Below are 144179 nucleotides of genomic sequence, written 5' to 3' on the forward strand. Positions count from 1 at the left end.
GGCATGAAAGTGGAAAAGATATTTTAGATTTAAATCAAGATAATATTAAAATAAGTTTGGAACTTTTACATGTATGTGCCTTAATAACCAGAAAACCGTATAGCAAGAATATTCTTTTTTGGATGATACAAAATAAATAAGAAATTATTCCAAGTGATTATCTACCTCTGTTTGACAGTAAGATCAAAGCTCATCCACGTGAGCTTTTAGGTCTGGCTGTATTTCCATATCTAGCAAGGTATTGTGTAAAATGCAAGATCTCTGGAGGCACAGGCACTGAATATGAACATCAAATGTGTCCCAAGACTGGCTAGTTCTTTATTTTATTTCTATTGGAAAGAGCTATTCATAAGAATATTGGGCATAAGATTGTTGTGAGAACCGAGGAAGATAACATATGTAAATGTACTTTGTTATATATTTTATTAATCAGACACTTTTTGGTTGCAAGTGCCAAAAACTTAACTTAAATTAGCTTTAAAAACAGTATTTACTGACTCCAGTAACTAGGAAGGATGGAGCAGATCTCTCCTCACAAGTTGCTAGGGCTTAAAGGATGCAATCTGAGTGCTCTCCATCTCTTGCCTTTGGCGTTATCCTTTCTTTTGTAAACAGTCTCCTTGAGGTTTACCTAATCCTAGCTAGCAACCCTATAGGAAATAGCAAGTCTTTGTCTCCACTTCTGCATCTATAAATCCCACAGATTCTCATTGGCCAGACTTTCATCCTATCCCTAACCCTCAAGTCAATTAATAGGACTAGAATAAGAGAATTAGTGTAACTGACTAAGCCTGGTCACATTTCTCCCATGTGGTCACATGTACCGTACATGAAATTGGCATCCCTATCAGAATACCGTGGCATGTGTTCCACGGGAGGAGCAATTCTCCAAAGAAGACAGGACAGGAACAATCATACTGGAGAGTCAAATCTATGACTACACAATCCACTACACTGAGTGTGCCTAAAGTTAAGAATTGTGGATTTCTACAGACGGCTCATTAAATTCTAGCTGTGTGATTTGGCCTGGATATTTCACTGCTCTGGGCTTCATTTTCCTCATCTATAAAATAACGCACTTTGCAGAGCCATTGTAAACATTAAATGAAATAATAAACCAAGGAAGCATTGTGCCTTGGACATAAAACTGCTCTGTGGGTAGCCATTATTAATAATACTAATTTTCATCTCAAAGGCATAGGAACAAAAGCCCAAAGCGGTTGTGACTTACTCTTGGCCACACCCACTGAACACCCCAATGGAGAGATCAGAACAAGTGGAAGAGCCTGGAGCCCTGCACACATCCTTTACACTCTGGGAACTGTACAAATGACTGATCAATGGTGACGTTTGGTCCTGAGGGAGACAGAGGCTCACATTTAGCTGTGCTTAAAGACAATCGTATAATAATCATAATATCTTGTGCTGCACAGTGCTTTTATTTTTCAAAGTGTTTGCCATCAATTACATCACTTTACTCTTAAATATCCCTATGAGTCAGGAAAGACATTATTGCCATTAGTTGTTGTTCTTATTATTGATTTTTTTTAATGCTATGCTTGTTACAGAGCAAATACAGCCATTCCCATTTTTAAACTGTTTCTAGTATATTTTTTCAATACATTCCGTGGTTTAGCTTTCTCTTACTCGAGTTGTCTTCAAATTGAAACATGGCAAATTTCCTTGACAAATGCACAGCAAAATGGCTTAGGAAGAGAATCACTAAGGGATGGAAGAGCAGGAAAATGCATTTTTATGTACAAAAAAATGGATTAAAAAATCTGTAATTCCCATTCTTGAATTTCTGCAGCAGCTCAAGTCAGGAGGACCAAGAGATCTATGAGCTGATATGACAACACAAGTTAGCAGCTGTTCACATGGATCCCAGGCAGTTGCCAAACGAATGCATCTCTCAATGTAAACAGAACCAGTGGAAAGTCTGGGCCTCATGAAATCTTGAAATCTGCCAAATTATTCCAGCTGCATGAAAATGAGTTCTTACCTTCTTTTCTCATCATACAGAGAAGAAGGTATTATGCAGAAAACATAATTCTCCTCTAGGTAAAAGCCAGAAATCCCAGATTCTACCACTCAGCTCTGCCATGGCCTCACTTTAGGCAAGTCAAAGCCACTCTCCGAGCCTCAGTCACTTCTAGAGAGTGGAAATACATTAATTTCTGAGGAAGAAGGTCTGGGTATGAATCTAGATTTTCTACGTTTTGACTGCATGACAAGTTATTTAATTTTCTGAGCTCTAGTTACATTTGAATTGCTTAGATTTGAAGATTAACACCCATTTGTAAAAACACCTAATATAGTGTTGGGCATATAACAGAGGATTAAGAGTTATTAGTAGAACAAAATAAGCAATAAAGTTTACATAGGCTTGAAAGATACACAGATGATATATGCATTTATATTTACAGAGGTATTTCTTAAAAATAGAATCAGTTATTTAAAATGATTATAAAGGAATATGATACATCATGCATAGTATACATTAAATGTTTTATATTATTTAGAATTCCCGAATAAATAATTACTCTTCAAAAAAAAAGTAACATTGTATAAAAGCAAAGGGTAAGATCACTCTCTTCTTTCATACAATAATTATCTAAGGATCTCCTATGTGCCAAGCACTTTCATGCACATGCTACTAACAAAACATACGGTGTCTGCCTTGTATAGAAAAGACATTCAACCAATAATAATAAAGGACTGTTCTTCCCTGGGGAAAGTATTTAGAAAGAGTGTTTGAGGAATATATAAAAGTGCCGTCAAACTCAGTCTCAACAGAATTTAGCTAGGTGAAAACAAAAAGGTAGAGAATTCTAGGTTGAGCAAAGAGCATCAATGAACCAGCTTTGAGGAAGAAGATGAAAGACATTTGCTAAGAAAGAAAGAGTCTATAGAAATCTTGGGGGGGAAAAGCATGAATGAATCTCTTACTTGACAAGAGATAAGATCCTTGTCTAATAATATAAGCAGCTACCACATGATGAATGCCAATCTTTCCAAGGACTTCCATCCTTGTTTCCAAAACGATCAGTGTGCCCATCTACAAAAACAAAGCAGAGAGGAGCTTAGCTGCTAAAGGTGCTATGGTAGTCAAACATTCTCATGAGTCTCTAAAGGTAACCACTTCCATAGTCCATCCAACACTTTGTGGACAACAGGGTTTCACAGTCCAGCTAGGCCACTTACTAGTCAGATGTCCTTGGGCAAGTCACTGAAGACCTAGACCTCAGTTTCCCCATTGTTCAATGTTGACAGTCATAAACCATTTCAGTCTTCTTTTCAACCAACCACATGAGACCAACATTTTGATGAAAGGTGTGTTTGGATGTCACCTCCTGCCCTACAATTTTATGTATTTATCATGAAGCCTGATTTTATCATCAGCCAATAACCACTCATAAAAAATGAAAATATCCCTGCATAATAAGACTCTTGTGAGAATAGTAAGGGAGTTGGAACTCACTTATAAAACTCAAGTAGCAAAACGATTTAGCTGTTGGTTAACTCCAGCCTGGGCTATGCTGTGCATGGGAAATGAACTCAGCTTTGAATGCAGCAGATTCTGCTTGTTTGGGTAGTACTTCTAATCGAAGCATGTACATATATTTTCCCTCAATCACAGGAAAACAAATTGGCAGTGGCATATTGCTTTGATATTTCAACCATTTGCTGGATTTCCATCCCTCCAAGATATCCAGCATCCAATTCATGCTAAACAGAAGCATGAAGCATGAGTAGGCCAAACTAGAGAAACCAGTATTTATGAGCCTATTCGAACCTTGTAAAGATTTGATCAGCAAATATGCCAATTGATACACCATGTTTTACAACTGCAGTTGTCTTGGTCTATAAAACTTATTATAATTCTGAAGGGATTTCTGCTTTCTTTGCAGACATTTCTGTTTTACTGCCACCGAGTGGTCTAGATTAAAATTGGCAGTTTTGTTGCTTGGAGTTTCAAGAAGCAAAAGGAAGAAGAGTATTTTTATTTTTAAGTATAAGATACAAATAAATAATCCAGAAAGGCATCTTTCTCTCCTGCCTGATTCATTCTATTTTCTCCATCTGAATCATCTAAATATCTCCCCCAGTATACACACACCCACACACGAGCACGCACACACACACACACACACACACCCCATTCTATTTTCTCTATTTAAATCATCTAAATACCTCCCCCAGTACACACACACATCCCACACACATTATTCCAGCCAAAATCTAGAAGACTCTAGTATGGATGATGGTCTATAGTATCAATGGGCTATTCTACCTGTATGACCTTGAATAATTCACTCTACTTTTCTTTTATACAATAGAGATTTGGTGAAACACTGTAAGGATTTTTTTTTTCAGCTCTTCTTCCCCATCCACTCCCTAGGTGGTATTTCTGATGTTTTAATATTATCCCATTTGTTATAAGCTGGATTGTGACCTCCAAAAATTTGTATGTTGAAGTCCTAATCTCCAAGTACCTCAAAATATGACTATATTTGGAGATATGGTCTTAAGAGAGGTAATTAAGTTAACATGAAGCCGTTAGAATGGGCTGTAATCCAATCTGACTGGTGTCCTTATAAAAAAAGGAAATTTGTACACATAAACTACAGAGATGCAGGCACACAGAAGAAAGACTATATGAGGATACAGCAAGAAGGCAGCCATCTGCAAGCCAAAGAGAGAGGCCTCAGAAGAAACCAAACCTGCCAACACCTTGATCTTGGGCTCTGGCCTCCAGAACTGTGAGAAAATAAATGTCTGTTGTTTAAGCCACCCAGTCTGTGGTACATCATTATGGCAGCCCTAGCAAACTAATATGCCATCTGAAGCAAAGATATCAAATAATACATAATGTATAGACTTTGAAGCAAGCAACTGGTGTCTTGTTAAAGAGTCTGTGGCATGAAATTGCCTGAATCTCCAATCCTAAGAGGTCTCAAGATGATTGAAAACTTAAAGCTCCATCTGTGTAACTATATATACCTACATAGACATGTATATTTATATATGTAAATATGTATATTTACATATATGGATATATATTTATATATGTAAGTATATATGTACATACACATGCATATATGCTATATATACACACACACAGCTTTGAGAATGAGACAAACAGGTTCAAATCCAGGCTCTGTCACTTATTAGCCGGGTGGCCTAGGCAAAATACTTCTCTAAGATTTATGACTCTGTTTTATATGACAAAATTGGAAAATAACAAAGCGTAATGGTATAACGAAGTAATACATATGTATTAAAGGGAGTAATCTTTTTTCTTCATAATCCATACTTATACCTCATGTATTTATTAGTCAGTGTTCTCTATAGGAACAGGACTAGTAGGATAGATGTATATATGAAAGGGAGTCTATTAAGGAGTATTGACTCACATAAACACAAGGTGAAGTCCCACAATAGGCCATCTGCAAGCTGAGGTGCAAGGAAGTCAGTCTGAGTCCCAACACCCCAAGGAAGCCGACAGTGCAGCCTTCAGTCTGTGGCCGAAGGCCCAAGAGCCCCTGGCAAACCACTGGTGTAAGTCCAAGAGTCCAAAAGCTGAAGAACTTGGAGTCTGATGTTCAAGGGCAGGAAGCATTCAGCATGGAAGAAAGATGAAGGCCAGAAGCCTCAGCCAGTCTAGTCTTTCCGTGTTCTTCTGCCTGCTTTTATTCTAGCTGCACTGGCAGCTAATTAGATGGTGCCCACCCAGATTGAGGGTGGGTCTGGCTCTCCCAGACCACTGACTCAAATGTTAATCTCTTTTGGCATCACCCTCACAGACACACCGGGGAACAGTACTTTGCATCCTCAATCCAATTGAGTTGACACTCAATATTAGCCATCACACCTCAGATCATGGAGAAAATAATTTCCACTCCTTTCTACCCCTTACTCAGGTCGCCCCAGGGGGAGGTGCAGTTAATGCTAATACTGAAAACTGACGTAGATTTGGACCTGTTTTCACAAGGAGAATGGCCCAACATTAAAAGGAAACAGCCTCTCTTTCCCCATTATTTTCTGCTGATGACTTAGCCTGTGACCCAACAAGCCCCTGGCTAAGTACATGTACTCAGCATCTGCTCGACAGAATCAGCTAGACCCACAGGCAGGACCTAATCTTAACTTGGAGGAAGTAGAAAAGATCCCAAATCTATTTTTGCCAAAGAGCCCTGATCTTTAATATCTACTGGGCTATAAATAAAGATGACATTTTGGCTCCAATTTGACTCCATGTTTCAAAGTCTCTACTAGTTGGAATCCAATGGAATGAAGCTTCTAGTCTTCTGACAACAGGTACCAAGAAATCAGTGGTGTCAAGGAGTAAATATGGGTTCCTCAGGAAAACACTGAGTTGATCTTGGCAGAGAATCATTGCCCTGGACAAGCACACTGGGATGTCCAGTGGAACTTCTTTTCTTTATTATTTTTTAAATTTTCGTTATTTATTTATTTTTTAGTTCAATAGTTTTTGGGGAACAGGTAGTTTTTGGTCACACGGATAAGTTCTTTAGTGGTGATTTCTGAGATTTTGGTGCATCCATCATCTGAGCAGTGTACACTGTACCCAATGTGTAATCTTTCATCCCTCACCCCCTCCCACACTTCCCCCCAATTCCCCAAGTTTATTATATCATTCTTATGCCTTTGAGTCCTCATAGCTTAGCTCCCACTTACAAGTGAGAACATATGATGTTGGTTTTTCCATTCCTGAGTTACTTCACTTAGAATACTGGTCTTCAACTCCATCCAGGTATATATATATATCTGGTAGATATATATACATATATCACAATTTATTTATCCACTCATTGGTTGATGGGCATTTAGGAAATGGAACTTCTTTTTATGAGATTTTAAGAGCAGTAAGCAAAGGCAACAAGAGAAAAACCACAGCCGCATTGTACTCAGCATATAAAGTGTGAGAAAGATCCCATTCTACTGAGGCTCTATGGTTTCCTATAGAAATACTGGTTCCAAGGTAGCACAGAAATGTTCAGTCTCATCAGATTAATAATTTTTCATCTCAACAGAGTGGCATCCTGGCAAGGAGCATTTGAAATAAGGAGATGCGTTTTGATAACCACAATGAATGAATGGAGTGCACTCTTGGCATTCATTTTCAAGGGCTGGGGCTGCTAAATGTTCTGCAATGTTCTTGACAGTCCTGCAAAATGAAGCATGTCCCACCTAGAATGCCAGTACTACCTCCACCAAGAAGCACCACTGTTACGTGAGGATTGGGGCAATTATTCATTCTATTTCATTCTTTAATATAACATTTTCTGAGCTCCTTCATATCAGGCCCTGAATGAAAATCAATCGATCTGATATTAACAACATAGTCACCCCTAAATTTCAAAGCATACCAGTGGATATTCCATGCATGCTCACCGACACACCAACACTGTACTTTGGTTGAATTTTTTTTCTCCCTTGAGGATATCATGGGAGCCACTTGAGAATAGCACTTTGAGGGTGTTCTCCAGTAGGATGTTATAATTACCTGCCAAGGATGCTATGGTCCAAAGTGCTCCAAGCATCAAACCCTCAAGAGACTACAACAGACTTGCACTCATGATTCTCACAGTGTTGAGGCCACACTGGGCTTTATGCCAAAGAATGGGTGACACCTTTGCTTTTCCCTTTTATGTAACTCTGTCACTTGTTCACCAAACAAGTGCTGCTTGTGTTCTCGTGTCTCAGAGTCTCCCCACATCACTCCTTTATCATCCACTTCTAGCTGTGTATAGAATAGACTGGGGTACATGAGCAGGATACCTAAATTTCAGATAAACACTCTAATGTCTAACCTTTTTCAGACTCTGTCCTAGATACCACATAAAACCACATTATTTTTCTCCTTCAACAACCTTTTTCCACCCCTGGAAAAAAAACCCTCATACAAATCCACTTCCTAAGGCTTTACTTACCAGTTCAATTTATCAGATACATGTAAATCCTAGTTTAGGGTCAAACTGGATTTCCCCCTCCTACTACATATGAATTGAATTAACTACACTTTCTTATACATGTTGATGATTTACATAGATTAGATAAATAGAGGACAGATCCACTGACAGAGAGAGGAAGGAAGGAAGGAAGAGAAGGAGGGAAGGAGGGAAGGAGGGAGGGAGGGAGGAAGGGAGAGAGGAAGGAAAGACTCCTAATTAACTTTAGCTATTATCATTAACACATGTTGCAACAACTGTGCTATCAATGTCATTTTTAAAATGCAGAAACTGAGGCTCAATGTCACAGGCAATTAGTCCATAGCTTTAGGAGTGTAACTCATCGCTGACTCCAAAGTTCAGGCACTTTTGATTAAATTCTACAAACTCTACATTCCACCCTATGTAAAGCTCAGCGATTTTGAGACCATGGAACAATGTATCATATATGGAAGACTGTGTGTATACCCATTATGTATTTGTGCTTCATTCTGTAAGCATGGGTTCCTCTCTTATCACATTCTGACAAGGAGGGTAAACTGTCGTGGTTGGACTGCAGTGTGCAGCTGAAGCCAAATGTCATGTCAGCTGCATGTCAACAAAGCCTATGTCACACTTGACATACACCAATCTATGCTATTCTAGAGATAATAACAGAAACAATTACGGAAATAAGTAGGTATCTTTCTTCCACATGTATTGTGGGTGGATCAGCTGTAAACAACATTTTCTTTATTTGAAAGTGGTAAATGCAACAGATGGGAAAATTTCTGTTAATAACATATCAGCAATCATGCATATCTATATTTTGTTTGTAAATATAAACTTGTTCTGAATCATAGTGAATTTTCTGCAAGTGTGGGTGTGGTTAACATTACTAGGGCTCATTATTATCCACTCCTCTCTTTTCAGGCACAGGGAGACTGTGCCCTTTTTAAGGTATAAGGCTGTCATTGATTCAGGCCAATGGACTGCATGCAGCAACGATGTGTGTGTCTCTCCTAAGGCAAAACATTTCATTCCAGGTGGGTAACCTTCCAGCACTTTCTTGTCTTGCCACAGGCATCATGGTAGCACGTGTTGAGACGGAGGTGCTGTAGGGTCCACAGAGACCAGATTGTTGAGCCAACACATGGAGGATAATCATCCTGGAGAATTGCCCAAATCCACAGCAGAATTTGTATGAATGAAAATTACATTTTTGGTTTCTTAAGCCACAGAGCTGTAGATGTTGTCTGTTAACACAGTGTAACTTGGCCTCTCCTGATTAACACTATGGATGAGGTTATTTCATTCATACTGTAAGTTAACACATACATCTCTCTGTTGTAGTCAAAAGTAACATACGCATTGTCATCTGATACTAAAACTCTACAATCTGGCCCAAACCCACTTTAGCAATTTTGTCTTCTGAATTCTCCAAATGAACCTAGATGTGATTCCTTGGCCACATCCCATTTCTTGCTTTTCTATGTCTCCACTTATGTTATTCTCCTGCTTAGTGTATTATCTTCCCTTCTCATATGTCAATTACTACCTGTCTTTTAAAGATTCAATTCATCTATTAACTCTTCAAAGAAGTCTTTCCTAATCCTACAGTTATGAAGTAATTTTTCTTTCCTTTGAATTTTCATATTTATTTTTTGTTACTCTTCCTTACTTTATATCGTATCTAATGATTATTTATGAGCATGTTTTATCCCTCCTGCCGGTAATCTTTAGAGGGGTATTTGAATCTGATTCATCATTGTATCCTCAACAACTCACCATGGTGCCTTAAAATTACATTCAATAAATATTTGATAGATGTAGAGGTACCAGTATTATGAATTTAGTAAGTTTTATCATAAAATCAATTTGGGCCACTTGGGGGTGTCTAAAGGAGTCAAGAAGCATTCCTTTACTCAATCATTTTTTCTTCCCCTTTTAAAAAAGGGAGAGCATTATCCTAACCAGGCCATGTTTATTAGTGGGTAGGGATATTAGGCATTGAAAAGTCCTCCTGCATATACACAAGGCTCGTCTTCTAGGCCATGAAGCAGTATCAGGAAATAGAGCAGGCTTTCTTCTTGTCCCACAAGCATTTAGGAAATGGGGATTTTATGGCCCTTGGGCTTAGGGGCTGGTGGTAAGAAAATTGGAACTGAAAGAAGAGTATCAGCAGCACTAAGAGTTATTGGGAATGTAGAGTGTACCAGGACCTGTGCTAACTGCTTTATGTATGTTATATCACTTGCTATTTCCAAGAGCAGCAGGGAGATGGTATCACGTGGTGGATAATGCATAAGTTCTGTAGCCAGACTGCATATGTTTTAATTCCAGCCCCATCACCACCTGAAATCTTGGACAAGGCACTTGACTTGTCTCTGACTCAGTTTCCTTAATTGAAAATAATACTCCCTACCTATTATGATAATAAATGTGTTGATAAATAAAAAACACTTAGAAGAAGGCCTGTACATGATAAGTGCACAATAAATATTGCTTTAAAAAAGAATGATATTGCTGTTATTATACTTGGTTTATAGATTAAGATACTAAAGCATAAATGCTAAGCTCATTGCCCAAGGACATTAAGGTAATAATTAGCAGAGCCAAGATTTGAATCCACACCTTCTAGCCTCAGAATCAGCATTCTTAGTTCTTCTACCATACAGCCAGAGGCCTTCAGCATCACTGGGATAGAATGTTACAAGGAATATTAAGGCTCCACCTGGCTGGGTGGAAGAATGGCCAGACCCGGTAACTTGTGAAGCGTATTTCAACCTTGAGATTGTCTTAATCTGTTCAGACTACTATAATAAATATACCATATACTGGGTGGGTTATAAACAATGGAAATTTATTTCTCATGGTTCTGGAGACTGGGAAGTCCAAGATCAAAGTGCAGCAGATTCAGTGTCTGAAGAAGGCCTGTTTCCTGGTTCGGAGACAGTCTTCTTCTTGCTGTATTTTCCCATGGTGGAACAGGCAAAAGAGCACTCTGAAGTGTCTTTTATAAGGACTCTAAACCCATTCATGAGGTCCCTGCCCTCATGAACTAACCTCCTCCCAAAGGTCCCATCTCCTAATACCATCACCTTGGGGGTTAGGGTTTCAACATATAAATTTGGGGGAACACATTCAGTATGTAGCACTGTAGTTCTATTCACAGATGTTAAAACTTAAAGGCAGGTAAATTTCTTAACAATCTAGAGCAGGGTGAGCTAATGGCAGAGGTGGCCAGATGGTCTTTATGTGGTTTAGAACTTCTGCTCTGTGGTCATTCTCTTGAACTTTGTTACAATCACATTTTCCAGGCCACTATTATTATACTATAGAATTTTAAAACATAATGCTCCAAGGAGACCCTTTAGAGTCAGGCAACTGTGAATTTGAATCATTGCCCTACCATTTATTTGCAGTAAGATCTTCGGCAAGTTATTCAACCTCCTATCAGGTTAACCTCTATTGGGTTCCTGTACCTTATAACTGTCTGGGTACTAACTCTTCCAATAGCTCCTACTAACAATTTTGTACATGATTCTACCACCCACCAGCTCCATCCCCCAGTACGATTCATTGGTTCAGATATTTCCTGACCAAGCTGGGCTGACCATAATTTCTCCTGTAGCAAATGGAACTAAGAAATTCCAGATTTTCCCAGCTCCTTGGGTAGAAATGAAACTTGTGAATTATGATTAGTGACTTTCTTTCTGGTGATTATTTGTGATCATGTTTTATCCCCCAGCATGTGGCCTGGGGAATGAGAAAATGCTAATGTGTGCTACAGAGAAGAATAAATGAAGCTGATACATAGAGTAGCAGAGACAAGAGTCCTAAAAAAATTCCCTGCCATAGTCCCTGACTGTTCCAGAGGCCTGGGTTCATTTCTGTACTTAGTTTCATAAGAAATTCCTTTTTTGCTACAGTCGGCTCTAGTGGAGTTTCAGCTATGTACAACCAAGGTCCTGGACAATCCAACACTGTGAGATCAGATTCCTCATCAACAGAACAGAGAAAATAATACCCTACAACCCTTATAGGATCATTACCGAAATTAAATGAAGTGCCACATGTAAAGTGCCTCATCCAATGACTAGCGCATAATAAACCTCAAATAGTAGCTTCTATGATAATATGCTTATCAAAATCACATTATACTATTAAAAGTCATCTATCATGTTTATTTTATCTCATGTATGAAATATACATTTGCGATCACATACTATGTACTATCACTGTGCTCAGAATGGGCTATGTGGGGAGTAAGACACAGTATTTATTTATCATCAACAATTGAGCAGGTGAGAAAGATTCCAAAGCCATAATTGCTATCGAAATAGTAGATTCAATAAAACTGCTGGTTTACTGAAAAGAATGAACCATCTGACTGGGGGCATTGAGGCTAAATGCCTTTGCAGGGTCAGTAACACGGACATGATCTTAAGAGTCAGAAACCGAGTCACACAAAAGACCTTTCAGGCAGAACAACGACGAAAACACTCAGGAGAGGCACGTGGGGATAAAACTCCAGGGAAGGTTGCAGAACACCAGTTAACTGCAGCTGAAGTTCATTGGTTTGGTAGAGAACGTGGGACATGAGTTTGGGGAGGTGAGCAAAGCCAAACCAAAGAGGCCATAATGAAGAACTTGAACTCTAGTGTTCTTCAGCACTGTAGGGTGACTAAGGTTAATAATAATTGATACGTATTTTCAAACAGCTAGAAGAGAAGTTCTGGGATGTTTTCAACACAAAGAAATAATAAATATTTGAGCCGATGGATATGATAATTACCCTGATTTAATCATTATACATTGTGCACAAGTATTGAAATATTACCTTTACTCCATAAAATATGTATAAGGAAAGAACACTAATAGCAGTAAACTCTTGCAGTGCCAAACGCTATTCTAAACATGTAAACTCATTTTATCCTCACATTATGGTACATATTGGTATTATTCATGAAGAAATAAAGTCACAGAAAGGCAAAGTAGTTGCCTGAAATAACATCATATTAAATGGAAACCAGGTATTGAACCCTGTTAAGGGCTGAATGGTGTCCCTGCCTCCCAATTTATTTGTTGGAGTCCTAGCTCTGACCATCAGATCTCACAATGTGACCTTATATATACATAGGGTGGTTGCAGAGGTAATTAGCCCAATATCACTTGTGTCCTTATACACAAGGGGAAATTTGGACACACACACGCACACACAGGGAGAACACCATGTGAACATAAAGACGGAGATCTACAAGCCAAGCAACATCACAGACTTCCTGCAAATCCCCAGAAACTAGGAGAGAGTCATGGAACAGATCCTCCTTCACCACCATCTGAAAGAACCAACCCTGCCAATACCTTGACCTCAGACTTCTAGCCTCCAAGAACTGTGAGACAACGCATTTCTGCTCTTCAATCTCACTTTGTGGTACTTCGTTATAGCAGCCCTAGAAAACTACCACAGGGCCCAAAGTTGGCCCATCTAATCAGTATGCTACACAGTCTTGTTTTTCCAGAGCCAAGAGAGCATTTTAAGGAGAAAAGAAACTTGACCATATTTGCATTCTATTTAAAGTCAGCCTGCCTTTGCTTGTCTTTTTACCTGAAGTCCCCCATTAGTCATAAAGATTAGTAGCTTGGGTCCTGTATGTCTCTTGGAGAAAAAACAAATGTAACACCCCCATATCTTTGTAATATATCTCAGTTTAACATCAGTATTTGCCTCTCCTCTATTTGGATAAGAGACTTCACTGCAAAATGCCTCATTTTTATAGATCTATGATTAGACTCTTCAAAAGAGCAGTTCTTTATTGCTTCCTGTTTATAAACTCATTCCACTTTGACTTATAAGGGCAAAAACAAAACATTGGAGACCACTTTTTTTCCTCTTCCTTACTCTGTTTGATGGTAAATGTAAAATTCTGAAGTTTTAGGACAGGGCATTCTCTGGTCCCCTTATTACAGCTATTTGTCTTTCTTTGGGAAGAAAGGAGAGAGCGCTGACGCGGATGGAGATGTTTCTGTGGAATCTTTCTCTGGTGACTCGTAATCTAAAGCTGTTGAATTCAAGGAAGGCAGTTTTAACCACAGTATTTAATCTTATGGAGACATTTATTGCACAGCTTTTTGTTTTGCCTTGTTTAATATAAACAACTGGAGAGATGTTTCGTGGTTGTGTCATTTCATAAAGCAGAGTGTAAAGTAGAAAATAGCAGATAAGAAAAGACCACTCCTTAGGAATTCTGTCACAGAATCTGCATTCTGTAAGGAATGAAGAGCCTTAAAACAGCAGCAATAAAAATATTATCATTAATACATATTTATAGTAACAATGGCTAACTAACATCCACAGAGAAAGTAAGGAGGAGGGGCTGGAGGGGCTATAGAGGCTACTTCCAGAATCAGGCACACCTGGATTTTTTACTGTGCTTCTGACTTTTCCTAGCTACATTCCCTTCAGCAAGTTCTTTATCTTCTCTAAGCCTCATGTTCCTAATCTCTGATATGAGAATATTAATAGTCTTTTTTCATAAGGTTGTTACAAAGATGAAATGGAATGTTGAATGAAAAACTCTTAACTCAGTGTCTGGCACATACTAAATATTCACTAAATATTAGCTGCTATTGTTATAAACAAGAATATAATTTATTATAAGCCTGCTGCATGTCAGGGGCCTCCAGGTACATTATCTCTAATCCTGATAACAATCTTGGAGGGTAATTATTATTTTCTCCACCTTACAGATAAAAGAGTTAAATTACTTGTTCAAGGTCACTCAGCAGAGGTTCCCTCGGGTCTGAAAAATAGATCAGATTTCACCTGAATGCCATCAAACTGGTAGAAGAGGTGTCCAATAGAAAGCCTCTCACCAATGCCAATGTGTTTCAAGTTGGCATTTGTAAAACCTACAGAGTCAAGATAAGGTCAAAGGATAGTGTTTAGTAGAATAACTAATTTGGTCAAAACCAATTTGTTCCTTCAAGCTTTATCACAGAACTTATAGGAAAACTCAAAATGCCATCCAATCAATTAACTGTATCCTATAGATAAAATTTAATAACCTGGAGTTTAAGAGTCTCTGTGTTAGGTCTCTTTGGGTAAAGATTAATGACGGTCATCTCAAAGTATTATAAACAAAAGGGACGTTTATTACTCGTGTGTTTGAGAGTTCTGGAATCTCTAATTTCAGGCATAGCTGGATCCAGGCTCTTTGCATTCCTCTCCTTCCCCACACTGGCTCCATTTTCAGCTCTGCTTTTCTCTGTTGGCTGACTTCTTCCTCCTCTCTGAAAGATTGCAGTATGTGTTGATACAGATATCAACACCTTATCCTCACAGTCTAGTAATCTTAACAGATATAAACTTTTTTCCTCCTATATGTGTATACAAATGATACTTGAACAACACAGGTTTGAACTGTGCAGGTCCACTTACAGGCAGATTTTCTTCCAGCTCTACTACCTCCAAGACAGCAAGATCAATACCTCCTCTTCCTCCTCCTCTTTAGCGTACTCCATGTGAAGATGTTGAGGATAAAGACCTTTATGATGATAACTTTCACTTAGTAAATACATTTTCTCTTCCTTATGATTTTCTTAATAAGATTTTCTTTTCTCTAGCTTACTTTATTGTAAGAATACATTACATAATACATATAACATACAAAATATGTGTTAATTTATGATGTTATCAGTAAGGATTCCAGTCAACAGCAGGCTATAAGCAGTTAAGTTTTGGGGGAGTCAAAAGTTACACGCAAATTTTCAACTGCATGAGGAGTCATCACCCCTAACCTCTGTGTTGTTCAAGGGTCAGCCGCATTGGTCATTGATAAGAACTCTGGACTTTTTAAGCCATAGAGTATAATCAAGCAGCACTTTGATTGAAAATGCCCACAAGGACTCCTTGAAATAGGAAAAGAGATTCCCAAAGAAAGCATTCATTTCACAGAAAGAAAGAATAGGCAAGCGTTTTAGGTAGACAAAACTCCCACAAGTACCATTTTCATTAGAGTATTTTTTAGAGATAAATTTTAATATTTAATTTTGGTTCTATTCTCCTTCATTCATTTGGTCAAAAAATTCTGTAGAGCACACTATAATCTAGACAATGTTCTGGATATTTAACAAACACAGAGAAGAAAAAGAAAAGAAGAGTCCTTCAATAGCATGACATTGAATTTTCCCATGGATAATATAATAAATTACCACACACAAATGTATTGTCTTACATTTTTGAAGGTTAGAAGTCCAAAATCAGTCTCACTGGGCTAAAGTCAAGGGATCAGCAGAATAGATTCCTTCTGGGGGTCTTGAGTAGAATCAGTTTCCTTGCCTTTTCTAGCTTCCAGAGGCCATCTGCATTCATTGGTTCATGATCCCTTCCTCAAATCCCTGTACCCTCTTGCCTCCATTGTCACATTTACTTCCTCTTCTGTCATCAAATCTCTCTCACCTCCCTCCTATAAAGACACTTGCGATTACATTTAGGGCTCATTTGAAAAATTTAGATAATCTTCCCCTCTCAAGTTCCTTCACCTAATCACATCTGTAAAGTTCTTTTTGCCATGGAAGGTAATATTCACAGGTTCTGGGGATTAAAAGGTAGACATCTTGAGGGAGGAGCATTATTCAGCCCTCTACAGCATAGCACGAGAAGCCCGGACAACCAAAGCAAATAAACACCACACTCTCAGACAAAGACAGACATATTTCCTAAGAGAGAAACCACAAGTTATATATAAGATGAAGAAGCCACTTTCAGCTCTGGAATCCAGTTTGGCTTCTTCCAAAATAAGAGCAAACATTTACATTGTTCGTTATGTGTCAGGCATTGTTCTAAGTTCTTTTCTTATATAATTCGCTTAAACTTCACAAGAAGTCATCCTCATTGTATAGCAGAGGAAACTAAAGCACAAAGATGTTAAGTGATTTGCCCAAGATTACACTGAACTAGCAGGGCAAGGATTTGAACTCAAGGTGTCTAATTCCCAAGTTCACGTATCATTTGAGATCCAACTTAAAGAATGGATAGGCAGGCTGACACAATGAGAAATGGAAGGGCATTATAGGCAGAGGAAACAAAGTGAACAAAGGCACCGAGGCAGAGATATGAAAGGGAGATTCTGGCCAGTGAGTAGACTGGGTTGGATGCAGCATAACAAGCCTAGGAGAAGTAGTGGGAGATCAAGCTAGAGATCTAGCTTGAAGTCAGATAGTGGAAGGTCTTGAAACCACAGACCCCTGCTGTGGCTGATGAGATCTTTCAGACATTTGAGTAGAGGAGGGGGCTTGTCAGAGTTGGGCCTTGGGAAGACTGGTCTGGAAGCAAAACGAAGGCTAGGAGGGAGGAGTGAGAAGGGAGCTGTTCCCGCTTCTCTGCTCCCTTAGCACTTTCTATATCATAGAATGTGGCTGTGTGTCTCACCCACTAGAGAGTGAGCCCCTGGAGGGGAGCTGGGTGTGCTGTCCACCTCTGGCTGCATGTGGCAGTGGCTGATACATTTACCTGTAAAGCACAAAACAGCTAGAGGTTAGGAGGCAGGGGTACGGATGCTGGAGCTGCTGCTGCCTATGTTGATGCAAATAACAATACCGTTTGGGAATCAATCTAAAGTGTCTTTGCCTACATCAGCTGAAGTTTCTTTTAGCATAATAACAACTGTCTGGAAATGTAGGATATGCAGATCTATATTCTAATCTTAGCTCTGTACTTGCTTTTGCAGGATTTGGAGTAGTTTATCAATACCCCAACTTGTTTCTTTTCTCTTTAAAATAAAGTAAAACTATTTTATTTATAACTATTAACTTGTGAGATGAAAGTTACTCAGCTTGTCACATAAGGGATCTGGCATAGAGATAGTACTCAACGTTATTATTATCAATCTATGATATTCTGTTTTTTGTTTGTTTGTTTGTTTCTTTTTTTGATACAGAATCTTGCTCTGTTGCCTAGGCTGGAGTGCAGTAGTACGATCTTGGCTCACTGCAAGGTCCACCTCCCAAGTTCAAGCAATCCTCCTGCCTCAGCCTCCCGAGTAGGTGGGATTACAGGTGCGCACCACCACGCCCGGCTAATTTTTTGTATTTTTAGTAGAGACGGGGTTTCACCATGTTAGCCAGGATGGTCTCAATCTCCTGACCTTGTGATCTGCCCACCTTGGCCTAACAAAGTGCTGGGATTACAGGCGTGAACCACTGAGCCCGGCCGATATTCTTATGTAATTTAGTCACCAAATCCCAGTTAGGACAGTGTTATTATTTTGCCCCGTTTTAGAGATGAGGAAACAATCTCAGGGAAGAGAAGGGATTTACTCAAGCTATACAGTGGAGACGTCTGGATTTGAACCTACTGTGTTGGAATCTCAACTATGCGCAAACTCACAAAGGGAAATGAAGCCTTCGGAGGAAGGGCGGGACAAGGGTGACCACACAGGTGAGCCAGATGGGCTTCTAGAAGGACGCCCGCATATCTCTGAGGAACAGAGAAGGCACAGATCAGAAACACCTAGGCTCTTCACCCGTCGGCAGCCAGAGCCTGGGTCCACTGCCTAGGCAGTGGAGAAAAACCTGGTCTCCGCCCAGAAACAACCTTCAGCGTCCTTAGCGACCAGGGTGGAACAGGCGCCGCCTGCGACGCGGGCCCTGTGATTGGCCGGATTCCTGGGCTCCGTCCCCACGGCCTGTCCCGTCCCCAGGTCTGAGAGCGTCAGCTTCCTGGGGAGAAGCACGGACCGCGCACCTCTGAGCTGCCAGGGTGGGGACGCTGCCCTAGCGGTAAGCCCCCCGACTCTGTTCTCTCCGGGGAATCAGGGCCGACACGCAGCTGCTGGGCAGGGAGGGGACTTGAGGATCACGAATTCCGGGTCTAGAAGATTCCAGACAGGTGCATAGAGGTTGCAGGTCCCCGGGATGAGGGGCTGCCCTAGCACAGCAGGTCTTCAGTGTTGGACTTTTGGGAAGAACCCTGGTCTAGACATCAGACCCAAGTACTGGAAACAGTCCCGTCCTTCATTCCTCTGTGATCCTTGTCAAATAACACACCCTCTCTGGGCCTTAGTTTTCAAATCTGTGAAGGAGCCTTTGGAGTAGAATGATTTCTAAAGGACTTTCAGTCTCCGGGTGATTCTAAAAGGGAGTGTTCAGCTGTGGCCAGATTTACTGAACTGATTTTCCCTTGGCATCACTGTTTAAACACTTTGTGCAGGAGTTCAATTTCAGATTCATTGTATTGTTGTAGAAAGAGATCGGTGATCACAACAAAAGTCTGTCTCTCTTGTGTACAGTCTCCCTTCAGATGCATTATCTCCTTGGATTCACCCTCAAGTCCCTGAGAACAGACGTGGAATTACCCTGATGTCATAAATGGGGAAACTAAACATCAGAACTGAATATGGATTCTTCATATGTCCCACTAATGCCCTTGTTTCCGCTCTGACCTCACTGGAATTCCATCCTATGTCTTGTAGTACAGGAAGGTAGAGTCACCTAATGACTCAGTAGATCTGCTGTGCAGACCTCTTAGGTGAGATTCCCAAGTCGGCTAATTACTGGTGATGTGTTGTGATGTGATGTAAGTCATATAGCTACATTTTGCTTGTTTCCTCAACAGTAAAACAAAAATCATAATAGTAATTAAAAATGTCTTTCTCATGCCTTTGTTAGGAGTGTTAAGTGAGGTAATATAGGTGAAACACTTTGTCCTGCTATTATTGTTGCTTGTTGTTATTGACAAGGATGATGCAGTTCCCTAATGGAAAATCAAGAGGAACAATTTACTTATTTCCACCCCTAGGGATTTGAAGGGATTTTGAAAGGAATCATGTCTTCAGCCTGGAAGACTCCCTGTGGATCAAATGCAATGCCTGAGATCACGGTGAAAATCATTGGAAGTAAACACTTTCGATACCTCGTGGAGAAGCCAAAGACGTAAGTCCATATTTGAAAAATACGTATGTTGCTTGGATGATAATGAAGTTGTATTGTTTTGTTTTCACCCAGAAATTTAAACTTTAAAAATGCCATCCATGGAAAATAAAATCATTAAGATGCAACAGTAGAGGTAAAATCGTGTTGATAACTTCCATGTGCACTGTTTTCCTGATATTTTTCATCTTTATAATTCCCCATACTCCTTAATTACTTGGGCTGATTTTCCAAATAGATGGGAAATATGAGCATTGCGACATTTATAAATATTAATGGAGCATTGCTGCCTTTTCTCATTGGGCTTGTAATCTACCACATGTAGTAATTTTGGGGAGAGTGGGGGAGGTTTATTAGTCAATTTGTTGTGAATTAAAGGAGTAGGATTAATACAGAATCATAAATTGTAAGGTTTTCACTTACTCCTATTTGTATTTGATACTCCTCTAAGCTTGGGCTTCTCAGATCATGGCTAAGATCTCTTTCTTCTCTTCCAAACCCATCACAGTCACATTTAAGAGATGACACTCATATATTTCTAATATTCACTAGATGTTTCAGCACAGAAGAGTATGACTAGCTCTTTCTTACAGAGTTTCAGTGGCTCAAAAAAGGAGGGAAGGTACTAGATCTGTCTTTCATATAGTAGGCATTCCATAAGTAATAGCTAGTCAAAAATTACTTTTCCTTCCTAAGATTATTTCCTTAGCTCTATCTTCTATTTCAGAAACTCATAGACTGAACAAATATACAAAGATATGGTATCGTTGAACGTAGGTGCAAGAAGAAATTTTTACTAAACCTAGCTATCATCAGAATCACCGGGAGAGACCTCAAAAATAAAGATTCAGGAACCAGCTCAAGGTCTGCTGAATCAAAATCTCTGAATGCAGGTCACCAAGACTGCTGTTACGAAGTACAGGCTTTAATAAGGCTTTAGAAAGGCACATTAGTTCTTCTTACCCACTATCAGTATTTTAAGGTCTAGAGGGATTCCAAAATGACTGCTATAATCAGTTAGTAATGTCTTCCACTGCACAGGAACTGAGGTTTGCAGCACATGATTCATACATTTGGGATCCCTACAGTGCTGAGAGGTGTGAAATTGAATCTTAGGTCTGATTCTTTCTTGCCTTTTGACATTGGGAAAATAAATTAACATCTTTGGCCTTAGATTCTACATATATGAAATGGGGATAAAACAACACGTATCTAGTAATAGGGTTATTGTGAGGATTAAATGAGAAAAAGTATGCAAAGTACCTTTCCAGTGTCTATTATAAATAACATGCTCAGTAAATAATTCTGCTATTATTATAGAAGTCTTTCTATAGATATAAAACATGTAACAAAAAATTAAATCTCTTTCTATGAAATGCTTGATGTCCCTTTTATATTCTATGCCTAGGACACAGTTTATGTCTGTTTTGTAGATGAGGAAACTAAGACACTGTGATATGGTAAGTGATTATTTTGAGATATGTCAAATCCCTGTCACTGTCAAGAAAAGTAAATAGAATTAGTTTGGATACCTGGCTCAGATCTCCTACTTGGAAGACTATATTATTACTAATTCCATTCCTTCTTTAGGTTGTTTGTTTAGCCTTATTCTCTCCCAAACCCCTTGCTTTTTCCAAGGGTATGGAGCTTAATATGTTTTTAAACAGAAAGCAAGGAGTAGTATTTAATTTTTAAAATAGTGAAAAGTTAGCTTTATCTTATAGGAAGGTGCCTTTCCCCATTTTGTTTTCTAAACTTCAGGAACCAAGAAATAAAAGAGTATGTTAAATCAGCTAAATTAATTGTAAAATAAAATATGCAGTTCTATCTCTCCTATTACACTATAACCACTGGTATTTTTTTAGGTAGTAAGATGGGTATTTTGTTTGTTTGCTGTGTTTCCTATAGACTTCACGTTACTGTTGCTGGGATGACATAGGATAATTAATGTGCATTGCTAAAATATTCTTGTATGTTTAAAAATAAATAATTCTTAAAGGCTTCTTGTTGCTCAGGTAAGGAAAGTGCCGCCACTATCATGTCATTCATGCCGGAGAATCTGTCTTCCCAAAAGTGTTTATACTCATAAACCAGGGCCTCAAAAGGGTGTTTTCTTTGGGTTGAATAAGTTGAATCCATTAACAAAAATCCACTTAAGAAGCATAAGTAAACATCAAAAAATAAAGCCTTCCCCAAAATGAAAATTTGAATTAAAAGAAAATCATGGATCAATAATGGATAGAAAAACAGAAATCTTCTGTATAACCACATTTTGCTCAGATTTCCTGCAGGACATGTGTTGATGATGGGATAGTATGACAGACTTGAAGGTGGCCTTTTAGATGCCGCCCACTATATTAACTTGCTAGGGCTGCTGTAATAGTGTACCACAAACTGGGTGGCTTAGAACAACAGAAGTTCATGGTCTCAAGGTCTGGAGGCCAGAGGTCTGAAGTCAAAGTGTCCATAGAGCTGTGATCCCTACAAAGGTGCCAGGGAAGGACCTATGTGTTCTAGGCCTCCCCTTGCTTCTCGCAGTTCCTTGGCTTGTGGCAGCATATCTCCAAGCTTTACATGGCTTTCTCCCTGCATGTGCATCTGTGTCCAAATTGCCCCTTTTTATAAATACATCAGTCAATTAAATTAGGGGCCCACCCTAATCCAGTATGACCTAATCTCAACTCATTACATCTGTAATAACCCTATTTCCAAATAAGGTCATATACTGAGGTATGGGGGTTACAATATCAACACAGGAATCTTGGCAGGGCCACAGTTCAACCCATAACAACCAGCCTCCCATTTTACAGATGAGGTGAGATAACTAAGGCCTCAATGGTCTTAAAGCAAGCCCCTGAAGTTCCAGGCTGGTTATTAAGAACTAAGACTGGAATGGAGCTCTCCTTCCCTCTTTCCTTAAGTTAACCTGTATAATTGTTCACAGGTCAAAGAAAAATGCTTTTATTTAGTATACATATATTTCACAAAAAAGCAAAAGAGACTAATCTGCAGGCTTCAAGGAGTGAAACAAGCTTCCCCCTATTTGTGCCATCATCTTCCTCCTAGGTCACTATAACCGCCTTTCAACCTAGTTCCCTGTCTCTAATCTTCACACTCTCTAATTGACTCTCTGCAGCTTTGCTCCTGAATGTGTAGTGCATGGATCTCCAGCATCAGTCTCAGCTGGGAACTTGTTAGAAACAGAGCCTCAGCTCCCTTCCTGATATATTGAGTCAGAATCTTACTTTAAACCTGAATTTTCAGGTGACTCCTCCACACATTCCAGTTTGAGAATCCCCATTCTCAAGTATGGCCAGTGTGATCTTTCTAAAATAAAAATCTAGTGACATGCTGCCACCACCAGACCCACATTTGCCTGCCCCACCTGACAGCTCCTGTAACACCCATAAAGAACAGTACATGCTTACAACTTCCTACGCATTTCTGTCTCCCCATTTTACTGTAAATTGGATATATGCACGACTATATCCCCAGCGCAGAGGATAAAATCCTGTACATGGTAAAAGCCTATTAAATAAATTAGAGTAACATGGCTGCCAAGAAAAATAAAGATCTAGAAAGATAATACTTAGTTGCTTTAAATAAATCCAAATCTAAAGGCCCATGCTGTTAAAATAACATCCAGATGTTACTATGGAACCCTGATGAGTAACATGCCATGTGACAGGAGACAAATATTCTCATTTTCAGAAAGGAGATAGAAGCTAGTAACAATATCACAGAGTCAGAGGCTTGTGGACAATCCCTGCCAAAACCGTAGGCCAAGGAATTAACTACATTAGTTGTGAAAATAAAACATGAAAGTGATGATCACCAAGAGTAAGTACGCATTGACTAAAAATAGATTATGTCAAACTGGTTCCATTCTCATCATTGACAAGATTACTGCAGCCCAAATGAAGAGAATGATAAAGACAGTATGTATTGATTTTGATGAGTCATTGGGTACATCTTTTTCACAAAGACCTGAAACAAGGCAGAGAACTCTAGACTGGATAGTGTTGAGATAGGTGATACACCAACAAAGTGGTGATGGAACAATTGATATAATCACAACTTGCTGGAGGTGGGGAGGATTTGTGTGTATGACCCTGCTCTGTGTATTCAACAGTTTTTAATACACAGTCAAAGGAAGATAGACAAACTGTTTTAGTAAACCCGTAGGTAGCAGAAAGCTGAGAAGACTTGGCAGGGAAATAAGCTAAAACCAACAAGATTAAATAAACAGAAATATATGCAAAGGCTATCTTTGGAGAAGTGTACATGGAAATGGTTATATGGAATAAATGTTTGGGTATTGCCTGTGTTTGAGCTTAGCATGAGTCAAGGGTATTCAGATAGAGAGATGTGGAGGCTCACTCTACACAGAACTCAGTGGAGTACTGCACACTTCATTCCGGATGCCACATTTTAGGAGGGACCCTGGCACGCTAAACGTGGGGGTATTAGAGGGCATTATGAAATACCCATTGACCAGGACAGAGGCCTCAGAAATAACACCACACATCTACAACCATCTATCTTCAACAAACCTGACAAAAACAAGCAATGAGGAAAAGATTTCCTATTTAATAGATGGTGCTGGGAAAACTGGCTAGCCATGTGCTGAAAACGGAAACTGGGCCCCTTCCTTACACCTTATGCAAAAATTAACTCAAGATGGATTAAAGGCTTAAATGTAAAACATAAAACCAAAAAAACTCTGGAAGAAAACCTAGGCAATACCCTTCAGAAAATAGGCATAAACAAAGACTTCATGACTAAAACACCAAAAGCAATTACAACAAAAGCCAAAATCGACAAATGGGACATAATTAAATTAAAGAGCTTCTGCACAGCAAAAGAAACTATCATCAGAGTGAAGAGGCAACCTACAGAATGGGAGAAAATTTTTGCAATCTATCCATCTGACAAAGGGCTAATATCCAGAATCTACAAGGGACTTAAATAAATTTACAGGAAAAAAACAACCCCATCAAAAAGTGGGCAAAGGATATGAACAGACACTTCTCAAAAGAAGACATTTATGTGGCTAACAAACATATGAAAAAAAGTTCACCATCTCTGGTCGTTAGAGGAATGCAAATCAAAACCGCAATGAGATACTATATCACACCAGTTAGAATGGCAATCATTGAAATGTCAGGAAACAACAGATGCTGGTGAAGATGTGGAGAAATAGGAACGCTTTTACACTGTTCGTGGGAGTGTAAATTAGTTCAACCATTGTGGAAGACAGTGTGGTGATTTCTCAAGGATTTAGAACCAGAAATACCATTTGACCTCCTGGGTATATACCCAAAGGATTATAAATCATTCTACTATAAAGATGCATGCACATGAATGTTTATTGCAGCACTGTTCACAATAGCAAAGACTTGGAACCAACTCAAATGCCAATCAATAGTAGACTGGATAAAGCAAATGGGGCACATATACGCTATGAAATATTATGCAGCCATTAAAGAGGATGAGTTCATGTCCTTTGCAGGGACGTGGATGAAGCTGGAAACCATCATTCTCAGCAAACTAACACAGGAACAAAAAACCAAACACCACATGTTCTCACTCATAAGTGGGAGGTGAACAATGAAAACACATGGACACAGGGAGGGGAACATCACACACCAGGGCTTGTCAGTGGGGGACTGGGGGAAGGGGAAGGTTAGCATTAGGAGAAATACCTAATGTAGGTGACGGGTTGATGGGTGCAGCAAACCACCGTGGCACGTGTATACCTATATAACAAACCTGCACATTCTGCACATGTATCCCAGAACTTAAATTTTAAAAAAAGAACATTTGTGATTCATGGGAGGATGTCAAAATAGCAACATTAACAAGAGTTTAAAATAAGTTGATTCCAACCCTCATGGATGACTTTGAGGGTTGTAAGACCTCAGTGGAGGAATCACCGCAGGTGTGGTGAAATAATAAAAGAACTAGAATTAGAAATGAATCCTGAAGATGTGACTGAATTTCTGCAATCTCATGATAAAACTCGAATAGATGAGGAGTTGCTTCTTATAGATAAGCAAAGAAAGTGGTTTTTTGAGATAGAATCAATTCTCCTGGTGAAGATGCTGTGAACATTGTTGAATTGACAACAAAGGATTTAGAATATCATATAAACTTAGTTGATAAAGCAGTGGCAGTAACTGAGAGGATTGATTCCAACTGTGAAAGAAGTTTCCCTGGGGTAAAATGCTATCAAACAGCATCATATGTTACAGAGAAATCTTTTGTAAAATGATGAGTCAATGGATGTAGCAAACTTTATTGTTGTCTTAAGAAAGTGCACAACCACCGCAACCTACAGCAACTACCATCCTCATTAGTCAGCAGGTATCGTCGAGGCAAGCCCCTCCTCTAGCAAAAAGATGAGGACTTGCTAAAGGCTCACAGATGGTTATTAGCATATTTTAACAATAAAGTATTTTTAATTATGTGCATTGTTTTTGACAATTGTATTGCACACATAATAGACTACAATATAGTGTAAACGTAACTTTTATGTGCACCGTGAAACCAAGAAAAGTATGTGAATCACTTTATTGTGATATTTGCTTTATTGCAGCACTCTGGAACTAAACCACAAATCTCTGAGGTACACCTGTAATTTGCATTGATATTTATACTCAAGATATGCAAAGTTCTGGTATTTTCCCATGTGACTCTCCTAAAGCCCATATTCTGCCATTTTTGAATCCCCCAAAACCATTTATAGTAATAAATTCTTTGTGACTTGTCTTAAACTTCTTTAGGTGTTAATGTTAACAGTTTTAGAAATTAATGTATATATGGAATTCCATCAACTTCCTTTTCACAAATATTAACTGAGCACCTACTGAGTGCCAAGCCATGGAGACACAGAAGTGTACCTGAAGTTCTAGTGATGGGAAACACATAATAGACAGATAAACAATGATTGTTGATGCAGGGATAGTGCAATAAGGAAAAATAAACGAACATGAGGGTCTATCAACTCTTAAAGGGTCCCAGAAGCTGTCTCTGAGCAAGAGACATTTGAACTGAGACTGTGCGGAGATAAGCAGTTAGAATTATGCAACGAGAATTATCCCAGTTTAGCTACCAGTGAGCTAAGACTAGCCCAGCCTTCATCCGTGTGGATATGGCTCTACCAGATTTAAACTCTCCATAAAGCTAATAGTAGCTTCTTCCCTCCCCTGCTCAAGAAAAAGAGGCTGCAACTATTCATAGGTCTCAAGTTTGCCCAATATTGGGCATTTGGCATTCTCATTTACTGTTACAAACCAATGGCACCTAAGTTGACCACCTGGAGCCCAGGCAATTTTTTTTTCTTTTGTATAAGGTTGCCTCATGCTTGCCTCATTGTATTAGTCGGGTTCTCTAGGGGGGCGAGACAAATAGGACATATATAAATAATATATATCCTATATATATAATATATGTTGGACATATATTACATATATATGATATATATCCTATTAGTTCTTTATATATATAATATATAATGATGATTATTAGCATATTTCAGCAATAAAGTATTTTTAATTAAGGTATGTGCATTGTTTTTCAGACAATGCTATTGCACATGTAATAGACTACAGTATAGTGTAAACATAACTTTTATGTGCACCATGAAACCAAAAAAAGTATGTGAATCACTTTATTGTGATACTGTGTGTATATATATATAATATTACATATATATAATATATAGTATATATTACATATATAATATATAGTATATATAACATATATTATATATAGTATATATAACATATATTATATATAGTATATATTATATAATATATAGTATATATTACATATATATCATATATAGTATATATATTACATATATATTATATATATAGTATATATATTACATATATAATATATATAGTATATATATTACATATATATTATATATAGTATATATATTATATATAAAGGGGAGTTTATTAAGTATTAACTCACACAATCACAAAGTTCCACAATAGGCCATCACAAGCTGAAGAGCAAGGAGAGCCAGTCTGAGTCCCAAAACTGAACAACTTGGAGTTCGCTGTTGGAGGTCAGGAAGCATCCAGCACAGGAGAAAGGTGTAGGCTGGGAGCCTAGGCCTGTCTAGCCTTTTCACGTTTTTCTGCCTGCTTTATATTCTAGCTGCGCTGGCAGCTGATTAGATGGTGCCAACCCAGATTGAGGGTGGGTCTGCGTTTCCCAGCCCACTGACTCAAATGTTAATCTCCTTTGGCAACACCCTCACAGACATGCCAAGGATCAATAATTTACATCCTTCAATCCTATCGAGTTGACACTCAGTACTGGCCATCGCACTCATAAAAACTAGAACACCATCCCTCACCAGGAGCACAGCGCTCAGGATCAGGGAACCCATATACCTGCTGCTTTTCTTTTTTTTTTTTTTTTTGAGACAGAGTCTCGCTGTGGCCCAGGCTGGAGTGCAGTGGCGCAATCTCGGCTCACTGCAAGCTCCGCCTCCCGGGTTCACGCCATTCTCCTGCCTCAGCCTCTCCGAGTAGCTGGGACTACAGGCGCCCGCCACCACGCCCGGCTAATTTTTTTTTTTTGTATTTTTAGTAGAGACGGGGTTTCACCGTGGTCTCTATCTCCTGACCTCGTGATCTGCCCGCCTCGGCCTCCCAAAGTGCTGGGATTACAAGCGTGAGCCACCGCGCCCAGCCTACCTGCTGCTTTTCTGCTGCTGAGGTCCAGCTTGCACCAAGTGGTACCACAGGTACTCTCCTCCATCCTAGTGACTCCACAGACCTACAGAGAAAGTAAATCATGCAAATATCTGATGAAAGAGCATTCTAAGGAGATAGAATAGTCAGAACAAAGCCTCTTGGTATGTTTAAGAAAGAGCAGGAAAGCCATTTTTTGTGGAGCACGGTGGGGAACGGGGAGAGGAGCAGGAAGTAAGGTCAGAGAAGCCAGTAGGGCCATAGTAGGAATTTTGGATTTTGTTCCATGTAGAATGAGAAACCATTGGAAAATTGAGAGCATTGGAAAACTGAGAGCAATGCTGCTCACATTGTATTTATGTTTTCTAAAGGCTGCTTCTGTCTGTTAAGTGCTGAGTAACTTGGGAGTGACACAAATAAAAAGAGAGAAAACATTTAGAGAGTTATTATGATAATCCAGACAGGAGATGGAAGCACTGAACAATTATAGTCCATACATAAAGTATGGATAAATTTTGTGATTGAAAAATTCAAGTATCCCATTTATTATTTTTTACAAACAACTGATCAATAAGCCTTATCTTTATTACTTTTCTCACTATACGATCTACACAATAGCTGAATATCTATGAACTCAATCTCTCATTAAAACTGAACAATAACATCACAGAAGATACTTATCTTCATTTTTACAAGTTCAAAATAATAAAGTAGTATGCTAAAATCATACTTCTATTAAGCCCTTTCCACTGCATTAAACTGCTTCTGTATTAATATCCTGGAATAATTTTTGTTTGTTTTTGTTTGTTTCTGTGTTTGTTTTAGGCACTGTGAGAAGTATAAAGAAGCATAATATACTGTTATTCTGGTCATAAGTTTGTAAATAAGAATACAGGGCATTATGAGAGCAAATGTTAAACAGATGTTTTAGAAAACTTATACGTGTCCGTTGATCCCAAATATTGAGATTATGAAGTAAGTTATTTTTGCCATTTGAATTATATGTAGTTTAAAAAAATATAATACAAAGTCAAAGTCAAAAACAAAATACTGTTTATAACATATGTGATAGAAAAATAACTCCTAAATGCATAAAGAGCTTTTCCAAATCAATGGGAAAAAGATGAACAGCCTCATTTCAATAATTGGCAATAGACCTAGACAGGAAATAGAAGAAATAAAAAGGAACAACAGATATGTGGGGGTATATTCAACCTGCAGGATAATAAAAGAAATGTAAACAGTAATGAGATATTTTTTACAAAACAAATTAGGAATGTTTTTTAATGGAGATACCCAGTGCTGGCAGGTGTTTAGAGAAAATACCCATGTGACACTGTGTTTTTTAAAGTATACTTATTGAAAGCCTTAAAAGTATATGTACTTTGGCATAAGATCTGTATCTATGAATCAGTTCTGTGGAAATGATTATGGATGGGTATAATGATTTGGTTTTGAAGATTTACACAAAAATATGTGTTGTGTCTAGATCCCAATAGGAAACAGATTATACACTCAAACCAGGATGGCTTTAGTTAAAAAGGACTAATTACAAAGATGTATGCTGAGATTAAGAGAACTGCAAGCTATGGTGCAGGAATCATGGGCTAGCATCTGCAAGGTTGGTAGGAGCACTAGGTCTGAAGAGAGGAGAAGAGGGGAATGTTACCGAAACTAAATAAAGGAAGCATTCTGCAGCTCGGGCCATCTTGAGAAAAGTAGTGACCTTTGGTCAAGAGACACAGGTAGCCTGAGTCAACCTTGCAGGGAGGGAACCTCCTCCTGCCGGGGCTACCCATTGGCCCAAACCACCTAGAATCATAAGACACAGGCACTGCTTTTCTTAGAGACAGGATCTCTGTCCATCACCCAGGCTGGCGTACAATGGAGGGATCTTAGCTCATTGCAGCCTGGAACTCCTGAGCTCAAGCAATCCTCCTGCCTCAGCTTCCCAAGTAGCTGGAACTACAGGTGTGCACCACAATGCCCAGCTAATTTTTTTTTATTTTTTATTTTGGTAGAGATGCGGTCTGGCCATGTTGTCCAGGCTGGTCTGGAGCTCCTGGCTTCAAGTGATCTTCTTACCTAGGCCTCCCAAAGTATGAGATTATAAGTGTGAGCCACTATGCCTGGCCTCATGGGCATATAGAGTAAGTCCACAGAGGTCAATTTTCTGGGGTTGAGAAGGATGATGAGGATATAGGTGTAAAAGAAACATCTCCAGCAGAGCAGCAACATTGGAATTAATAAACATTTGGAAACCAAATTAATGTTCAACAATATAGGACAAGTTAAATAAGCTATTGTATATCTATATAATGAAATACCATTAGACATTTAAAATGTTGGTGTAGAGATAGAAGTATTGGCCTGTAAAGGTATCTGTGTTATTGTGTCAATTGGAAAATTTTTTAAGAGATTAGAAAGGTTGATTACAATCAATCTTTGTTTTAGAAACAAAATAAAACTTCTCGCGTGTGTATATGGAAGTTTTGTATAAAGAGATAAAATGATATTTGGCCACCTTTAGTTTTGCCAGCTAAGATTTTGAGATAGCAAATTTATAATGATAGAGTATTTTTTTAATCCATCATCTTTTTATATATTCCTGATTTAGTTCAACCTGATTAAACAAAATAACATAGCAAATAATGATTGCTCCTCATTCCCATAGACCATGTGGATGCATCCAGACGTGATGCAGAGAGAGAACTGTTTATGCTGCATCCTCTCACAGTATGGATAGAAGACCTGGCTCAGAAACTGTGCCCTACAGCACAGAGGTCATTGGTGAAGAGGCCAGGCAGTTGCACAGTCATTTTTCTTAGACTTGCAAAAGCAAAACAGGGGAGAATGCAAGTGCAAAAGACACTACATTTCAAGCCATTAAAGATTGGGTCCCCAGATTTACATTTTAGCCGATAAACATTGGCTCCAGACTGGCAAAGCTGCACTGTCTGTAAAGCTCTTGGGTGTAATCCACCTGAGGACATGGTGATGCAACAATGTTTGGGTTGTTTTTTTTCTGTAAAATTAAGGAATGTGATTGCTTTATCAGAACAGATTTTTAATACTAATTAATCTTTGTTTTTTAAAGCGGGGGTGATTTCTAAAATTTGTATTTACTGTGATTGGTAAATAACAAGGTGGCCAGATAGATTTCATTAATTATCTCTCTTTTTATCTATTTAAATAGATTTTCTTCAGTTCCTATCTACTACAAAACCTTGACTTTTTTAACTTTAGTTTTGTCTGTCAATAAAGGAAGTTTTGGGATTCCAGAGAAAGAAGCATCCCTTTGTACCTGGGTGATGAGGAGTGTGTGTATAAAGGAGCTAGCACTTTAATTTATGATCAACATAAAATTACTGTTTGTCAAGGGCTGGTGGAGGAACACCAGGCTTGGTGCTCAATATTTTATACATTTTATCTTGATAAGGATTATTTTTTCTCATCTCGCAGCTGAGAACCTGAAAATCAGATATTCCCAAAGTCACACAACATGAAAGAATTTATGTGTGGTGGCTGACACACATAAGCATTTAGATAGAACATATTAGCTAAAATAATTACATTGATAAAGAAATGATTCAAGTATAGGTTCAGGAGTTGAATGAACGTATTTTTATGATCTTTTCGAAGACGAAATTTCTATGATAATAGTATATGGTATGGCTCCATGACATTAAAAAAAGAAGTAAACAAAAAACCTTCACACTTCGACACAATAACATTAGCTACATTAGCACAGGCTTCACATTTCAGCTTCCCTTTGGAGTTTGGTGAGCTTTTTCAGCTGTACTCCCCTCCCATTTCTGATTTTATTTTTTATTGTCTTTTTAAAAAGAGAAAAGTCTGGTTGTCTTGATTATCTCTTATTACTTACAAATAAGAACATGCTTTCATTTACTGAAATTAGATCCCCATTCACTGTGTTGGCACACTCTAGGCTGTCTTCTCCAGAGGGTTTAGGGCCTGTTAGATGGCGCACAGTTGGAAATTGGTGGCATTGAGTCGCTGCCAAGGCTGGCAGACCTTTAAGATGGCATCTGGTGACCTTTTGCTGAGCCCCCTGGGTCCTTCATTTGAGATTTTATGTTCTCAGCAGGGGTGTAATCCAAATCAAATGTGAGATCTGGTGAGCTGGAGTTACATAGGAGGTGGGGCCAGCGGGGGATCCCCACCTTGCTTTGGGCAGAGGATGCTACTAGACGCCTTTGCAATGTTTCTTTCTAACCCTGAGACTCTGTGCTCTAATGGAGGGTGACTCTAATGGGCTGGTTTGCAGAAAGAGCCCGGTGAGAGAGGGAACGATTGGACAGTTTTCTCCTCATTTATTTATCATCCAGCAACACAGTAATCCTCTCTAATTGCTCTCATTCCTGGATGACACTAAACTCTTCATGGCAGCCCCAGAGCAGCAGCTGAGGTCAGAAGTACATATGCGGAAGCTAGCTGTGTCTTGCTTCCAAGATGGTATTGATGGCGTTTTTTCCCCCCTTCTTTTGAAATGGCAAATGTCTATTTTCAGTAATGTAGGTAGATGGTACACAAGCCTAGGAGAAAGAACTGTGAGTTTGTGAACAACATAACAACCAATGCGTGTTGACAAATTGTTTGTGCTAACCACAGACACATGCCGTTTCTCAGCTAGAGAGTCATTTTCTTGATAATTTTCAAAGTGCTATGTATTTTTTTTTAAATACAGCTTTTACTTGAAACAGATTTAACAGGTTATTTTTGGTTTAACATCTACAGGGACTGTTTTAAAAGACAGGCAGATATATTTTACATTTCTCAAGCGACTCTGTCCTGACACTGCCCACAAAAAGATTTCAAAGGTGATTAAAGCAAAGATAATCCATTGTCCCTGCCTTTATCCAAAAGAGTTAACTCCCTGCCAAATGACCATTTTTGCCTTCAAATCCTGCATTTCCTGCTTTGCTTACCTGCTCCTGTACTTTCAGCTCCTCACATAATCCCCAACTTCCATGGACCTTCCTCTGACTCTACTGCCAATAGGATCTGAGTCTGTGCAATGAAGTAGACAGGTTTAAATCCTGGCTCCACTACTGAAATGCCATGTAAATAGAATTAGGCCAATCACGTCAACTTTCCTGGCCTTAATTTCTTCATTCTAAAATAATAATAATAGGAACATCTGACTATATGGTTGATTTAAGAAATATATAATCTAATGTATATAAATAAGTATAGCGTGGCTGTCATGTTAAATGTTCAGCAATAATATTATTTTTGTAACCATGGCAAACCATAGTTATTTCTGTTTCTTATGAACTTCAAATAGTACTGAATCTTTGTAATGTTCATTTGGCATTTATTTATATGCTAACTGGGTATGTTTCATATTACTTATGTAAATTTTATACCAATTTAATACTTTATAGAAATACAACATACCTATATTTACATAAAAGTATACATCATAAGTCTACCACTCACTGAATTCTCACAAATGTGATATACTCATGCAACAAACACTCAGAACAAGAAACAACATAGTACCAGCATCCCAGAAACCCCGTTATGCTTTCTTCTGGGCTATACATCTCCTCTCAAAGGTAATCACTACCCTGATTTCTACAATATAGTTTTACCAGTCGTTAGCTTTATTGTTTGCATTATTTTTGGAAAACCAAATGAAATTTAAATTTCTTGAAGGCAGGGAACATATATGTCTTCTCTCATTGCAAAAAACTATTTGTCAAATATACACTCTCCTTCTCATACTCCCATCTTCCACTATTATCATTTGAGTGTGTTTGTCTGGCAAAGCCCCAGTTCTCTGTGAGCCTCACTGTCTGCCTTCTCTGCATGTCTGCGAGGACTACTGGGTGAAGTGCCATTCACCCTCTCAAACTGATTTCACAAAAATCAATGATCTTTAACCTTAACTGGCCACTCAGTTGGCCCAGCCAACCTGTCTTATTTTTCTGATCATCCCTCTTCCACTCTTCATAGCAGCTGTCCCAAACCATCTGCCCTTAATTCAGACTTTCTACCCCATCATTTCCCCAATGAGACCCAAGGTAACCATACCTTGTTATCAGAGAAAATTCAAGCTGTCAGCAATTTGATCAACATCTTGTCATCAAATGTACTAATTTGCCTACATCCTTACCTATTTTTCTACAACCTTAACCCTGAGGTTTCCCTTCTGCGTCTGTCCTCTCAATGACTTCCATTTCCCTTTGTCAACGTTCATCTTATATCATCAATGATATCCTCTCCTTTTCTGCAGTTCAACTGGCTATTCACCATTGGCATTTCAACAGGCTAAACTCCCTAGCATCTTTGAACATGATAACAAAGTCTTATCTGAAACCCTATATTCCACATCAATCATCACCCCATCTTTCTCCCTTCTTGCCGCCAAACTTCTTCAGAGAGGTCTTTATACTTCCTGTCTACATTGCTTGTCCCCCCCCTCTTTCTTCAATCCACTTCAGTCTAGCCTCCACCTACATTACCTCATTGAAATTCCCCATACCAGGTTTCCTGACTACATCCTTATGGCTAACCCAACGGACCCTTTTCAGAAACTTCCTCTCAGCAGCATTTAATACTGTTGTCCTCTCTCTGGAGACATCCTCTTGCTTTTCTACCAAGTCTTCCTTCTAGTCTCCTGATTCCCCTTCTACTTTACCGGGAATTTTTTTTGAAGCTCTTTTTAAGGCTCATCTTTCCTCTTTAAATGTAGTATCCATCAGAGTTCTTTCCTAGGCTTTCTTTTCTTCTTGTGCTACCACCACCAAGAGGACGACTATAAAAATATACATATATTCAAATTATTGCCCATGGTTTGTTCTTATTCAAATCAACAAGTATTGGAGTTCAACAAGTATTATTTAAATCAATGAATGTTATATTTAGGTAACATGATATGCTTGTAAATGGATCTTTTCCACTGTATATATAAATAATAGCTAGAATTTATAGAATGCCATGTAGGTACAAGGCATAGCTACTTTGAAACTTATTTTTTTCTGATTAGAGAATAGTATTTTCTTATGTAGAAAATTTAGAACAATAATACTATAAAGTATAATATGACATGATATAGTGTAATAGAGTGTAATGTAATACACTGAGTTCTACCACCCAGAGATACCGTTAACTTCTGGCACATTGTTTGCTAGATTGAATAGGCATACACGTTATATACATGCATTTTACACAGTTGAGACAATCATATATTCACTTACTTTTATAAGTGGACATTTACTTGTATCATTAAATTATTCATAACTATTTTAATGACTTCATACACTTGATCATGAGCAAAGAATGAAATAGTCAATGCACCCACCTATTACTAAATATTTAGTTTTCTTTTTTTTGCATTTTTCTTCTTAATACACACGCTTTAACATTGTTCTACATGTCAGAGTTTCAGTTTCTTGACTCCTAATGTTTTGTCAGGTCACCCACTGTAAGAATTATATCTGCCTTCTATGCTTAAAATGGTACCTGGTTACTGTTTTGATTTGTAAGACTTTCCGTTATTTTTTTATTTTTTAGTTTTTTTAGAGATGAGGTCACCCAGGCTGGAGTGCAGTGGTGCGATCTCGGCTCACTGCAACCTCCGCCTCCTGGGTTCAAGTGATTCTTCTGCCTCAGCCTCCCAAGTAGCTGGGACTACAGGAGTGCGCCACCACGCCTGGCTGATTTTTGTATTTTTAGTAGAGACGGGGTTTCACCATATTGGCCAGGTTGGTCTCAAACTCCTGACCTTGTGATCCACCCGCCTCGGCCTCCCAAAGTGCTGGGATTACAGGTGTGAGGATTTTTAAATTATTAAACAAAGTTGAACCTTTAATTTTGTTTGTTATTTGAATTTCCTTGAATCATCCTACAGTTTTTTTTTTCTTTTCTCTAATATTAAACTTAAATGAAAGGCTCCCAGGGGAAAAGGAAGTCTCAAAGGGAGAGGCATAGAGCAGAACTGGAGCTGACAAACTGTTTTGACTTTCTTTTCTAAGGCTGAAAATACCTGTTACATTTACAAGTAAGAAATGTGATAACATTTAGGGTTCGTTTTTCATACTGGCCATTGCTTACAGTAGGGGTTTGGGAGTAGATGGATAGATTATGAATATGAGGAAGAGGGTAAGGAAAAAGATAAAGCCTGCAAAGATAATATTAATAACATGTTCTCTCTATGGTGAATGACGCATAGACAAATAACCAATATTTATGCTTCCACATTCCACTGTGCTGAGTTACCACTGTTCACAACACCAAACACACCTTCTGTTCTTATGCCAGCCTAGTGTATGAGGAGTCTGTCTGTAAGTGACAAAGTATAAAATTCTTTCTTCACAGCAAGGAGAATGAGAACTTGAAAACAAAAACCCAAACAATGCACCAGAAACCAATGACTGATAATTCAAGGCAGATGAGCAGAGACACCCCAGTTCCCATTAACTTCACTGATCAGCAAACCAGTGATAATCCAGATGATGTGAAAGAGAACAAGCACCCAGAGAACAACCAGAAATCACAAAACAACCAGAAACTACTAACAGGGGCAAACAGTAGCAGATTCCTGGATGGCCAAGTGAGTGACAAAAAATACCCAAGTTTATCTTGATAATTTATTAGGAAAATATAGATAAAAACATAGGTTCACACAAAAACACACCGTACAAATGTTCATTAATATATTTTGCATGAGATAGAAGTAAGAATCAATTATTTTCAATCTGAAAATGAATTTCAGGGTCATTTTGTATATTGTATCTTTGCTGACCACCAACGGAGTTGGTCATGATCACCAATGAAGTTGGTCATGACAACCAACGGAGTTGGTCAACTTATTCTGCCTGTGGTTAGCTCAGTGATACTCAGTGTTGTTACTATACATGCAAAGTTGGGGCGTGTTGGAGTAAGAGTCTGTCTGCTTTTACATTACAAAAAGAAATAATTTATTTTAAAAATCCAATGCAACCATGTCTAATTACAAAAAAAATTATAGGCCCAAAACTCTGTTGATAGAAATATATATCACTGCACTCTGTTAACAATCAACCAAACAATTCATAACAAACTAACTTGATGATGATGAATCTATATGATTAGTACTTTGTAATTAAAAAGCAAGTAAAGCAGCAATTGAAAACTGGATCTAAATCAAGACAAAACTAATGATTCATTGATAACAAAGTACCATTTCCAAAATTGCTGAAATTGCAATTAAACAGATACATAGAGTAGGAGTTTTGCAATGCTGCCAAGCATTAAGTGACAGCCAGATATTTTAGTAAAATACTGAATTAGAGTCTGCAGTACACTCTAACATAACTATTTTTAGTTTGTAATTTTAATAGCCCTTTCTAAATCACGGAGCTACTAGCTAGTCTTTAGTCATATGAGAAAATGAATGCCTATGGATTTGTGATCTTCTGTTCATAAGAACCATGCAAAGGATCAAATTTTGGAGTGGTTAACAGCCAAGGTCTAGTTGAACACTGAAGACCAGAAATGAAAGTGACTTTCCCAAAACATGAGTGACACAGATTGAGCTGTCACTCAAGCCTCTTAGTCTCCAGTTTGGCTGAGTCCTTGAATTTAGGCCTTCGTTACAGCAAAAGATAGTGAATCTGCAGAGGTGATATAATCCATTTGAATGATTAAATCTGAATTTTTATCTGAATGTTTTAAACTAATTTAGATTCTGGCATTAATATATTTGTTGTTTTTGCTCCCAAAGAATGGCTTTGGTAATAATATTATGGTTATAAAAGACTTTATTATTGACTAATTGCTTCGAGGTAAATTTTATTATTTACTCTTTGAAATTAATCCTGTGAGGTAGATGCCATTGTTATTTCTACCACCATGGCATAGATGATAAAACTAACACTCAGAAAGGATAAAGTGACTCATAAGTGTGCAGATAAGATGTTTGTCTAGGTTTTTGTTTCTTTACTTACATTTTTATTGATCTTTCTAATTATAAAACAGCATAATGATGTAGCAATTTTTGAAAAACAGGAGAATATAAATAAGAAGAAAAATATCAACTAAAGAAAACTAGTGGTTTTCTTTTCCTTTCTTCCTCTTTTTTCCTTCATGCATAGATATAGAATGAGAATCATTATATATACTCTTTATTATCCTGCTTGATTCACTTCATATCATATCAAAAATTCTCCCCTTGGCATGAAAAAAATCATCCTACACATCATCTTTAATGGTTCTGTGAGAGTTGTACTCAGAACTAACACCTAGATGGATAGCATTTACTATGTGCCAGGCAGTATTCTGAGCTCTTTACAGATATTAACTAATTTACTATTCCCAAGCACCTGGTGAGGTAGGAACTCTTATTATCTTTAGTTCATGGTTAAGGGAGCTGAGAAACAGAGAGGTCAAGTGCCTTGCTAAAGTCATAGAACTGAGAAGTGGCAGACCCACAATTCAAGCCCAGGTTCTAGGTCCTTAGCACCAAACTGTATACATTCCTTTATAGAGATATAACACGGTTCACTTAACAAACGCCTTACGGGCCCTTAAGCCATTTCTAGTTTTTCTCTTATATATAGACATCTGTTTCTTGACACTCCTCCTAATACATCAAGCTGCTCATTCCTGTCATGGACTCTGCATTCACCATTACCATAGGTAACATGTTCATTAGGTAAGCTGTTCTTGACCTCCATGATCTGGATTATTTGCTAGCTCTGCAGTACAGGGAGAAAATTTGCCCCTCCCCTCCCAGAACTCAACAGGGCCTCTAGTGGGAGGCTCAGCGGGGGCTAACACCCTGCCACCAAACAAGGAAGGCCTTGTGGGAGGTGTGGGGACCGACTAATTGGTTCTGTCTGCCGGGCGGGCGTGTGGTGCTGGCCTGCCAGATGGCAGCCACAGTTGCCTGGTACAGAGACCCTCATTACCAGCTTGACTAAGTGGTAAATGGAATCCTGCCGCAGTTACAAAAGCACACCAATCAGAACTCTTTCTAGATCCTTATCACTCACACATAGATGAAAATAAGCTTTCCTGCCTGGGACGTAACAGGCAATCTGGACCAGCTGAATTTGCTCCAAAAGAGAAGTTGCTGATAAAGACTGAGCTAACATGCGTGAGGACGAGCAAGTGTGAAACTCTTTTCCAAATCACAGAGTAAGTTCGAAGAGTCTCATTGGTTGGAAGTAAGTAAAACTGAAGATGTTAAGAGAATCCTTCATTTTGTGTATATAAGAACAGTGAGATATCTTAGAAATAAACAAGTACAAACGTTCCTTTCACAAAGGAAGAATGAGAGGACCAGAGAGATTAAATGCTCCAAAGTCTCACAAGAAAAGAGCTTGGCTTTTCTGACTCCTAGTTCTAGGATCTTTTTGCCTCCAAATTCTGCTTTATATGGGTACGTTTTTGAAAAAAAACATATTGTTTATATCATTTCTCAGAATTATCAGCTCTGCCTTCTCTCAGAAGAATAAAAAAGAATGTGTGACTAGCAACAAACTCAGTAGCACAGTTTCAAAAATAAAATTGTAGTGTGCTTTTTGCATCTGGCAGCATGAAAACGAAAGTGTCAGTGCTTTAATTTTAATAATTATCACAGTTTATTGGGAAGGTTTCTTTTCAAAGCCCTTTTGTGTGTTTTCCCTTGTTCATTCTCCACAATAGCCCTGCAAGATAGGTAAAGGCACATAATGTTATCTTTATTTTATAGATGAATAGACAGATGTCAAGGACATTTCTACTTGGCTGTGCATTTGCAGCTCAGATTCAGCAAGTTAGAAGCAGAGCCTTTTATCTTGTACTTCTGGTGGTCTGTGTCTCACAGAATGGTCTCACCCCTCTCTCAATTGCACCAGCAAGAAACCTGAACATACTTTCCTCCTCTCTCTCCCTAACTCTGACATCCAACCAATCACAGATTCCTTTACATTCTACCTCCTTCGTGTCTCTCAAAACCTTCTCTGTCTTTTATTTTCCTTGTCATCACCATAATCAGACCACCATTTTGTCTCACCAGGGAGATTTTAATTATCTTCAAACTGACTTTTCTGACTTTAAAGCTCTCTCTCTGTATTGGTCAGCTATTGTGATAAATACTGCTGCGTAACAAATCACCCCACAAATCAGTGGTTTATAACAATAATCATTTATGCTCACATCTACAGATATAAGCTTAGCTTAGGCAGCTTTTATTTATCTCATATATATTTATTTATTGGGTTGGGCTGGGCTTGGCTCTAAACTGGATTTGATTCAGGTCTGCTCTGTGTTTTCTTGTTCTGAATCCAGCAAGCTCTTCAAGGATGTCCTTCTCATAGTGATGGAAACATTTTAAGAGAACAAACTCAGTTACACAAGGACATTTTAAGTCTTTGCTTTTTGCTTGTGTCATATCCACTAACATCCCATTAGCCAAAGCAAACCACATGGCCAAGCACAACATGAATGGGGCAGGGATATATATGCTATCTCTTTTAGGAGGAACCACTTGATCAGATATAGCCTCTGCTTAAAACACTTAAATTCCCTTGTTAAATCCCAATTGCCCTGGTATAAAACTTAAACTCCTTGACTTAGCATTCTAGCTCAACTCTGTCTATTCTCTGTTTCACTTTCATCACCACATGTCACTAAACTGAAATTCTATTCCATAAATAGAGTTCTGTTCCCTTTAACCTCAAATCCTTTGCCCATGCTATTCTTTATGGGTAAAATTCTCTTCCCTCCATCTTTATTTGATTAACTTCTAATCATGTAAGTGTCCCAACTTAGATAGCAGCTCTATCAAGAAGCATTATCATCTGATTTCCATGACTGAGGTAAATGCCTTTCCTAATGTATTTCCAAGTGAATCTGTGCTACCTCTACAGTAGATGTTGCCATACTATTAAAATAAGCTGTTTCCTTATCTGTCTCCTTCCACAAGTCTGTAAGACCACTGAGAGTTAAGAATTGTTGCTTGTTCATTTTCATTTCCAAATGTCTTTCTCTGTATATTGGCTCAAAGCCAACATCTAATTTAATGGGAAAACACTAGAGACTTTCTCATTTCGGTTTGGAAGAAGTTAAAGAGTGCCCACTGGCTCCACTGGCTTTTAATATTATCCGGGAGGTATTTGCCAATGCAATTACATAAGAGAAAGAAAGTATAGGCATATTACTTAGAAAGGAAGAGGAAAAACTATTTTCAGAGTATAAGATTGTACATCTAAAATCTCAAGACAGCTAATGAAAAAAACTACAAACAATCAAGAGAATTTGGCAAACTAGAAAGTTATAAAATCAATAACACAAATCAATGGCTGTCATATATGTCAACAAAAATGAGTTAGAAGATAAAACGGAGGAAAAGGCACCATTTACAATAGCAAATAAATGTAGAAGTAAATTAACTAAATAAATAAATCAAATGCCAAGACATAAACTTAACAAGAAACGTCCAAACCTGTATGAGAACAAAATATAAAGCACTCCAGAAAGACACAAGAGTAGATTTGAACAAATGGAAAGGCATGCTGTTTTATTGTACACAGAATGTTAACATCATCAAAACGTCAATCCTCCCTAGGGTAATTTATAAATTTGTTGGGATTCCAACAAAAAAATAGTATTAGGTTTTTATTTTGTTTTGTTTTACAACTAGCCAAATTGATTAGCAAGTTATTTTGGAATAACAAGCAAGCATGAATAGTCAAGAAAACCCTGAAAAGGAGAGCAGCACTATGAGTAATGGGTAAGATACCATTACCAGATATTAAAACAAAAAGTCTCTGTATTTAAAATAGTGTGGTTTGGGCACATGAATACATGAAAGACCAATGAAATTGAAAAGAAAAATTCAGAAATAAACTCACTGGCATATTGTTATTTTGTATATGATAAAGGTGACATTGAAAATTAATAAGAAACAGATGGACATTTTAATCAGTGACACATTATTGGATAGCTATAGAGAAGTTTTAAGTTGGGTCTATTCTTCATATACCATACATATATAGGATGTATATTAGGATATATTCCAAATACATCAAAGGTTTAAGTGTAAAGGAATAAAAATATACAAATAGTACAAGTAAACATGAGTGATTTCTTCTGTCATCTGGGATAAGGGGAAACTTTCTTAACTGTGACTCAAAATGCAGATACAATGAGGAAAACAATGATCCTTTTCACTGAAGTAGTGATTATTTTCACCATATGGCCAGAACCCCTGTAAGCAAAGCACATAAACACCTGACAAAGTGGGAGGAAAATCTGCAACTTGTATCATTGACAAATATATCTCTCATCTATAGAATATTCTACTTAAAATAGAGAAGAAAAGGGGCAGTAAACTATTAGAAAAATGGGCAAAAACATGAACAGGCAGTTCACAGAAAAACAAATGTAAATATTCCTTAAATATATCAAAAGATGTGGACTTGCTTTTAATAAGTAGAATGTAAATTAATTCTACCCTGAGATATAATTTCTCATTAGCAAAATCCAGGAAATTGATAACATAATTTGGCAAAATCCATAATTTTGATAATATACTTTGTTGGAAGGATATGGGGAAACAGATACACTGCTACAATGATAGAAAAAAATTTAAATGGAAAAATTGTTTTGGAAGAAAAATTGATAATAGTTAGCAGAACTACATCTACATTTATTTTTTATAAGAAAATCTCACTTTGAGAAATCTATCCCAAAGATGTACTTGAAAAATATAATATTAAAAGATTTATGCAGAAGATATACATTCCAACATTACCTGTTACACCAAAAAATTATAAACAACCTAAATTTCCATAGACAATGGACTGTTTGAATAAACTAAGGTACATCCATACATGGAGTACTATGAAATTGTAAAAAGAAATGTAGAATTTTTGTATATATGAGTATTATTATATATTACTATGTGGAGTAATATAACAAGATACATTACTAATTGAATAAAAGTGAGGTAGAAAAAATATATAGATTATTCTACTGGGTATCTATCTATCTATATATCTATTATGTACATATCCCTTATGTTTTTTAAAATGAAAGAATTAATTAAGAACATTATTAAAAAGTGGTTATCTCTTGGGGATAGATGGAACATGATGAATGGATAAAAAATAGAAACCATACTTCTCTGAATGTCTTGTTTTGTAGGTTTGGCTTTGCAGCCACATAAATGTTTTACACCACAGAATTATAAAGTAAAATTATATGTTAAGAAAATCAATTTGTAAAAATCAAAAACAAAATAAAATAAATCTGGTGTTGTTATCTTTTGGTATATAACAAATTGCCCTAAAACTTAGTAACTTAAATCAATAAACATGTATTACCTGCCACTCTTTCTCAGGGAAAGGAATCTAGGAGTGGCTTAGATGAGAGATTTTGATTCAAAGTCTTGCAAAATTTCACCCCAGATTTCACCCAGGGATGCAGTCATCTGAAAGCTTGATCAGAACTAGAGGATCTACTTCCAAGCTCACTCATGTGGCTCTTGACAGAGGCCTACTGGCTGTGTCCACAGGTCTCAGTTTTTCTCATTTGGGCTTCTCTCTAGGGGTGTGCATGACATGGCTGGCTTCCCACAAAATGAGTGATCTGAGAGAGATTGATTGTACATAATCAAATTGGAAGCTGCCATATCTTTGATAACCTAATCTCAGATGTGACGTACCATCACTTCCACAGTATTCTACTGGTCACATAGACCAATCTTAATTAAATGTTGAGGGGATGAAGGAGACTACATAAGGCCATGAGACCAGGCAGCAGGGATCATTGGGGCCACCTTGAAAATGAGTGACCACATGAACCTAACTATATATTAATTGGCAATAAAATTAAACAAAATGAAACAATTGTAAATGATTTTAAAACACAGTGACTTCATTGCATATCCCTAGTGGAATATTTACTGTAAAGAAAATATTTCTTGAAAAAATATATTTAAATGTTTTTAATGACCATTATGTTGATACCGTTGTTCTCTGTGTGTATATTTTATGGGATAAAGCAAGTGAGTCATTATCTTGGTGGTTTTTTCTTTTTTTTTTTGGACTTGCTATTTGGGATATAGAAGAAATAAAATATAGATAGAGTATTAATAAAATTACATAAAACCCCTATGGTCCTACATTTGAAATGAAAAATCAGTATGAACTCTTTTTAAAAACATATTTCCCAGTTCTGTCCATTGGAAAAATTTAGAAACAATGACTAGGCCTGAAGCAATGAGTAGCCTTGTATCTGCATTATGTTCAGTAAAATTCCAAGAGCTGATTCCACCTTTGAGCCTGGAATATCCACTTATACCGAAAGCAATGAAGATACCAAAGACTTCCTAAGACTGGTCAAAAAAGACTCAGGATCTAACTTCAAGAGGTTCCCACAGTGGAAAGCGACATAATTTGGGCATCAATAAAAGTAATAATTGCAATAGATTGAAACACATTAAATATGTTTAAATATATATATATATTCATAATGATTATTTTAAAAAACAAAAACTCATTGGTCATCTCTGAAGAATGCTAGGGAACAAACTATTTATTTGAAAAAACAGTAAATAAAAGAACCAAGCATTTATTCATTTGGCCATTTTCTATGTAAATTGTATCTGAAGTAACAGTTGATGAAGGGACGTCTCTCTTTAAAGAACTATTTCTGTTAATAAATGAAGAATGGTGGGATAAGAATTTCACCATTTTGCAAAGCCCTAATGAAAACAAAAGGAATTAAGCAATGCATATGAGTGCCTGTAATTATGACCCAAAAAAAGACAATTAGATAGCATTTGCTTCTATGGGAAAATATACTACCACCTATAAAAATGTCTTGTCAAATAAAATTGATCTTGAACATGAATAAGACTTTAGATATAACTATTATTTTACAGGAAATAAATGATACTTTTTAAAAACAGCATAGGGATGCCAGAAAATGCAGACTGTGTAAAACTCTACAGTGCAGACAACACAGCTTCTTCAACAATTACAAGAAAAAATAACGATGAAAGGGGCAGAGTGGGAAGACTAGACATTTTAAAAATATGTAAGCCTGGATGCAGTGGCTCATGCCTGTAGTCCCAACACTTTGCGGGGGTCAAGGTAGGAGGATTGCTTCAGGTCAGGAGTTCAAGGCCACTCTGGGCAACCTAGCAAGAACCTATCTCTACAAAAAACAAAAAGTTAGCTGGGTGTGGTGGTGTGCACCTCTAGTCCTAACTACTTGGGAGGCTGAGACAGGGGATTGCTTGAGTCTAGGAGTTCAGGCCAGGCTGTGGTGAATAATGGCTGTGCTACTGCACTCTAGCCTGGGTAACAGAAAAAATTTAAAAAAAAAAAGAAGGAAGGAAAGAAGGAAGGAAGGAGGAAGGGAGGGAGGGAGAGAGAGAGAAAGAAAGAGAAAGAGAAAGAAAGGAAAGGAAGATAGGAAGGAAGGAGGAAGGGAGGGAGGGTAGGAGAGGGAGGGAGGGAGAGAGAGAGAAAGAAGGAGAGAAAAAGAAAAGGAAGGAAGGAAAGAAGGAAGGAAGGAAGCAGAGGGGGAGGAGGAGAAGGAGAAGGAAAGAAGGAAGGAAAGAGAGAGGGGGATGGAGGAAGGAAAGAAGGAAGGAAGGAAGGAAGGAAGGAAGGAAAGAAGGAAGGAGAGGAAGGAAAGAAGGAAGGAAGGAATTTAAAAAGATGTAAGGAAAAGAGGAAAGGAGGAAAAAAAAGAGAAAGACATGAAGGAAGGAAGGAAAGAAGGAAGGAAGGAAGGAAGGAAGGAAGGAAGGAAGGAGGGAAGGGGAGGAGGAGGAGGAGAAGGACAAGGAAAGAAGGAAGGAAGGAAGGAGACAAGGGGAGGAAGGAAGGAAGGAGACAAGGGGAGGGAGGAAGGAAAGAAGGAAGGAAAGAAGGAAAGAAGGAAGGAATTTTAAAAGATGCAAGGAAAAGAGGAAAGGAGGAAAAAGAGAGAAAGCCAGGCAGGCAGGCAGGCAGGCGGGAATTTTAAAAGGTGTAAGAGATATTAACCTATTGCAATATATGGTTCATATTTTGAATATGCAAACTATGAAAATAAGATTTACCAGACAACTGGGGGATTTTAAACACTGATGAGGCATTTGGAGATACTGAGGAATTACTGTTAATAATAAGGAATTTTTAAGTGTTATAATGTTATTGTGTATTTAAAAAGAGTCCTCATTCTTGGGGCAGTGGTTCTCAAACTTCAGTGTGCATCAGAATTACTGGAGGACTTATTCAAACACAGATTTCTGGGCCCCATCCCACAAATTTCTATTTAGTGGGTCTGGGGTGGGTCTCAATAATTTTCATTTCTCACAGACTCCCAGAGGAAGCTGAGGCTTCTGGCCCAAAGACTACACTTTAAGAACCACTGCTTTATAGACATATGCTGAAATAATGTGGATGAAATAACACACTGTCTGGGCTCACTTCATCTCTGGTGGAGGGTAATGTGGGGATAAATAAAATAAGATTGTCAGTTGATCACTGAAACCTGGTGATGAGCACAGGGAGTTTCATCATGCTATTATCTCTACATGTGCCTGTTTTTGAAGTTTCCAAAATTAAAAGTTAAAATGTAAACAAAGTATACATTGTTACAAATATGAGTAAAATAGCCAAATGATTAATATCAATATGTATTGTATTAATTTGTTTAAAGCACATTTAAAATCACATATTACATATAATATTAATTTGGAAATACATTTTTTTCTAAGTCTACATTTCTTAAAAAAAAAGTATACAACTTTTTACTTAATGTTTCTCATGGCTGTCCTCATTATCACTACTGCCCATTTTTGAGCCATTTAACAGCTTTCTAGAACACCCCAGTACCTTGGTCTAAATTGTTTAAGAAACAGAACTTTTCACATCTGCATTTAATGCTATCTCTGGAAATTTTCTCCCAAACCACAGCTATCCATTGCATGATGTTAAGATGATTTGTTGTGTTCACTTGTCTTGAAAGAGAGTGTGGATGACTCCACACACACTCAAAAATAGTTTTATTTATAAGCAACCTTTAAAAGACTTGTTTACATTTCCAACTCTTGCAAGTTCCAACGCCCCCAGAAGAGTTAGTAAATCTGTGTTAGATTTCTGTGCTTCATTTGTACCAGTTCTTTTAGGCAAACATCACACAACTAGGATTGATTGAAGTCACTCAGCCTATGGTGTTGGTCCCCAAGTGGTATTTTGTTATTCAAAGTAAACTAAATGAGAGAAATCTATGGTATTAGAGACTTCATAGGTGCTCTGACAAATCCCAAGGTCAGAAACCTGGGGAATCTTGATAAAATTTCGCATTTTATCTTTTTTGACACGTGGGGAACACTCTTCACTTTGGAAAAACGACAGCCCCAGGTGACTTAAATCAGCAAGGGAGAAATCTGAAGCCCAGCCTGCAGCTGGCCTGAACCCAGGCACCAAGAGCTCCTCCCCATTCTCCCATGCTGTTGCTCTAGTTTTTCAGCAGATTCAAGGCTGTTCTTGATGTGGGGGGGTGTCAGCCAGGCAAAAGACAGAGTCCTGGCCCACATAGAGATCATATTATTGGAGGGAGATACACAAAATACAACAAATAAATATATCATAAGGTTTTAGAATGTATAAAATATTTAAAATACATAACACTCATTCTTCACAGCATTCCAGGGAGTATATTTTCCTCTTTCCATAGGTGAAGCCAGAAAACTTAGTCTGTGGCCAGGCTCAATGGCTCACGCCTGTAATCCCAGCACTTTGGGAGGCCAAGGCGGGTGGATCACGAGGTCAGGAGATCGAGACCGTCCTGGCTAACATGGTGAAACCCCGTCTCTACTAAAAATACAAAAAAATTAGCCAGGCATGGTGGCAGGCACCTGTAGTCCTAGCTACTCGGGAGGCTGAGGCAGGAGAATGGTGTGAACCTGGGAGGCGGAGGTTGCAGTGAGCCGAGATCGTGCCACTGCACTCCAGCCTGGGTGACAGAGCGAGACTCCGTCTGAAACAAACAAACAAACAAACAAACAAACAAAAAGACTCAGCCTGTGATGTCTAGGCCCAAAGAACTCTGAGGGCAGGAGTCATACCTGCCTTGTTCATTTGCATCTGTAGTGTCAAGGATAAAGGCACTTAATACATTTTCGTGTTTAAATGAAAACAAAAGCAACTGAAAGATACCTTGACTCATGGAATGATGAAGTATTGATAACATTTCTTTAAAACACTATCATAGAAACACATAAATTCTCAGAGGCAAAAAAATTTGTATGTGGCTGAAAATGGAAATATTTTGTATTGCAAATAATTTGCAAAGAAACATATTGTCCTGTGAACAATATGTCTGAAATACCTAGCCAAATATTTTAAAGGGTGAAATTGGCCAGGCCTATAATCCCAGCACTTTGGGAGGCCGAGGTGGGCAGATCACAAGGTCAAGAGATCGAGACCATCCTGGCCAACGTGGTGAAATCCCATCTCTACTAAAAATACAAAAAAAAAAATTAGCTGGGCATGGTGGCATCCGCCTGTAGTTCCAGCTACACTGGAGGCAGAAGCAGGAAAATCTCTTGAACCCGGGAGGGGGAGGTTGCAGTGAGCCGAGATCGCACCACTGTACTCCAGCCTGGCAACAGAGTGAGACTCAGTCTCAAAAAAAAAAGAGTGAAATTGCTCTGTGGACTGAACACTGAATCTCCCTCATCCTAGTGTAATTGTGAAAAGCAGGATTCAAATATCTGCACAATTTACTAGGGAGTAAGTTTTGGGCAAGTCTGCTCTAGTCATTGCTCTACTAATAACATTTTTATGGCTCCCATTGCCCTCAGAATAAAGCATAGATGCTAACAAGGCTAAAGGTAATTCATTGCCTTTCTCCTGCCTCTCTCTCTCCAGGCTTATCTTTTGCCTTTTCCAAAAGTTAAACTATGCTCTGAAAGTATCATCTGTCTCTTACATGCATGCATACACACCTTTGAAGTTTTCTATATCCAGTTCACTCTTCCTGTAATCCTCTTGTCCTCTCCTCCTCCCTCTCCACTTGTTAGCCTATCCAAATCCAAATCTAACTTATCTTGCAAGCCTAGATTTAGATGCCATTCCCTTCAGACCTGGACCACCAAGTCCAGATCAGATGGACCATGGACTATTCTGAGAGTGGCCCTTAGAATCCCTTTTCTATTGTCATGGTTACTTGCTACGCCTCCCACTATCAGCAAACTCTGTGAGAGCAGGGGCTGAGTCTGTTTTTTTCACTGTAAGGCTTATGACAGCGCCTGGCCCAAACTAGACAACCATAAATGTTTTTTAAATGAAGGAATAAAGTTATTTAACTTCTGCAAGCCTTGGCTTTCCAAATGTAAAACGATGCTAGTACTACCTACCTTGTAGTGTCATTGTAAGGATTTAAATAATGACATGAGCAGGACACCCACGTGGTGCCTTGTACAAAGTATGAGCCAAATAAATAACTCTTGTGATTTTTATGCCTATTCAGAACTCTCTGTCATTCTTGCCCACTCTGCTCACTCTAGAGAGACTCTTGGTTTTTCCTTAAAATGTTCATGACTATAAAACATCTGTAGATTGCTATTCATACTGATAGGTTATTCAACATGACTGTCAATTTAGTAGATTCTAGAGAATCCTTCTGATCATGTTGCCCTTCTATTACCTGGTATTAAAAATAACCATGTGTCCAGAGGCTGAGGCAGGAGAATCACTTGAACCTGGGAGGCAGAGGTTGCAGTGAGCCGAGATCTTGCCACTGCACTCCAGCCCGGGTGAAAAAACAAGACTCTGTCTCAAAAATAAATAAATAAATAAAATAACCATGTGTCTTGATTTGTACCAAGTTTTTGTTTTAATCAGATATGGTAAGATACCATACTTGGAGACAATTGCCTTTGAAAAAAGAGTTAATTGCTTTCATTTCCCAAGAGAAGCGGGGATTCCACACCACATCGGGCTACTTGAGGACCTCAAGGAGGCAGAAGGAGGAGCAAGGACAGAACAGCACAAGCCACAGCCTTTCTCTGGGGTTTAGGTGGGAAAGGCAAGGCAGGGCAGAACAAACAGCTTAGGACTAGCTAGTTGGAATAATTCCCCCAGGCTTTGGGGCATAGTGACTATCCCTAGTTGTCTGGAGCCTAGTCTTGGATTTATTTAGGGCAGGAGAAAAAAAGGCTTGCTGTGTGAGAGTTACATAAAGGAGGTATCTGGGGGTTTGAACTCAGGACTAGTTTGCATATGAAAGATGTATTAGCAGGCCAGTTGTTTACCATCTCTAGGAATTAGCTAGTCCTGGGAGGGGCAGGCTCCCCAGCCAGCAAGGTCTACCTTCTGAAGATGTCAAAACACCATAAAATATGAATAATTTAAAAACACAATTAATATACCATGCTCCATGGCAAGAGAGAACAGGGTTTACTACTGATCCTAGTTCTATCATTTATGCTATTGTAACTTTTAGTGACATTACTCCTAGAGTATAATATTCTGAGCTTTTTAATCTCTTGTCAAAATTAACAATTACCTTTGCTGCCCTTCCTGAACCTGCTAATTGAAACAGCCTAATGATACCCTTATCTCTAATAAGAACCCCACATTTGCCTATAAACACCTTACGTTCTACCTATTATTTTTTGCCTGTCACGACACTTTCTTGCCCCAATGAGACATACCTAAGTGTGAATATATTTGTCTAACATGTGTCAAGCATATAATGCTGAAATTGGTGTGAAGGCAACATTTCTTCATGATGATTCAATGACTCAATGATACATGGGCTAAAGTTCATTTAGAACTGGGAATGTGCTTAAATAAATTGGTTGGTTTACTCATTTTCTCCATTCTTTCCTCTTTCTCTTCCCTACCTCCTCTTCTGCTCCTTGCTTCCCTTTGTCCTTGTTCTGTTAAGATTCCCAGTCAGGCAAATGTCCACTGCAGCTCTGTACCAACCGGAGACCAGTCCCTATCCTATGTGCATGGCATTCCCAGGAGAAAGCTTAGAGACTGGTCCTTGGAACAGATGGTGAGAGGTAGCTCTGACCAACCTGAGGTGTGTATACTAAGAGTTGTTGAGTTGTGTCTATTGTAGATGAAGGAGTGTTATTTGTTGACTGTATTTCTTGATGTGGAGCTGATGATATGTTGGTCTGAGGGCTGGTCATAGTGGCTCACACCTGTAATGCCAGCACTTTGAGAAACCAAGCTGGGAGGATCACTTGAAGCCAGGAGTTTGAGAGCAGCCTGAACAACATAGTGAGACCCCACCTCTACAAAAAAAAAAAAAAAAAAAAAATTAAAGACAGTCTGAGAATGGACAAATGGACACCAGACTTCATTTATCCAGTCAGCTTTCCAGAAAGTGTCCTGGGGAGTTCACAGACAAACCTTAAAAATTTCAACCGAACTCCTCATGTTCCTCCCACCTTCCTCCTTTTCTAGGATTGCTGAGCTCAGGAAGGGCCATTATGCTCCCAGTTAACTCAGTCAGGGTCTAGACACCATCCTTGATTTGCATCCCCCATGCTAAACTCCCAGCTGCAATGGGTCTCCAAAATGCGTTATTCTAAATTCTTATACCATCAAAGCAGTTATTTTGTAAAAGGCAAATGATGTATGTTAAAGCATCTTCTACCAGACCATGTACTCTAGGATTTGCTTTCTTCTCCTGAAGGAAGAGAGCCGATGCATGGTAAATAATGAATACACCAGATTGAATGCTCACCTTCAGTGCCACCAACTTGTCCTTCTCCAGGCCAGGACTGCGAGTGGATGCTCAGATACTAGCCCCACTGTGCCTCTGCTTCCTTGCTTTGGTCTTTAGCTGGCTGATTGAAGAGTGTTGCTCTTTATTTTTCATTGTTGTGTTAGGATATTGGCCAGAGCCCAAGTGGGACAACAAATGAAGACGCTTTGCTTCTTGCCCTGGTCAGAAGAGAACTCAAGTCACATCCTTTGAGTTCCAACTTATTAGAAAAGCTTCAGAAAGAGCTGAAGATCCTGGACCCAATCTCTTCAGGATTTCTTCTCCAATCTCAGCTGAGCCGCCTCTTTTTGAAGCATGAAGTCCCTCTACAGTTACCAACAGTTAAAATCCTTTGTCAGAGATTTTCTAAGACGAGTTCTTCTGAAATGGTATGGCAATCGTACTATTGGAAGTGTGGGTTCCTTTTGTTTCTTTAACTGGTACCCACCAGGGTAAAAGACTAAGAAATTAGCTACTTTCTTGCAAATGACTTTTATCCCTGACTACTGAGATAAAAAGCTTATTTATATTCATGTGTAGAAATTTCTAGTTCGAATAGAAAATAGAGTTAGGTCTCTTCGCTCTGTTTCATTTCTCTTTAAATGTCCTCCCTGCCCCAACTTGCACTGTCACCTTTTAACAATGTTAGGGTAGTTACAGATTCAAGAAAATGGGCCCACTCGAGTCCATTCATGAGCTAGCTTAGTCTGCAGGACCCAAGGTAAGAACTGAGACTGAGCTGAGATCTCCTTTGTGTCATCACAACTTCCTAGAGAGTTAGAAGTGGGAAGTATCTTTGAAATTTACTGATTAGGGAATTGAGGCCCAGAGGATGTCCAAGAACTTGTTTAAGAGACTCAGAGAATTAATGGCAGATCCCATGCTAAGACACAAGTTTCTCAATGACAGGGCCAGAGTTCTTTGGGCATTGTATTTTCCAAGCTCATACCTATGTCTGAATATAAAGAGTAGTCCAAGTGTCACTAAATTCAGGGAGCCAGAGGAAAATACCCTGAAATAGGAAGAAATAATAGCAATAAGAAAATCATTAGTGAGCATGTATCAATAGCAAAGCAATAGACAGTGTAAACCTTAAAAAAGAAGGCCTGGGCCGGGCGCGGTGGCTCACGCTTGTAATCCCAGCACTTTGGGAGGCCGAAGCGGGCGGATCACGAGGTCAGGAGATTGAGACCACAGTGAAACCCCGTCTCCACTAAAAATACAAAAAATTAGCCGGGCGTGGTGGCGGGCGCCTGTAGTCCCAGCTACTCGGAGAGGCTGAGGCAGGAGAATGGCGTGAACCTGGGAGGCAGAGCTTGCAGTGAGCCGAGACTGCGCCACTGCACTCCAGCCTGGGCGACAGAGCGAGACTCCGTCTCAAAAAAAAAAAAAAAAAAAAAAAAAAAGAAGGCCTGGACCTTAATCTTAATCCCATCATCTTAGCTCTGTGACATGGAGCATACTCTACTCAAGTTCTCCCATGCCTCAATGATGTCATCCAGAAAACCAGGCCAAAACCAACCTTGCAAGTTTAGTCTCAGGATTTAGTAATGTGATAAATGCAAACTAATAGAATTAGTTATATATTTATGAGAAGTATTTAGCAATACAACATTGATTTATTAGTGCAACCCATATGAATATTCAATTCAACCAAATTTTCTGGCCTGAGACCTAGTTTCTATCAGGGACCCTATCTAGCTTTCCTCTCCCACTGCTCACCCCTCTGCTACCCTGGAACTGTCTGTCCACCAGAGTCCCTAGGATGGCATCCAGCTTAGCAGTGGAAATGGATGACATTTCTTCAGTCCTTTCCTATGCAGAAAAAAAGGTCTTCAGATTTTTCACTTAGCCTAATAAATTTTTGTCTTCAGATTATCTGAATATATCTGCTCAATATATCTAAATATGTCTGCTGAATACATCATATATAATAAATGCATAAGATATGTGAGAAGGAACAAGAGAGAGAGTGGGGGCAGGGGTGAGGAGAGAGAGAGAGGCTAGAGGTTAGGTTGTACTGTAGTAATAACCCCAAAATCTTTGTGGCTTAAAGCCACAAAAGTTTATTTTTCTCATTTTTATTTCCATAGAGCCAGCCATAGTTCTTCTCAACACTGTTGTCATTTTAGCTCCAGGACCCAGGATGATGAAACAGCCACTTTAGGACATTTTTGGACAGGACAGCGGAAGGGGAAAAAGAGTCCTGGAGGGTCTCATGTTAGCTCACAGGGTCTCAGTTCTGCTCATAACTCATTGGCCAGAACTAGTCACATGGCCTTACCCAACCACAAGACAACAGGAAGTACAATTTTACCATTTGTCTAGAAGGGAAAATAATAAGAATACTTGCTAAAAAGCACCAATAATTATGATACTATATTTTTAAGTGTTTTTTTTAAATGTTTGATGGTAAAAATTTGCCAAATTTTATCTCAACAGGCCTCTTTCTTTACATATAAATTAAATGAGGATGTTCTATTTTACATTTAATTTTCAGGTGAATTATGAAAAGCTACTCTGGTTTTTAAACAGTGCAGCATCAGATTATCTACAGCAAAATAAAGCAGCTGCAGATCTGAGAAAAACTGAGAGTCATGGCACTCATATCCAAAGGTACTCTTCTCCCTTTTTGTGAAGGTATTGTTCCTAGGTGTCTTAGTCTGTGTGGGATGCTATAAAAAAGTACCATAAACTGGGTGGCTTATAAAGAATATAAATGTATGAATCACAGTTCTGAAACGAAGGCTGAAAGTCTAAGATAGGGCACCAGCATGGTTGAGTTCTGGGAGGGCTCTGCCAGGATGCACACTGCTGACTTCTCCCTGTATCCCCACATGGCAGAAAGAGAGCAAGTTGGCTTGCTGGCCTCTCCTTACAAAGGTATTGCTATGGTTTGAATGTGTTTCCCAAAGTTCATGTGTTGGAAGCTTAACCCCTAACGCAACAACAGCCCTAGGAGATGGGACTTAATAAGAGGCAATTAGGTCACAGGGCTCTGCCTTCTTGAACGCATTAATGTCATTATCTCAGGAGTGAGTTCGTTACCGAGAGAGTGGATTTGTTGTAAAAAGCAGGTTTATCTCTCACCCTTGCCTCCTCTTGCCCTTCTGCCTTCCACCACAGAGTGATGCAGCAAGAAGGCCCTTGCAAGATGCCTGCCACTGACCTTGCACTTCTCACCCCTGTAAACTGAAGAAATAAAATATCTGTTCTTTATAAATGACCCAATCTCAGATATTCTGTTATAGCAGCCCAAAATAGACTAAGACAGGCACTAATCTTACTCATGAGGACTCCACCCTCATGACCAAATCCCACAGGCCCAGCCTTCTGATGTTATCACGTTGGCATTAGGGTTTCAACACAGGAATATTGAGGGGATGCAGTCAGTCCATGGCACTAGACTCCTAGAGCTGGCAGGGATCTTGAAGGCATTCACTCAAACACCTCACCCGATGCAGAATCACTTTGCTCTTCACCAGCACTTGGCTTGTGCTCAGAATTTTCTCTCTCTCTCTTTTTTGTGCGCAGGCCAACATAGAAAGTTATTTGCAGCAATTGCATATGTTTTTTAACATCAAGCATGTGTCTTTTTATGAGGTTGCTGTGTGAAAATGAAAAACCTCATTATGAAATAAGAAATGATTGTGTACGGGTGCAGAGCTCATCTATAAAGTGTGATTCCAAAAAGATGTTCAGTCAGTCAGCTCCTGGGTTGCAGGCACAAGCAAAAAAAGGTTTGAGATTCAGGCATCCTTAGTCACTTCATATAATCTCAAGGGAAAGAAATTATTCAAAATAAAAATAATATGTGAGGAATATAATCAGAAATGAAACGCAATAAAGTATAATATTCTCATGTTTGCCAAAAAAGGTGAAAAATTGCAGTGGTTAGGAGCATAGCTTCCATTGCAAAAGCCTGGCCTCAACTATTGTCTTTGCCACTCTGGGGCTATGTGACCTTGGCATTTCACTTAACTTCTCTGTGGTTCCATTCTCCAACTGTAAAATGGACATGATACACTTCACTTTATTGATTTGTAATAGTAACTGAGTTAATAAATGCAAAGTTCCAAAAATCAGTGCCTGGTACATAGTAAGTACTATATAAGTGTTTTTATTATTTTTAACTATTCTTCTAGAAGACACTCTTTTCAGCTGCAAATAATGTGGCATGGTGGTTAAGAGCTATGGCATTAAAGTTAAGTGTTTTACTCTAGGAAGAAGGTAGCGTTTTTTGTTTGTTTGTTTGTTTGTTTGAAAATGTCCTTGGGCTAACAGTTGGACTTGATTCCTTCCTACAGTATGCCCTGTTTCACTGTGATAACTTCAACATTTATTGAATGTGAGCTGTTTGCCAGGCTTACTTTGCTGGGCACAGTGAATTCCAGGATTGACAAAGCCTAGTCTCTTCCTTTAGGGCTCATGGTCCAAAGAAAACAATACTGCCATCTAGGCACTCCAGTCAAATATCACTCTAGGAGCAACTGTCTTACTGAGAGCCATAAAGCCCTAGAAATTTTTGACTAACAGCAACTGTCCTTCACATAATACATACTGTAAAATTTTGGCCCTGAGAGGACATAGACCCTGTGGTAGAATACATGGCCAATCCCTGGCATATAAGGTCTTGTGAGTCCTAGACAGAAAGCCTTTGCTGATACCTAGATAAGGTTAGATCTCTGTGTTGTTAGTCCCATAGTCCTTCCCCTTCATAGCAGTTATGGCATTTTCTGTTATTTATTTGACATTTGAGGTTAGGAATCGTGGCTGTCCTGGCCAACTCTGTGTCTAGCATAGTTCCAACACAGTTCCTGGCATGCGGAAGATGCTCAATAATATTTGTTGTATGTAATTGGCACCTCCAATTTTCTAAAGAGCTCACATCAATTTACTTTCAGGGATACCTGAATATCTGTTCTATAGAAAATGCGCATGAAGAAATCATTTTGAGTTCATCAGAGAAGGTGCTGCTTTATAAAAACCAGACAGTATGTTTGTAGAAATACAGGACTGATGGCCTGTAATAAAGCCAGGCTATTTGCTAATTAAGGTATGGATCAGGAAAATCCTCTTCTCATGCTCTGTCAGGTAGAGCCTCTAATAGGGTAGGTCTGTGATGTTTTAAAAGGTTCCAGCATTGCCAGTGGCAGCAGGGGTGGCAACAGCTCTCATCTCCTAAATTGGACCAGATGAAATAAATTTCTGCAACAGGCCTTCTAAGAAACCCTACCAGCTGCAGTAAATGGGTTCCATACAACACCTGCCCATCCAGTACTCAGTGTGCAGGGCTAGGGACCAAAGCTTCATGAATTCTTATCCCCAGAAATTGTCCTTGCAAGAAAAGAGGAAGGAAGACTTATGTTTCAGAGCTGGAACAGAGATATCTGATTGACAGTGTTTGAGTCATGTGCCCTTGCAGCAAAGAGAGGCTCGTAAAGCAAATAGTTGGCATTCTCCTCGGCCACAGTGAAAGGTGGAATGTCTCATGAGCTGGGGAACTCCCTGGACAGGTGAAGGTACATGCAAAAGTTGGTGACCAAAATAAATGCACATGCCCACTATTCCTTTTCTGTACCAAACTTTTGGAAAATATTATGTATTATTAAGTAGTTCAGAATAGTATAATTTGGAGCCAAAACTTGTGTGAGAGTCCCAGAGCCAAAAAAAAGGAAATAATATGACCTTTGGACAAAGTTATATACATCTGAAATGAATTAATTCCAGGTACTGTACAAGATCCCTGGGAAACAGTAAGGAACAAAACAGACCTGACCTCTTAGAGCAGACTACTAGGGAGGAAGTCAGACTTGAAAAAAATGAGGAAATAGAGATGTGACTGCAAGTTGAAGGAGACCTATTAAGGAAAAGAACAAAGCACTATGAATAAGTATATAAATCAGGGGTGTGCAGGAGCCAGACATGAGGGCCGATGATGCACACCTCTTCCCAACTCCTCATTCAGCGATGTCACAGTGGTAGCCTGAAATCAACCATGGTGGGAGTATTTACACCAGGGAACTCAGTAATGCAGCAAATTAGGGCTTTATCTTGCAAAGCTGAGTGTTAAAGATTTACCAGTATACCACTGAAAGAAACCCAATTTAGATGGGTAGAAGTTGAGCAATGTCATGGACTGTCCCTCTAGGGAACTTGGTGTTTAGCTTGAGACAATGGAAAAGAGAAAAAGCTTCACAGAGGAAGCAATAGTACACCTGGATCTGGAGGAACAAATACATTTGGCTGTTAGATAAGTAAACCTATCAAACCAGTTTCATAAAATCAGTGACTATAACATCTCACCCTGTTGCTTTTCACCTAGTACTTAAAATAACGATAGTCAGTTAGACAGACCACCTTAATACTTATGTACATTTGCAGGCCAGACTGTAAGTAAATAATTACTCCCAAACATTTCTGAGTTTTTCAGATCCAAGGAGCAGAGTCAAGATTAATGCAGGAAATTCAGCTGGTTCAGGATTTCCTCCCAGGGAACTAGGCTCTCTTGGTATGGGGATCTGGTGGAAACTGCTTTGCTTTGCTTGTGGCAGTGGGCAGTTTAGAAATTTCATTTGCCATCAGTAATTATCTGAGTTGAAGAAAAGTAAAATCAAGCAGGTAAAGTAAACTACTATGATTGCTTATTTTTTGTCTCAACTTAGAAAAAAAAAGAGTTACAAAGATAGATTAAGAATTTTGGCCTTTGTTGTAGTCGGATTTGTCGGTGCCTCTTGGAAAAGAGATGGTAGAGCTCACTCAGATGGAGCAGGTATGAGTTAAGCTATGAAATGTCTGCATGCAGCCTCATGACCAGGTTCCCAAGACTGAGAGGGCCTTCATAGATGGGCTGTCTGGTTCCACAGTGTGTAGCCAAGTTGAGAGATGTAGTAGGAAAGCATGCAGCTGCCTTGAGTGGCTAATCTTTTCATAGCCTTCCCCATTTCCCCTCCAATCAGCACTCCACCTCAGCACTCCAGCTCACAGCCAGAAGTGAACAGGAGCCTGTTGGAGATTTTGAAGATGGCACTAAGGACAACCAATGGCAGACTCAACATAGACAATCTCAATCTGAGTTTTCGAAAAGAAGATCGCTCGTTCTCTGGCTGCCTCCCTCCACCTAAGGTAACCAAAATTCAATTTCATATTTGTTCCTCTGTAAAGGCCACTTCAGGGCATTGGGTCTATAGTAATAAGGCACAGGGCTGATCCGTATTCTGCCTGTGGATTACATTACACAATTGTTCGTTTTCTTTGCCTGAGAAGTGAAAAACAAGGCAGAAAAGGAATGGTGAAATGTACAGAAATTGTGAAATTGATCCAGGAATTGGGCTGTTTTATGTTAATAATAGAGAATATGACAACACCCAAATAATATTTCATAATGGAAAACAACTATTTTTTCAAGGCCAAATGTTTATTTCTCACATTCTTTCCTGGCTTCCAATGAGAACAGCATTTGGTGTCCCATCCCTTAGCAAAACCAAATTTTAGGGACTGATGTAATTTACTGCCAATAGAGGCTATCATGCTGTTTTGGAGCATTAATTAATAGTGCGGATGTGCTTCATGGAAGATAATCTAGAACCATAATAATTCATGGAACTTCTGCAGCCAAATAAACCCCATCATAAGGCTACTTTGGATACAGGTAAAATAATAATTACCACTACTACTGTAACTCTATTAGCAACACCTCATCATCACTACACTTTTACTAAGTGCCAAGCACTGTGCTAAATGCTTTGCTTACATTATCTCATGTAACACAAAGTTAATTCTATACAAAATACTACAAAATCTAGGTAGTCCTTATAATACCCATTTAATAAATTTTTAAAACTGAGTCTCGCCGGGCATGGTGGCTCACGCCTGTAATCCCAGCACTTTGGGACACTGAGGCAGATGGATCACAAGGTCAGGAGTTCAAGACCAGCCTGGCCAATATAGTGAAACCCCGTCTCTACTAAAAATACAAAAAAAATTAGCCAGATATGGTGGCGCACGCATGTAATCCCAGCCACACAGGAGGCTGAGGCAGGAGAATTGCTTGAACCCGGGAGGTGGAGGTTGCAGTGAGCCAAGATCACGCCACTGCACTCCAGCCTGGGTGACAGAGCGAGACTCAGTCCCAAAAAAAAAAAAAAAAAAAAAAAAAAAAAAAAAAAAAAAAAAAAAAAACCTGAGTCTCAAAGAGGCCAATTGAATCACCCAAGAGTCACAGCTAACAAGTGGCAAGGCCAGGATTCAAAGTCCAGAAGAGTTATGGAAACTGAGAGGCAGAATTGGCACTTCATTAGGTAGAAGATATCTGGATGATTCCACTGAGTTCAATATACAAGAGTTAGAATTCCAGAAGATTAGAAATAATTGGAAATTATAGGCCAAAAAATCCCTGTTAGAAATATTGGAAAATGCCTTTCATCTAGGTATACAGAGGTTAGAATTGAGGGAGTCAGAGAATTTAAAAGAATGGTGATGTTTACTAAGGAGCAAGGACATGATATGCTGAAAATGAGTTCTTATTCTAGGACAAAAGCATTTTTCTCTTAACTTCTATATTTAAAATCAACTCTGCAAAGGCAAAACTCTGTGTGTGTGTGTGTGCGCGTGTGTGTGTGTGTGTGTGTGTGTGTATGTTTGAATATTATACATGCAAGCATATTTCATGAGAAAGAGAGATAGAGCATTGCAGGAAAGTCCACACAGCACATGTGGCCTTTACTTATTTGTGAGAAGATCTACAGAAATAGACTCTTAGTTTAAAAATTCTTAGCAGCAATTTTTTCTTAGATTAGAAACCACATAACCCAATGGTGAAGCTTGAATATTCTCAGATGATACTCATAGAATGAAACATAAACAACTTGAAAATCAAAATATATTTACTAAACCTCTTTGAGTCTCAGATTTTCCACTGGCAAATCTGGGTCCCAAATATCTACCTCCTGTGTCTATGTGAGGATTAAATAAAATAAACATGTGAAGGCATTTAGCATACTATCTGATTTATAAGGCCCTCACTAAATATGCTTCCTTTCCTTCTTATAAAAAAGAAATCAGTGTTTGGTGAGGGTCTCACTTCAAAACAGTCTAAGAAAGAAGAATCTTCCCACAGTCAAGTGATGGCCACATTGAGGTCTGGTTATCAGGGCAGACCTTGAATCTTGAATGTTCTTCTCCCCACAGCCGTCCCTGAAAGCTTAACTTTATGGTTCAGATCCAAGGAAATGGGGTACATTTTCCTTGAAGCTGGTCTGCCTTTCGTGAGCCATCTGGCATCTCTTAAGACATCTGGAACTCATTCAGAGCATAATACCATTCTGGGAGGCGTGTAAAATAGAATTCTATTTCCCCAGAACATGAGGCAAATTGAGGCCCAAGGGACATTGGAAACAAGAAGTAGCCACTATCACACCTCAACTCCCTTAATCCTGGACACGGGACTTCTGAGTGGACAAGGAAAGGTTATGTCTGAGTTAAAAGGGTTTTTTTTGTGGGGGGGGTGGGGGTTGTTTTGACCAGTAGCTCTGAATTTCCTTTGGGTGCAGGAGAGAGAATCACAGACTATGAAAACTATGCACTCTCTCTCCAGAAAGATTTAAAAAAAAATTTAAAAGCACATCCACACAGCCACCATTATAGAGGGTTCACAGATCATCTGTAACTTCCAAGATAAATAAATGCAGTCTTCAAGGATATTCTATGGGTCTTGTCACTAAAATCAATGGAATCTGACCTTCCACAGAGATCAGTATAGAAGCATATAAAGTATCTGTCATCTTCATTCCGTGGACTCACTCATCCTGTTCCTCTAGCATGCCTCCAATGCAATGATGGTTTCTGTCAGGATTGCCAAGGCAATGTGGATACACATTCATTTATTTATTAACTTCCCTGACCATTACCCAAGTCAGGTGTAGATTCAATAGGGTTGTAGAACCTAAGACATTCTATGCATGCAGGCTCAGTTTAACCCTTTTACACAATCCATATTCTTCAACATTTGAACTCATCCTCTTTCTGCTTCACAGCACAAACCCCTCCCAAATTGCTCCCAAACCTGCCTCCCAGGAAAAGCTAGCTAGAACATAGGTTGTTTTAATTGATCTTTGCTTCGTTTTCATATAGCTTCCTCATCATTGGGAGGGAGTCCCCTTGATAGCCTGGGTTTGTGAATGTGAAGTTCATTCTTGTGGCAAGACTCTAGCTAGGACATATGTTTAAGTGGAGCAGGACTTTAAGACCTCCTTCTGTAGTTTGTCAGGTTTTATTTTCATATTTAGTGTTTTCTATAACCGTAATCTCTACCTTAAAACTATAAAAAAGATTTTTACTAACTTTGAATCTTTCTCCTCTTCCAATGCAACAGCCACCTTTCTGATCAATATGGCATATTTAATCCATTCTTACATTTGACATAATAATCACTCAATGTGTTCTGGGCATTGTGGTAGGCACTGAGGACAACAGACTTTTATGGTTTGGGCTCATAAGTTCTCCAGGAGCTCAGAGGAAAGGCAATGTTTTAAATACATCAACACAATTCTGTGTGACAGTGGAATGACAGCAGTAACTTTGAACACAGAGAAGGAACACCAATGTGCCCTGACCTGAAAGCTCTCCAGAGGAGATGATGTAAACACTAAATCTTAGAGGATAGGCAAGTTTGGCAAAGAATGGGGGGACAAGGGAGCTAGGCATGGTGGCTCATGCCTGTAATCCCAGCATGTTGGGAGGCTGAGGTGGGCAGATCACAAAGTCAAGAGATGGAGACCATCCTGGCCAACATGGTAAAACCCTGTCTCTGCTAAAAATGAAATAATTAGCCAGGCATGGTGGCACATGTCTGTAGTCCCAGCTACTCGGGAAGCTGAGGCAGGAGAATCACTTGAACCCAGGAGGCGGAGGTTGCAGAGAGCAGAGATCCTGCCACTGCACTCCAGCCTGGGTGACAAAGCAAGTCTCCATCTAAAAAAATAAAGATAAAAATAAAAATAACTTGGGGACAGGGGAAGAGATGGGAAAAGTGTTCTCGGTAAAAGTCACAATGTGAAAGCACTGACATGAGAGCATGGCTAATTCAGGAAACTATAAGTCCTGCTCAAGTCAACTTTAGAATGGAAAGTAGGAACCAGTTTATGAAGGGTCTTTCTAAGGAACGTGAATTTTATATTGAAGGTCCAAAGGAATCATTAAAGGATATTAAACAAGTGAATGATATGATCAGATTCAAATGGGAAAAAAAGAGCATTCCAATCGAATTTGGAGAATTGATTAGAAGCAGGCAAAACTAGGGCCAGAGAGACATTTTAGAAGGCTGTTTCAATAATCCAGGCAAGAAATTATGAGGGTTTAAGCCAAGGCAGTAACAGGAGGGATGGAGACATCAAGGAGGTAGAAAAGCAAGTCTTGATGACTAATTGGATATGGGCCCTGACTTAGGAGAAATCAAGAATGACTCCCAAGGTTCTGGCTTTGGCAACTTGATGGATAGTGGTGCCATTCTCTGAGATAGGAAACAGAAAAGGAGTAATTGAAAGAGGTAGAGGAAGGAGTGATGAGTTCAGTTTTGAACGTGTTGATCTGGGTAGAGAGGTAAAACTGAATAGTGATTTAGGACTTTTCGATATGGAGTGGAATTCATAGTAGTTAAGATTACCCAAGGATGTAATGGCATGTGAGAATGGAAGAAGGCTGAGGAGAGCACTCATTGTTAAGGAGTAGTAAACAAAGAGAAGCCAACAAAGGAAATTCAGACAATCAAAGGAGACATAGGAGTGGAAAAAAAAAAAAAGCAAAAAACAAAGAGTTTGGAGAAGGATGGCATGATCGGCCACGTCTCATGCTGCAACAAGATCATCTATAAATAGGATTGAAAAGTATTCATTAAATTTAAAACCATGGAGTTCCTAGTAACTTGGTAAACAGAGTTTAAGCAGAATGAAGGGGTAAAATGCAAATGGAGCTATCTGTGGGAAAAGAGGGAGCTGAGACAGTGTGCACTGATCTTTCAAGGAGCATTTTGGGAAAATGAATGTTTATTTCACATGTTATTTTTAATAACAGATATTTTATTTACTTCTGTTTAAAAACATTTCCTTATTAAACAGAAGAAACTACATAGAAACATTTTCTTACCAAGGGACATCATTATGAATATTGATGTTTTAAAGGATTTTAATAATAATCGTGAATAACATGGAATTGCTGTGATTTTCTGGTAGATGTTTCTGTTGTGCCTCTCTAACTGGCAGCAATCAGTTCTTAGCAGCTATCAATCAGTCTGCTTCTAGGAACCCTGATGTACTGTTCCTAATATGCTGTTCATTTTAGCCTAAAGCAAAACTCAGTGTTGCCAGAAGTAAGTGATCTGTTCTTAGAATAATCTCTTAATATTGATATTTAAAAATACATCAATATGTTCTAATCATGAAGATAGTTCAGTTCTTATTTATGGAGTAAAATGGCCTAGTGTGACCAATCTCTGACTCTTGAACTTTATTTTTTTGCCAGTCTCCACTCATGCACATTCCACTCTTCAGTGAATTCAACTCATGCATTCATGGCCTCTTTCACCCATATATACATTTATTCAATAATTATTGATCCTTTATTTTTCAATACTCTGCTAGCCAATGGCGATAAGAAAATGAATGATACCCAATCCCAGCCCTGAGTAAGCCACCACCTTGTGGAAATGCTCAACAAGTAACAGATAATTACTGCCCAGCCTGGAAAGGGGTATGACAGCAGAACAGATAATGTCAAAATACATGCTGCTTCTAAAAAGCACCGTGATCTTTCTCACCCATAATTACACGTGCTTTTCCTCAGCCTGGAATGCCCCCCAACTCCTTATTCTTCTGGCAAACTCTATTCATTTTTTCATGTTTCAAATCAATCTTTTTTTTTCCTCTTTTAAACTTCCCTGGCATTTCTCCTCTGTACATAGGAACATGCAAGTTTCAAACCCAGGTTGGTTGTCTTTCCTTTCATAAAGACAAACGAAGATGAGCTTTTTGTTGTCATTTTAAAATGTTGGTTTTATGATTATCCAGGTATGGTGAAACCAACAGATCAGGAGATGAGATGATTGCTACTGAAAAGACAGTTTGTTTATCATCGTTGCTAAGAGGAGCGGGCACGCCATACCATGCGGGGCCAGGCCACACCATGCAGGGCCAGAGGAAGCGCCAGGCTCTGTCAGGAGGCAGAGAGAGTGAGGGGAATGTGGGCATGAGGTTTTTTTGTGGGGAATGGGCAGAGCAGGGTAAGCAGGCTTAGGATTGGCTGGCTTGCATAACCAGCAGGCTCTGTACTTGGCCCCAGGGTGGTTAGAGCAGGGAAATAGTGGCTCTGTCAGCGCGTCAATAAAAGAGATGGTTGGAGTATGGGCTTTGGATAAGTTGGTTAGCTGATAAAAGGCAGACTTCAGGAAGGGCAGTCTCTCCAGGGTCAACAAAGCCCTACAAAGGCTGAAGTATCAATATCAAAAGATATTAATACAGGCTCTAGACTGAGCTTCCTCTAAAAATAGTAACAGTGACTAAAAATACAGGTCAAGTATCTCTTGTCTGAATTATTTGGGACCAGAAGTGTTTTGGATTTTGAATGTTTTGTTGGATTTCGGATAGTTACACATACATAATGAGCTATCTTGGGGACAGAACTTCAAATCTAAACATGAAATTCATTTATGTTTTGTATATCACTTATAAACATAGCCTGGAGGTAATTTTATACGATAATTATAATAATTTTGTGCATGAAACGAGGTTTGTGTTAAACACAAATGTGTAGAATTCTGCACTTGTGGTGACCTGTCAGCACTCAAAAAGTTTCAGATTTTGGATTTTTGGATTAGGGATGCTCAACTGTAGTTATGTTTGGACTAAATAGCTATTTTTAGTAGCTGCTATTATTTACTTATATATTCATTTTTTATGTAGTTACTATTAGAAATGTCTAATTTAGTGTAAATAGTCCACACATTAAACTTGACATTTCGTTTTTCCTTCCTTCTCCCCTTCCTTCCTTTCTTGATACTCCGCTACCTCGCTCGCTTTCCCTCCCTTGTTTCCTCTCTTCTTCCTTCTTCCATTTCTCTATTTTCCTTCTTCCGTACTCTCCCTTCTTCTCTCTTCTTTCCTCTCTCTCACTCTGCTTCCTCTCACCTCCCTCTGTCTTTTCTTTATTTCATCAAATATTAATCAAATGCCTACTAAGAACCAGGCACTATCCTAAATGCTGATTTTATCATTGCAATCCTCACAGAATCCTGGGAAGTAGAAAGTACTAGTCTTGTTTAGTAAATGAAGTTGTAGGACATAAAAAAGGTTAAGTAACTTCCCAAGATCAGAGAGATCACAGGCAGCAGATCTGTGCTCAAACAAGGTCTGTTTGGTTCTCTCATTGATATGTTTAGCCATTATTCTAAATATACAACAAAAGTTACTACACCCTAAAAGTATGAAACATTTGAATCTAAGTGTCACTTACCCACCAACCTGAGAACTGAACTAGTTTGTACTAGTTCAGAACAAGATTTAGAACATATGATGAACTTGGGAAACTTCAATGACACCTCATTCATTCATTCAACAAATATTTATCTGAGCATCTGGTTTCTAGACTAAGTTCCGTAACTTATTAGCTATGTGATATTAAGGAAATACTTAATCCCTCCACGTCTTTGTTTCCTCACATATAAAATGTAGATAGTAATATTAACCCTGCTAATACAACAAGCTTGTGTGGCTAATCAAAATGGATGATACAAAAACATTTAGCAATTTACCTATATAATCAAGTATGTATAATACATAGGCATTGACTACCCATTCCATGGCTGATAAAAATGTAAGATCAGCATTTCAAACCCCAGTGACTTCTGAGTAATGAAGTATACCTCTGTGTCAACTGAATAAAAACTTGCTGGTAAGCATTCAGTTGCACATTCTTGTCCTAAATGATATCCTGAAGGATACCTCAATGGTAGAATGTACTCCTGGGTATTAATTCTTTGTCAAAATAATATGGCTTCTAATTATGAGAAAAAACAAATATTAATTGTATCCTATTGAAACATTTTGTATCCTAGCGAAATATCAAATCTTTTTTATTATTTTTTTAACTTGTAGGTCAGGGCTATATGTGGAAAGCATGGATTATATCTGACCCTGAGCCTGCTGGAAACATTGCTTAATCATCAAGATTTGGGTTACCAAAATGAAATAAAGTAAGTCAACTTTTATTAAGAACTGAATGTTGGTATCCACCACCCCTTCCCCAAATGATATGGTGAAGCCTTAACTTCAAATATGATGGTTTTTGGAGACTGGCTTTGGGAGGTGATTAGGTTTAGATGACGTCATAAAGATAAAACCCCCATGATGAAATTATTGTCTTTGTAATGAGAGGAACAGACATGAGAGTTTCCTGTCTCTGCCATGTGAGGATATGAAAGGCAGCCATCTGTAACTCAGGAAGAGGGTCCACAGCAAGAACTTAACCTGCCAGCACCTTGATCTTGATTTTCTAGACTCCTACCTAGTGAATGACATTTTGTGATAGCAGCCCGAATTTTTTATTCACTCTGTCTTCTGTTAGGATACCAATCCCATAGATCTGTCTTTAGAGTAGGAGTTCCATGTGTGAAGCAATCGATTTCATCACTTGATAGAGTTAAGAATGTTTGCTTTTATTGCGACCAAAGGGTCTTCTTGGCCATAGAAAAACAAAGCAGGAAACTTCCACTTACAACCATTACAGACTATCAGGGACTAGATTTACCATTCTACCTTAAACAACTAAGAATAGGACAAAATATATGAAGCAGTGATTCTCAGACATCGAACGGCAAGCAGCACAGAACAATGACTTCTGGGAGAAGAAAAACAAAGCAAGTGAGCCTAGCTTATCGCATAGGAATGGGGAATTCAAGCAGAGCCAAGCGTTCTCCCTAAGTTAAAGGGACAGAGTTTCGAGTTCAAGAAGGCCAAAAAGACTAAAATACACAGTACAGAGGAGTAGAGAAGGGAGAAATCCCCAAAGCCCTCTCTGGAGATTCCCAAGAGTTACCCTTAAATTTTCAAGTGAGTGCTGGCTAATGTGTCCATTTGAGGAAACTACCCAAGGCCAGCGAAGGTGACACCAAAAGCAAGAGGTAGAAACATTATTAGATCTCACATAGGATTGGGAATACTTCATGTTTCCACCAGCTAGTGAGGCAGACCTTGTAACACATACGGCATTGAGTAGAAACCTTAAAAAAGTACAGCACTGTAATAATGGTGCCAAATTACCCCAGACAAACTCAACAAATCTTAAAACTCTAACAAGTCTTGAAAATGATCAAAATGTTTTTGAACAACTTAATTATATCTAAGAACAAAGTCCCCAATTTCAAAGGAACAGAAAATCTCAATCAACAATGTAAAAATCACAATTTCTAAAATGTATACAAAAATTGCTAAGCACAAAAAGAAGCAAGAAAAGTAGGACTTATTATTCAGAGAAAAACCAGTTAATGAAAGCAGATTCCTAAACAACACAGACAATACAATTAGTAAACAAGCATATTAAAAGAGCACTTATAAATACACTTCACTTGTTCAAGAAGGCATGAACATAATGAAAGATAAGGAAGATTTTAAAAGATCCAAATAGAACTTGTAGAGATAAAAAATACAATGTCTTCTCCCCTACAACATGTAACCCCAGTGTAATAATGTGAAAAACACTAAAAAATTCACAAAAGAGGGACATTCTGCACAATGCCTAGCCAGTGCTCCACAAAATTGTGAAGGCCATTAAAAATGAGGAAGATCTGAGTAACTGTCCCAGCCAACAAGAACATAAGAAGACATGAAGACTAAATGTAATGGGATAGCCTGGAGGGAATCTGGAACAGAAAAGAAATACTAGGTAAAAATTAAGGATACTGGAATTATGGACTTTAGTTAATCATAATGTATCAATATTGGTCCATTAATCGTAGCAACAGTATCATATGATTGTAAGATATTGACAAAAAGGGAAAACAAGTATAAAGTATGTGAAAATTCTCTGTACTATCTTAAATTTTTTTACTGTAAAATCTAAAACTACTTTAAAAAAATAAGGTTTATTTTAAAAATACAATACCTGCAAGAAAAATGTTTGTTATGGAAGCCACGGAAGATAAAACACAATAACAAATAAATGAGCTTGATGACATAGATATAAACGCTATGTAAAATAAAACTCAGTGTGAAAAAATGAAGGAAAAACTAATAGAGCATCATTGGGCCTTGTGACACCAGCAGCCTAATACATGGGAAATTGGAGTCTCAGAAAAGGAAGAGAGGGATGAAGGGAAGAAAAGCATGTTGAACAATTAATAGCTGCAATTTTTTTCAAATTTGGAGAAAACTATAAAGACATGGACGCAAGGAGCTCAATGAACTTCAGACACAAGAAATTTGAAATAAACCATGCAAAAGTTCATTGTAATCAAATTGCTTAACCCAGTGGTAAAGAAAAAACCTTAAAAGCACACAGAGAAAAAGACAAATTATAGTAGGCTTTCCCTTTCTGTGGTTTCACTTTCTATGACTTCAGTTACCTATGATCTGAAAATATTAAATGGAAAATTCCAGAAATAAGCAGTTTATAAGTTTTAAGTTGTGCACCGTTCTGAGTAGCATGAAGAAATCTTATTCTGTCCTGCTTGGTTCTGCCTGGGACATGAATCATCCCTTCATCCAACATATCCGTGCTGTATATGTTACCCCTGTGTTAGTCACTTAGTAGCTGTCTTGGTTATCAGATTGACTGTCATTGTATCACAGTGCTTGTGTTCAAGTAATTCTTATTTTGCTTATTTGCTTATTAATGGCCTCAAAGCAAAAAAGTAGTAATGCTGGCAACTTGGATATACCAAAGATAAACTGTAAAGTACTTTCTTATGTAAAAAGATGAAGGCTGTCAACTTAATGAGGAAAAAAAATTGTATGCTGAGGTTGCTAAGATCTACAGAAAGAACAAATCCTTTATTTGTACAATTGTGAAGAAGGAAACATAAATTTGTGCATAGGATATATAGGGTTCAGTACTAGCTGTGGTTTCAGGCATCCACGATGGGTCTTGGAATATATACCCTGTGGATAAGGGGAAACTACTGTAATTTCTTTCTCAAATTTTTGGTAGAATTCACCAGTGAACCCAAATGGGCCTGGTACTTTCTGTTTTGAAAGATTGTTAATTATTGATTTAATTTATTTAATTAGCAAACCAACTCATATCCAGAATCTGGTTCCCTGTCACCCCCTTTATTGTTACTTAACAACACTCATCCACACTACCATTATCTTTCTCCTGGATTTCTGTAATAACCTCTGAACTGAACTCTGTTTCTACTCTTATACCTAGTCTATCTCACTCCCGCAGCTATTGTTATCTATTAAAAAACCTAAAAGTGTTCACATCATTACTCTGCTCAAAACACTGCAAGAGTATGTTATTACACATAGAAGGCAAAAAAAAAAAAAAATCAAAGTCCTCTATACGAGTTGCTCCCCCATCACTTTGGCTCCATCTAAAATTTCCTTTCCCTAATCTGTTCCAGTTACGCCATACCTCTTTTCTTCCTCAAACACACCATGCAGACTTCACCTTAGTACCTATCTTTTGAATGTTCCCTCTACCTTGAAAGATCTTCCCACAGATATCCTTATGCTAACTCCCTCACTTTCTTCAAGTTTTTGCTCAAATATCTCCTTGTCAATGAGACCTACACTAACCACCCTATTTAAAGCTGTAGCCCCCATCCTTTGTTCCCCTTAAGCTAGTCTCTTTTTGTTTTCTTTTATACACTTATCAACCTCTAATGAATTAAGTAATTTGCTGATTTATCCTCTGTATAGCTATTATCTATATCTCCCTGACAGACAGTAGATGATAGTGCCATGGGGAAGTCAGGGTCTTTGTTTTATTCACTGATGTATCCAAAGTGTCTAGAGCAGTGCCTGGCACATAGTAGGTTCTCAATAAATATTTATTGACTTGAACTGAATTGGGGGTTGGGGATACATTGACTTGAGCTGAATTAGAGAGGTAATCCCTCAAAATATTCTCAGGGATGCAGATACATAAATTTTTCCCAGTCCCTATCTCATGAGCAACTTGAAGAAGGCCTTCCTTACCCACCTCACCAAAATCAGGTTCTTTGTGCTGTACTCTCTCATGGCACCCAGTCGTTTTATTTGCTAACACTTATCAGTATTTGTAATTATGTGTGTATTTGTGTGATTTGTTAGTTTAATGTCTACATAGTGATCTCCATACTAGCAAGGGGCATGACTATTTTCCTCACACTATATTTCCAACATCCAGCCTAGTACTTGGCTGTGTTAGTCTGTTCTCACAGTGCTATAAGGAACTACAGGAACTACCTGAGACTGAGTAATTTCCAAAGAAAAGAAGTTTAATTGACTCACAGTTCTGTAGGCTGTACAGTAAGCATGGCTGGGAGGCCTCAGGAAACTTACAATCACGGTGAAAAGCAAAGGGGAAGCAAACACATCTTACCATGGCAAAGCAGGAGAGAGAGAGAGATAGAGAGGGGGGAAGTGCCACAGTTTTAAGCCTTCAAACCTCATGAGAATTCACTCACCATCACAAGAACAGCGTGAGGGAAATCTGCCCTCATGATCCAATCACCTCCCACCAGGCCCTTCTTTCAGTACATGGGGATTACAATTTGACATGAGATTTGGGTGGGAACACAGAGCCAAACAATATCATTCTGCCCCCAGGTCCTCCCAAATCTCACGTTCTTTTTACTTTTCTAAACCAATCATGCCTTCCCAACAGTCCCTCAAAGTCTTAAGTCATTCCAGCATTAATGCAAAAGTCCAAGTCCAAAGTCTCATCTGAGACAAGGCAAATCCCTTTTATCTATGAGCCTGTAAAATCAAAAACAAGTCAGTTACTTCCAAGATACAGTGGGAGTACACGCATTGGGTAAATGCTCCCATTCCAAAAGGAAGAAATGGGCCAAAAGAAAGGAGCTACAGACCCCATGCAAGTCTAAAACCCAGCAGAGCAATCATTAAATCTTAAAGCTCCAGAATAATTTATTTTGACCCTATGTCTCACATCCAGAGCACACTGATGCAAGGGGTGGGCTCCTAAGAGTTTGGGCAGCTCTGCCCCTGTGGTTCTTCAGGCTACAGCTCCTTTGGCTGCTTTCACAGGCTTGCATTGAATGCTTGTGGCTTTTCCAGGCACACGGTTGCAAGCTGTCAGTGGTTTTACCATTCTGGGGTCTGGAGGACTGTAGCCCTCTTCTCAAACTCCACTAGGCAGTGCCCTAGTGGGGACTCTGTACAGGAACAGAGTCCTGTTTTTGCCACAGCTGTTTTTGCCACAGCTGGAGCTGGAGCATCTGGGATGCAGGGCATCACGTCTTGAGGCTGCACAGAGCAGTAGGGCCCTGGGCCCAGCCCACAAAACTATTTTCCCTCCTAGACCTCCAGGCCTGTGATGGGAGGAGCTGCCAGGATCTCTGAAATGACCTATAGACATTTTCCCCATTGTCTTAGCTATTAATATATAGCTCCTCATCACTTATGCAAATTTCTGCAGCCAGCTTGACTTTCTCCCCAGAAAATGTGCTTTTCCTTTCTACCTCATGGTCAGGCTACAAATTTTCCAAACTTTTTGGCTCTGCTTCCCTTTTAAACATAAATTGCAATTTTAGACCATCTCTTTGTAAATGCTTACGACTGTACACTTTTAGAAACAGCCAGGTCACATCTTGAATGCTTTGCTACTTAGAAATTTCTTCTGCCAGATACCCTAAATCATCTCTCTCAAGTTCAAAGTTTCACAGATCTCTAAGGCAAGGGCAAAATGCTGCCACTCTCTTTGCTGAAGCATAGAAAGAGTGACCTTTACTCCATTTCCCAAAAAGCTCCTCATTCTCGTTTGAAACTACCTCAGCCTGGATGTCATTGTCCATATCACTGTCAGCATTTTGATTAAAACCATTCAACAAGTCTCTAGGAAGTTTCAAAATTTTTCCCACCTCTTCCTGTCTTCTTCTGAGCCCTCCAAAATGTTTCAACCTTTACCCATTACCCAGTTCCAAAGTCACTTCCACATTTTCATGTATCTTTATAGCAGTGCCCCACTCTCCTGGTACCAATTTTCTGTATCAGTCTGTTTTTACATTGCTGTAAGGAACAACCTGAGACTGGGTAATTTATGAAGAAAAGAGGTCTAATTGACTTACAGATTTATAGGCTTAACAGGAAGGATGGCTGAGTGGCCACAGGAAACTTACAATCATGGCAAAAGGCAAAGGGAAAGCAAGCATATCTTACCACGGCAAAGCAGGAGAGAGAGAGAGACAGTGAAGGGCGACGTGCCACACTTTTAAACTATCAGATCTCATGAAAACTATCATGAGAACAGCATAGGGGAAATCTGCCCCCATGATCCAATCACCTGCCACCAGGCCCCTCCTTCAACACATGGAGAATATAATTTGACATTAGATTTGGGTGGGGACACAGAGCCAAACCATATCATTGGCACAAGATAAGTACACAGTAAATGTTTAAGGAATTTACTTATTCATTTATTTAACAAGCATTTACTGGGTACCTACTACATACCAAGCACTACTCTTACACACTAGGAATATAGATATGAATAAAACAAAGCCCCTTTCCTCATGAAACTTATATTCTAATGGGAAAGATAAATAATACATAAGCTAGAATATATGGCATATCACATGGTGATAAGAGCAATACAGAAAAATAAAGGGTAAAAGTTATGAGCCACATCAATCAATGAACATATGAATAATGAGGTTATGATATTTAGCTTAGTCAATGAATTTCCACTGTGCCAGCTTTGGACATGACAGTGTGCCTTCTTTAAAACCTTGGGGGTGGTTGGATGAAGGAGAGAGGTGTGGTTAAGCTGGAAATGCAGAAAACTGAGCTAAGAGCTGAGTAGAAAGTCCCAAGGCCAAAATTAAGACTACCAAAATGGCACCAATCTAAAGGAAGAAAAAGCAAGTATCAAAGCTCACATTATACCCATATGTAGTTGAGACTCAATAGATATTTGTTGATTAAAAATTGAGATCCAGAACCAAGATTCCGAGAATAGGGAATATGAGACCAAGAGAAAATGGGGAGCAAATAATGTTAGGCTACTTACTATCCTATTAACACTCTCAATTTCTCACTGCTTTTGTGCAGATCAGAGAAGCACACAGATTTCTTTATTCACCTGTCTTTGACTTTTAAATGTTCAAGGATATCAAAACCATAATAACTAAAAACGAATTGCATTTATAAGAAATAAACCTGTTTCATCCCTAAACAGTCATTGGCTAAAGCTTCTTTTGTTGAATTAAATCCATTTTGTTAAGGGCTTTGTATGCAAACCTATATCCTTAAGAGATTAAAGATGCAATTTAGACACACATTTTAGAAGCTGAATGCACGAATCATTATTTTAGTACATATTGTCCATTAATCTGCTGTTCAATTGAGAACCCATTTGGAATGTGGCTGCTTGCTAATTAGCAGGATTCTAGTGCTGAGCTGCTTCCTGACTAAATGTCCTTTAGAATCAATAAAACATCAGGAGGGATTATGGTGATGTGGGATTAGCCCCATCTAACCAAATAAAATGAGTTGCGTTTCCTCCTTAAACTGTCATGTTGTAAGAGTTGACGAGAGGAGCAATTTCACAAACCCTGTTACAAAGTTGTTGTTGTTGTTGTTTTAACATTGTGATTTGTTTTTTTGCCATTTGCCTACCAATTAGCAGAGACATTAGTGAATGACTGCCAGGATAAGGCGATTTTGAGAAAGACTTGATTACGATTTCAAATCTCTACTCTGAATCGCCCTTACGTAAAATGAGTTCAGGTTTTGTTGGATGGAAATTATTATCCGTGTTCTTGGCCAGGAACATGTAAATCAGAATTAGCATTTAATGTTTCTGTGTGACTTTGCAATAAATGGTAATTAAGGAGGGCAGAGAGAGAACAGGAGGCAAACTAATACTCTAAAATTGTATTGGCAAAATTAAATGCTTCAAACCAGTTTAAAACACATGCACACAAGCCAAATTGTGTTGGGGGAAGGGATAAATAATAAAGCTGCTATGGAAGCTTCATGAATAGAGGGGAGCAATTGACACAACCACAAGTAGGACTTATCATACACATCTGGCCCATTACTGAGAGTGCAATTAAGTTGAAAAAGACTGGTTTTGCTAATCCCAGGAACAACCAGAGGATTTTAGAAGATGAAGGAAACATGAGGTGTCTGATTCAGCAATTACTTCTAAAGGGAATAGGAAAAGTGTTGGGTAGCAAGCTATTAGAAATATGGTATAGATCTGCCCATTGGCTGTGCCTTAGAAATCAGACCTGCTGCCTTTTCTCTTCCAGAAAATAATAATAAGTGCTTTATAAATATTAACTCTTTTAATTATTGTGACTTTCCCATGAAGTAGATATATTATTTTTCAAATGAAGAAACTGAGGCATAGCAGCACAGAGAGGCTAAAACCAATACACAACTAATAAATGAATTCATCAATAAGGCTAAGTCAAATGTAGGTTCTCTACCTTCAGTCTTGGCTCTTGGTCACTACACTACACTGATTCTCCTACAAGTCCTGTGAAACTCAGTTTATAAGCCTAGGCACAGAGGCTTTGGCCAAACTGCCTAAGTTCCAGAGCTGGCTTCACCCTTAGGCTTGATGCTGAACAGAGTTCTGGATTCGAGTTTAGTATCTCTTGCCCTCTCCTCCAGGACCCAGGAGGCATGTAAACTATGAATACCAAAGAGGAAACATTTAAGCTCCAGGGGCAGGTATGATCCAAACAAGCCCCAGAGCTTGGAAGCAACCTTTCCTTATCAGTGTAGCCCTTCTACCACCTCTTCAGCCCCATCTATGGAGAAACCCAGCATGAGTCCTAGCTGGCGACCTGGTTCTGAAATACACTAGTTTTGGGAGCCTGAATAAGTAACAAATTTCTCTTTACCTTAATTTTCCCATCTCTCAAAAGGGAAAAATAAGAATTCATTTGTTTAGATTTCAGAGTTTATTGCCTCTATATCAGGGAAGGGCTGTACTTCTCCCAGTTAACCGAAAGGTGGAAAGAATATAACTTAGTACATGAACAAGAAGGTTAAAGTATAGAAAAACAATGCAAGTGAATGAGCGTCTCAGTAGCAAGGTTAAATGACATGATCAAAATAACCCCCTGACTTGATTGGATAAAGAATTAATGCATATGTACCCAATACATCCAGGTATGGGGCTAGGTGCTCTACGTGGCTACACAGCATAGTCCCAGCAACCCCATGAGTTGGTTTTCCTTTTAGAACCACTTCACAGATGAGTAAACTAAGGTTTAGAGACATTAAATAAATTACTCTCAAAAGTTAGGCTTGTTTGACTCTTACTTCTGTTAGGGCTGTTAAGGCTGAATTATATCTCTCCAAAGTTCACATATTGATGTTTTAATCCCCAGTACTTCAGAATATGGCTATATTTGGAGGGCCTTTTAAAGAAATGATAGCCTGGTTATGGTGGCTTATGCCTGTAATCCCAACACTTTGGGAGGCCGAGGTGGGAGGATCACTTGAGGTCAGGAGTTCAACACCAGCCTGGCCAACCTGGGAAAATCCTGCCTCTACTAAAACTACAAAAATTAGCTGGTGTGGTGGCACGTGCCTGCAGTCCCAGCTACTCTGGACGCTGAAGCACGAGAATCACTTGAACCTAGGAGGCAGTGTTTGTAGTGAGCTGAGATCGTGCCACTGCACTCCAGCCTGGGTGACAGAGTGAGACTCTGTCCGCCAAAAAATAAAAATAAAGAAGTGATAACTGAGTTAAAATGAGACTGTTAGTGTGGGTTCTAATCCAATCTGAAGGGTGTCCTTATAGGAAGTGGACATTTGGACACACAAAGAGACACCAGGGATGTAGGTGCACAGAGGAAAGACCATGCAAAGAGAACACAGCAAGAAAGTGGCCATCTGCAAGCCAAGGAGATAGGCCTCAGAAGAAACTAAACCTACTGACACCTTGATCTTGGACTTGTAGCCTCCAGAACTGCGAGAAAATAAATTTCTGTTGTTTAAGCCATGTGATCTGCGGTATTTTGTTATGGCAGCCTGTCTTAGACTATTTGGACTGCTATAACAAGATACTATTAACTGGGTGGTTTATAAACAACACAAATTTATTTCTCAGATTTCTGGAGGCCAGGAAGTCCAAGATCAAGACAGAAGCAGATTTAGTGTTTGGTGAGGGTCCACTTCCTTAGAGACAGATGTTTTTTTCACTGTGACCTCCTATGGTGAAAGCAGAAAAGGGTCTCTCTTAGGCCTCCTTTATAAGAACACTAATCCCATGCATGAGGGCTCTGCCCCCATGGCCTAATCACTTCCCTAAGACCATAGCTCCTAATACCATGGAAGTGAGGATTTCAGCACATGAATGTGGGGGAGATATAAACATTTAGACCGTAACACAGCCCCAGCAAACTAATATAGTCCCTAAAGGCTAAAGGCCTCTTCGGTAATCTTCCTGTCTGGTTCCTCCTTCTGGCATATTTTGTTTCCCTTGACTGAAGTAGAGGATTACAGGATTCTGAAGGCAATTCTTCAAATCATGGGACTTAATTTCTGATCCTGGCAGTCTGAACAGAGCTAACTCTTTATCAATATTCTATACTATGTCTCAGCTGAGCTTGGCGGGATTTGTAGGAGCTAACCAGATAAGAGACGGGGAAGAGTATTTCAGAGATAAGGAGCAGTATGTGCTGAGACAAAAGCCAAGCAAAAATAAGTTTGGAGAACTACATACCGTTCATTATGGCTGGAACATACATTTCAGGAGGCAAAGAAAGGTAATGGGCTTGGATGGTGAATACCAGCAAACCTTTTGACTTAAGCCTTCATAACCCTCATAGAAGAGTATACCAGCTGAAATTACCTTCATCAGTATTACAAGGATGTTTCAATAAAACAGCCTACATTTTGTGTGTTTAGTGCTTTAGGTTTGTTTGTTTGTTTTAATGTGTAAAGCTTTTTGTATAAAATGACATCTGCCTAACAACCCCCAACTAAAATTTCTATGAAGAAGGAAAGAGACAAACAACATATGAGTAGCAAAAACTGACTAACAGAGACTCTAGTGTCAGAATGTACAAAAGAAATCTTCACTGATTGTAAATAAAAGGAATGTGGGAAAATCAATTCGTTGCTTGCCCCAAGCTGTGCCCTACCCACCTATAAGAAGTGCAGAAAACAGAAAATACTTTATCCCTTCACCACAATCTTCCCCTTGATTTGGGGACCCAAGTCTTGACCAACCAGAAAATTACACAAGTGTTGTTTTATTGTGCAGCCTGAGCACTATGGTTCCCCCCATCTCCTTTCCTTCCCTCCCCTGCCCAAGGATACACACTTAACCACACACAACTCTTCTGTGCCTATTTGGAGAGCTCAACTACCAAGAATGACAGCAGAAAGTTGAAGTAAGCAAGGTGGGAAGGGGAAAATATGACTACGATGCTTGCATCTGATGAAGGTAATATCTGATAATAAAGTTGTAGAGGTTAGTACAGAAAGGAAGATCACTGTCAGTTGTATATGATGAGGAGCATATAGCTTATGGCATACTATACCAATATGGGGTATGGGATATACAACAAATGTGGTGAGCAGATCCTATCTCTGCCCTACCAAGGTGCACCAGGTGTATGCCTGAGAGGCACCAGGAATGGATGGAAGTTGTCATCTGCCCTTGACTTCAGGTCTAGTGAGCAGTGAGCAAGGCCAAAGGAAATCAGTGCAACTCATCTGCTGGGTTGTACTGAATGTGAATAGATACTCATTTGAAGCACAATACCTAATTAAAAAACAAACAAACACACACTACAATACATGGAAAGGAAGCCACAATTCTGCAGGCTCCAAATCTCACCAGACCTTTTAAATTGATCTACTCTTAAGAAAAATTTAGAAAACCATTGATTTTTTTGTAGAGTATAAGAAGCCATGTCCTCTACTGAAATGAATTGGAAAGTAATCAACATAATGAGATTTAAAGGACACAAAAATGAAACTTCAAAAGCACAAAACATGAACAGAAGAAACTAGAAAGAATTTTGGTAAATATGGATGGTTTCAAGAAAACTAAAACTTTCATAGTGGAATTAAGAGGTAACGAAGAATCAATATGTAATGTCAAAATTAAGAGGCTTTTACAAAATCGAGAGGAAAATAACAAAGAAGAAAATGAGGATAGTAGATATAAAAGAATAAGAATAGAGATTCAGCCTAAGAGGCCTCGGTGCTGTGAAAAAGAAAACTAGAAAAAATGGAAAAAGAAATAAAAATGGAAGTCCCAACTAAAGAAACTTTGCAGAGCTGGTACAGCTGTACAGATTGAAGGGACTCAGTGTGATGTAAGCTAAATTAAGAAAAAATGTATTCACATCATCCCAACAAAACTTTTATATTATAAAGACAAAGGCAATTATTCAGGGATCCAGGCCAAAAACCCAATAAAACTGAACCAAAGCAAATAAAGAGAAAATTAATTACAAATGACAAAAAATCAGACTGACATCAGACTTCTGCAAAAGTAAATGTCAGAAGACACTGCAGCCGTGTCCATGGAACTGCAAAGACAACAAAAATGTAAATGAAGTCAAGTTACATTACGTTCGGATAGATTTGGTGGAGTCAGGGCATAAATCCCATTGATCCATGTGCCCTTGGACAAGTCACTTACATGCCCCATAAGACAGTTGTCTCAATTAAATGAGATAATGCACAAAAAGTACTCAGAATGTTCACTCCATGCCATTTTAACTTGAAAAACTCAGTTAAAATGGGATTTGAAATCAGGTCTGCCTGAATCTAGAATCAGGCTCACAGGACTTGTCCTCCAGTCCTGATCTGTCTGGCTTGACATTGGAGGTTTGGTACCTACTTTTGTTATTAGAATTATAATGCCTGCTATGGCAACTAGAACCCACTCCCAGATTTAAGTTGTGAATAGCACTTTGAAGGTCTTGGGGGTAATGTAAAGAATGTGGGAGAAAAGAAATATTTTGTTAGAAGGATCTTAAAAATTGTATTGGTCAAGTAAGTCCTATACCATTCAAATCAGGCAATATAGTTAAAAACTTTTCCCTCAATCTGCTTCCCCTGCTGTCAGCATATAATCAAGAATGGGCAGAAAATGTTCTGGTGTCATTTTATCCAGAGGCCTTATCTCATATCATACCTGATATCTAAGAGAACACTACCTGATAATTCCTAACATCTCTGAAAAAATAAATGTTGTGCAATGTGTAAATATTAGTGGATCTAGGTTTTTGTTGTTGTTGTTGTTGTTTTGTATTTTTTTTCATCAAAGGGTCAGAAGGTGCTGTAGCCATAAAGCTGGACTTCTTAAAATAGTGTAGAAAGAAATTGCAAGAAGTGTAGAAGACAGGAGATGCTTCTATTGTAGTTTATTTGCAGATCTGTGCTAATATCAGATCTTTATATAATTATTAATATTCCTCAAAAGTGCTTGCTACTTCTTGTTCCACTTTCTCTTACCTGCCTAGACCTACCACATCTGATATAGTCATCAGCTTATCTGACTGGCAGTCCTGCATATCCATCACTTATCTATCTAATCATGTGCCCAAAGTGGCATGAAACTCTGGAGGTCACATGTTCAAAGCCCAATATCATGATACTTATCCTGACCAAATAATTTCTCTAAATGTTATGTCATATATAGGAAAGCCTTCATGAAATATAAGCAAAATAAACTAGTTACCTATTTAACTCATCATTTTATTTAAAGATAATAAAGTCATATGACATTAGAACTTTTGTTTAAAAACCTGGCATATATATTTCCCAACTTGCTCTTCATTTTCGCTTGACTTCTTCTGATGGACAAGATGGAGAAAGATAAAGATACTTAGTTGAGGTTTGGTTGCTAGCAACAGAAACTGTCTTTTGCTAACACAAGTAAAAAATATTTTCAAAGGATATGAATTAACACAAAATCGGAGAAAAATAAACTTCAGGAAGGAATAGAACAAGACATTAAGGTAGAGATAGAGGCAGAGATAGTGGGAGAGAGAGAAGTGAGGGAGGGAAGAAGGGAGAAAGGGATAAATAGATTGAGATTAACTAGACGGGGTGGGTCACAACATTGGCTAGGGCAAGGTATGGGACTTTGACCATACCGTAGTCCCATCCATACTGTATCCAAAAGGAAATCAGTAGCTGTCACCCCAGAGAAGAGCATATTTATATATAAATGGAAGGTGGATGCTGGGCAAGCAAATATAAGTGATTTTCAATGTCAAAATTTTGCTAAAGTACTTTTTAAGCTTTAAATGATTACCTGGTTGTCTCTTGCAGACATATTACTCAATGTAATTTCCACTTGGGAATTCACTGACTATTGTGTTCTTGCACTCAGCACTCATATTTATCCCCTTCTATGTTTTTTACTGTGTTGTAATGCTTTCCATACTTGTGAAGGCTAGAAAGAACCTTTCTGAAACCCTCTTGACACAAAGTTCTAAAACTGTTTTAAGTTCTGTCAGTGAGATGCAATTTCATGAGATTTGAAAGGCAGAAGCAGTGGTGAGAGGCCAGTGGCACGGAGACAGTATTTATTTATTTATTTATTTATTTATTTATTTATTTATTTATTTATTTATTTATATCAACAGCAGTAGCAACTGCAGAAACTGGCAAGTGTTTTCTTTTTTTTTTTTTTTTTTTCCCAGTAGTCAGAAAGCAATTTGTACTGCCTGATGACAACTTCATAGCTAGGGACAACTGAGACATCAGCCGGATTTTCTTGCTGTTCCCTGATCTCTGGACCACATCTGCTGAAGCCTGACCCTAAACTTAGAACTTTCTGTTCTAATGGCTTTGCAATAATTCCCTATATCAAAGCCCTTTTTAATGAAGATATACAAAGTAGTTTCTGTTTCCTGCACTGGACCTTAAATGACAGAAGTATCAAAAAGCTTATTCAATATCACTACCAATATAAACAGAGCTTCACTGGACATTCTTTCAGGGCAATCATATTGATCACCAATTTATGTTTCCTTTTCTTGCGCAGATGGCAGAATTTTGTTGAGATGCTGACCACAGCTTCTTCTGATTTGTTATCTGATTTGCCTGCAGGTGAGTTCCATTATTTTTTTGCTCCAGAGAGACCTTCCATTTTTCACAGCTATTGTTGACTATGCTGCCTAGCTTGAGTGGTTTGTTTGTTGGATTTCATCTCATTTCTCTCAGAAATGTAAATAGCTCCCCAGTGAAGGAAAAATGGGAGTGAGAATCACCTTAATGGCTATTCTTTTAGGCCAGTTGGATCATAAAAGGCACAATTCTCCAAGTTTTATTTTATCATGAGACATTCTCTAGTGGTAGCCCTTATAGATGAATGCAGTACATTTACAGAAGTTAGTATTATTTAGCAGAATTTCAGGTGCACAGTTGCCTAGATCAAAGGAGCTCATAGCTAGGTAATTATTCCACTGATGTCTCAACAACAACAAAAAAAACCTGTGAGAGGTATATATATGTTTAGTGTAGGTTTTTTTTGGTAAACATTTTTAAAAACAAATAACAGAAGGATCCTTTGTGGGCTATTTAATTAAATTACAATATAACCAATTGATAAAATGATGCAGTTGTAAAATAACATGGCTGGGTTGCTACAGGAAGATTTCCAAGACATATTATTAAGTGAAAATTGTAACGATGCATTGGGGAAAATATTTAGCAATTAGCAAGTTTTAAATATGACAGGTGAAAAAATATGCATTGATATTAATCTGCTGTTATAGTTTTTCTATTTATTACATCCATCAACCATTTACTGATTGCCCTTTGGATCAAAATATAAAGTACTGAATGTGCATGCGTGTGTGTGTGTGTGTGTGTGTGTGTGTGTTTGTGTGTCTGGGATTAAATATATCAGTCTGTATCCAAGTGGAAGAACCTAAGAAACCTTACTAGGTATTTCAAGCAGAGGAAATTTACTACAGGGGATTGGTTATGTAAGTATCCAAAGGCTGAAGGATGAAAAAGAATATGGTGAGTATATTCATTTCCCAGGGCTGCCATACAAAATACCACAATCTTGGTGGCTTAAAACGATAGAAGTTTATTCTCTCACAGTTCTGGAGGCTGGAAATATAAAATCAAGGTGTACGCATGGCCAGACTCTCTCTGAACACTCTAGAGAAGAGTTCTTTCTTGCCGGTTTCAGCTTCTAGTAGCCCCAGGCCTCCTTTGACTTGTTATTGTGTAACTCCAATCTCTGCCTTTGTTTTCTCAAGGCCTTCTTCTTTCTGTCTTCTGTATATCTCTGTAACCAAGTGTTCCTCTTCTTTATCTTATAAAGACACCGGTCATTCTAAGTGGGGCCTGCCCTAATGTAGAATGACTTCATCTTAACTTGATTACATCTGAAAAGATCTTGTTTCCAAATAAGCTCAGATTCACAGGTACCAGTGATTAGGACTTGAACATATTTTTGAGGAGGACACAATTCAATCCACTACAGGGAGGTAATCCAGACATCAGTAACTGTAGAAAGCAGCTACCACCTTAAGGCTGAGGGAACATAGAGGAAGGGGTACTACTATCAGAATCTAGTAACTAGTGTCACCACACAGATGGTTCTAGGGTCTCCACGGAAATGCCAAGCAGCTGGAGGAAGGATTTCAGAGGGGATTTCATACAGCTGATTCTTGGACTGCGACATAATTTAAGGCTCTAAGAAGTTGGCTGCACTTGGATCTCTTACAAAGTATCATATTTTCAATGAGGAGACCATTGAAGTGATGTCACGTGGCTGTTCATCTGACCTGAGGTTTCACACGTGGCTAGGGCTGAGAATGCTGAAAAATATTATAGCAGTAGCTCTTCTGATGCTAGGTGGATACTTGATGTGTCCTCACATGGCTTTCCTCTGTGTGTGTGCATCCCTGGTATCTCTGTAGGTCTAAATTTCCTCTTCTTATAAAGACACCAGTCAGATTGGATTAGAGCCCACCCTAACAGCTTCATTTTTACTTAATCACCTCTTTAAAGGCCCTGTCTCCAAATACAGTCAGATTTTGAGATTAGGGATTCAACATATAAATTTGGGGCAGGGGCGTACACATAGGGAATAGCAGAAAAATATGCAAAATGATAAATTGAAGTCTCACACAACTAAATAACTACCTTATATTGGGACACTTATTTCTCTGACTCATTTTTCTCATCTCTAAAATGGGCAAAATATAAAAGAAAAATGCAAACCTGCCCTATTGATCTTATAGGGTGATTGTGAGTCTGACAAACAAAATAAGCAACACATCACTAATTTTTATAGGCAACGTGTCACTCTCCAGAACTACAGAGTTGGGGTAGTGCTGCTATTGCATTGCTGTTGTGATAGCTCACTGCTTATTTACTTAGAGGATGTCTTAGTCTCTTCTCATTTCTGTACTGCTGGATCTATGATGACTAAATGCTCTTAAGCACTGAGTGAGCCATTTATTTGTCTATTCTTTAGCTCCACAGGTAAATGTTATGAAAGTGAAGGAGGGGCATTATACAGAAACTAAAGAAAGATACTCCTTATGGGTGTGTGGAACTGTGAATTTTCTCTTTCCTAGGACCTTTCTGCACTCAAAGATGCCATGCTAACCTAATTAAATAACTGATTTTATATATACTGCCTTTATTAGAAAATTTATATCATTAAGAATCATCAAAATCCTGGGAACTTGTTTTTCAATGTACATATAATTTTCACATAAATACTTAATATCTGTGACTTACACTAATGATAAGGAGAGACTACTTTCCAGCAAGCCAAACCTCCTGGCAAGAATAACTAGAAGATTAGATAAAATACAAAAGAATATTTGTTCGAAGACTCTTACTTGGAATTCAGACTGAACTACCAGACAGAAGGGGGAGAAAAGCTCTCTGTGAAAGGAGGTATCATACAAAATCTCTTAAGTTTTTCATACAATATATCCAGGTTCAATTAAAAATTGCCATGGATGATGTAAAGCAGGACATAGATTTTGAAATAACTGTAATTAATATATTCAAGAAAATGAATGAGAAGATGGGGAATTTTCAGCAAAGAATTTGAATCTGTAAAAGGAATTAAATGGAATATCTACACTTAAATTTATAAAAATTAAAATTTAAAAGCTCAGTAGATGGGTTTAACAGATTAGACATCACTGATGAGAGGACCAGTGAACTGTAATATAGTTCAATAGAAAATATCCAAATTGAAGCATGGATGAAAAATTAGGATATAATATGTTTAAAAGTATGTAAGAGTCTGGGTGCTGTGGCTCACACCCATAGTCCTAACACTTTGAGAGGCCTAATTGGGAGGATCACTTGAGCCCTGGAGTTTGAGACCAGCCTGGGCAACAAGATGAAACCCTGTCTCTACAAATAATAAAGAAATTAGCCAGGCATAGACGTGCATGCCTGTAGTCCCAGCTACTTGGGAGGCAGAGGTGGGAAGATCACTTGTGCCCATGAGGTTAAGGCTGCAGTGAGCTCTGGTTATGCCACTACACTCCAGCTTGTGCAAAACAGTAAGACCCTGTCATAAAAAAAAAGTATGCAAGAGACACATAGGAAATGGTGACAACATCTAACATACATGTAACTGAAGTCAAAGAAAAATAGGAGAAAGAGAATAAAGATGAAGTTGAAGCAGTTATGACTGAGAAGCTTCCAAAAGTAGTAAAAGACCTTAAGCTACAGATCTAAGAAATATGATGAACTCCCATTAAGACAAATATAAAAAGAGCTTAGGCCCCTCTAAACATGGTAAGGTCTAAAGTCTAAAACAGTATTTCACAAAAATGAAGTATGATCTCAAATTTGAATCTCTTCACTGTGGAGCCTGTGAACAAGAGAGAAGAAGAAGATGCTGCAGAAAGCAAAGAGCAGAGTTCCAGTATGACTGCTGACAAGGGAAAACTCAAAGGAAATGAGGAGTAGTATAAGAGGCTCATTGACACCCCTCAAACATTTCTTGAAGACCTATCACTCAAGAAAACAGAAAAATGGTGAAGGCTTGGCCTCCCTTTTACTAAGGAAAAAAAAAAATACTCATACTAGTTACTAATTAGAACTACTTCTATTGAAGGGAAAGAGAAGCAAACTCAATTGGTTCAGACAATATAGAGATTTTGGTTTATTTAGCTGAAAATTCTGGCAGCAGCAAGGGCTGCAGGAATGGTTTGATCTAACCATTCAGATATCAAAATCAAGGATCTGCCATCTTTCTGGCTCTCTGATATGCCTCACCTGCTGTTGGCATCATCTTCAGGCTCTATATGGTAGTCCCTCAACTACTTGGACATTCTACAATAGCAAAATAGCTATGGTAGCTATGGCCATCACATCCTCACAGCATGCTCTTTGGATAGTTGTTCTCCCAAGAAGGAGAGAACTTTACTATCTAAGAAACTGTAACAAGTATTTCTTCTCATATAGAGGCTCAGATTGAGTTTTATGTCCATCATTGAACCAAGACTGTGATTGGGATACCATGATAGGCTTAAACTAATCAGAGATCAAGCTTGGACTTGGAACTCGAGAGTCAATCCAACCAAACCACAGTGCACTAGGATGGGGTAGGAGTAGTCACTACAAAGCAAAACATAGTTGCTACCTTCAGAAGGGGATAATGAAGGAGAGAATCACCAGAGGGAAAAAAAAATGAACGCTAAAGAGCACACATACACACACGCACACACACAAATCAGCTTCAGTCACATGGTGTGGCCCATGGGGCCTTTTAGCCCTGTGAACAGTTCACCCATTTCTCTTCCCTTTTTATTCTGCCTCACCCAGGCTCTGCTCTCAGTTATTGCTTGATGCACCAATCACTCCTGCATTATGGCCTTTGCCTTTGCTGTAACATTTTCCTCCAATGCTCTTTACCCATATATTTTCACAGCTTGCTCTCTTGTTTCTCCTCCGTTCAGGGTTTTATTTAAATGTCAATTCTTTAAAGAGGTCATCGATGAATTCTCTATCTAAAGTGGCAACTATCATTACTTTCCATCCCCTAATCATTGGTTTTAGCTGTGTTTATAGCACTTATCACTACCTGACATTCTTTGATGCATCTCTTCGTTCTCACCACCAGAATGCACACTCCATGAAGGAAAGATTCTGTCCTATAGTGCTCAGCAGCATATAGTAAGCACGGAAATGTTTGTTACATGAATGAATTCGTTCAAGCCACAGACGTAACCCTGCCTCTGTTGTCTTAAAGAGGAAACTAAAACGTTCATTGCCTCAGTTTCCTCATCTGTCAAATGGAGATAATTTCTACCTCACAGGGTTAATTCTTTAGATTATGTGGAAATGTCTGTCATTCATAGATATTTGACATATATGAGTTTCCTTCTCACAAAAGCTTCATTCAGTAGGCCCACTGAAGCCAGAAACTTTTATTAAAGTCAGTTGTTCTGTATCCTGGTTTTATTTTAGAATCACCTAGGGAATTTTTTAAAAAGTACTGAGCTGGGTTCTCACCTCCTGAGATTCTGACTTAATTGGTCTGGTGTGACGCCTGAGCACTGGTAATTTTTAAAGCTGCCCAGGTGGGTCTAACATGCAGCCAGTGCTAAAGGCTACTGATTTCAAGTCATTAGTGAGGGCAGGCAGGAGCGCTGGCTATGTAACTATCAGAGCCCACTGGAAACCCTGTAAAACCTGGCCCTCCAACACCTGGAAATCTCTAGAAGCCAGCTTGGCTTATTTCCTCTGGTACAAATCTTCAACTGGCGGACTAGACAGATGGTAATTATTTAATCTTCTTGCTGTATTAGAAAGAAAAAATAAATAGCTCTGCCTCAGGTTTTCCAAACAATTTTTACATGTGCAAGCCATTACCTTTTTATATGCTGTTAGGTATAAGGAAGGAGAAAGGGAAGCTTAAAAGAGACTAAGTGGACTAGTATGTATTTTTTCCTAATGGAAGTTTTAGAAGTGCAGACAGTAGAAAGGAATGGGGCTAGGACAAAGTTTAGGTTCTAGATCTTATTTTTAAAAGGATAATGCATTGACCAGTGTCCCCAAAAATGTCTGGCACATGTTAGTTTCTCTTCTCTGGGGAAACTCGATTTGCTGAAGGACACATAATAATAATAACACAACAACTGATAATAATACCTTGAATTGAGCATCTTCCCTGTGTTAGGTATTTTACATAGGTTTTTTCTTTAATCTCCACAGTATTATTGCAAATTTCTGTAATTTCACAAATGAAAGAATTAAGACCCAAAAGCTTGAAGCTGGTAAAGAGAAGAATCAGGGTTAGATGTTACATCTGTCTGTTCATCCTCCTCCCCTTTCCCCACATACTGCTCCAAGAATCTCTTTAACAGGACAGCTGTATGATTCAGAGTATTTTGAATCTTTGATAATAAACAGAAAGCTTTTCTTTCACATATTGGTTGAAATAAGCAGTAGCCAATGCTACTAGTTGAGGATGGGTTCTCATGACAACTTAAACGTTCAACAGATCAAATAAGATCTGCCTTGAAAGGCTGCCCTAACTGGATGCCATCATACTCTTCATTTAGCCACTATTAAGGTTTGCTCTATATAGCATCTGGGGTAGATGTGAGGGGATAAAGAAATACAGAGAAAAAAAGAATTTGGAAAAATGGCACTAAATATCTAGTGACTTTATTTTTCAAACTATGTATTAGGACACATGATCATTTATTCAACATGCATTCATTGAGTATTTAATTCTAATGAGGGGTGCTGGGGCTTCAAAGAAGGTTATGAAATCACATGTCTTCTTCATCAAGAAACTGAGGGAGAACTTTCACAATGATTTGTTAAGTGTGATGCTAAAAATCCATATAACAAATGGCTTTTAAATTGATATATGAATTTATTTATAAAAATATCCTTACTTAGATAACACTGTTAGTTAACATTCATTGAACACTTGCTGTGTTTCAGGCACTTGCTTTACACTTTCTAGTCCATGTAATCCTTACAATAGCCTATAGGTGTCACTATCCCCTTTATACAGAAGAGGAAACTGAGGCACAGAGAGGCCAAGTAACTTGCTCAAGGTCATGCAGCTAGAAGGAACAAAGCCAGGAATCAATGCCAAGGCATCTAGCTCGAGATTATACTCTCAACCACTATGGTACACTGCCTCCTTTGTTTAAAATTTATTGATTAAATCATTTTTATTAAAGATAGTGAGACTCAATTTAGAAATAATATACATTTGTTAATGCATATCTGAATTATGCACTGAATAATAAAGCTGAGGCTCCCAGAAACCTGTGCTGTATGGTCATCACACAGACTTGCAAAATAAATTAGTCACCAAGTCAGGTGGAAAGTACTGAGTGATCAATGAAGGATAGCTACAATAAGGCTTAGAGGATTTCCACAGGTCTTAATGTGTGTTTGTGTTTTTCCTGCATCCTGTGGAAATCTCTTCTATTCATGAAGGCAGCAGCATGCAGCAAGTAGTACCTGGAAAACAGAATCCACTGGATTAGGGATGAGGCTGTTCAACCTCTTCCCGTCCAGTACCACTGACCATTGAAAGTAGCAAGGAAGGAAGATCAGAAAGGTTGTTCCTGGTCCTTTGGGTGCACATGAGTGTAAAAGGAGGGGCAGAGGTTCTTAAGAGGCAGCACCACAGGAAGACATCCCTCCAACTCCCTAAGTTACACAAGCCTTTCTTAGGGCCTTGCTACAGGTTGTTGTCTCTGCTTTTCCGGAACTCTCTACTCTGTGTGCATCACCACCATCACCTTTGCCTGGATAAATCCTCTTCAGTAGTGATAAGTGCTACAAACACAACTAAAACCAATCCTTCAGGTTGCGAATTTGTGTCACTTCCTCCGAAACCCCCACCACTGTTACTCTTGCCCCCAAATAAGTTTAAATACTTCCCTATTTTCTCATATTTTTCTTTAATTTATAGTAACTTGTAACTAAATAATAATTTAGAGGAATTGTTTAATATCTACTTCCAAATCTGAGGTCCATCAGGGTGGGAACCAGGTTTTTCTCACTCATCTGAGTGTTCCCATTACCTAACACTGTGCCACCCACAGAGCAAAGCCTCCATTTTTTTGTTGCTGCTGTTGCCTTGTGTATATGTGTGTGTTAAATGAAGAGACCAAGCTAAACCCTTCCATTTTTTTTTTCATTGTTGTTCAGTGAAGAATGAAAAGAAAGTTCCCACCCCTCCAATGGAGCCTGAAGTCCCTGAGATGTCTCAACGCAAAACTGAACATATGGTATGCACCTGGGGTATATAGAGTTTGGGGGAAGGTTTTCATGGATACTTGGCCTTTTCTCTGATGCTGGATGGGGCTCTCTCTCCTGTGGGTTTTGATTTTCTCCCAAACCCTTGATGTCAGACTGTCTTTGACTTCAAGATTCTCCATGGGCAAAGAAGGAGGCAAAAGAACCACTCGAGTGTGGGTTAGTTGCTGTCCTTGCTGGATTGCAGAAACCTATTGCCATCACTTGGTGATGGGCTTGCCACCTGCCCCAAGAAATTGGACTTGTAGCACACGTCTGGGTGTCCTTCCAAAGCTTGTGACTGATTCATAAACTGCCATCAAAATAAAGAGTGGTTATGAGACCTATTTTAACATCTTAATTCCAACTTCCAGAAACTGAGGGTGACCTTTTCCCCAGACACCACACTTTAAAATGTAATAGCCTCTCTGATTAAAAAAAAGAAAGAAAGAAAAAAATCTGGCAAGCAGTTAAAACCCATTTTAATATTCCCAGCATTTAGCCAGGAGAAGTTGTAGACAGAATTTAAAAACAGCCTGAGTTTTTCTGTTGTTGTTTTTTAAATGCCCGGATTAGAACATAATTCATCTTAAAATGACGGGAGGCCTCCTCATGCACTTCACACGTTGAAATATTTTAGAAAATAGTACCCATTTTGGCAAGCCTCTTGCCATGCAAGAAACAACAGCAAATGCTTTTCTCCTTGAGTGTTAAGTCTGTTGTGAATAAGATTATAAAAAATATACTTTGCTCTTTTATTTTGCCTCTTGTTTAAGGAATTTATTGCATCTCTGCGATAATTGATTCTTCTCACATTCCTGTACAAACAGAATTGATTGTCCCACTTTTTAGAAAGAGAAATTGAAGCAGGGGTCTGGTAAAGCAAGTTTCCTATTGTCCCTGAGAAAATCATTCATTCATTCACTTATTCTCTTGTCAAACATGTCTTGACAACCTACTGTGTGCCAGCCACTAGCCAGACCTCAAGGATACATTAAAAACTCTCTCACAGGCCCAGCCTCTGGATCTCTGGTAGAGGTAATACTTGAAACAGACATAGACGACATCCAGTAGGAGTGCTGTGATGGGTTGGGGAGCTACAAAGAATCACCTCTTGCCCAGCCTGGGGCTGTTGGGGAAGGCGTCCCACAGGAAGTAAACAATTAGCCAAGTCTTGAAGAATGAGTAAGAACCCAAACAATCAAGGCATATATGGCAGGAAGGGTTTTTAGAACAGAAGTAACAGCATTATAAAGGCAAAATGGTATAAAACAGCTTCAATTTTTCAGGTTTTTGTGGCCAAAGAAGATGATATGTATATAAGACTAAAAGAAGATTAGCTGGGTAGATAAGCAAGAACCAGAATATAAATGGTTTTGTGTGCCACCCAAGGAATGTGAACTTCATCTAGATACAGTGGGACCAAAACAGTGAAGGATGTATTAGTTACATTGTTAGTTACTTGCTGAAGTCTGATTCAGGTCCCTACAAATCTCCCCTTGTCCTTGTCTTCAGTGGTCAAAGAGAGTGTTGAACTATCTAAAGAAATATAAAACTACTTAATTTCTCAGATCCAAGGGCACCTGTGATCTCTCTAAAATTATCCATCAAAATGTATGCAAATGTGCATTAATCTGCTCAGATTTTCTAAAGCTTTCATCCGATTTCTAAAGTAGTCCAATGCTCTAAACAAAGTATAAGAATCACTATTCTAATTTACTATATAAAAACTTTCTGCTTTTCCCAAAATTGATTTTGTCAAAGTAGAATTCTTTTTATAGGAATCTCTTAAGACGTACTAGTTGTTTGTCATCCATGTGGGTACAATTTCATATAGCATTCCATGATCTCAAACAAAAGAATTCTTTACATTCCCCAGCAGCAACTTAATCCATGTTTGTTAACCAACTCAGAATTTGGCTTCTTATTGCACTTACAATTCTTTAGGGCTTTGGGATTCTCACAGCTTATATACGAGAAGTTTGAGACAAAGGTACAAAATTGGAAAAATTCAGACATTTGAAAGTTGGGGGAACACAGATGGTATACAAAAGTTAGAGGCATAATTTTATGGTGAATTAGTTAGGAATATTTAGATTGCAATGAACAAAACCAACTCTACTAGCTTAATTTATTGGAAGAATAGAGAAGCATATTATGCTCTCAAAGGACAGAAATGCAACAATGAACTAAAACCAGAGACTCTAACACCATCAAGACTTCCTATATCTTTTTTCTTCTCTCTGTTGTCAGCTTCATATTCTCTCTCTTTCTTTCTCAGTAGAGCTTTTTCTCATTTGCAGTACACAAAATGGAAAACCTGCTGGAGTTCCAATATCTCACACATAATCGCCTCCGTTTTTCTCTCACAAATAGTAGCAAAATTCCTGGACAATGGGTTTTTGGTTCATTTTGTATTAGATGCCCAGTCCTAAACTATGCAGATAGAACATGGCAGTTCTTTCTACAGCAGTGTGGATCAGCAGGAAGGGCAATTTCTGCAAAAGGTGGGCTGGGCAGATCAAATAATAGATGCCCACTCTCTGCACATGGTAAAGGTCAGAATGCCTTATATGGCACTGCTGGGACTCATGTGCCTATTTAATTCTAAAACACCTCTATTTTGTACTGGCAATGAGGTTAGGACACTAAGATGAGCTAGCCTTTATGCCCTGCTTCTAGTCTTAGGTCTACTCTAAGATGTGTGTGATCTTAGTAAACCACTTGTACTTTCTGGGCCCCAGCCTCCTTTGCTAAATGAACAGGACTGGCAGACTAAGAGTGCTTTAACATCCTTTAAAATGGACCCACAAGCCTAAGATAATATCATTATTGTTTCGATCATCTTTTGTCAAAAACCTCACACTCATGACCCAGGGGTATTTCTATCAAGAAGTATGAGCATTGTCTGAAGTCTACCCCCTGCAGACCCCACTAGTACAAAACAGAGTAGAACATCATGAAAAGCCTCAGTCAGTTACAAAGTTCTTTGCTTCATGCAAGTCAAAAATGAAAACTGAATAAAAATCATGATGTCACCCTTCTCTTTAGACACACACACTTAACATGTTTGTATCCAGCAAGATTTCACAGATATGATCTTATGGCACTGAAGATTTGAAGCTCGTCCTCTTAGCTTTCCAAAGTCAAACCTTGCTATAAATCTTGCTAGCTGTGTGGCCTCATCTTTGGCCAAGAGATTGGAGAAGCTCTGGGTGGTGAATGTGTTGCCAATGCTTTTGTTGTTTTGGTAGAAAACTCCAGAAGAGGAGCTGCAGCCAGAAAGCTCTCCTGCTGAAACTTCAGCCTGCAAAGATCCTCTGAAAGCTTTAAAGATCAGGCCAGTCTCCCAGCCCTTCATGAATCCAGCTGTGAAGAACGAGGCTGAGGAATGTGAGACGTGGATAGACAGGTTCAGGAAGCTGGAAAATGCCCTCTACCTGTGTGATCTGAGTAACACAGGTGAAGTATGAATTGTAAAGCTGGCATAGCTTTCTATTTGTGTTCTGGTCTAAAAGTAGGCACCTCATTTTCTTTTGCCTCTTGAACAAATGATACAATTAATATATAAATCATGTGCCCTGCACTGTGCTGAGCACAATCCGGAAATATGAAGACGAATCAGACAGGAATCCCATACCAGGTTGCTTATAATTTCTTTGTATTCCCAATACTTCCTGCACCCTACTGCCAAAAAGTAAACCCACAACCCAATTTTATAATTCCTCTGATTAAAATACCTCAGAGACACCCCACTGATAAGAGGTTGAACTCCAAACTCCTTAGCAAGGCAAAGTCTGGTCCCTATCCACCTGGCCAATCTCTCCTCCTACTATTGATATTCTCAGCACGTCCTGCCCAGTCATAGTGAATAACTTGCCTTGCCTCAAGCAGGCCTTGTCTCGCACATGCCTGTGCCATTTCTAACTCCCAGTCTTTCATCTGAGCTCTTTGTTTCCTCTCTACCTACCCCACCCCCCACTAACTCCCCATCTTGTCCCCTGGCTAATCAATACCTAAACATCTTTTATGTTTGAATTCAAACACGATTCCCCTGAGACTCCCAGACAGATCTAGGCCAACTTTCCTATGGCTTCTTAGGATTCTTTAACATCCATCATCATATGCAACGTATTGTATATTTTTATTTGGGGGCTTATTACTATCTCACCAGTAGACTATCTTCCCTTTTTATCCCTGGCACCTTGCACAGTTTTGTTTTGAGGAAACAAATACATGAGCCAATGTGCGTAAATAACCAAATCCAAGATAGATGGTGATAAATGTTGTTAGAGTATGCTCTGTGGGCATTCAGAGAAACGTGAATTTCTTCCTGGTGGGGTCATCATGGAAGGCTTTGTCAATGTTAAATTGATCATTAAACTTAAAATGCAGTTTGGTCACAAAGGAATGAAATAGCCTTTTCTGGCAAAGGTGCAAATGCTGTGTGTGAAGCTCAGTGCAGGGTGCTCAATATAGGGGCTATTAAAAAGAATATTAAATGATAAAGATGGAAATAAAGAATGGGGCCAGATATTGAAAGATTTTAAACGCCAGACCAAGGAATTTGGAGTCAATTCAAAGATAATGAGAGCACGGAGAGTTTCTAAGCAGAGGAGTGGTGTAATGAAGTTGTACTTCAGAAGGATCCTTGATGACTACGTGCAGAATGAAGGAGAAAGTGAAATAAGGGAAAGTGGAAAGGAGAGAGAGAATGAAATCTAGAACCACGTCAGAGTGCAAAGCCATGGTCCCAAACTGTCTTGTTTACTTGGTTCATGAAGAGTTGGTGTACACATTAGTACCATCTAGAAGTAATCACATGACAATAGCAATGTCTGTCTTTTCATTCTCTTTGTATGTTTTTGTTTTGCTTTGAATTTCCAAAGCAACCTAATTCTAGACCACAGGAAGTATAATTGCCATACAAAATCCAAGGACTCTTAATAATTATACCAAAGAGAAAAAAAACCTGAAATTTTTAATTGAAAGATTCATCTGGTTGAATTATAAAGTTATTTATTAAAAATCTGTTATGAGCCTAGAACTGTGTTAGAGGCTGAACCAAGAGGAAAACCGGAAAGGATGAGACATGGTCTCTGGCCTCAAGGAGCTTACCTTTAGGTAAGACACAGAGACTAGCAATAGTTCAGTGCCAGTAAACAAACAAAATTAAAACACAGCATTAAGTATTGCAAATGAAGGTACACGGCTGGGCATGGTGGCTCATGCCTGTAATCCCAGCACTTTGGGAGGCTGAGGTGGGAAGATCACTTGAGCCCAAGAGTTTGAGACAATGAAGGCACAAATAAGAGTTCAAGAGTCAAAAGGAAAGTGAAGGTATGAAATGAGGCTCACCATCTAATGCGAGGCTCGGGACAAAGAGAGGACTCCAAGGGAGAGAAAGAACTTGAGCTGAGACTTCAGGTAGAATTTAGATAGTTGGACAGGTCATCCCGAGTTTGAAGTCATCTCCTGCAAAAGTTAGAAGGTGAGAATGAGTATGATGGAGAAGCGAGTACCAAGACAGGACTGGAGGTGGATGTTGGACATACAGTAAAGTTGAGAACCTATTATGAACCATAAGAGATAGGATGAGGCTTCATTCTTTACCCAGTATCAAAACATACATGCAGAGGAAGGCATAATGCAAGGTGAGATGGATGATTTAGGGAAGGTACTGGAGAGAAGGAGATTAAAAGGTTATTGAAATAACCCTGAGTCTGGGTATTCACAACAGGGCTATGAGAGTGGTGATGAGGTTACAAGCAATAACAAAACATTTAAAAACAAATGACGTTTCTAAAGAAACAAATGCTTACTTGTGATAGTGGATAATGGATCATAAACTTAGTTGCTAAGACACTCTCCAAAGACTGGGAGCTTTCTCATGCTTCTGAACCATTCTGAGGAAAAACGGAGTTTGTTGACTTTGGAGGCAGATTCTGACAGATTTGAAATGCCTTTCTCATGGCCTCTTCACTATTTATGCCTGTTTTCTCTGTTTCCATGAAATTCATTAGTTCCTCAACAGCCAAGGAATGTGTCAGCCAGATCTGGGAAAATCTACAACTGTCTTTAATGAGGAAAGAGGATTAACTGAGGTCACTTTGTTGGTTTATTAACCCACAGTACTCAGCAGACCACCATAGCCCCATTCTAGATGCTGAGCAGATGATATCTGCTTTGCCCATGGATGAATCACTATTCTTTATTATGTGCAAAGAAATATGTAGGCCAGCATGTTCTTCATCCAGGATGAGGACGGGCCATCCATCATCACATCAGTGCTTCTGGGAACCTACTGTGCTTATTCTCTAATGGGGGTTGTCAACAAAATAGCCTTGAGGAGAAGGGATAAGGAATGACTATGAATAACTGGTCATGTTTTCTAAAGAAAAAAAAAAAAAAACAGTGGTTAAGATAAATGTCTGGGTGAATGTTGCATTTGGAATTTTCCCAGTGAAGTAGAAGCTAAATAGAAAATGTTTTAGAGTTCAAGGAGGGAGAATGCAATGAGAGCCTTCAAGAAATTCCTCTGCATTAGCCTGGACTTTACATATACCACATCACTAAATCCTCACATCAACAACGTGCTGAAGGGATTAGTAGCCTTATTTACAGAGAAGAAAGCCAAGCTCGAAGTGATAAAATAATAGCCAGTAGGACGATGAGCCATAATTCAAGCCCAGCTCTCCATGAATCCCCACTACACCCAGTCCCATGACATACTAGAAAGAGCACACGATTTTGCTTGTTTTTTTTTATCAGAAGGTTTAGATTCAAATCCAGACTCCACCAGTCGTTGATCCGTAAAAGCCAGTCACTTACTTACATTCTCTTCGCCTGTTTCCTCATCTACAAAGTAAAACTGATAATAATAAAACATACTTCCCAGATGTGAGAAAGGATCAAATGAGATAAAAGATTGAAAGTTCTTTGTATACTGTACAATGAAGTTGATGTTGAAAGGTTCTTTTTTTTTTTTTGAGACAGAGTCTCGCTGTGGCCCAGGCTGGAGTGCAGTGGTGCAATCTCGGCTCACTGCAAGCTCCGCCCCCCAGGGTTCACGCCATTCTCCTGCCTCAGCCTCCCCAGTAGCTGGGACTACAGGCGCCCGCCACCTTGCCCGGCTAATTTTTTGTATTTTTAGTAGAGACGGGGTTTCACTGCGTTAGCCAGGATGGTCTCGATCTCCTGAACTCGTGATCCGCCCACCTCAGCCTCCCAAAGTGCTGGGATTACAGGTGTGAGCCACCGAGCCCAGCTGAAAAGGTTCTTATGGTGGGGTGCAGTGGCTCATGCCTGTAATCCCAGCACTTTGGGAAGCCAAGGCAGGTGGATCACCTGAGGTCAGGAGTTCGAGACCAGCCTGGCCAACATGGTGAAACCCCGTCTCTACTAAAAATACAAACATGAGCCGGCCGTGGTGGTGGGCGCCTGTAGTCCCAGCTACTCGGGAGGCTGAGGCAGGAAAATCGCTTGAACCCAGGAAGTGGAGGTTGCAGTGAGCCAGGATCACGCCACTGCACTCCAGCCTGGGCAACAAAAGTGAAACTCCATCTGAAAAAAAAAAAAGGATTCTTCATATTTTTTTTATTTTGGTTCTGGTTAGAAAAGACAGGCTTTCCAACACTAAGATGGATTGTAAGGGCTATTTTATGCAGCTGTTCTGGGCATCCCCTAATGACAGAGTAAATTAGACAGATACAAATTTCATTCAGTGGACTTTTTGTTTGACTCTAGGAATGTTCTATCAATGGTAAAGCTTAGAAGATAGAAAATACTATTGTGATTCCTAGATGTATTTTTTAACATAACTTTTAATTTTTAATTAAAATATAAACTAAATTCTATCTATTTTAATAAGAAATTACATATATAATGTTTATATATTTTTAAAATAATTTTGATGACATAATTATTATAATGATCCTATAGTAAAATTTCACATTATTGAGTTCTTAGTAGTACTGGATACTGTGTGAACTTAATATTTTATTGATTTTCACACAATTTACCCCTATTTTCTTTTCCTTCTTTCCCTCTTTCTTTCTTCTTTTGACATTTATTTATTTATTTATTTGAGACAGGGGCCTCACTCTGTTGCTTGGGCTAGAATGCAGTGGCATGATCACAACTCACTGCAGCCTCGACCTCCCAGGCTCAAATGATCCTCCCACCTTAGTTGGTGCACGCCACCACACCTCACTCATTTTTTTTCTTACAGTCAAAAACTTATTCCAAATCCATGTCTTATATTTCCAGAGGCAGGGTGTGGAGAAATGGCCAGAGGAAGCAAACCTAGACAGGACTGACAGCAGCCATCCTATCCAGAAAACTTCGAAGATGCAATTGGCCAACTCAAAGAATGAGTTTTACATAAATGAAAGGACCACTGTTCTAATGAGAGAGACAGACAATAAATAGGCAATGAACAAACCAGAACAGAATAGAAAATGAACACACTGGAATAGAACAGAATAAATTAGGACCCCACCTATTGTGGCCTACTGTTAAGAATAGCCATTAGAGAGTAGTTGAGAAGGTGGCACCATGCACAATAGTACTTGCATATTTAAAAATGAGTAATATTTGGTATCTTAAACTGAGATAAGTATCTACCATTGCCCAACTCTAATGGACTAGTAGTGGCTTTCCGCAAAATGACAAGGCACTGCCTCTGGATTCTTTAAGAAGGAATTTCACCATCACTCTTACAGTTCGCACACATGAAGGACAGTAAAAGAAGCCGGGCACAGTGGCACATGCCTATAATCCCAGCACTTTGAGGGGCATAAAGGAGAAGATTGCTTGAGCTCAGGAATTCAAGACCAGTCTGGGCAGCATAGTGAAACTTCATCGCTACAAAAAATAAAAATATTAGCTGAGAGTGGTGGCACATACCTGCAATCCCAGCTACTCATGTGGCTTAGGTGGGAGGATCCCTTGAGCCTAGGAGATCGAGGCTACAGTGAACCATGATCGTGCCTCTGTGCTCCAGCCTGGGCAACAGAGTAAGACCCCATCTCAAAATAATAAATAAATAAATAAATAAATAAATAAATAAATAAATAAATAAATAAATAAAATGACCCCTACTTGAAGCAATCTCTTTCCCCTCATTCCATAACGTACTGTAGTGGTTAACCTCAGGCAATCAAGGGACTTGCAGTCTCTAGGCTTTAGTTTCTGCCTCTGTGAAATGAGTTATTATAGGGATTCAATTAGTTAATATTGGTGAAATGCTTGGAGCAGTTCCTGGAACATAGTAAATTTTATATTTAAATATTGGTTATTATCATTATTATTGTTATATCCCAGTTAATTTTCTAAATAACTTCTCTCCCCCACGGGACACAGAACTTCCAGAGGTAGCAGAACAATTCTCTAAATCTTCTGTATTCCCAAGCACAGTATCTGACACATAGATCCTTGCAATTAGGGGCTTATGAGTGAGTTATTGATCTTCAGTGATGCCGTGATCTACACTGCGACTCCTCCCAACAGCCATCAAAATCTACCCAATCTCAACATGGAAAGCATACTGACATTGGTATTGGCATATATAATGTGTGGGTACCAGAGCATATTCTGCAGTCATACACATTACCACCTCTATTACACAGATTCAAACTCTGAGCTATGAGAAGTTAGATGCTTCACCTGTGATTGCACAGCAAGCTGGAGGGAGTCACAGGACAGTCAGTCCTCTGCATCTTTGTATTCCACAACTACAGATTCAACCAACTGCATATCAAAAATATTTTAAGAAATAGAAATAAAATATAATGACATGACAACAAAAAACAAAGTATGAATTTTAAAACACAGTATAACAACTATTTGTATTGCATTTGTATTGTATTAGGTGTTACAAATAATCTAGAGATGGTTTAAAGTACATGGGAGAATGTGTATAGGTTACATGCAAATACTACTCCATTTTATATCGGGGTTTGAGCATCCATGGGTGTAGGTATCACTGTTGGGGAGGGGAATATTATGGACCTAATCCCTGCGGATACCAAAGAACATCTATAAATACATTTAGAGAAATGCATTTTAAAAATAAGCTGTTTGTTTAATCCCTGCATGTTTAGGAATGTGTTTGGAGACTTTAACGAGATAAAAAGAACTCAGGACAATTAGAAATTACTTTTGCCAGGCACCCCCAGTGTTTCAAAAATTGGCCTTACAAGTTTTAAAGTTACAAAGAAAAGCCTGAATTGCTTTAGAATTTATCTATGGATCTTATTGGATCCCATCTTGTTCTCTCTCCCCTGAAATCACCCTCAGATTCTTCCTGAAATCTATGATGCATACCCACGACTATAAATATTTTTTAAGATGCCACTTGATTTTTAAGAAGCTTAAAATTGCAAAATATTAGCATTTAGTCTTTACCTGGAAGTCATTCAAGCTAATATATAGTTTTCTCTGTTTTCCCTCCATCCTCTTTAAAAAACCTTCCACCTACCCAATCCAATCACAGGAGTTCTGGAGAAGGAACGAGCCAGACGCCTCATTCACAACTACAATCTCATTTACAACCTGTCCCTGAGCCCTCAGAAAATCGAGCAGGCCTTGCGCAGATTCCGTTCGGGAGAAAATATGCTCTTGGAGCCAGCGCTGCGGTACTTAAAGGAGCTATGATAACAAGTCCATATTGTGAGAACAGATGTTTCCCTTAGCTCCCTTTTTACCCAGACACGTGTTTCTCCCCAGCCTGAGTGTAGTGGCGGAGGCATTGTCAGAGTGGAGGCCGATGCAGCTATTGTAGATGCTTTTGATTTGGACTTAGTTTCTGGCTATGATGCTCGCTCATAAGCAGCTCGGAGTGATCAGAGGAAACCTAGTTTTATCTTTTGATGTGGTGAGAACCCAGCTACTTCGAATCTCCTTCTGTTTTAATAAAACTTATTATTAATATTACGTGTTTGATTTTTTCCTGCATTGCTAATCAAACTATGTTGTTTCAAACCGCACAATTCCACACAGTAAAAAACACATTACATGTTGCCACTTCCCCACAGTACCTGGAACCTAGTAGACCTATGAACATCGTTTTTGGATAGGTAAATCATACCTTCTCCTGGTCATTATTCTGGGAAGGATTTCCACACCATAAGAAAAATAAAAGTATTACCAATACACTATCTTAATCTTAAGCAGTAGAAGAACCATTTCAAGTGATGTTTTCTGAACAAGTCCAATATTTTCTGCAGTACAAAACTAAACAACGTTACACTGTCTCCAGGAGTATTTTCCAACAGTCCCAGCTAGAAGTTCTGAGGAAGGACTCCTTGGGACAAAGGGTTTTGGGAATAGGTAACATCCTCTGCTCTGCCTGGACAGGAAAACCAGGTGGAACTTTCCATCAGTTCCCATAGTTCTTCTGTTCTTAACATCCCCCCCTGACTTTGCACCATTCACATAGCACACAGTTACACACGTATCACACCATACAGGTAGCATGAGCTCATTGAAGAAACACTGGCCTGGACCTTCAGAGACAATGTGCTCCCAGCATCATCACTAATACTGGGTGATCAGGGTACTGAGTTTCCAATCTCTGTGCCAGACAAAATGAACAAGTTAGGTCAAGGGGAAAATCAAACAGAAAGGCCTCTGAGCATCCCTTTCTATCCATTTTATAAAATGAGGTGCTTCATGTACTCTTATAGACAAGGCCTCAAGAACAAAATTATTTGGATCCACTAAAATAAATGCTCTCTAAAGGTCTTCTAGTCTGACCTGCTTTGGTTTTTTATAATCCTTGAGTTGTCCAGAAAAATGACTCTTGAAACCGACTGACCACCCTTTCTAGAACCCTTGGACTTTCTAGCTGCCTTTTAGATCAAAAGAGCAAGCAAATAGACACAGCTTTCTCATTCTAACAAAATGCCAAGTAAGGACAATTAGAATAGTAGGTCAAAAATTTAATATGCCTTGAGCAACTATTGTGTTTGAGGAACCTGACGTATTAGCTTTGGTCTACCTCTAACAACTCAGTAAGACAGGTTTCACAGCTCTGTTTCACAGATGAGGAAACAGGCTCAGAGATGTGAGGACAAGAAAGCTGTTCAGTTGTGCCAGTTAATATCTGCCAGAAGGTTCGTGCTTCCTGTGAAGGACTGGTCAAATGATACTGAGAAGGTCTCACTTTACCCTTCATCTCTGGGAGTAAGTGGGTTGGAGAGGCAGTTTGGGTAAAAGAAGATCCTAAACCTGAAGTTTGGGTTATTAGACAAACTCATAAGGCCCTGAAGAGCAATGATTTTACCTTGCCCAATTCTTAATAGCCAATATCTAGTATAGTTTCTGATAAGTAGCCTCAGCATCCCCAAGCTACACAAATGCAGGGGGCTGCATTTACATAGAATGCAGCATGAAAGGTGCCACCAGAGCTGTGTGACCACAGGTTAAGCATAACCTGTACTATAGTCTTGGCTGAATGAATACTTCTATAAGTAGGGTAACCTTTACTAGATCTAGATCCACAGTCACCCTACTACCCCACCCCCTATATTTCCACAGAGAGTAGAAAAAGAATAAATAGGCTTCAAAAACAGCCAAAATCTGGCTCTTGCACTTAGCGGGTGGTAGCCTTGACAAGTTGCTTAATCCCCCTGGAGTTCAGTTCCTTCATCTATAAAACAGAAGCAATTGCATCTGTTTGAAGGATTGTTATAAACGTTGAAAGCAATGCCATTTGGACAGTTCTTTGCATGTAATAAAGATATACCCTTTTTATGTCCCTTCCCTTAGCTGCTGAACATTCAGGAAGCTTCCAAAGAACTTTGAACAACGGTCTATGTGAAATGGCATAGGGAGGTCAGGCCACTACTACGGCAAGAACAAATTTTGAGATGTATCTGCCTTCTAGAGTCAAGTATCAATTGCTTTTGCATCATCTCCTACCTGGAATTCTCCACTGCTTTACCCCAAGGGGTGTGTGTGTGTGTGTGTGTGTGTGTGTGTGTGTGTGTGTGTGTGTGGTGTGTGTGTGTGTGTGTGTGTGTGTGTGTGTGTGTGTGTGTGTGTGTGTGTCTGTCTGTCCGTCTGTCTTAAAGAAAAAATTATTCTGACTCTTGTTAAAATCGTAAGGCAGATTTTACTCAAAACTATCACAATAGTTATAGGAAGCACTGCAATGGAGTTTTGCAGTAGGGGAGAGATATTGGGCTCAATTCTAAATTCAACAAGAAAAAGGGGGAATTGATAGACAAGGAGCATTGGGGAGGGGTGTTGGTGGATGGAAAATTACTAAGAAGTGCCAGGAAGTCATTATGGTTCAGAATATTATTATGATCTCTATGCTGGAACTTCATGGTTTACTTATAGAAAGTCTGTTACTTTTCTCCCTTTTTTCTCAGAGCTGTGTCATTGTGAACTTCTAATAACCACTGTGCTGGGTAAGTCTGGTGTCAGTCTTGACCATTGTCCTCCAAAAAAAAACCTTCCTAAATGGATGTCTGTGGATAGTGGACTGGTTATCCTTCGGTGTGCTCTGGAGATGCTTGGTGTCAATTGAATATGTCCCAACTCCCCCAGAAACCTCAGGCTTTAAGGATGGAAAGGGCACAGAATGACAGAGGCAGGTTCTCATCAGCTGGGCAGACTCTCACCCAGCTGTGTGGCCCTGAACAAGTCACTACTTACCTGAGAGCATCATTCATATTAAATGAGATAATGCATGCAAATTGCCCAGCACTATGCCTGGCACATAGACATGCTCCATAAGGGAAACTAGCTTATTTTAGTCTTATACAGGATTTCATTTTACCCCATCCAATGGGCCAAATGGTTGAATGCCTTTTCCAGGTACAGACATTTTCCAAGCCCACAGATGGGTTCACCGACTGTGTGGTCCTGGAGGGCACAGAATATGTGTTCCACATTCCTGTCTCTCATTCTCTGTCCTGTACTTACTCCTCAAAGTAAACCAATGAGGTTGGCATTACCATGCCCATTGTACAGGGGAGAAACAGAGGCTCAGGGTAGTGTATGTACTTGCCTAAGGACTTATATGTGAGTGACTGAGCCAGGATTAGAACCCAGTCTTGCATAACTCCAAGTTCCTCAATGCTGTTGGCCACAGTTAGAGCAAATAACCCATACAATTCTCTTTAGCATGTGTGGTGTGTCACTCTCAGCAAGTCTAGAGGTGACTGCAAGCCAGGAACAAGATCTTCCTGTCTTTGTGACCAGCGCAGAGCTCAGACGCACCACCGAGTGGGCACCTGGCAATCATCTGCTAAGTGGAGCCCCCACAGGTACATTTTGAAAGCCCAACAGCTTTTTGCCCTCTTCTCAGCCTCCAGCTTCATCACTGCCTTCTGGGAACTGGAACAAAGATGGTTTTCAGAACTCTGGCATGGTATGTTCACATTACCAGAAGCACAACTGTAGAGATGGCGCAGTCCAAAAAGTTTGCTAAGTGCTTGCTGACTCTTCTGAGGAATTTCCCAAGATCATTAAGAGAAACAATAACAGGGGGTTTGATATTCTAATTGGGATCAGAAATTGGACAGCTTTGGAGCTGGCCAGAGAACTGTGAAGCTCTGAAAACAAATGCTGTCCTTTCTTCTCTCCCTCTCTTCACTCCCCTCTCTTCTAAGAGCCTTTCAGCTACAGTTCCAATGTTCCTTAGCAACAAAGGCGGGGTTCCCAGAGTCGGGTGTGCCTTAGGAATGCCAGCCATTTCCCTCATTAGCATTCAGGGGCCCTCATCTGCCTGCACAGTTGGCCACGGGACTGTGCAAAAGGCAAAGTGGCTTGTGGGAAGCCCAGCATCAAGCGTGGTTTGTTGGGAAATGGGAAACCTCCACAAAGAGTTTTCAAACAAAAGGCATCAATATTATTTGTGGAGCCATCAGACTGCCTGGGGCACAATATGGCTCTGGCTGGGCCACATGCTCTCTCTCCAGGTTCTGTGTGAAGGCTTAGTGGGGCTTCCCAGACACCTCTTGGCCAGGAACGCTAGCACGTTGGAACGTCTCCCACCTCTTCCCTTCTCTCCTGTCCTGTCTTTCTCCAGACTCAGTTTATCCAGGATGGACAATGGGTGGAATCCATGGGAGGATTCCAACTGGCAGTGGAAGTGCCCAGAGGACGAAGTTGACAAAGGGTAAATGGTCAGATGGTAGGACAATCGCAAACAGATGGTGCTGCTGGGAATGGATTCCAGGCAAATTCACAGGCAGATTGAGCCCTGACAAAGGCTGATCGAGACTTAGCTGGTGAAGAGAAATTGGCACTTTGAACCAAGCTCTTGCTTAAAACACACACCCCACTCTCCCACACTATCTTCAACAGCTACACAAGGGCGACACCTAGCCTGGTTCTGGCTCACCCAGATTCCAAAATACTGATCAATAGACCAATCTCTGGAAGATTACAACCAGCAAAGCTATTTCTCAACATTCTCATAGAACCAACCCTAAGCAGGGTTTCCTTCAGCCTGCATATTCTTGGACACCTTCAGGGACATGGATCTCACTACTTGTCATCTTTTGCTCTCCAGAGAGCTCCAACTTGTTCTTCTAAAACAAGTTCCTCTTCTAGTCCCTTTTTTCTCTCCCTTGTGGCCAAAGAGAATGCAAAATGTGGTCAATAATTGTAACAACAACTAACTCTGTGCCTGGCCCTTCTAGGCATCAGGGATAATTAAAAAGAAAGAAAGAAGGAAAGAAAACTGTATTTCTGTCCTCCAGAACTGACTTAATTTGGGAGGGATTTGGTGGGGGTGGATTTAGGGGAACAGATGTGTAGGCAAGTTTATTAGTTTGCTAGGGCTGCCATAACCAAGTACTGCAAACTGGGCAGCTTAAACAACAAAACTGTATTACCTCACAACTCTGGAGGCTAGAAGCCCAAAATCAAAGTATTGGTAGGGTTGATTCTTTTTGAGGGCCACAAGGGAGAATCTGTTTCATGCCTTAACGTCTTCAGTATTCCTTGACTCGTTGAGGCATGACCTTGATCTATGCCTTCACCTTCACTTGACATTCTCCTTCAGTATGTGTCTCTCTCTATGTCCAGATTTCCCCTTTTCAATATGACACCAGTCATATGGAATTAGGGCCCACCAGAACGATGAAGGACCTCATTTTAACTTGATTACCTCTGAAAAGGCTATTCCAAATAAGATCATGTTCTGAGGCACTGGAGGCTAGGACTCCAGCAGAACTTTCATGCAGGGATGCAATTCCACCTATGACAGCAAGTAGGTAAATAACTGTAGTAGTGTGATAAGCACTTTCTTAATCTTACCCTGGGAGTAATGAGTGCACAACAGAAGGAATAAATGTCTCAAATTGAGTGAATCAATGGGAGCTTATTGGGGTACAAGATGCTCGTGCTCAGCCTGGAATGTTGAACTGGATTCTGCCAGGTGAGTGAAGGCAGATGACCTTTCCTAGAAAGGGAAGAGCATATGCAAGCCACGTATTATCCCTTTTCCACCTGATGCTTTTTTATGATTTCCTGCCCCCCCCCCCACAACACACACAATCCTCCTAGGTTGTATACACTATGCCCCCCCTTCCTCGATAAGCCAGGATTGGGATCCTTTCTTCACCCTGGGTGCACTCCTCCAGAGAGTATTGAACACAGGACTCCAGAAATGCTAAGAGCAGCCCCAAGCTAGTAGGACTTGACTTCTGACATTCACATGATTGAAATATAAATCCTGTATTTCATGATGAGTGACTGCCAACAACTGAAGGGGTGACTATTGCCTGAGGTTGGTGGGCATTTCCATAAGATCTTTCAGTGCCCTAACCCCACAAGGTAAGAATTCCGAGCCCGCTGTATGGTCTATTGCAAAATAACTATTGTTCAAAGTTTGTTTCGTCCACTTAGGGAATGATACTTTCCAACCTCATTGATGTCAATCAGGCTTGGCCCATAACTTATGACTTATGACTTGCCACCCAATGAGAGAATTAACTCCACCCTGTTGAGCCTGATCACTGCCTTTTCTCAGTGAAGTTGGGTAGAAGTAACATGTCATTCCTAATGGTAGTTTTAAAGGATATTGTGTGGTTCTCGCATGTTCTCTTTTTCTTCACCGATAAGCCTGTGATAGCAGACTAGGACCCAAAGTAAAGACAACGTGGAGCACAGTAGAAGTCAACATCATAGACATCAACATGAACCTATACATAAACAAAAACAAGTCTTTGAACATAAACAAAAAATAAGCCACTAAGAATCGAGATTGTTGCCATGGCAGAAGCTTACTGATACACCCTGGCAAGTAGGAGGAAAAGGAACATAATTCCCAACAAGAGCCTTTTAAACACTGCAGCTTGAAATGCCCATTTGGAATCTTCTGGCTTTCCCTCTCCAACTCATTCATGGAGTCTTTGTTTCTTCAGCAAAATTGGCAGAGACAGCTAGCTGTCCACCAAAATTTGTGCTCCTTCTTTCATAATGGGTGGCTGAAGGTGGAAAGCAGCTGTCAAGCAGGGGCTTCGTTTACAGCCCATCTTGCAAACAGACATGGTTTCTTGGCTAGGTCTCACCAGTGGAATGTGAACTGGAGTAATACATGTTCCTTCTGTGCTAGATATTTTAAGAAGCAGCAGGACCTTCTCCACTCTTTGTCTTTCCACCATGCTCTTAATGACAAAAACAATTCTGCTTCTTTATGTACTTTCAGATACCTATAACTGCCTCTCAGAGTGTGTTCCCTGGAATATTAAAACCAGGTGATGCTTTTCCAGACAGGTGTTCAATGTTCAAGTTTGGGAAACACCAGAGCCTATATCCCTTCCTCCTTGGTAAGTCTCAATGCCCAAGGACTAACACAGTGAAAACAAAACCAAACAAAAAGGCATCTTCTTCTTGTGTAATCCAAATTAACTTGGCCAAAGTAGTTTTTATTTGCAAATATAACATTTTGGCAGTTCTCAGAACTAGTGCTCTATGCAAGACACTATAGAAAATGCTTTCCTGGGTGAAGTTTCAACACCTTAAGTCTTTTAAGTCACCTACCACACTTACTGATTCAGCAAGCACATTTAAAGCATTCACTATGTCCCAGGCCCTATGCTCCCAAAGTGACAGGGCCTCAAATAGGGCATAGCCTATATGGAATATCAAATAAATATTGTTAAATAAACTGTATACTAATTGCATTGCTGCCATCCCTCACCAAATAAGACCAACTGCAGTTTGGCTAACATCTTGCTAGGAACAAGCAGCTCATTGCATCCTCTGACTCACCAATGCCCATCCCTCCTGCCTCATCTGCCACTGTTTTCTCATCTTTATTTCAGCCACATGGACGACTCTTTGCTTCCCAAAGACATTATGCATGTTCCTGACTTTTTGCCTTTGCACATGCAATTTTCTCTTCTTGCAATACCTTTTCTCTTACTTTTAACTGTTAAATTCCTTTTTATTCTGCAAGAACTAGATCAAAGGTCCCCTGTTGTATAAAACTTTCCATATCTCAAACCCTGACCTACACCTTCCTCTTTGAAATTCATATGTGTGAACCTCTGAAAAAACAGCCCATCCCAATTAAGTCATATCATCTATTCCCACTAGGGTTGACCTTACTTAACAACACTTTCTACTCCTTACTCAGCCATGGCACCACATGCCCTTAAATTCAGCATGTGGGAGAGATATTAAAGGGAAATAAAAGCAGGTAGGAAAGGTATTCCACTCTTTAGGTGCCAGGAGTGGAGGTAGGAATGGAAGAAGTTATAGAGAGGCTGATATTGAATTAATCTGATAAAACATACTAACAATCAGAACTGATGAACAATGAAGTAGGCTACCCTATAAGGTTGGTAGCTTCCTGAGAAGGACTCAGGATGAATGAAAATCTATTCACGATGGGAAATAGTGGTCCCTTTCAAGTTGGGTTATGATGGATCTGAGGATTTGCCAGGTCTTGGCCTCAAGAATCCAATGGCGAAGGGGAGGGAGAAGGTACCACGACACCTAGGCTAAATTCATGGTCTCTGCTCTTTTATATCCATATTCATACTAGTAACCACATAAACATCTTCTCCAGCTGATTTGCAGTCCAGAAGGCCCTAACTAAACCCCTGCTATTTATCTGCCATATATCGAACAAAGTACAGTGCACAATGGGAGTTTCCAGAGCCTGAGATCCAACTTACACTCTGACTTTTGAAGGAGCATTTGGGTTAGATGCTCCTTCAAAAGTCAGAGTGTAAGCTGGATCTCAGGCTCTTTAAACTCCCACTCGTCATTCCTCCTACCTCCTGGAGGGATGAATTTCTGACCAGATCAAATGTGATGACCTATGCGTTATCTAGGGCATGTTTCCAAGCATTCCCTCTATCCTCAGAACAACACAGAACAGCCAGGGGTGGAGAGGAACAAAAGAAGAATGGTGACTATCTGCAGATGAGGATGCTGAGACTCAGAGAAGTTCTGTGACTTTGCTAAAGTTACAGGAGGAACTGGAGACAGAAGTGAAGACCTACCTTCCTTCTGCACAGCTCTTGTTGCCCATTATTTGCTAGACCTGCCAGTCCTACTGCATCCTGTCTTATTATCCAGCTTCCAGCAGCAGGTTTGCCCTATTCCAACAGCCAGGTTGGCAGAGGGTGCAAGAAACTTTGTTTCCACTCAGTGCAGCTTAGGATTTGTTTCCTGCTGCCTTGTGCCAAGGTTCACTGAACCTAAGGCAAGGGGAAGGGAACTCTGAATATTGAATACATGCTGTGGGCCAGGTTCTGTGGTCTAATCTAATACTCGCGACAACCCTGAGAGGTGGGAATTCTTTCTACTTTATGAATGAAGAGGTGAGGCTTGGCAAAAGAGTGGTATAGCCATGGCTTAATCACAGATCTTCCCAGCCCCAAGGCCTGTGATGACCTCCACGCTGGGCTACCTGGAGGAACATGTAATGGCCTGGGTGTAGCTTCCTTCTGGAGCTTCTAGTTACTGTGGGCCTCTCCGTCTCAGGAAGGAAAAGAGGAGCTCAGCCCTGCCTATTTCTGTCTTTTTTATTCAACAAGCATTTACTGAGCACCTACTATGTGTTAGGCCTCAGTGAATAGTTTGAGTGGATTTCCAAAGATATGTCCAGACTTCCTTGGTAATGTTCCTATCCAAAAACCACTAGACTTCCTTCCAATACTGACACTTACCTGGAATTGGTCTGTTAGTAGCTTTTCTCCCTAGTACTTAGGGGATCAGAAAATACATGTCCATTTTCATCTACCTCTCTAACACCTCAATCTCTCTCATCCTGAGAATGCCAATCAGCCAACACCTTGGATTCCCTCAGCTGTCTCTGAGATCCTGATGAGGCATTGTTACTTATTCCTATATAGATAGCTTAGCTGTTCGTTGACATGAGGCCATCACAAATACTGCAGATGTACCACATGGACACTTTAGAACAAAGCATTTGTCATTCTTATCCATCCATCCACTTGTCAGTTCAACACACACAAACCCGTCACTCTGCTCAGTGCTGTGCTGGGTACTGGGCACACGTGGATGAGTAAAGTAACACCACAATCTATGAGAGAAGGCAGACACTAACGCTGTTGAGTACGATGGTGTGCAAGTGTTGTGTGTGAGGAAAACCAGGAGTACTTAGCCACAGCAGAGAGGCACATGGCTCAGCACAGTAAGAGAAAGGCAGCTGTTGTCAGGGAAGGCTTCCTGGAGTATGTAGGACTAAGCAGAGTCCTGGGAAAGAAAAAGCAATTGGCCAGGGTGGGGATCGGGTGGGGTATTTGGGTGGCAGGGATGAATTTTCTAGGTAGAACGAGCAAGATAAGAGTGACTCTGAGACATGAATTTGCTCTCTGTTCTGACAATTGTAAACTATGGTTACCTACGCACATGAGATGCCAGGTGAAAGTGAAGGAGGCAAAACCAGAGAAAACAGGAGCAGATCTTAAAGACCCTTGATGGCCGGGCGCGGTGGCTCACGCTTGTAATCCCAGCACTTTGGGAGGCCGAGGCGGGCGGATCACGAGGTCGGGAGATCGAGACCACGGTGAAACCCCGTCTCTACTAAAAATACAAAAAATTAGCCGGGCGTGGTGGCGGGTGCCTGTAGTCCCAGCTACTCGGAGAGGCTGAGGCAGGAGAATGGCGTGAACCCGGGAGGCGGAGCTTGCAGTGAGCCGAGATCGCGCCACTGCACTCCAGCCTGGGCGACAGAGCGAGACTCCGTCTCAAAAAAAAAAAAAAAAAAAAAAAAAAAAAAAGACCCTTGATGCTCTTCTAAGACTCCAAACAGGATGCAAAGGAGTGTGATGTGGTCAGATGAATGCTTTGATTACTTGGGGGCCATTTGAGGAGATAGGTCAGAGACTCAAAAATGAAAGCAGGAAAACCTACTACATACTACTTGTGTGACTTGGTTAAAACATTTAATCATATTGAATTTCAGTATCTTCATCTGTAAAGTAGGCCCTTTCAGGAGCTCTTTTGCAGGAGCATTATAAGGGTTGGACACAACATATAGAAAGCCTTACACACAATGTCTAACACTGAGCAGGTCTCATAATGGTAGCTGTGTAATTTATAATGTTCATGCTCTGTAATAATCCGACCATAAAGACAAAGGAACTTTCAGTGAGATGGGCCTTTCTTAGGAAGGGCATGTGGGATAATGCCATCAGGAGAACAGCTTCAAGGGAGTCATTAACACACACCAGTAAATAATTTATGCGTTTGGACCATTTTTTAAAAGCCCTGTTATTATTCCTACTCCCTGCCTCACAGTGATGCTGGTATTTGCAATGCATTAGTTAATTTCATGGCCCTGTTGTGAATCTTACAATATTTCATCCCCCTAATTCAAAATACTCATTCCAAGTGGTTCCAACTTCACAAATAAATAATTCCTGTTGGAAAATGGAGTTTTTCCATCTGCCCAGCCCATTTTCCATCTGTTCCTACAAGCTCATGGCAGGACAGAGCTGGGTCATGAGGCCCTGTTGATTGGTCCTGATTTAAGAAGAAATGGCTTTCTCCCAGATGGATTGCATGTTAGTGATAAAGATTAGTTTCTACTGTTATCAGTTACTATGTTATGAGACAGTTTTAAGGATCTGGAAAAGAATTGAAAAGTACGTGACAGATAGAAGAAAGAAAAGAAGTGTTGTGTCGACTTAGCTCCCACGATGAGCTTGACATTCTTCTAGGCACTATATACACCATGCATACATCATTTCATCACTGCAACAACACAACAGGTATATGTGATTATGTCTATCTGACACACGAAAGAAGTAAGGATTAGAGTGGACTAAAAATCTGCCTAAGGTCTCATAATTTGCAAATAAGGGAGCTAGGGCTGATCACAAAACCCAGGCTCAGTCCACAACACAAGAGATTCAAAAGAGCATTGTGCTTTGAGAATGGAAAGTATACTGGCCAAAGAATTGTGATTTTGTTTTTTTCAATAACCATGTAATATAATAGACGATCCCATGAAATAAGAGCAATTTATTTTCAGATCTTTATGATGATGAGCTAGGCAAAGGAAGAGAGTCACTTCCTGATAATCAGAATATAGATAGAGTCTCATCTTAGAAAAAGCAGTGAACTATGAATTGGGAAACTCGAACTCATATTCTAGGATCCTTAACTTGCTGTCTTAACAGCAAGAGCAAACCACTTAACTGTCTGGGCCTTGGTTTCCACAACTGGAAAGAGATAGCTCACATTATGTTGCCTCTTCCGTACCTCACAAGGTCTAGAAAGGTACACCTATAGGAAGCATGTAGGACTACAGAGAGTAATATAGTTTGTCAATGATAACATTTCATGCAAATATTAGGTAACATTTTTATTTCTGTCCCTGCCTGCAAGAAAATAAGGAGCTTGTGTCAGAGTGAAAATCTAGGCAATGCTTCCTTCATTGAGAAAATCTGGCAACAAAAAAATAGTAGCTGAACTTAATGGTGTACTTAGTGATGTAATTGATTTACTTCATCACAGACTAAGCAAAGAGTCCATGGACCGATGCCAGCCTGTGACCTCCATGTTGAGTCTTGCTGTATAGACCACCTTGAAGAAAGCAGTGTGTGAGCATTGATGAGAGAATGCCTGGAAATAGAGTCTCAGATCATTTCTTAGGAACTTTGTATGACCTTGATCATCTTGCTAAATGTCAGTTTCTTCTTTAGAATGCAGTTAACAATGCCAAATTGGTAGAGTAGTTATGAAGATGAAATGAGAATACATTTGGACTCTTAGAGTAGGGCCTAGGACGTAGTAGCCAACGGGGGAAAATGTTACTTATTGTTATCATCACCACCATCATCATCCACCCAAAGCATCTGTCCTCCTGGTCTACCACAGTTTGTGGATTCCCATAATTCAGGTATATCCCAGCTGTTTGTCAAACATCAAGGAGGTTGTGCCACTGACACCTAGTGAGTAGAGGCCAGGGATGATTCAAAACATCCTACAATATCCAGGACAGCCCCTCACAACACGGAATTATCCAACCCAAACTGTCAATAGTGCTGAGGTTGAGAATTTGAGTCATTTGGGTTGAGTGAGGTCCCTGGAAATCAGATCAAGATTTAATAACAGATTTTCAGGCATACCAAACTTGTGCTTTCATAGAGAATTAGCCCTAAACGAGACCTTTGATGTTATATGGCCCCAATCTGTTTTACTGAAAATAAACTTTAGAAGAATGAGAACTTACCTTCTTTCAATCATCCCTCCTAAAAGCACACTTCCCCAGATGGATTAGAGAGGCCCAAGGTCAAGGCCATCCAGCTACCAAGTGAGAGAGCTACAATTGCATCCCGTGTTTCTGGATCCTGCGGCTGAGGCTAAAGAAGAGGGAAGGTAGGATAGCCCAGGGCATCTGTAGTGCAGAGACCAAGCCTCCACATCTCTTGAACCCTCACCCCACAGAATCAGGCACAGTGGAGGGAGGTGTCCATAAAATAGTATAGTAGTAAAAAGCACTAGACTTGATGTCAGAAGGCTTGGAACTATGTACCCTCTCTCTGACACTTTGTGTTATTGGCCAGTTATATAAGGCATAGAGCCCTAGAATGATGGCACTGAAATATCTTTAGAACACTTCAGGTGCAAAGTTAGCAAAGTTCATTCTATCTCTACCTATCTATTCATCTATTGATCTATCTATTATATGTATATATATATATACGTATATATATACATATCTGTATCTCTCCTTTAAAAAAAAAAGGCCATGAATGTACTTACCTCATAGAACTGTTTGGAAGATCAAATGGGACTAAAAGTGCAATGCAAGTTGTTACTAATGCTTAAAAGTACAGACTTTGGAACCACACAGCCTGAGTTCAAATCCTGGCTCTACCAATTACTAGCTCTGTGACCCTGGGGAAGTCACTTAACCACACTGTGCCTATTTCCTCATCTCCAAACTTGGCACAGTAATATCATTACCTGCTCCGTGCTGATATTTTGAGAATTTAGTGAGTTAGTATATCTAAAATGCATATACAACAATGCCAGGCTCGTACCAAGTTTTATGCAGAGTATTAGCTGTTATTGTAACTAACCATCTTTTGTCCTTATTCTTCCTACTAAAGCCAAAAAGCCAACCAAAGGCATTTTTAAAGTAAATTGTGGAACTCTACAGTGGCTAGTAAGAAGGCAAGTTTCTTCTCCCAAATTCTGCCACGCTCACCTTCCTGCCAAATCCTATTTTAGTATTAGGAGGCAACATCGCCCTCTGCTGCCCAAAACTGAAACAGCACGTTCAGCCCTGTGCCGGCTTCGTTACTCCCGTCCTTTCTGCTCTGCCAATCTTGCCTCCTGAAAATGCGCTTCCCAGACAGATGAAATTGCTTCTATGTACTAATATCATCAGCGAGGCATTTTCCTAAGCAGCTGACTCATGACGTTTCTTTCAATCAAAAGGAACCATCCCTCTAGGCTCTAGTTAGAATGGGAAGAGCTGCCTGTTCTCCAGTTCCCAGTAGGCAGCGACCCTCTGGAACCCCAGGAACTGAGGAGGGCATCCCCTCCACCTGCAAGGAAGTTGTGGAATTGGAGCATTATAACAAATTATTCCCATCCACCAATCACTTTGTAATGTGGCTGTTTTCAAGGTAAACTCATTCGTCTTCTTGAACAGATGGCAAAAATAAATAAATAAATAAATAAATTCTGTCTTTGCATATGTGACTCCCTCCAGAAAACTCTATCCCAGATTCAGAAGTGGGCGAACAGGCTTTTCACTGAGATGAGCACGATAGCTTGAGTAAAGTGGACTGTCTCTATTTCCTCAGAAAGAAGGCCAGTATTCATTCAAAACCTACCACACCGGACATTTTACGAGTATTATCTCATTTCATCCTTACAACAGCCTTGTGAGCTAAAATTCACCATGCCCAGCACTAATGCAGGAACTGAGGCCCTGAGAGGTTCAAGAATGTGGCCCAAAGCCAAACAACTGATAGATGCCAGGGCCAAGGATTTGGGTTTGGCTCTTGATGACTACAAAGTTCACCATACCTCAATGTCTCCTAGGGACTCAAAGTCACACTGGGAAAACGGCGGCCTGCAGATTGGAGAGATAATACTAGAAATGATCAGAGAGGAGGAGTGTTTCACGTGTGGTTCAAAGGGGATCCTCTATTCCCCTATTCACAGGGAGCTTCTAAAGGGTCTGAGGTGGGACATCCCTCCAACCCTTCCCCAAGAAAGACCTGCAGTCATCAAGAAGGACTCTGGGTCACCCAGGGCTGCCTAGAACATGAAAAACCATCAAAGGGATGCAGTGTACTGGCAAATTCTACCAATATTTAAGGAAGAAATAACATCAATTCCACACGAACCCTTCCAGAATATAAAGGGGAAGAAGGAGCACAGCCCAACTCATGTTTTATCCAGATACCAAAACCAAAGACAACGTGAAGAAATCTACACACCAACAGCCCTCGCGAGTATAGACCCCAAATCCTTCACACAATACCAGCAAATCAAATCCAACAATTCGTAAGATACATAATACCACGTGGAGCCTCTCCTGGAAATTCAAGGCTGATTCAACATCCTAAAGCCAATCAATGGAATTCACCATATCAGCAGACTAAAGATGAAAAATTACATGAATAGACAGGAAACAATGGAGTCCAACTCTGACATTCTCCAGATGAGAAGCCCGAGGACCAGAAGTGAGATGAGATGTCCCAGTGTCACAAATTACTGACAAATCTGTATGTAGAATGCAGCTCTCCAGACCACAGAGCCATGGGAAGCTGCTGCCCATGCAGGGTGCAGGGAAGTCCTTAAGTATGAAGGAGCAGTCGCCAAGAGGCTTCATTCACAGCTCCACATAGCTGTAACTGAAGGGAGGGAGTGGGAAGCAGCTGGCTCCAGCCCACACCAGCTAGAAAATATCTGAGGTTCACAGACATGAGCATCAAGGGAGCATGAGGTTGGTGATAGGGGTTATTTTTTCCCTGCAAATTCCCAAAAGAGGTGCGAATTATAACTGCTGAAAAAGTAATATAAGGAATTCACTTTTACATATGGTGGCATGTGCCTGTAGTCCCAGCTACTCAGGAGGCTGAGATGGGAGGATCACTTAAGGCCAGGAGTTGGAGACCAGCCTGGATCACATTGCAAGATCCCCATTTCTAAAACAACAACAAAAAAAATTACCCAGGCATGGCGGCACATGCCTGTAGTACCAGCTGCTCTGGAGGCTGAGACTGAAGGATTGCTTGAGTCCAGGAGTTTCAGGCTGCAGTAAGCTATGCTCATAGGGTGCCCCTACTAAGTTCAGCATCAATGTGGTGACCTCCTAGAAATCAGGGATTACCAGATTGCTTAAGGAGGGGTGAACCGGTGCAGTTTGGAAACAGAGCAGGCCAAAACCCCAGTGCTGATCAGTAGTGGGATTGTGCCTGTGGATAGCCACTGCACTGCAGCCTGGCAACATAGTGAAACCCCGTCTCTTAAAAAACAAAAAAGATAAGAAACACACTTCATAATTTGAGAAATACAAGCCATAGTCATTTCTTTTTAAACAGAGTTTTCAAACATTATGGGATTTTCATCAAGACACAAGGAAAGGCTACAAGTACTTAAGTATAACTAAAATGATAGGGACTCCTCAATCTAACCATCTCCAACCAGGTGGGTTTCAGCTCTGTGCCCTTCACAAATGTTCACTCTTGTCAATACCTTACATTAAACCACTTGATGTCCATTTTTTTACTCCTCTTTAGTAACTTGATATCTTGATCACAATGACAAAACTAGTAGTTTATTTACTCTTAGTTGTGACTCTTGGAAAATAACATCAAAGTCAAAATGTCTTTTCTTCCCTTCCCACCCCAAAATTACATACACAGAGAGAGAGAGACACAGAGAGAGAGAGAGAGAGATACACTCACACACACACATGCACACACACTTCTCTCCCTTCTCTGCCCCTTTCTTTTCTTGGTTTGAAATTCTTGGGTAAGGTGTATACAAATTCACTTTTGTTTCCGGGGCAATAATCAATGGCCAACTAGCCTTAGCTCCAGAATCTTTAAAATGAAGTGGAAATTGGATATACTTCTTCTCTGTGCATTTCCTCTTAAACTAGTCCTTTTAAGTCAGCTCGATTTGTTTTGGAGCTTTATCATTTAAAAGGTACTTCAATACTTAATGCTCCCAATTGTCTAGCATCCCCAATTTACAGACAAGGAAACGAGCTCAAGAGGGTGAAGTCAGTTTCCTCCACCTGCTCAGTTGGATACAACAGGAGCCAGGCACTTGGGTCATGCTGCTGGATACAGAGGTATTATGGCATCCAACCCATGGAGGGACATCTCGTGGGCAACACTGGGCAAATATATAAAGTGACTTAATCATAGCAACTATTTAATGGGTTCTTACTGTGTTCCATGCACTGAGCTACATGTTTTTTCTTCAGTAGCTCAGTTAATCCACATAGCCACCCCATGGAGAAGGTGCAATTATCCACATTTCACTAAAGGAGGAACTGAAGCTGAGAGGGGTCATTTAACTTGGACAAAGTTATACATAACCAGGAAGTGGCTGCATCTTGCAAAGTCAGGGGCCCTCAAAGAGATGCAAACAGCATGTCGTGGGGGCAAGTGTGCAGTGGGAGTGGGGGTGTTAAGGAGGCAGTTTATGGTTGAGAAGTGAACCTCATATGCTTGGGGAAGGGTATGAAATAAGATGATTTGGCAGTTGACAGGTATCTTGATAGATGAACCAGATTTGAAAAGGTAGACCTGAATGAGGGAAGAAGAGCAGGTTTCCAGATGGGGCAATGCCACAAACAGAGGCTCAGGGGTAGAAAAGTGTACTTTGTATGCAGATCATAATAATCCTGTTTGGAGGGAGGACCAGCTATGAAGTGTTTTGCAAGAAATGTGACACTAAGGATAAAGAATGGAAGTCTGACTTTATGTAATTTTCCATGTAAATAAAAGTCAAGATTATTCTTGTAAATATCATGGTTCCTGAACTCAAGAAACTTGCATTCTGTTGGGAAGATAAACAACTCAACAAGCAATTACAGCACAGCAGTAAATTCTATGAAAGGTGAGGCACAGAGTGGTCCTTCTAACTCAGACTTAAAAGAGGCATGTTACAGAGTGATGTCCATGCCGAGAACTGAGGGACATGTGGGTGCTGTTCACACATGAAGGACGCGGGGTACTGGGTAGAGGGAACAGCTTGTGGGAAGGCTCTGACTGGAGTCAGACCATACATCGCTTGTTTGTGAGGGCTGCAGGTGTTAAGCACAGCGGAAGAGGAGAGAGCAGGTGGGAACTGATAACATGTGAGGCCAGGGGGCCTACACGGGGTCAGCTCATGATGAGACTGTGTGCCATGTTAAAGAGAGTATGTGGTAAGGCGCCCTGGCCCAGTGCAAGCATGGGCTGGCTTCCCACTGCAGTCAGCAAATCAATTACGCCCTCCACCGACTTTCGCCTTGTGTATTTAGAATGCATGGAGTTAGCCTGCCAAACATCTGCTCTCGCTATTAACCATGCCATGGTAACCATTGCACTCCCGTGCGTCAGCGCCACCAGGATTGGTAATAATCACAAGTGTCAAAAACGAGAAAGAATGGAGAAGGAAAGCTGTGCAAAATCCAGCGGCAAGATGATTGGGCTGGCAGCTCCACTCCGGGGCCCCCGCCAGCTGCACCTTCTGCTGCCCCTGTTGGGGGCAGGGGAATTGATGCGGCTCTGGCCTCCTCTTGCCCCTTCTGTTGATCCCTTTGCCTGTATTATTCATCCACTGCTTCCACCGACATTGGAAAATGTGTCGTGCCTTTGCCAGAACAACATATGTGCCCCTGCGTCATTGTGTGTGATAGATAAACCCGCCAACCGTTCACCAGACCCAGGGGGCCTCTGGGTGAAGACCCCGCATTGACACAGGCAGGCAGCATGGTGCCCTGGCAGAGGTGCAGCTCTGAAGGCAGACAGACCTGGCTTAGGATTTCAGCGCTGCAACTTCACAGCCTTGAGACCTTGGGCAAAACTCTCACCCTCTCTCAACCCTACTTGCGTCGTTTGTGAAATAAGGGTAGGAACACTTACCTCAGGACTGTTCAGGGGCTTAGAGATAATGAATGGGAGATGGAACAGCACCTTTCACAGAATCAGAGTTCAAGGTTAGCTAGTATGATATGTTTTAAATTGAGCTCTCAAAAAAATGCTAGGCACAATGCCGAGATCTTTCTTCAAATTACTGAATCTCCACACAAACTTTGTAAGGTAGACATTATTATTGCCATTTTACAGGACTGAGGCTAAGGGAGGTTAAGTGACATTTCCAAGGCATGGAGGTCATCATGGTAGGCCAGACCTGCACTCGGGGCTGCCTGCACAGCCCACCGCTTACTGCTTAAACCATGCACTCCTCCACATCTGCAAGGTTCTTCCCGTGTTGACCTGAAATCTCCCTGTTGATAAATACTATATGTAAGTCCAGTTCTGCTGCTAGAGCCACATATAGTAAAATAAGCCTGTTTCCTCTTTCAAACCAAAGCCTTTCAGAAAAGCAGGGCGGGCTCCCATAGCCCTCGAATCCTCTTTTCCCCTGAGTCCCTGAGCAGGGCTCATGCAGCCTGGTTCTCACACAGCCACTCCCCACAGGGCACCCTCCACGCTGGATGATGCCCAGGTGGGCTTTGTGTCTTTCCTTCCAGCCCTAGGAGTCACTGCATTTCGGGGCGCACACGGAGGACCTGGGCCTGGAGCTGTCAGGGCTGGTGCCTTCATCCGGCACACACCCCATCGTTTTTCCGCCTGTCGCTGGACGCCGCCTCCCAGCCGAGAGCGCGGTAACATGGGCTCCAGCGCCCTCTAGTGGAACACGAAGGAAATCTGCGGTCAAGGAGCTCGGGATCGGCGTGGGAAGAGGGAGGAAGAGAGAAAGTGGCTGATTGCGTGAAAATCATAATTATTAAAAATGCCCGCCCAATCCACCCCCGTAGCTGCTGTTTGTTTGTGTCCGGATTGAATGTCAGTCTCGCCAGGTTAGTGTGAGATGGGTGACTTCCCAGAGGACTGCTATTTCTAAAGTCAGTCAGGAAAGAGGCAATGGTGTCCTCACCTCCCATGCTTTTAATTAAACCTCATTATCCACCTCCCCACCAGCGTTCCTTCAGCTATGCTAAGAATATACGGAGAAGGCATATTTGAACATATCTGGGCCCAAGCATCAAAAGTAGAGTGATCCCGTTTGGCACCGCTGCCCCATAAGCTCTTGGAGGGGATGGCAGGAAGGGGTATGATGAGCAGGAAGAGAACACCTGAGGCAGTAGTGGGGGATTATTGGGAACAACATGAGGTCAGATAGCAACTTGAGTTGGCGCTCAGGGTTACTGAAATACCCACCACTGGCCCCATCCTCCTGCCTTATTCACATGAGTGGCTTCTTTCTCTACCAATAACTCACTGGGGGTCATTGGGCAAGTTGTTTCACTTCCTGGGCAAGGTAGTGTCAGAGGTCCTCCATTCAGTTGTAATATTCAGTGAATATTCCATGATCTCTAACATCACATGGTCACCAAATCAATTTCAGCCATCTAGCAGACTGCTGCCAGACTGGGCCACAGGTCTACTGCACTGTTTTTTGTTTTGTTTTGTTTTTGTTGGTTTGTTTGTTTAGACAGAGACTTGCTCTGTCTCCCAGGCTGGAGTGAAAACTCCACCTCCCAGGTTCAAATGATTCTCCTGCCTCAGCCTCCCACGTAGCTGGGATTACAGGTGCCTGCCACCGGGCCCAGCTAATTTGTGTATTTTTTAGTAGAGATGGGGTTTAGTCATGTTGGCCAGGCTGGTCTCGAACTCCTGACCTCAGGTGATCACTCGTCTCGGCCTCCCAAAGTGCTAGGAAAACATAGAAAAAGAACTATCATCAAATATCTGATGTAGCTTTGACGCCATGGTTTTCTTCCTTCCTGGTAACAGGACGGTCTTCAACAAGCCAAAAATGAACAAAAACATGGAGGTTTTTTTTATTGCCTTCATTTAGTATCTTTACAATCAAAGGAGCTTACGTGCAGGAATCAAACTCAGAAATTACACTGTCTTATCCCTCATATGCAGGGTTATATAATAACAGCTTTCCCAGATTAAAATTCTTCAAAGGTTTCAAAATTTCATAAGCATATCATGAACCACTGAGTTACGACCTTGGTTGGAGCAGCTGGGAGAGGCACATGCTCATCACAAAGCTGGCACAGAATTGCTGTCTCAGTGACCTGCATGTGCTGGTTGGTCCCCCTTCGGGCCTTTTACACCTGTCCATCCCTCCCACAGCTCTGTCCTCTGGTGTCACTGTCCATGAGGCCACACAAACTTCTCATGCTCTTGCAGCCAATGGTGATTAATGGAACTGGGATGCCCCATGCTCTGCAAGGAACTGCCTGGAGGGAGAAACCCTCTGGAGTATGAGCTAGCAATTAGCTGCCCTGTTCAGGCTGTGTGCCCATCGCCTCATCTCTTCTCCCTGGGACTCCAGGCCCTCCAAGCATCCTGACAGCAGGCCTCAGCCATGAGGGTCCAGGTACTTATGTGTGTGGGAAGATTGGGACCAAGAGGGGAAAGGTGGGCTGTTGGGGAGGCAAGGCAGAAAAAGCAAGGGTTTGAGGAGAGCGACAAGAGAGAGGAAAAGGGAATAATGTGGGAAAGTCAGTGCTATAAGTCCAAATATTTTCATCTGACTCCAATCAAATAATCTCATCTCGTTTGGGTGCTTTGAAGATCTGTTTTAAAGAAACTTTTCTGGAAAAGGAAAGAGAATCAGGCACTACCAACTTTTTCATGAGAGCTGTCGAATGGTTTCAATTAAGCCATTTCTGATTTATCTCTGTCTCCTTTAATGGTATCATCCACAGCTGGAGATCCCCGTGCACAATTACCTGCGTCACTTTCAGTTTACCTTCCTCTTGTATGGAAGAACAGAGAATTCTTGCAATAGAAGCTTCGTGATATCACAACCTGCAAACCTGGGGACTTACTGGAAAAATGTGAGACTCACACACCTGGCCAGGTTGGTAGACCGTGCAGCTGTTTGTCTGTTTATATACAGTGAAAAAGTTGAGTCTTTGATCTTGATCTTAAAACACAAATTATTCTGATTTCAGATTTATGGAAATCTAAACAAAACAATTTTATTTAAAAGGCCAGTGTTTCAGTACTTACAAATAGCATGTTACAGTGTAATCCCCCCATGTCCACACCCAGTGCAGCCTATTTCTTCTCATGAGATAGGGACATGAAATGAGCTCTGCTCCCATCACTGAGACACAGGAGACAGAGGCTTTACTGAGTGTGTTTTCCATCTCACTCAAAATTAGAGCCTAGAAAGCCTAGCCTTGCTTGTAGATACATGCTCAGAAAGACGGCACACACAAACGCAAGTCTGGTCTGCAGAAGGCAGATAACAAGGCAGGTGCAGGCAAGCAGAGGCTCCGGCAGTCTGGAAAGGAAACGCAGCCCACAGCATGCCTTGATAACAGAATCCCTGACCCTGCTGCTTGTGGTAGGCCATGTTAATGCAGCTTAAGGGTTATTTTCTCCTTTAAAGAATAGGTCGAGTTTTAAAACCCCATCTTCTTCCAGCCGACAGGCTCATGCTTTGCCAAGCTCTGTTAAACACTGACTCATTGGAAAGGAACAGCCTTTCCAAAGAGGAAATTGGATGTATATTTGTGTAAACCTCTTTTAAGAGGTTTGCATAAACCCCTTGTGATTACATGGCCTGGAGATTTGTTCCTGGCTTTGTGGCTCCTCGAGCAAGAGCTTTCTTTAGTGGTTATCTCAGCTCATTCTTAAAACTCGTGTAAGCTTTTGTGTCTGGAGTTCTCAGCCTAAACCATAAAACTACATCTGCTCAAAGGCTGGCTGGTTCAGAGATGGAGGCCAAGGTCATATTTCAGGGGAGAAAAACAGGGAAGGTTGGATATACATTATAAAAGCAAAATGATTGGTTTGAGGAGTAGTTTTGCCTGAAGAGCTTGGATTTCCTTAATCTAAAGAACTTGTGCCTTTCAACCACCCACCACCAATACTTAGAAAGGCCAGGACTTCAGAATAAACAACCATCCAGAAAGTAACAAATTCAGTCAAATGTGTTCGGTTTAGTGATATGAGTGAAAATTTATGTCACTTACCTTTTCTGCTTGGCCAGAGTGAGTTCAACCAAACTAGCTGGTGTGTGAAGACAGTCACAGATAACGTTCATCTTCCTCTGCTGACGCCCACCTTTTTGCAAAGGTGTTGGCTACTAAAGAAATTCAGCTGCTTTTTGTTTTTTTAATTGGCCCCACCTGCATTTTTTCTCATAAAACCTACTTAGTCCTCACCAACAACCACCCAGCAGTTTTGTTACATGTTTGTTCATAGCACATTTCATATGGCATTAGGCAAAAACAGTGTCATAAAGCGGAAAGAACACCAGCTTTGGAGTCAAAGACCTGTGTTTGGGTCTCAGGTCTGGGTCTGCCATTACCAGCTGTGTAATCTACGTGGCCTTCAGTTTCCTCATCTGTAAACTGGAAATGGTAGGAATAAGAAATATCTACATCATGGGATTGCTTGACAATTCCATAAAAAACTTTAAATGTTTTATGGTACCCAGGACATACCAAGTCTTTCATTAATGTCTCCATGAAAGGATATAAGTAGAGAATGCCAGGAAGGCCTTTGGAAAGAGATAAAGTTGAGGAAGGAGAGGAGTGCTCTGATGAAAAGTTTAGTCAACATGATGAAAAGTCTGGGCTGAGCTTATGTTACCACCAGACTGAGAATCAAGCTTAACCACTATCATTTCTCTCTGCCACCATCTTGCTCCTGGACCAACCAATGACAGGACAAGTGGGATCTATGATAAATGTGAGGGTAGCATCAGATCTTCAACATTACAAGCCTTCCAAAATAAATTAACCCTGCCACACACTAAGGACATGAGAGCTTACCAATGGTTTTACAATTTACTCAACTAACATAAAATCACAAAGCTTCATGATCATCAGAATTTGGGTACACGCAGGCTGGGCATGGTGACTCACACCTGTAATCCCAGCACTTTGGGAGGCTGAGGCAGGTGGATCACCTGAGGTCAGGAGTTTGAGACCAACCTGACCAACATGACGAAACCCCATCTCTACTAAAAATACAAAAATTAGCTGGGCACGGTGGGGGGCGCCTGTAATCCCAGCTACTCGGGAGGCTGAGACATGAGAATAGCTTGAACTTGGGAGGCAGAGATTGCAGTGAGCCAAGATCGCGCCACTGCCCTCCAGCCTGGGCAACAGAATGAGACTCTGTCTCAAAAACAAAAAACAAAAAACAGAATTTGGGTACACCCTAGTAATGCCACAGCACTGAGTCCACCACTGGTCAGGGCTGTCAATCCACTGAGCACTCATCCCAGGACAACCACATAGCAAGTGCGGGAAAGGGGTACTTAGGAAAGTCCATGTTGTCAACTTTGCCGAAGCTGGGCCACTCTGACAGTGGATGACAACTCACTGTATCTCTTATGCTCTGTGTTTCTTTTCCCAAATGTGACAAATGTCTTGTATTTGTGTCATGGAGTTGGAGTAGCCCAGGGCTCAGCCCTCTGAACTCTGTTCTTTATCTACATTCGCTCTCTAGTTGATTTCATCTAAACCAGAGCTTTATATACCAGCTATATTCAGTGTCCTCTGGTTCATATTTCCAGCCTCACCCTCTCCTGTCAATTGCAGGCATCCAGCTCCCTGTTTAATATCTTCACTTGGTTGTCTAAGAGATATCTCAAACCTAACGGTACCAAAAATGAACTCCTAACTCTCCACCAACATCGCTACTGTTAAACCTGCTTCATCCTTTTTCAGAAAATGACAATTCAGCTCATCTAACATGTTACAATTACTCTTTACTCCTCTATTTTTCATATACTCATAATTATGTTATGAGTAGATTCTATAAACTCTCATCTCAGGATATATCCTCAATCTGACCTATTCTTGTGATCTTTCATATGTCATTCTGGCTTAAGCTTCCATTATCTCTCACCTAGATTATTACAATAGACTCTTAACTGGCCCCATGTACTCCTCCTGCCTCCTCCCAATATAAATTTTTCCACATAGTGTGAAGAGATATTCTTTAAAAGTGTAAGCTAGATCATGTTATTTCTCTGCTCAAAACTCTCCATTGGTTTCCCATGGCACTCAGAAAAAAAAAGAAAAAAAAAAACTGTTTACAATCTGAAAGGTTGTAATGAAACTGTAATGTAACTGAAATTTTGCTAAATTAATCAGACTGTGAACTTTTAAAATGCAAGCTCATCATACGGAATTTACCTTTATTTTCAGGAGGAAAAAACTCAGGACTGCAGGGAACATTTGTCCAATTGGTGGCCAACAACGAGCTTTGAGTAAATTTTCTATATTGAAGGAGCTTCTCATCTTATGCATGCCGTCTCTGCAAATTAGAAGCCGGGACTCAATTTTCCAGTCTCTCTTGCAACTAGGATATAGACATGTGACCTGTGCTCTGGCCATTAGTTGCAGACTTTTGAGATTTGCATTCACAACATAAAATGCGAAAAAGCGAGCACTAACTGAATCCATTCCTGGAGTACGTAAGTAGCAGAAAGTGGTGATGGTGAGCTTCTATGGACATTAGTGCCTGACATCCCAGTACCGTGGTAGTATTCACACGCTCGGTTCCCACACTGTCAGTGCCGGGCAGAGGTGAGATTGCAGCTAAACACATTCCAGAAAGGTGATTGCATCTTATTTGACCCTATTCTCTATCCAAATTGAAGGTTCTTTGACCTACCCAATATAGTCTCATAAATTTTACTTAAACCAGTTTAAATAAGTTTTGGCCATGATTGATCAGACACTAAGCCTCTCAGTAAGTCAAAAAAATTAAGAGGCTGGTCTTGTGTTTTCAAAAAGAGACACATCAATGGGCTAAAAAGACACAGACTGTCATCAATAGTCTCTGATTTCATTTTGTTTAGGTATTGAAACATGATGAACTGTGGTCATTGTCTTGCTTTATAAATTCCTATTATAAATTTGAATTTATAAAATATATTTGTACTCACAGAATATAACATAATTTTATTTTTCATGTGAACTGTTTTGTTAAACCCCAGTGTCTAGAAGTGTTCTAATAAAAAAATGTTAAAGCTGTCTTGTTTGAAGATGAGAAAACAGCTTAGAGAGTTGTTTTTCCAGGAGCTAATAGCTATTCATAGACATATGCAGGGCTACACTTGAGGCCACCTGATTCCCAGTTTCATGTATTTTTTATTTCAAGATGGTGTCTCAATTGAAAACAGGGCTTTAACAGATACCTGTACATCTATGTTCATAGAAGCATTAATTACAATAGCCCAACGGTCAAAAGTACTCAAATGTCCATCAATAGATAAATGGACCAACACAATGTAGTATATACATACAATGGAATATTATTCAGCCATAAACAGGAATGAGGTTCTGATATAAGCTGTAACATGGATGAATGTCATCAACATTATGCTAAGTGTAGTAAGCCACACAATGACAAATGTATGATTCTTCTTTCAGGAAATATCTAAAATAGGCAAATTTTCAACCACAGAAAGTTGATTAGAGGTTCCCAAAGATGCGAGAGGAGAGATGGAGGAGTTATGGCTTAATCAGTACAGAGTTTCTGTTGGGTGATGAAAAAGTTTTGGGATTACATAGCGCTGATGGTTGTACAACCTCGTGAATATAATTAATGTCTCTGAATTGTACACTTAAAAATGGTTAAAATGGCAAATTTTTCATGTATATATTTTCCCACAACTTAAAAAATTAAGAATGTAATTCCAAATGCCACTGAACTATGCCATTTAAGTGGGTGAATTGCGTATCTCAATGTGAGATGATACATACATAGGTATTTGAATTATATCTCAATAGAGCTATTTAAAAACAAAATGTTCTGGTGAAAATGGGAACAATTTTTATAATACATAATACTTTTATAATATATAAGCATTAAAATATTCAAAAAGATGGTGTCTCATCCATATTCACTCAATGGAGTCAGCTTGTTGAGAAAAACAGAAAAGCGTTCAGAAACTGGATGGTTGCAAAGCTGGAATAGAATTTTCTCAAAGATTGATGGGATAGTTGGTTTGTTTACTCTATAGTGGAGCCAGATGTCATGCACTTTTAAACTTGTGAATTACAGTGGCAATGTAGTGTTCTGGTGGATGTTAATCTCAAGGATACCCAGATTTCAATCCCACCTCTGCCATTTAGTTGATTTGTTGCATTGTCACTGGTCAATTCAGCAACACCAATTGTATCCCTATTCAATTATAACATTATGACTATGTCAATGTTGTTCACTGCTGAGCCTAGTAGTTTACTCTGATTACATTTCCATTTTCACAGATTTTTTGTCTTTCTTGACTTGATAATTGACGATTTCTCTGTTTGTTTGATTTTCAATCTTACCAGCTCGAATTCTTTCCTAGCTCTCCAAGAGTCGACTCTAAGTGGTATTTTTCCCAAGACAAAATGTATAAACCAAAAGAATTGTTTTCCCCCTGGAGTCATCCCTATTGGAGCTCTTCTCCTCTGGTTCCTTTTTAGCAATGTTTCTCCTCGGGCTGGCTACGTGGCTGCCATCCTGGGCTTCCCTTTGCTGCTGTCTTACATTAGGGACCCAGAATTATGAGTTATTTAGGTTATAGGTTTACATACTTTTAGGTTTATCCCATTGACTCAATGCAACATATCCTTCAGTAACTTCCTAGGCAGAAATTTCTGTGTGGTAAATTTTTGGGAAACACGAATTTCTAAAATGTTTCCATTCTGCCTTCATTTTTTTATATAATCACAGCTTTATTGAGATATCATCTACATACCATAAAATTTACCCATTTAAAATATACAATTAAATGTTTTTGGTGTATTTCCAAAGTTGTACAGCCATCACCATAATCTCTTTTTAGAACATTTTATCACTGCAAAAAAAAAAAAAATCCCTTATCACTAGCATCACTCCTTATTATCTACCTCACCCCAGTCTCTAAGGATTTCCCTATTCTGGAAATTTCATATAAAAGCAATCATACTATATGTGGCCTTTTGTGCCTGGCTTCCTTTGGTAAGCATAATATTTTTGAGGTTTATTTATTTTACAGCATTTATCAGTACTTCATTTCTTTTTATTCTATTGTTTGGATGTGACACATTTTTATTATATAATTATAATATTGTATGGATATGACACATTTTTAATATCCACATTAGTGGATGGATAATTGGGTTGTTTCTACTCTTTGGTTACTCTGAATAATGCCTCTATGAGCATCCATGTATAAATTTTTATGTGGACATGTGTTTTCATTTTTCATTATATATAGCTGTGGAATTTCTGGGTTAAATGGTAACTCTATGTTTAAGATTTTGAGGAACTGCCAGAATGTTTTCCAAAATGGCTTCACCATTTTTCATTCCTACCAGCAATGTATGAAGATTTCATTCTGTACACATTCTCACCAATACCTTAGTTGTATGTCTTTTTTATTATAGCCACTCTAGTGGGCGTGAAGTAATATCTCACTGTGGTTTTGATTTGCATTTTCCTAATGACTAATGATGTTGAACATCTTTAATGCTTCTTGGGCACTCATACATCTTTGGAAAAATATTTATTTAAATCCTTTCCTCATTTTTAATTGTGTTATTTGCCTTTTAATTATTGAGTTATATGACTTTTTTGTGGATATGAATTCCTGATCAGGTATGATTTGCAAATATTTTCTTTTATTGTGTGTGTTGTCTTGGCACTTTCTTATTGGTATCATTTGAAACACAAAAGTTTTTAATTTGGATGAAGCCCAATTTATCATGTTTTATTTTATTGCTTGAGCTTTAGATATTGTCTCTAAGAAATCATTGCCTAACCCAAAATTATGCAGACTTACTTCCATGTTTTCTTCAAAGAGTTTTATCATTTTAGCACCTATATTTAGGGATATGATTCACTGAGTTAATTTTTGTGTATAGTATGAAGTGGAGGTCAAAAGTCATCCTTTTCTTATGGATATCCAGTTCCACCATTTGTTGAAAAACCTATTCTTCCCTCATTGAATTGTCTTGGCACTTTGGTCAAATCCTTTATTTTATTATTTTTTTAAGATGATGGAGTCTTGCTCCACCCAGGCTGGAGTGCAGTAGCACAATATCGGCTCACTTCAACCTCCACCTCCCAGGTTCAAGTAATTCTCCTGCTTCAGCCTCCCGAGTAGCTGGGATTACAGGCCCCTGCCACCACGCCCAGCTAATTTTTGTATTTTTACTAGAGTCGGGGTTTCACCATGTTGGTCAGGCTAGTTTCTAACTCCTGACGTCGAGTGATCCACCCACCTCAGCCTAAATCCTTTATTCTTGATTGATAGTTTGGCTGAGTATTCGTTCCAACAATATGTATTAAGCCCCTATTAATTTCCAGTCTTGCTCTAGTCTCTGGGTATGCAGTGGTCAAAGACTGATAAGCCTCCTGTACAGCAGGCACAATCAGTGCCTTGGACCATTCAGTGTACTTTCCCCTGTGTATCCACATCTGAACGTGCCATGGAATTAACACCTTCCTGCAGCATCTCCCAACCAATGGCTGAGAAAAGTTAATTTGTATGGTTTCCCCAGCTCTCTCTTCACTCAGATGGGGTAATTCTATAGCACTGGTTTTATTCCATTTCCCAGAGTTTCTCCATGAGAATTAGCTCTAGTCATTCACTATGATAGTTAGCCTAATAATGCATCCTTATTGGCTGTTTTCACTTCCCTATATCACTTTTGCACTTTCCTGCCATTTTTCCCTACAATTTTCAAATAAACTCTACACTCAAGTTCTTATCTTGGGGTTTGCTTTGGGAAAAGCCCGGAAGTAAGCATTCCTTACTTCTAGGAGCTTGCATTCTTTTTATTATTATTATTTCAATAGGTTTTTGGGGAGCAGGTGGCATTTGGCTACATGAATAAGTTCTTCAGTGGTGATTTCTGATATTTTGATACACCCATCACCCAAGCAGTGTACACTGTACCCAATGTGTAGTCTTTCATCCCTTGCCCCACTCCCACTCTTCCCCCGGAGTCCCCAAAGTCCATTGTGTCATTCTTATGCTTTTGCGTCCTCATAGCTTAGCTCCCACTTATAAGTGAGAACATACGATGTCTGGTTTTCCATTCCTGAACTACTTCACTTAGAATAATGGTCTCCAACTCCATTCAGGTTGCTGTGAATGCCATTATTTTATTCCTTTTAATGGTTGAGTAGTAGTCCATGGTGTGTATACATATACATATATATATGTATAGGTGTATATATGTATCTACATATATCACACACATATATATCACATATATACATATATATCACATATATACATGTATATCACATATATACATGTATATCACATATATACACATAAATACATATATACACATACATATATATATATATCTCACATTTTCTTTATCCACTCGTTAATTGATGGGCATTTGGGCTGGCTCCATATTTTTGCAATCGTGAATTGTGCTGCTATAAGCATGTGTGTGCAAGTGTCTTTCTCACATGACTTCTTTTTTTCTGGGTAGTTACCCAGTATTGAGATTGCTGGATCAAATAGCAGATCTACTTTTAGTTATGTAAGGAATCTACACACTGTTTTCCAAAATGAGGGCTTACATTCTAGTGGAGAAGGTGGGACTATAATACATAAGGGATTTCTTTGAAGAATTTTGCTATACAAAGAGCATAGGAAGAAAATAACAGAGACATGGAGTTAAGAGATGTTCTTTTTCATGTTTCATAATATTAAGGCATGCTTGTACACTTAAGGAAATCATCCAATATACAGAGAGAAATTAATCATGCAAAAGACAAGGGGCCTAATTGCAGGAGGGAAATCTTTGAGAAGGTTAGCGGGATCTGAGCATACATAAAAGCAATGGCTTTAGGAGCAGGCCCCGATGAACAGGAGGAAAGCAAAAAATATATTAAAATTACAGGTCATAGAATCTAAGCTAGTTAAAAAGTGGGTAGATAAGGTAAGTGAATGAATTGCAGGAGCATAAAGGGTTGAGGCAATCAAGGAGTGAAGTTTGGAAGAAAATATATCAGAGAAACTAGAAAGACGGGAGAATGGGATACTAAAAACTGAGATTTTTGGAGGTTGTTCACATAGAAATAATTGCATGGTCTAGGGTATAAGCATGGGAAAGTGTGGCTAACATGAATAGAAGATCAGATTCTTGACAGTAAGGAGGTTAAGGACCTAAGTGATTAAGGTGTTGGAAGGAGAATGAGTCGTATCTGTAATGTGGTGGTTAAGAATGATGAAAAGAGGATGTGCGGAAAAAAAAAGAGTAAGTTACATGCCACGTCAATGAACAAGAGCAGCAGACAGCTAGCTCGATGGTGACTAACTGCAGCACTATGGGGTGGAGGGGACTGGGACTTCCGGAGAATTAGGATGTTCTAGGAAGGAAAGGGCAAGTGACAATGAGAAGGACCCCTGCCCACTTCCAGTTCCAGTGATACCAGGGCCTGGGAGGACAAAAACAGTTAACAGAACTGTAACCAAATGACTATGGGGGAGGCAGTATTCCCAGAGGAGAACCTAGTTTCAGTTAGAGCAAGAAATTGAAGCCCTCCTTTGGACAAGAGGTTAAGGATATGGAAAATTTTATTGATAATAAACTGTGAATTCCAAAGGGCACAGTGGAAGGATTGGGACATTGGGTAAGGTGAAATATTCGGCAAATCTGGATGTACAGAATGTATAGGGATACGGGTCTAGAGAATGTGGGAAGACCTAAGAATGCAGGGCTTCTGGGGACAGTGTTCAGAGTAGTAAAGCAGAATGAATGTGTCCTGATGTGGTCTGTTAGGAGAAATTGGGTAATCAGTTCTAATTTTAGCTTCCTTCATAGAACTGTTATTTTAGGCAGTTTTTAGCAGTAAAGAGAGAAATATTCAGAGACCATATTGTCTTGTCAAGAGCACAGAGATCTGTGTTCCTTACCATCAATTTAAATCCTGCTAAGGAGTGTGCCAAGACAATATTTATGGTATTCCTCCATAATTTCCTAGTATCGCTTCCAGAAGGCTAATGCCATTATTCCATTTTATTCTTCAAGTAGCATCTCATTCCCATCCTACTGTGTCTCTTAGAGTAATCTGTTTACCCCAATGCTCTGAAATTTTAAGACCATGTGTCATTGTGTGGGCCTTTTTTATTCATTCAGTTCGATACTTGGTAAGCCTTTTGCCTTTTTAGTCTGGCAATTAATGTTCATGTATATGTGTGGGGTGTGTGTGTGTGTGTGTGTGTGTGTGTGTGTGTCTGTGAATATTTCTCATAATGGAACTTTCCTTACTTGTTTATCATGGCTAAGAAGGATGCACTTGAAAATGGATTGGAGGATATGAGTGAATGGGTAGAAGGGAACTGAGGATTTCACTATAGGCCTTTACTGAATCCTCCTGGTTTTAGTGTAGCAGCTCTCCCTCAGGGTCTGCGATGCCTGGTGTTGTCAAGTTCAGAGCTCGTGTGGTTCAATTTATCCACAGAGCACATGTCCTCTTCCTTGCTGGGATAAAGAAGAGGTAACTGCCTGGCTCATAGAAAATAGGATGACTTGTTTACAATATAGAAATAGAATAATACAATATTATTTCTAGCCTCATGCCCACCCCTACCTTCCTTGGTAGCTGGTCCTCCAACTTCTAGATCTTTCCAAGATTCCGCTATGTTAATGGAATTTCTTTCTGCTGTCATTTCCCTTCTGCAGATTCTACTGTTCAGCTGTCTCCTGTCTTTCAATACCCCCATCTCCTTTCCCTCTATGAGCTGGTTACCCATCATTGTGTTGAACAAACCATCCTAAAACTTAACGGTTTAAAACAAAAAGAATTATTTTCTTTCCTCTCACAGTTTCTGTGGGCCAAGAATTCTGGAAGCACCCAAGTGGGGGGCTCTGTCATGCAGTTTTAGTCAAACTGTACTGGAGCAGGCATGATGGGGATAGGTCAGGATCACCCTCCATGCAGTCTAAGGGCTTTTCTATGTGATCCCTCCACATGGGTCACTTTCATGGCCTGAAGGTAATAGGGCCTCTTACATGGTGGCTTATTGCTAAGATAAGCAGAAGCTACATGTGTGTTCTGAGCCAGCATCAGAAGTCACCAAATGCTACTTCAGCTTTCCTATTGTTCCACCAGTTAGCAGATTCAAGGAGAGGAACATAGAAATTCCACTACTCATTGAAAAACATATGATTTCCAGCATGTTTTAAACTGATGCATTCCTTTTGAAATTATTTTTTTCTTATTTCTTTTCAAGAATATGAGGTTAGAAACAGCTGTCATTTAGATCACGAGTATCAGTTGCCAGCCTTTGAAACAGCAGATAAAGTAAGTTGGAATTAATTAGCATTTAGAAAACCTGTACACTGTATCACACCAATGCAAGGAAATGCCTGTTGTTTCTTGCAAATTACTTCATCTATTAAAATTAGTTTGGATAGAAAGACAAAAACATAGCCAGAAGTTGAAACATTGGAAAAAGAGAAGAGAGTCCTCTTCTCCTTCTAAAATACTGTACTCATATTCATAAGTTCAAAGGTATCGTCAGGAAAAATACGTCTGAGTTTATTGCACTCAGGAGCACACTATAATTTCACATTCTGACGGAACATCCAATACACACTTCCTTATGACCATCTCTAGCACTGACCAACACAATGGCTCTACAGAAATTTTTTTCTCCTTCCTTTTTATTTGAAAATAATTTCAAAGTTGTAGAACAGTTGTAAGAATAAAGATAGTGTATCGAACACCCAGATACTCTTTACCCATTTTCACTTACTATTAACATTTTGATCTATTTGCCATCTGTTCTGTAATTTGAGTGCCTCCTCTCTTTCTCTTTCCCATTCACTTTCTCCCCATGTATGTGTGTACCTAGGTAGGCATATGCATATAACATATGCATACGTATACATCACTGTATATATAAATGCGTAATAGCTTTACAAGCCAAGTGAAAATAAAGTTGCATGAGGTCATGATGCATGCAACTTTACCCTCAAATGGTTCAGAAAAAATAAACACACATGCACGCGCTCACACACACACACACACATACACTTGATGTCCTTTATAGCATTTTTTCCATGTGTCATCTCATTAGTTTCCTGTATATTAGAACATTTCCCCAGCCTTTCCTTTCCTTTTAAAGCAATGACATTTTGAAGAATACAGCCAACCCCCTCTTCACTTTTAAATAGAACCTTCCTCATTTTATCTAATGTTTCCTCATGCATACATTAAGCTTATGCATTCTAGCCCAGAATACTACATACGTGATGTTGTATTGTTGTCTGGGTATCAAAATCAGAGGCATAGGATGTGTCCCTCATTGGTGATGTTTATTTTAATTACCTGGTCTTAGTGTTGCCCAGTATTTTCACTGTATGGTCACTATTTATTTGGTTTTTTTGCAAGTAAAAAGCAATCAGTGGGCAGGCACTTTAAGATCATGAAAATATCCTGCTCCCCATCAAAATGTCCCCTTAGATTAAGCATCGATTGATGATTCTTGCCTGAACCAGTCTTCATTATGATGATATTATTAAATGATTAACTTCCAGGGCCATCCCTCCCTCCCTTCTACCAGTTGACACTCGGCATTCTCTTGTAAGCAAGAACCCTTCCTTATCCATATATATGTGTATATATGTATAGATATGCATACATATACACATGCATATGCACGTACTTTTAATTTTTTTAATTATTTACTTATTTATTTATTTTAATTTTGGGGACGGTCTCACTCTATCTCCAGGCTGAAATGCAGTGGCATAATCTTGGCTCACTGCAACATCCACCTCCCGGGCTCAAGCAATCCTCCCACCTCAGCCTCCCGAGTAGCTGGGACTACAGGTGCGTGTCACCACACCCAACTAATTTTTGTATTTTTTTGTAGAGAAGGTGTTGTGCCATGTTGCCCAGGCTGGTATTAAACTCCTGGACTCAAGTGATCCGCCCACCTCAGCCTCCCAAAGTGCTGAAATTATAGGCACGAGCCACCATGCCTGGCTACATTTTAAATATATAAGAAATCATGAGGCCAAACATACCTCTAAATGTAACTCAGCTTCACTCGATTTCTTCATGCCTTCCTGCATTCCATAGTTTTATGTCTCCTCCTTCACAATGAGAATCTCGGTTCCCCAAAACATTAACACATTTACTCATGGGCTTGATCCTATAATATATTTACAATATTTCAAAAATTGCTTTGCCCATATCTCTGCAACGAATGAAACTACTAATAAGAGTTTAGGCTTTGTTTGCATTCCGCCCCCCACCAAGACCGAGGATATATTATTAAGCGTTATGTTCTTGTATTCCTTAGATGATTTCTCTCCTTCAAAATGGTTAATTCATTTGAAATAAAATATGTCCCTTTGTTTACTCTTCATTCATTTGTATGTCTTGTCATCTATTGTCTACTGTTTTCTCCTCTTCCATTCATGTTCAATGTTATATCTTTGCTCTCATATTAGTGGAGTTTGAAGGAGATGTGGACAGATAGGTACATTACTCACAATATTAACTGAACCAAAGTGATTTTTAAACATGTAAATCAAATTAAATGTGTATTTGTCACAATAGACTTAGTTGTGTAGCAGAACAATCACAAAATTTCAGCACTTAACATAGTCTTCCTTTTTCTCATTCATTCTACGTATATTGCATAGATGAGCTGCGTAATTGCAGTCACCCAGAGACCCAGGCTGATGGAGGAGTGAATGTGACACACTTCCGTGAATATCATGATGGGAGAAGTAGAAAGTGATAAATAAGACACTGACTCAAAGATTTTACTGAAGCATGACATATGTTACTTCTCACATTTTATTGGCCATGTCTAACTTAAAAGTGGGCTGGAAGGTGTAATCCTACCATGTGACCATAGGAAGGGAGAACATTTGTGCACAGAGCTATCAACTGCAGCAATATTTCTGGTCCCAAGTTCTCCAGTGTCTTTCTGTCACTCCTAAAATAAAATCCACACTCCTTACTGTGGCCTAAAATCTCTCCATGATATGACCCTTACTACTACCACAGGCTCATCTTCCACTACTCTCCCCTTTGGACTGTACTCCACATTAGTCTCCTTGGATTTTTCAGAATTACCAAATTTTTGTCACATCGAAAACACTTTGCAATGCTTCCCCTCTCTGGATCACTTTCTCTAAGACCCTCCGTGGCCTACTGCCTCCCTTCATTTAGATCTCCATTCAAATGCCACTTCCCACAGAGGCTTTTTATGACATATGTTACTGCTCACATCTTCTTGGCCATGCCTAACTTAAAAGTGTGCAGGAAAAGTGTAATCACCCTCTATAAGCATGCACACACACACACACACACACACACATATACACACTGGTTTCTCTCTCTATCCACTTATGCTACTTACCTTCCTTCATACCAATTAACACTGCCTGATATATTATCATATATTCATTTTTTCTTTTTTCGTTTGCTCTTTTTCTCTAGAATAAAGGCAGGCTGTTTTCATGGTGTTAATATACATTATCACCATAGTCCTAGGACCTAGAACAGTATCTAGCACAGAGGGGGTGCCCAATAAATATTTGTTGAATGCATGATTAAATGCTTCCCACACTAATAATTAGACTAAGCCCCATCACAATCCTTATTTAGACAGGTGCTGAGGGCTTAGTGAGCAATCAAGTAGAGAACTTCCCTGGGCTCTGACACAAAGGGCAGCCACCCATTGTCGTAAGTGGTTTGACCTTCCTCGCCTGACCTTTTGCATCATGTGTATCCCCACACTTGGAAGAGCTACTAGGCAGGCCAGAGGAGAGCTTTTCCTTGACCTTCATAGGTTTTCTCTAACTCTATGGTCTTACTTATTTCTCTGACTACATATGTTTCCATTTCACTCTCTTCCAGTTGCTGAATATCCTTTCCATGCCTTACTTACTGTGTACCTGATCCTCTTTCCCTAAGCAAAGTGAACCATTCATTTTTCTTATTCTACTGCATGAATGCACTTAATCATTTTCATGCAAACAAAAGATAGGTAGAGGAGGGACCATGTCCTGCTGGCTGCTATATCTCCAGTGCTTCTTTGCATTGGATGTGTCCTGGTGCACAGTAGGACTCAACACATATTTATTGGATGAACACATGAATAAATGATGACTCCCAGTTTATATTTGCTACACATTGATTGAGTACTTGTATTTCTGATATACTGTGCCAGCTTCTGAGGACTCAGAAAATAACTAGTCTTTATTCTAGAGTTGTCCTTGTCTTCTCTGGTTCTGCCTGGCTCGCTGAGCAGTAGTCTCCCCCTTCTGGGAAGGGTTCTTCCTAATACCCCTTTCAGCTGCCCTCACTGCCTCCAACATCAATTAGACAATGCCTGATAACTTCACCTGGCATTCTGTATGTTGGCATCTGGATTCCCCACCCTGAACAAGTCCCATGCCTCCTCTTGAATCTGCCATTGCTAAGCACCAGCTAATGATTGCCCAGACAGAAGCCATCTGCTGGTTATTAAGGAAAGTTAAATAAGCAAAGATGCTCCAGGGAAGTTTAGAAAAAAAAAAGAAGAAGAAGAGCATTCGCATAGAGAATTGGCAACCAGTTGACCCCTGTGATACAAGGTTCATTGTGGCTATGTTAGGCATGCATCCCTCAGGATTACTCAGCTTACTGGCTCACGGGAAGCACTTCTGATGAAGCCTGCCCTCATGCTCCTCTCTAGCACAAAGGCAGCCCCCAGCACTTCATTAGCTGCTTCTGTCATTCACTCTGTCTGAAACACAGTCTCATTTGGGACCAGGGTGGGCCTGGTTAAGTGCATAAGTTTGGTGCTAGCCTTACAGTATTTATTGAACTTTGTATCGGGTAGTCAACAATGAACAAAACAGACACTACCCCTGATCTTATGAAGAAGATAGTAGAGTGGTCAAAGCCATAGTTTAGATGACAGAGATGGGAAGTGGGATAGGAGATTTGATCAAAAGTGCTGCTCAGAGGGCAATAGGGTCAAAAACAAGAATGTCAAAACCAACAGTTAAAAGCTGAGCCAAAGATATGGTATTAAGCCAAGAATCAGAAGCTAGCTGGACATGGCATGTGGAAAGAGCAAGTTCGGGAGAGAAGACAGGGGGGTCCTTGGTGACTAATAAGGATGGGACTAAGACCTTCAGAGCTTACTTTCAGTCACCATACATTTCTTGGTGCACTGAGAGGTCAGAAGGGGTTTTCAGAGATAAGGTAGGCTCATTCCATGTCCAGTCATTTAGTGTTTGTTGATTACTACTATGTACTAGTCTTACACTATATGATCCAAGGGATAGAGAGATAAATAAGACCCAAGCCTAGTTACAGGGTTCTTAACAGGCTTATAATTAAAATATCAGAACACTCAAAGAAGGTTCTGCTTCAGTTATCTGATTTTTTTGCTTTATTTTTTTAAATGTGAAGAACCTTAGGAGAAATACTATGAAAGTTTAAGCTGGAGGACTATTTATTTCAAGCTTAGAAAAATAGGGAAAGTGACATTTTTCTGGGCTTTGAAAGCCACATGGGAATTGGACATAAAACCATGTAGTCAGGAGAAGGATCAGAGATAAATAAAAAGGAAGTTGTAAAGCAACAGAATGTAGAGGTAAAGAACATGAACATTGGTATGAACTGATCAAGGTCAAACCTTGGCCCAGCTACTTAGCTGCTGAGTGACCTTGGGCAAGTAATTTTACCATTTCTATGTCTCAGTTTCCTTAGCTAGTGTGGAAATTGTTTTCAAAAGTGGCCACAATTCCTCCCACACTCCTTACAAAGGTATGTTGCCATTCTTTCCTTCAAGAGGGGAATCTAGTTCCCCTCCCTTCCATTTGGGCTGGTTATTTGCTTTGAGGAATAGAATCTGGCAGAAGTGGTGCTGTGCTGGTCCAGGCTCAGGCCTTAAGAAGCCTGGCAGCTTCTGCTTTCACCCTCTTGGAAGCCAGACAACATGGAAAAAAAATTCCAGCTATACCACTGAAGAGTCAGAGACCATGTGGACAGGAGGGACATGTGGAAGAGAATTGAGGTACCCAGCGGACAGCCAGCATCAATGCCTCAGATGTCAAATGAGACCGTCTTTGACCTCCCCATCTTAGTTGAGCTACAGCAGGCAGTACACACAGGACTGAGATGAACAGTCTTGCTGAGCTCTGCCCAAAGTTCTGGCCCATAGAATTGGGAGCAAAGAAATGGCTTTTGGTCAAGCCACTATGGCTGGGGGTGACTTAAATTGCCCGCTTCATTGTAAACAGCCCAACTATCTCCTTTGTTCACTACCTCATTGCCACAAGAGATGGCAGAGTTTGGTTAGCAACACAGAAATATCTCCAAGTATTCCAGGTGTAAAGAAATTACCCATCCACTTGGAAAGCTGGGAAGCAAATGTCAGGGAGGCCAACACTGAAGATTCAGCCTGAGGATCTGAAATGGGCTCTAAAGAACTTGCCATCAAGTCAATGAAATATGAAGAGCTCTGGGAAGCTCTTGATTGTGCCGTCCTGTTGCAGCAAAGCAAATGGTCTTGACAGCTCACAAAAGAACCTCTCTGAATTCTGTACCTGTACCTACTTAGGGCTGCAACTGACTGGAGAAGAGCAGTGTCTCCTTCCCTTATACCTACCAAATCTCCTGTTTCTGCTACTCATTGGTAAACTCTAACCCAAACTGTATGGGAAGGAGATTCTGGGAAATGGAGTCCATGGCTTCTTAGAGTCTTTAGCTGGAGTGCTAATAATACCGAGTTGACAATGGACCATTCAGCTCAAAGTGCAATTCATTAGTTGTTAGAGAGTCTTGACCTGTTCAGTTCTTTGAATTGGACTATGCTTCTTCCCCATTCCCAAAAGTTTTCATCAGGTCAGATGATACAGAACACCAACAGGAGGAAAAAGAACTGAGTATCCAAAAATACCAACAGAATATTCCCCTCCTTCTCCCTTGAAAGTAGTAAGGCAAACAATAGCAGTAGTCCTGGGGTGGAACTGAGAGGGTGGAGCAGAATACTCCAGGTGACTGGAGCCATTAAAAAAAAAAATCCCTGGCAAGAAGACTTCTGTAAAGAAAGGGAAAAATAAATATCTGCTGAGAGCTATTTCCACTCAATAAAATTTTGCGCTCGTTCTCAAAAAAAAAAAAAAATAAAAAGGCTTCCAGACACAGATCAAGATACCCCACTAGAGAAATTAGAGAAATTAGGACCTGCTCCCTCTAGTGATTGGGGGTTACTGGGGTTTACTCATGGTGGAATTGTCTGAGAGATGTACTTAGCCTGCAGACTTTATGGAAGATATTGGCGTTCACTTATTTACTCCACAAACATTTTTTGAACTCCATGAACTTGGAAAGTTGTCAAGGATATACAGTTTCTTCCCTCAAATCTAATAGTAAATTGATACAAATAAGCCAAAAAATATACAATACACTAAAAAATATGTATATTTAGTCAAAGGGAACATAAGGATATTATCCAAACACCAAATGAGCAAGCAGTGGATTCTAGGAGTCAGGGGTGGGATTTGGAAAAGCTCAAAGACAAATAGCATTTATATCCCATACTTTTGAAAAATGACTAGAAATCCATAGCAGACAAAGAAGATCAAGGAAATTCCATGCACACGCAAAAACACAGAAATAGGAAATTATGTGGTGCTCTATGGACCTGTAAGTTGTGCAATAGGTGTGAGATCAAGTATGTCAGGAATATAGGCAACAACAGAGACAGGGTAGAAGGAGGAGTTGGACCAGCCTGTAAAGACTTCTGAATGCCATCAGGAGAGTTCAAATTCTGTTCTTTTTCTTTCATTTTTTTTTTTCAGAGACGTGGTCTCACTATGTTGCCCAAGCTGCAATGCAGTGACTATTCACAGGCACAGTCATGGCACACTACAGCCTCTAACTGCTAGGCTTAAGCCATCCTCCTGCCTCAGCCTCCTGAGTAGCTGGGACTACAGGTGTGAGTCACTTCACCCAGCTTGGATTTTCTTCTTTAAGTCAGTATTATCCAAAATGGATTTGCATTTGCACCAAGGGCTGCACTACATTCTCCATCGGGATGCTGAAAAAAATTTTGATAATGATAATATTGCTACAGCAGTCCTTTAGATGAAATACCCAAATAAACTGAAGGTAGAACAACACAGGGTTTAACTGAGGTTTTCAAAAATAATCAAATGCATCCAATTGCATTGCTGTCATCACAAAAAGATTATTAGTGCAATAAGGTAGTGTATACTGTTAATATTAGGTTGGTGCAAAAGGAATTGTGTGTTTGCCATTATGAGCAAACCTTTTGCACCAATCTAATAACAATATGATTATTAATATTTTTCTATCTTTTTTATTTTTATTTTTATATGTTTTATAACATGTATAATTTATGACCATAGTAGTACAGGCAAATGATTTATAAATGCCTAAATAAATTTATGTTGTGGGTGCATGCTGCAAAGTATTTTACTAATAGATGTGCATAATCAAAACATCTGAAGGCCACTCTGAAAAGCGATGGACAGCCATCAGGGGATTTCATATAAAACAGTGGCCTCTTACTGTGAGTTTTTGGACATACCATTCTCATAAATGTTTAGAGAATAATTGAGGGAGAAGAGAATGGATGCAAGGAGACCACTTAAGAGTAGTCAAGGTGGGAAATAAGGGTGCCAGATTAGGTGGTCTTGGTTATTTAAACTTCTTGAAATAAAATGCAATTAACACTATGTGAAAGCAAAGGGACCAACTTTCTAGTGGGCACCAACTTTCACTAGAAAAATGAAGATTCTCTATTTTCATCCTGACAGAGAATCCCGTGCAACCCCTGGTGCAAATGCAAATCTGCCTAATCTTAGGGGTCTGGGAGATGCAAAGCCGAAAGAACTATTGCATTTTTCCCAAAATAACTCAGGCTCTTGGTGGCAGAGACACAAGGGTTACAGATGATTTTTAAGCTAAGTTTTCAAATATTATGGATACTTCTTCCAGTAGAAAGGGATGCATAGGGCATTCCAGCCCACAAGATTATACATGCAGAAGCACAGAGCAATGAGTGTGCCTCCCATATGGAGGACATAAAAATGCCCTTAGATGGAGCCAAGGATGGAAAGTAAAGCTGGCCCAGATTATGAACAGCTAGGAATGCTGTGCTTTCTCAGGAATTCACACCTTATCATACAGTCAGTTTAGACAATGAATATTCTCTAGAAATTTACTGGCGTGATCACTCTCATCGATGGCCTTAGATCTGGAGACATAGTGGTTGGAAAGAAACATGAAAACAGCCAAGCTCTCCCAGCAACTCTGGGAGTTGGCTTACTTCTGTAGTTGCACCTTGAGACCACATGGAGGCGGACTCAACCCATCGCATCCCAGAAGCTCTCTGGCTCAGCTGAGAACTTCAGATTTCACCTAAGCTCTCCAATTAACTGCACTCTCCGGATTCTCCAGGTCAAATTCTAATCTGTTCTTTTGGTGTTTTAGTTTTCAAACTACACAGATGACATTCCATGGGATTTGGCAGTGCAGCCACTGACAGACCATGCACAGTTTTGCTTTACAAAATGTAGCACATCGTGTAGCCTAACCTCATACCTCCATGTTGTAGACCAAAAAAAAAAATAAGTCTCAAGTACATAGTACAGTGGAGAAATAAAAGTAGCTAGAGAGAACAGCATAGTGGTCAGGAGACTGCATGAGTCTGAATCCTGTCTTCATCACTTAATGGATGAACAGTTTGGGGCTATCCTTCACTTTCACTGCTGTATCTTCGTTTTCCCATCTTATCTTCCTCAAATGAAA

The 144179-nt window shown here is 39.7% G+C and overlaps 1 protein-coding gene across 1 annotated transcript; it reads left to right on the forward strand.

The window, feature by feature from the left end:
* Positions 1-18707: 18707 nt before the first annotated feature.
* Positions 18708-101679, forward strand: CUNH1orf87 (chromosome unknown C1orf87 homolog). The gene is made up of 12 exons (XM_032136900.2): positions 18708-18740; positions 19759-19892; positions 36950-37184; positions 51497-51637; positions 52456-52719; positions 54831-54946; positions 59290-59455; positions 67474-67571; positions 82523-82587; positions 90661-90740; positions 94002-94209; positions 101243-101679. Exons 2-12 carry the CDS (start codon positions 19786-19788, stop codon positions 101401-101403), a joined length of 1641 nt encoding a protein of 546 aa, XP_031992791.1. The 5' UTR covers positions 18708-18740; positions 19759-19785; the 3' UTR covers positions 101404-101679.
* Positions 101680-144179: the final 42500 nt, after the last annotated feature.

This window comes from Hylobates moloch, unplaced genomic scaffold, assembly GCF_009828535.3.
Source record: "Hylobates moloch isolate HMO894 unplaced genomic scaffold, HMol_V3 SCAFFOLD_18, whole genome shotgun sequence".
Taxonomy (NCBI): Eukaryota; Metazoa; Chordata; class Mammalia; order Primates; family Hylobatidae; genus Hylobates; species Hylobates moloch.

What these genes read in the sequence shown, in the direction of transcription:
- CUNH1orf87 (XM_032136900.2), top strand. Translation starts at nt 19,786, where the DNA reads ATGTCTTCAGCCTGGAAGACTCCCTGTGGATCAAATGCAATGCCTGAG. An exon ending in GTAGCTCTGACCAACCTGAG is followed by an intron (nt 51,638 to 52,455) that starts GTGTGTATACTA and finishes TTGTTGTGTTAG; the next exon opens with GATATTGGCCAGAGCCCAAG. An exon ending in AACGCAAAACTGAACATATG is followed by an intron (nt 90,741 to 94,001) that starts GTATGCACCTGG and finishes TTGTTTTGGTAG; the next exon opens with AAAACTCCAGAAGAGGAGCT.